Genomic DNA, 120,527 nt, shown 5'->3' on the forward strand with positions numbered 1-120,527 from the left:
ATACATTTTCTTGGCAGGCATTTCATCAGCAAAACCCCCCAAAACAAAACAAAACAAAAAACAACAACAAAGGGTCATCAGACACCTCTCGCACTTTATTTGAAACAAAAAAATCCTGGGTAATGACCATGTTTTTTTTTATACAGATTAGAATAATATACACATTATTCCAAACAAATACAGAAGCAGGTTTACTAATTGTGCCCCACTGGATTATTTCCCTTATACATTTATTGTTAGCTTTTATTCTCAAAAAAGGATCTGAATTACCTATATATGTATAATTCTGGTGAAGTAGTTTAATGGATAATATCAGTGGTTGCAGATGACAGACAGGGTTTTTTTAACCCAACACTTTATGTATAGAGATCGTCTCTAACAACATGTGTGACAATAATACAATAACAGAAAACAATTAGGCATCATAAAGAAATAAAGATGACATGAAAGGACATGACTTCACTTTCAGTTTGTTGATACAGTCAACATGGTAACAGGGTAAAATTAATAATAAATACATTCATAAATAAATAGGAAAATAACTTAACAGAAAAGGTTGACGATAAAATCAGATCTCTTTAAAAAATCTTGGAGTGTACTAACTGTATGTGCACATTTCTTATTGTTTATAAGTTGGATGGACTCAAAATATTTTCTAAATTCAACGATTGGCAAGATTTGGAGTTATGCAAGTGAAATTTTCCTAGTAAAATTAATAAATTTACCAGGTTTTCTGCAACTAGTGATGTCATAGAACTGCCTTTACTTATTCTGGACTTCAACTCCCAGAAGTCTTTGCGCGTGTTTTCTGTGTTTACAACCAGCTGACGTCCGGCGTCTTCCCGTCCATTAGCCACCGATACCCACAACCAACGATATCCAGCTGCACTCGATGTTTTCCTCATGAAAACCGCTCTCCGTTGACTCGTCAACTCAACTGAATGCACAGTTTCATCGTATTGATCAGATGCAGGTGAGGTCGTCAGGACAGAAACAGCCGTTGCACATTTATTTAGCTGGCTAGCAGGTTTAGCATAAGCTAACACAGCTAACGTTAACGTTAGCATTTAGCCTGGGCTCAGTTTCGATTTATGTCAGAACGAAACTCGGTGTTTGTTGGTGTGAGAAAAATTTTCCAGCAATTTCACAACACCAGCTCCATTATTAGTACGACCCAACTAACCGCTACGTAGAAGCGATTGTTGAATCCAGCTAATATACGAACGCTAGCCCGCTAGCATTTAGCGCTAACTGCTACAACCAGGGAAGGTTTGCTAAGCTTAACGTTACTGCCGTCAATTTATTAATATAATTAATTCAATAAATCACGGTGATGTGACGGTGTATGCTCAGTACTAATTAAGATGCAGGTAACAAGTAAATCGTGTGTTATTTTGATGTTTGATTGGTGATGTTATGTAGGAGACATATTAGCTCGCCGGATATTTGTATTGTGTGCAGTGCAGCTCTGGTGCCAGGCTGTGGTGAGCAGCCTCACAGTGTTTGTGTTGTTTGTGTCAGGGCTCTGGCCCCGTCTCCAGCAGCTGAAGCACACCAGTCCTGTCCTCTCTGCTCCGCGTCCACTGCCTTCCTCTTCACTGAGCCATGAGCAGCCAGAGGGATCTTGATATGGTGAGTGAGGGTCTGCAGTTGTTTTCTTAATAGCAGTACACAGCTGAGGTCGTCCCTGCATAATATGTAAACGTTTAATATACCTGATAGTCATGGTGATAACATTACATAAACGTTTCCCTAAGTTAAAATAATTTAGAGGGTTTTTGGGGTGGGGGTGGGAGGGTCCTGGATTAGCCAATGTCCATAAACACTTAGCTGGGACAGTGACTGCTGTTCCTGTGAACACCATCTGTCTAATCTCAGTTAAAACGTTGCCCTACTTTCCTTTCAAGGTTTAGACTCCAATTGATTGTACCCTCTTAAGTCCTGGCCATGGCCCCCCCACTCCCTCCCAACGCCCCCCACCCCACTCCACCATAGGAATGAACCACACCACATAAAGACAGATCAGAAAATATCATATTTTTATTTATATTTTATTTGTATCATCCTGTTTTTCATGCTGTATTTCTGTAATTTGTCTTCCTTGTTCTATTCTATATAAACATCTATTGCATGTCTGTCCATCCTGGAAGAGGGATCCCTCCTCTGTTGCTCTTCCTGAGGTTTCTTCCTCCCCGTTACAGGGATTTTTTTTCACTTTTTTCTTTATCTCAATCGATGGTCTGAAGACAAAGGATATTGTGTTGTTGTACAGAGTGTAAAGCTCCCTGAGGCTAATTTGTGATATTGGACTGTACAACTAAAATTGACTTGACCTGAAAAGAAATAAGATTTCCTGTTAATTTTGATGTCTGGTGGTTTTCCAACATGCAAGTATTCACTTTAAGCAAGCAAGTTTTAGCATTTGTGAAGCTGTAACCAGCAGTTATTGTGTTTTTGCTTGATGAATGATAAGCTCAAATAATTGATTTATCAAAGATGGGAAAATTCATAATTTTATGTTGAGCGTTTGGTCATTTAGACAATCAGTTGTTTTATTAGTGTGAAAAATAAGGAAGCATTTAATCTTTTTATAAACAAAAATGTCAAAATATTTGCAGTTTACAAATTGCTGCTTTTCTCTGTTTTTCTATAATTGTCAATTGAATATCTTTCAGTTTGGGGCTATTGACCAGGCATTTAAAGATGTCACCTTGTTTTATGGGAAATTGTGATCAACATTTTTCATTCGTTTCTGACTGTTATGAGACCAAACAATCAATGAATTGAGAAAATAATCTGCAAATTATTTGGAAGGTGATGGTAAAAAGTATTGTTAGTAGCACCTTTTGTTTTTGAAGCTCAAATTTCTCCTGTCAAAACTTTAAAGATTATATTTAACAAAAACATTGTCAAATGTTTTCATGTAGGACACCTACATCAGGTAAATATCCCCAACAAGGCAGAGTCGCATCTAAAGGATCTGTTTGCAGCTGTTAGCCTGTTTTCAGGAAACTTGACCAACATCAAGACTGGATAAGCCTTTTGTAGCTCTGTTAACTCTTGTCATAAAAAAGTCATTTGTAACAGTGTTTGAAGGATTTGATGTCTGTCGTTGGATTGGAGAACCTCGAGAACATTTGTGATGTAGGGTGTTGCCGCTGGTAACCAGGCAGATTTGACTTTGTTTTTATTTTGTTGGGGATGAAAGGGACGAGGGCAAAGCTCGTTAATGATGTCATGGGCATGTAACCCCACATTGAGGTTATTCAGTTCAGAGGGGGGAGGGGAAGGGAAGGGAGGGCGGAGGACCACCGAGGGAGGATTGTATTTGTAAACAGATCAGAGAGCGGGGTCGTCCCGCCCTGATGTCACACCTCGTGGTTAAGTCTCTTTGTTCTCTCCTCTGTGATTTGTGATGCAAAGAAAGTTCATGTTCCACCTTTTTAAGAAGGGCAAACGTCGGGGAAAATTAATCCCATCTGTCAGTTTCGACTCCTGGGTAAAGACGTCCCTTTAGAAAGATTTAAACTATGGGATGCTTTTCCCCTCCCTCGAAAGTAATTTTCGGAGTAGCAGCATGATTGATTAGAGATGATGGATTAATGGATTAATAAGGAGCAGTTCTTGCTGCAGCATAAATTAGAGGACTCAGAACCACAATGGATCAATAATTTAGGTCAGAATGATGTTTCAGTCTTGACCATGAGCTCATCATCCATACAGTATAAAGTATAAACCTACAGACATAGTTGATGATCTTTTGTTATCAATCACTGCCTGAAGTCTTTGATCCAAAGACATCAGACCTTTGTTATGCTCTGCCAGACTTTTGCTTGTTTCTCATTTGGACTGAGGTCAGGTGATTGTTTTGGCCCGTCCACAGCCTCACACTGTTTGATCCAAAACTCAGTGGTTGCCTCGTCTGCCTGTCTAAGAGCATCATCCCTAAAATCAGGGCAGTATGTATAAAAAGTTCACTCAAAATGAAGGTGAACACCCTTAAAGCTGCTTAAGGTCAGAACATCAACCTCATAGTCTGGTTATAAAGTATAGGACTGCGTCTGATTTTATTTTCAAGTATCAATTACTTAATAATACGTATTTGGTCCATAGAATGTTGAGAAAATTGTGGAAAATCGTCTTTATATCATTTTTCTTGTCTGACCAAAAGTCCACATGAGATTGTTCACATTAGACAAAGAATAAGTGTAATTTTTTTGAATTAATATATTTTCAATATTTTTTTCAATTTAATTTATTTATATAGCGCCAAATTACAACAAAAGTCATCTCAGGGCACTTTTCACATAGAGCAGGACCGAGCTCTAGGTGGGCGGCCATCTGCCTTGACCGGTTGGGTTGGGTTAAAAAATGACTTGAATGACATTTTAAAGACGTGACCTGGAGCTATAGGAAACTGTGATCGACATTTTTCTTTCTTTTCTGACAATTCTTAGACCAAATAATCACTGAATTGAGAAAATAATCTGCAAGTTATTTTGCAGATATTCTAGATGGTGAAAAGAATTGTTAGTTGTGGCCCTCGAAACACAGAAAATTGTGAAAAATGTCTAAATTCTAATCTAAAATCTAAATTCACCTAAAGCCAAGGTGACAACATCTCTTTATTTTATCCAACCAACAGTCCATATAAGCTCATTCACATAATTCACATAAGACAAAGAATAATAAGTGGAATTTTTGGAATTATTACTTTAAAAGTTATTTAAATAAGTCAGACATTGAAGTAGTTGCAGATTAATTTTCTGTTGATCAGTTAATCTATTGTGTCAGCTCTATTACGATGTATGTTAGGCTGTTTTTGTGCCTTGCACGCAGAACAAGATTAAGACAGGATAAGCTATTTGTTAAATCTTGTAGTTAAAGGAATGTAAAGTGTCCCACATGGATTTCCTGATGTTACTGCAACATTTAGGCCTTCGAGTCATGTTAGACAAGAAGTCCCCGTTTTTTTTTTAGTTATTTTTCTTAACAGATTGGTGGTGTGTGTAGTTGCCCAGAGGATAACATTTGGAGGAAACCCCACTGTTAGAGACCCTCCCATACACATATGCACAGTCCCCCTCGGGGCTACGCACTGGCCATGTAAATTTAATAACATGGCCCAGAGCTGTCTGGGACACCTGGGGTTATCGCATTAGGCTGACAGCCCGGAGAGGCGCTCGCAGCACCCTGAAACTAAGGGCCAGCGTTCTCCCCCTCAGCCCCACCCTTATCTGTTGTCGTCTCGGGCATACAGGGGCTCACTTCAGCCTAAGCCCTCGGTGAATGAAGTCGCCCAGTCTAAGGGTGGAGATCTGGTGTGGATAAATCTAATTAGACTGGAATGCCTGTCTCTTCACAGCCCTCTGAAGGTCACCTCGTGTCTGAGGAGGTTAGAGGAAGTGGAGGGAAATTCAGTGGAAGTTTGGTGTTTGTGTTGGCTGATAAGACATTTCTGTGGACCAAGACTTAAGTTGTTTTTTGTTTGTTGTCTTAGGTGCACCTCCGCCTTATCCTGGTCAGTGGGAAGACACAAGACTTCACTTTCTCCCCAAATGACTCGGCTACAGACATCGCCAAGCATGTATTTGATAACTGGCCCGCAGGTATGTTTTTATAGGTTCACTGTATTATTTTAACTTCATATATTTCAAATATTCAGCTGCTTAACTTTTTTTCTGATATATTACGCAGATATTTTCATCAGTTTCTGCAAATCATTTACTAGTTCTGGTTAAGTTTTCTTGCCATTGTGGGCTACAACTATCAGTGTGGAAAATACTGTATACATGGTTTATATTATTGCTCAAAATTAACACATGATAATTATTGTCAGAAGGGACACAGTGGGTAATAACAGTGTTGTTATGGTACAGAGAAGTTACAGTAAGTGATTGACTTGTTCCTCTGGCTCACAGGATGGGAGGAGGAAAGGGTGAGCAGCCCCAGCATACTGCGCCTCATCTTCCAGGGACGCTTCCTTCATGGCAACGTTACCCTGGGAGGTAAAACCATCATCATCACCATCATAGTTCTGACCACAGCGAATACAAGCTTTTTCTTTCTTAAAACACTCTCTTACATTTTGTAAATAAGTAAAAGATGACTATTTCTGAGACTGTAAACTACATGTAGTGAGATCTCAGGTGTGTGTGAGGCCTCATCAACTAACACACTAAACCAAAACACGTTCTGGCCGACTACATATGAGGGAGCTGCTCACTTACTTGTACTTTAAATCATACCAGCTGTCCAGCCCTGCTTAAAGAGTACTTACTGTATTACTGGTAATTTCCTTTGTGAGTCGTGACTGCAACGTAAATCACGTTAAGCTCGTGAGAAGAGTTTATTTCTGTCTGAACGTATTCTTGTGAAATGAAAAGATCAGAATAAGCTGTTTGGTAAGCAAGTTTTTATTCTTTGGCATGTAAACACATTCTTGTTTTTCCACCATTTCCTATAAAACATGTTTAAACCCTTTAAATATCTGTTAAATCTGTTTGTGCGTCTGTTAACAGTTAACGGTTGTGTCGTCTTTGCTTTCTGTTCGTTCAAGCCAGCGTCGCCTCTGCTTCAAATGCAGAAAACATTAACGGTCCATAAAACTGTAGCTGAGGTTTCATGCAGTAAATCTGTCCTGAGGTATTCAGACAATGGTGGTATCAGTTCTGTTTGGTGTACTGGAGAAATAGAGATAAAGAGCCACAAGTACACCCACTAAATTTAATAAAACAATTTAATCAATAAATGTCAAAGAAATTTAAGATAAGTCAACACCCTTACAATTTATAAAAATCTCTTTTCACGTACCACACAGAGGGGTTAGCTTTCAAAAACAGGTCAGACCTAATCGAGTATAACAGATGCAGGATATGACTAAAGTATCAAGTTTGTTGCCATAGTAACCAGTGAAACAATAGTCGTGCTAACAGCCAAGTTATCCGCCTTCCCCTCACAGCCTCTTTGGTCTAGAATGAGCAGCTGAGTCAAAACAAAGCAGCGTTAAAGCAAAATGAATCTCAAGTATCTGGTCTGATTTGTGATTTTTTAATCATTCAAATCTTGACCTCATGGACACATCTCCAATCTGTACGTGCCCTGTCTTGCATTCACCATAAAAAACTGGGTTTAACTTACCCCCAATCAGTTGGGCTGGTTCAGTGTGAAGTAATCCACTTGTAGACTAGAAACTTTTTAAGATTATCAGTCTGAATTTGGCTAAAATATTATCTGATCAAGAACATCATTGATGATTGTGTTAATCTTTTGTCAGGAAACTTTGTCACAGACATGAATTATTCATCATATATTTATCATGTTAATTACATGAACAAACCACCATAAGAATTTATCATTAAGTTTGAAAAGCAATAAATAAATGTTTTATTTCCATGTCTAAAGCTCTAAAGCTGCCTCCGGGCCGAACGACCGTCATGCACTTGGTTGCCAGAGAGACTCTTCCAGAGCCCAACTCTCATGGTGAGGATCTTCTTTTTGTCCAGTTTTTTAGTTGACCAGGGAAACAACATATCAGTACGATACTGGTATTGTGATCAGCACCAGATATTGAGTGATATCTGTTTATGTGACACAGCTTATATTTTGTTTTCCTGGTCTGAAATTCCACTGATTTGTAATGTAAAAATGTTAAAGGATCAGTAAATATCGAGGTGCTGAGCTGTACTTTTTCAGGGTCACTGGTCCATCTTCTTTCTCTTTTCATATGTTGGACTTTTCTTTTTACTGCTGCTAATATATATTTTTAACTCACCTCATGTCTCTTTTTTTCTGTCTTTGTAGGTCAAAGGAACAGAGAAAAAACCACAGAGAGCAACTGCTGTCTCCTCTTGTAAATTAACAAACAAACCCTTCCCACCTACACACACATATGCATACACACACACAAACACATACATACATACATACATATATACACACTCTCTTCTCTCCTGCCTGTTGTCCTGTCAGCTGTGGATTTGGAGTAAATCACAGGAAGTCTGGTTGGGGCTGCCTGCTTTGGTTGAACTCTCGTCCAATCTGAGGCTTTTTTTTTTTTTTTTTGTGCCAATATATTTCCCTCCCAACCTTTTACTGTATCGGCAGAATTTATTTGAAGATCATGACATTAAACAATACCTTTGCTCCCTCGTGGACCTGTTTTCTGCTGGACAAGTTTTAAAGGCCTGTCATGTGTAGCTAAAAAGACCCAGGAGCTCTTTTGTCATTTATGGACACAGAAGTCCTACCAAGGATGTGTGGGCTTTAACCTTTCCCTACTAGTCACATTGGATGTCTCCCCAGGTCTTACTGAATGGTGTTAACCCTCTCATTGCACTTAACCAGTAAAATCAAAAGTGTTTATTGTGTTTCATCCTCATCTTCTCTTCTTCCTCCATGGATTTTTTTTTTTCGGTCAGAGGAACAGACCTCAATTTCCCACGTGGTAGAAAATGTGCCATCCTCCTCATAGACTGTTTCTCCCTCTCAGTAACTGAACCGTTATGTAACCGGTCTGTATCAGCACCAGTGGCGTCTGCGCCGTTACCTACACCTGTTTGTTCCTGGCAGTGGACCAATAGAGAAAAGACTCTTACTAGGAAGGGTTTGCATAAAACACCTGAAGGTCCACGAGAAGCAGGAACAGACTCCCAGTGAGTTAAGATGGAGTCAGAGGGATTCGGCGGATCGCTCGAGTGCCGTCAGGTGCCGTGTTTGTTCCTCTGGCTGTGACTTTTATTGACTAGACTGTCGATGCTCCCTCGCCACAATGGGAGCCGACACGGCGGGCCAGTTAAACGCAGACAGAAGAAGCGGTTGAAGATGGGAGGTTGTCGGTGTGAGACCTCCCTCTACTGGACACTGAGGCGAGGCAGAGGCAGGGGGAGCGCTCCCCCCGCTCAGATGAAGAGTTAAAAAGGAAATTTTGGTGGTGTTTCACCTCCTTTTCATTTGGATGCTGTCTTTACTTCTTGTTTGCCTTTTATCGTGGAATTCAGTAATATCATTAATATTGAAATTTAAATATATCAATTTTTATCTTGTGTATAGGTATTTGTTCGATTTTAGTGTGGGTGCGTTTGTGTGTGTGTGTGTGTGTGTGTGTGTGTGTGTGCGCGTGTGTGTATGAGTGTATGAGTGTGTCTGAGGTTGTGTGATGCACGTGGCATACTGTATGAGAACTAGTGGGGGCATGTGGTCTTAAAAAAAAATAAAAAGGTGGTGCACTGGGAGTGTTGATGGGCTGCGGTTTCTTCAGAAACAGTCGGAAACCTTTTGATTCCTTCCATTGAGTGTCTTTTGGTTTGTGTTTTTTGTCAATCAATGTCACTGCTATGAAGTTTAGCTCAGTATGAATAAATGTAAAAACTAAAATGCAATGTGGTCTACATAAAAGCTTGTATTATAAATTAATAAATCTTTAAATAAGGCAACTTTTGTCCCCTTTTTTTTTAAATGGCAACAAATCTGTGTCCACACTACACACTACAGACGAATTTCATACACTATTTACTATATATTTACTGGCGTACATTGTTTCTGTTTTTATTGATGGCTCATTTACGTTTAGCTGCTTCAGTTTCAGTTTCCTGATATTGTGCATGTTAACTCACTGTCACACTGTCATGATTTACTGGAACACTTGAATACAACATTGTTAATGTTATTAGTAACACCTGAGCTTTTCCTACTATGACAAGTCAAAATGGCTGCTGTGAAAAAGGCAGTATGTATTTATTGTCTATAAAATTATAAGCTTTTTAATATCAAATGTTAAAATTGTCATCAAAAATATCCTTTCTAGACATGTTTGAAGACAAAAATACCCTGATATGAATAATAATTAGTGTCTGATAAGGTTTTTCCACAAAAAAAGTCAGATAACTTCAGCTTGAAATTACATCCAATCTTCCCTCATTGGAAAAAAAAAAAGCCAAATCTATGAATGTGCAAATATTTTTAGTTTTAAATGTTGGATACAAGATGTCTCCTGCTTCACTGTAAAGTCCGTTCTCAGTGTTTGTGCAGTGGAGGCCCCAAGTATCCACATGGCACTTCTGTAAGTTGCACACTGGACCCACAACTGGGTCCAAAATAGTTGTGAGTTGTGTCACTAATGCTCGTAGGTACAGGCCTTAAAACTCAAAACTTGAACTCAGATTTAAGGTGATCACAGAGAAACCTTCCCCCTTCAGCAGATGAATGTGAAAACAGTCTTCTAGTTTCAACTAAACACACAACAGATAACATAAACCACATGTAGTTTGACAAAAACATTCTTTGCAAAACATTCACTGTGGAAAAAAATTTTCAGAGCCATTTTTTTTTTCAGCCTAATCTTTTAGCCTTCATCAACAGATGGAGTTCATTTGTTATAACGTGACCAACGTTTGGAGTTTTAGGAGTTTCAGAACCCTGAACTCTGTTTGAAGATCAGTAATTAAGAATTTTTTTGTTTAACTCCCGTCTCCAAGGTTTAAAATGAACCTTCAGGCTTAAACTACATGTAGTTTTATGTATTTACCTCTAGGTGTCAGTGTTCCTCTGTCAGCCATACATGTTATCATGGGCTGATGGTGTGTGTTATAAATACAAAGTGGATACAAGTGTCTACCATTTATCTTGTGTGTACTGCATTGATATACATATATTGATAGAAACTACAGCAGTTTATTGGAGTACATTTACAGACGATATGTTGACACAAAGATCCCCAGCATCTCTGAGAGGTTGTCAGAAGACTTTGCCATCAGCTGTAAGGGGTCATACCTTTGTGTTGACCTGATTTTCAGCAGCTCTCTTCCCGTCTGCTTCAGGAATCTGCTCCTGACGTGCAGCTGCAAATAGTCCAGGTTTCCAGTTGACACTGGCAGTGTACCTTAGGAAAAGTGCAGTCAACCCACATCTTTTCTCAACATACAGCAATTCCAAACCTGCTATTGTGTTGAAACTATGTCTCTTCATATTTTCCATTTGCTGTTATCTGAACTGGCTTTGACTATCAGTGGGGGTTGACAGTTTAGAGGAAAATAATGTTTGAACAGGAGCGTCCAACTGACCGCAGAGGTGATCAGCAGAGTTTAAATGAGGCCTGGGGAGGTGATCTGTTGAAATTTTTGCTACTTCTGTCCGCCACATTCAGAGCTGCTGCAGGATGAATTGCTTTCTCCGGTTGACATGACTCAAAGCACGCGTGCAGCCAGTTTCTTGGGTGTGCTGCAGTCGGCTGCGGTCCAACCAACATTCACGGCTGGTTTGTCTGTCCCAGGAGGGCGGTCTGTGCTCTCGGCTGCCTGGCCTCCTCCAGGCCTGATATGGAGGGCTAAACTCCCACTTTGGCAGCAGTACGGCCTGCTGTTTAGAGTAAAAGAATAGCAAGCTCAAGTAGAAGTACTGTTGAGTTAAACAGTACCCCAGTAGGGTTACTTGTATTGAAAGCTATTCAAGTATGGTACAAAAGCTCTTATGGAGACCGATCTTTACTACTGATCACATACATTTAGATTTTCCATTTCTCAAACTTTGCTGCTTTATTTTAGAAAGTTGAATGTTTTTCTTCCAGTGTTCTTGACATTCTTTTCCTTGTGGTATGTAAATTGATTGGCAGACTCCTAAAACTTGCATGTGTGTTATGTAAAATATCACAGTGAACATCAAGTCTGTGTTAAGTTTTTATCAAAGTTAGATTATTATTATTGTTATTATTATTATTGTTATAAGGTCATGCAATACAAACTGAAATCAGTCTGAAATTAAAGCTACATTACCAAGCAACAATAAGAAGCGGACAAAACAGTCTAACACCGAGGTCCATTTGGTAGCTGTTCAAGAGCTTTCAATCATATCAAACGGTTCTCATGAGCACGTGGAGTTTGACCAGTTTTCATGGAATTGTAGATGTTCACATTTTTTAGTTTTAGCACTTGGAGGACTTCTCGTTCACGTTGGCTTCAAATTTGAGCTTCAGAGTTTATTCTTGATTTTGGAAACGGCAGTTGAAAAAATAATCTCATCTCCAGGTCCATTTAGTAGTTTATTTCATCTGCTGATGAGGCAGATTAGTTTATTTTAGCATAAAGGCAAAAGGCAGGCTCACCCCGCTGAAACAGGTTAGTTAGTGAGCGGATTTATTTATGTTCAAACAGAGCCAGGCTAGCAGTCGGGTCACAGAAAAGAACTGGTCAGCGTTTTAACCACTGTGCCCAACTAAATAAAAGCTTTTTATATAACTAATCTCCTCGCTCTGCCTGTGAGTGCCTGAACATTTTCTTTTTGTAGTTAAAAGAGTAACTACACCCAGTACATTTCTTATTTTATTACTCAGATAAAATAAAACAATACTGGTCATTTTGTCAACAGTTAAGGAGTTAAACTTTGGTTTGGTCTTTTAAAATCTTCTCAGCTCTATCTCTCTGGTTCAGCACATCTAGGGGCTGAAATAGATTGATTTTAGAAAGTAGCTGAATGCCTAAGTCAACAGGGGGTTGTGATATATGTGTTTTTTCTGTTAGGGTATTTAGTTCTCTAAATCCCTTTTTCCCTTCACTACTTCTGAGCATTTTCCATTATCTGCCAGTTCCTCTTATATTAAAAGCAGCTGTGAACACACACAGACAAAGGAAAGCACATACAGACACGCTACTGATACCACTGACTCTTACAGGAGCCTGAAAACAGAACAAAGGCGATCGAGACGAGCACTTTTCATTCATTATGCATGATGTTTTTGTGTGTGTGAGACTGTGTGAATCTGCGGTCACGGCACCTCGTATGTATTATCATGTGTGCATTCCTTGGAGTCTATTTGTCCACAGCAGAGGTCCTCCGATGGCCTCAAATGAAAGAGTTCAGTAGGCCAGTGTGAAAACATACACACTCATGCAGGGGTTGAATTAACCCAGCGGGGTTTTAGCAAATGAGCAGCTTTCATGCTGGCTCCAGAAGCTGCTGCTGTCTCTGTTCATCTCTAGCCCTCCTTTCTTCTCCTAATTGGAAAAACGACACTGGTTCGTGTGGCTCTTTGTTTCCACGCAGAGGGATCAAAGGAGGGAAGGCCGGGGACGTGGACTTTTGACCAGGTGTGTGTGCGTAAAGGAGGAGGAAGTCTTATAGCCTTATTGTTTCCATAACCAAGCTGTAACAGAAGCAAGGGTGGGGTCGGTTTAGCACCAGAGTTTTGCTACAGCCCCCTTTTTATATGACCGTTTATTTTACCAGATGGTCCCCTGTTCCCTATATGTGCCACTGTAAAAGGGCCAAAGGGCTTTGACAACAATATCAGCTCTGTGCTCAAGAGAGGGAGACGGAAAGAAACATCCAGAACTCGCACACGTGATGAAGACGGAAGATCCAAATATTTCTCAACATTGCTGTGCAGCAGGGGATGGAAAATTGAGGATCTTTGCAACAAAATGTTCCACTATCAGGCTTTTGCAATGACCTCGATAGAAGAAAAGAGGTGATTTACACTCAGTTGCCACTATATCAGACACACCGAGCTCAAACTAACAGCCCTGCAATAATATCATACTCTATGAAAGGTACAAGGTTCAGCTTTTGTTAAAATTACTTTCTGAAGGTGTCAGTTCAACTTAATGGTCATTTTGGAGGTGGTGGTTTGCAATTCAACAACACCACAAATTACAGCCTCCAAAATAACTGTTAAATCAACACCTGTAAAACAGGTTCAACATACATAATAAATAAACTGGCAACTGAGTGTATATTCTCTTTTAAACACCAAGAACTGAGTCTCAAATGCTATTCACAGGAAGACAATATTACATGTGCTGTGTCTGAGTATAATCATTCAAAGCTTATTGTACTGTACATCCTAAAATCCAATTAGCAGACATAAAACATATGAGAGGGACCTGGTTTTAGGGTTTATTATTAAGAAATAGCATTAACACACATTTTGAAAGGGAACTTTTGTTTAAAATGATTAAAAACAATGAAAACATCATGTCTGAACTGTCTGAAAGGTGCAGAGATTTAGTATTGTATCCATGAAGTTGGGGGACTTACAAGAAACAGATCTAATGGGTCAAACTCCAAAAACACTGCATCCTACGTTTCCCATAATGCAACTCAACAGGGGCTGTTTCATTAAACCCTTCCAGCCCGGTAAACAATCAATCAACATCTTTCAAACTCCACGTCTCAGGTTTGTAACACAGGGTTTCTGTTAAAAAAGTCTTAAATCCAATCTGAGATAACTCTGATGACATCATGAAGGTAATTTTCTCAAACTTGACGAACCGTCTCCAGAGCCACAGACGACATTATACAACTGTTTCCACAGACTGAAAACGACACGTAAACTGATCTTTATGTGTGAAATTGGTGGAATGTTCTTTTAATGACATGCAGTGTTGAGGTTCTGCCTGAAAGTTACATTGAAACATTTGAGCATTTACCTTTTTTACATCCAAAGACAGGAATCCTTGATTATTCTGTGTGGTAAAAAAAAAGAAATACTAATGTGGCTAACACTTTTTATGTCTGCAATCACAATCTATGAATGTTTTTATGATTATAAACTATGTTTTTGCTCCAACAAGCCTTAATGTGATACATGGTTAAATTTATATAGGCTGCAATCATAAAAGTGCAGAAAAGCAGATTATCTTGTTCACATTATTATAACTTTCTATTACCTTTGGTAGTATTTTAATGCACAGTGAAAACCAGAGAAGAAAACACAGTAACACTCTGTATTTGTGAGTGTTTGCAGCCCCTACGGATGGAGATAACACTTAATTTTAGGAAACGGGTAATCGGTAAAGAATATACCATCAGCTGCAGCTGTGTCACCTGTTGCAAAAACATCCAGTGTTGTAAACACTCTCCACACATGTTTTCTTATAGGACATTGCTGGCGACTTCTATATTTTTCTTCTTGTCAAACTGCTGGCCAAACCAGAGACAAGTTGATCTACTTACAAGTATTGTGCGTGCATCCAAAGCCTGATATATCTTTTTCCTCCGTGCTGTAGAGCTCTGTTGTTGTCCAAAAACTATTAAAAACACATCTGTGGCGTCTGCCGTACAAGGAACTTCTCTCTTGGGACTGAAAACCTGATCACTGTTAAAATTCTTTGGAGCCATCCCGAAACAAAGTAACGTGGCCATAATCTTCTTGGTGAAGGAACATGTGGTCCACTGCAACAGTATGGCTCATTGATGAGTTTTTAATGTTTTTTGGACGACAACGGAGGTCTACGGCACAGAGGAATACAATATATCAGGCTTTGGATGCACACAATACTTGTAAGTAGATTAATTCATTGTTGGTTTGGCTCTGCACATGACATTTGTTGACAGTAAGATAAATGTGGAAAATCGTCAGACATATCCTTTAAGTCTTATCTGCTTTCCTGTTGTTCCATGCTATCTCACTTACACAACAAGCTAATTTGGCATAATTGGGGGTTTATAATTCTTAAAATAAGATGTTTAGAGGTTAGAGAATTATATTTTGGCCCAGATTATGATGATAATTATCAAACTCAGGGTAGCATAATGGTTAGCATAACCTCCCTGGTTTGACACTGACTTTGGAGCTTTGATACATGTCATAACTCTCTCTCTCTGTGTGTCTCTCTCTACGCAATAAAATAAGGTTTAAAAAAAACCAAGTCAAAGTTCACCGCAAGCCTCAAAGTTTACAGATTACAGGAAAAGCAATTAAGTATTGAGTAATGATAAGGACCTTGTGAACTTACTACTTACTAAGTGCCAACAGACCACTTTTAGTCATAAAATATGTGATAGTAAAACAAAGATTATTACAGTAATCTCTGCAAATACCTCACAGATGACATCAATAGGCATAAATCTTTTACAGTAACGTTTTTTATGTGATTTCCTGGCTCAGGAAACTGTGTCCTCATTGTTTAGCTGGGACAAGTGGTCACTTCAGGGTACTGGCTTCTGACCAAACTTTCTTCCTCTAGTTTAAGTTAGAATGAAAAGCACAAAATAAACTATGAAGGGAAAACATACTAAAGTAATTATGCGCAGAGCTGAAGCCAAAATGTGGTGAATGCAGCCCATAAAAACGTGTCAGAGTTATTCAGACTCACTCGTTACACACTCCCTCCCACTGATTACAGACCTGTTTTGTTTGTGTTACCTGTGATGACATAGCAACTTGGATCTGCTTGATTCTTATGATAGCGATCAATCAGTTTCCCCGCTGCTCAGAAAATGCTGGAGGCCTCAACTTGTTCACCTCATGTGTTGATTAATGTAACTCCACATTCGTTTCTATTTTGGCAACTATGAAAATTGATCATTAACTGACTCATTTTATCTACACGTGACCGCTGCTTTTCTTTTTTTATCTCTGTTTACGTTCAGGATGAAGATCTGCAATTTATGTTCAGGTGTCTCCGATTTCTCCATTTTCACGCTTCGACACCCGCTCTGATCGTCCTCCAGACATCACTGAAGTGGATAAATTTCCTGATCTCCGGATCTAGTCGTTGAATTATTTCACGTGTTCACATTGTGTGTGATTATTGCTCAGTGACACCAAATGCTGACCCATAAGGACTATGTGCTGATACTGTACGTCTGAGAAGAATGTAGACAAGTTTTCTCCCTTCAGATTTTATTTTTCTAACTTTTAAGACTCTGTTTTCTCTCTTAAATACACATTCAGACACAGTGTCGTTCCAAACTGCTGACATTAGTTTTTAAAGTGTTTTTGAGTGCTAGAAACCCTCCTCTTCCCCACTCTGCGAGCCATCAACTGTTTGGATCTGTTTCTGCGGTATCTGCAAATACTGCTGCTCTTTTCACTTTTATAGGCGCCCTTCATTGGACTTGTTGCTGTGTGTATGTTGTTCATTAAGACATCAAAATGCTTTACAGTTCATTGCTCTTTTCACTGCCTGTTGGAGCCGGAGCTGTAATTCCAGTTAGTGAGGGATCAGATGGAGGTCACCGCTGGCCTGTGGGGGTTGCAGCGCACCACAAGTCCACCGAGCCTCTCCGGACTACATTACAGCTTTTATCCTCACTAATGGGATCTCTTGGTGGGGAATCCCAAGGGTGATGGGGATTAAGATACCTGGACTCGCTCCCACGCGCCGTTTACCATGTGGGGCACAGAAAATATGTTGCACATGCTGCAGCAACATTTACAACTCTAGATGTAAAGAGAAACCATAAACAGCGCTTAGAGGCTGATTAATATGCGTTCACACCCAGTCTCTCTCACCCTCTCTATGCACACTTGCAGCATTTCTGCCTCTCTATGCCTTGACCCAGTTGAATCTGACAGCCTGTGCAACTCAATGAGAGAGTATCAGATGATGGGGAGCTGGGAGCTGCTCAGGCTGGAGAGACAACACTGAATGTTAACTTCTGCCCTGCTTGACTTGAGTTGACATTGTTGGACATGTTTTGGAGTTTCCCAGCGTTACAGCCAAAGTAGAAGAGAGAGGAGAGAGTGAGAAAACCTTCACTTGGAGGATGAATAAAGAATTGTGGGTGGAATAAGTCCCACGTCTCTTTGTGTAGGCTGTACAAAGAGAGGAGTGAGAAAAAGCTGTGAGGGAGGAGAAAATCAGTTTTTTGTCAAGATTTTGTAATGCACAAGACAGTGTGGGCTTTCAAATATGTCCTCTTAGCTGGTCTTCTGTATTTTTAACCTTTATCATACTTTGTCACTGCAGTGCTAAACTGAGTGTTTGTGTGAGTCATGACTTAGCGCTCTGTGCCTCAGCATGAGCTCCATCTGTCTGTCACATGGGCGATGCTTTAAAAGACACAGTGCAGCTCAGTAACCAGAGGCCGCATGAAATGAACTCCATCTCTGCTGCTCTCACGCCTTCAACTTGTTTTTCTTGTTTATTTCCATCAGGCTGTTTGATCCTCGTGTGCCATGAGGAAGTTGTTTTTTAATGTTTCTCTGTGATGATGACAACTTAAACCACCAGATGTGATAATGTGGTTAGAAGTAATGGTTATTTGGATTCCTGGTCGTGTGCAGTATGGAGTAGTGGTGATTTTCCATCACACGGTTCCTATATTGTCTAATTTACCCACTCAACTTTTTAAGAAGGTGTGCATGAATAAACGGTGCCCAACAAAATGGCGTCTAGAACCAGCAAAACCTCAAGAAAACTCAAACAATCTGATGCACTGCTGGATAGCATTGAGAACACTACCTTGGCTAACATGCTAGCAGAGTTGCAGGTGGACCTGCTGACTGGCCCAGACTTACTAGCTGTCAGATTTGAAAATAAACTTGCAGCGATCGATTTAAAACTGGACAGAATAAAGACCATGGTGACCAACCATGAGCAGCGCATCTCTGACCTGGAATCTGGAATGAACCAGCTGCAGACCTTACAGTCAACGCTAACCACTTAAGCCAACGACAATGCCAGGCCTAGAGGGAAGAAGTAGATGGTGTAACCTTCGTCTAAAAAGGAGCACCTGAAGCAGTTGAGGGCACCCAACCAACATTGTTCCCAGAACTCCTGGTCGACATATTGGGGAAAGACGTGCTCACATCCTCACCGGAGCTCGATAGGGCTCATTGTGCATTCAGGCCCAAGCCAAGTCTGGGAGAGAAGCCCAGAATTGTGGTTATGCGCTTCCACAAGTTCCAGACAAAGGACCTGGTAATCTGTGCTGCCTGAAGGATGCCAGGCAAACTCAAGTACAAGGACAATCCGGTCTACATATATGAAGATTACTGCCCTGAAGAGATGGAGCAGCATGCTGAGTTCAAGGAGATTATGCACCCACTATTCATTCACAATCTCAAGACTTCACTGTTGTACCCGGCGTGGTTGTTCATCACAACAGAAAATGGACATAGAAAGTGTCTTTCATTGATGAAACAAGCCCATCAGTTCTTGCCTACATACCAGAATCTTAACACCCAGACAACTGAGGACTAATCAAAGAACAGCAGTCGCCCACCCAGGATATGTTGACTAGTAACATGTTACTAGTGGTAATTGAGCTAATGCTTTGCTAGCTCATGTGTCCTCATATGGACTTTATGTGTGGACTTTATGTGACGGTTTTAATATAAAAGTGAGAGTGGACATACACAAACACTGATAACTGTGAGGGATTAAACATGACAGTGCCTTATTGGATTCATTTTGCTTGATTTTTGGAGAGGGGGGGATGTTATGTTTCTCTCTTAATCCACTTAAAATAGTAAAAATATGTTTATGATGGGCTAGCAGTGTGCTTGTTGGCCCTACCTACAATTCCAATTAAGGTATGTTTTGAATTATTTTGTCTATTTCATGCAGTTCTAGTGTTCGTAGTGTTCTGGCAGCTTTGCTCCTTGTTTGTAGCTGCTTACCGTTTCAACACCCAGGAGTTTGTTTGGTTTGTGGGTGTTTGGTTTTTGAGACACCTTTCTTTTTTGGTCAATACATGTTCGTTTCTCTCTAATCTTCCCAGGATCTCCTTCATCCCTCTTTCATTTTCCTTGTTTTTCTTTCTCCGCCACTCAGATCTTGTTTTATATAATGCAAGTGACACAGAGCCAAATGTATGATGAATAAAAACATGTCATGTGTAAATAACAACATTCGATTCATATCTTGGAATGTCAAAGGGGCAAACCGGGTTACCAAGATAAATAAGATTATGTCTCACCCTCAAGACCTGAGGGGAGACTTAGTCTCCCTGCAGGAAACACATCTCAGTGATAAGGAGACCTTGCAAATCAAAAGGGGCTGGTTTAGCCATTTATATCATTCAAAGTTCAGTGCAAGAGCCAGAGACCCTGCAATTTTAATTCACAATAGCATCTCATTCGAACCAGAAAATATTACAACTGACCCCAACGGACGGTTTGTTATCGTGTCAGGCAAACTATGCAATACCCAGGTTGTTTTGGCAAGCATCTGTGCACCTAACTGGGATGACAAGCAGTTTATCTCTAGGCTTTTTACTTCTATTCCCAATGTTGAGACTTGCCACATTATTATTGGTAAGGATGTTAGTTTTGTACAAGATGTTGATTTAGACAGATCCTCTACCAGACCATATTCCCTAACCAACTCAGCCAAGTCATTAAACGCCATTGCAGGGGAGCTGGGCTTGTCTGATCCATGGAGGTGTGAATTCCCAGACGAAATTTTTTTTTCACATGTACACCACACACACTCTCGTACAGATTTTTTTCTCTTAGATAACAGATTACTTTCTAACATACATTTATGTGATCACTACAGTATAGTCATCTCTGATCCTTCTCCCACCTCTTAAGATATAAACTTTCCCAGTCACAGCCCCATTTTCAAACAATAGAGAATTAATTCACTAGCTGACAACTCCTTTACAAACTCCCTGAGATGGACTATTTTATCATTTTTTGAAACAAACTACACACCTGATGTGTCCAGAGAAACGTTTTTGGAAACTCTCAAAGCGTATCTAAGAAAAAAAGATTGGTCTCGACAGTTAGAACTGCCACAGAAACTTAAGGAGATTGATAGTAGCTATGCCAATTGCCCAGACTCATTACTCTACAAAACACATCTCCAGCTCCAAACAGAGTTCGACCTTTTAAGTACAAGTAAAGCAGCACTACAGCTTAAGTCAAGACAATGTGTTTTTGAATCAGGAGACAAGGCCAGTGAGCTTCTGGCTCAGCAAGCCAGAACTGCAGCTGCATCCAGGCTTATTACCAGTATTAAATCCCCATCGGGTGTTGTTCTTACATTTGCCAAATTTTACTCAGATTTATATACTTCTGATTGCACTCAAGCCAGCAAGGATAATATCTTAGATACAAGTGAGCTCCCTGGAATTGACAGTAACCTCATGGAAGATCTGTGCAGGCAAGTAACAATGAATGAGATTGAAGAGGCAATTAAAACCTTGCAAAGTGGCAAATCACCTGGTCCGGACGGATCCACTGTAGAATTCTACAAGAAGTCTGCTCCACTCCTCTCTCCAGCTCTGCGAGATATGTACAATGACGCTGTGTCAAATGGCTCTCTCCCTCCAACACTGATCAATGCTATGATCACTCTTCTCCTGAAAAAAAATAAGGATCCCTTATTGTGCAGCAGCTACAGACCCATATCACACTAAATGTAGACTACAAGATCCTGTCAAAGATTCTAGCCCTCCGCTTCCACATGTCATTTCGCTAGATCACATAGGTTTCATGTTAGGGAGGCAATCCTTCCACAACCCCAGAAGATTTTTAAATATACTTAGCATGCCTAGCTTCAGCACTCCGGAAGTGGTAGTGTCGTTGGATGCTGAGAATGCCTTCAACTGGGTGGAGTGGAAATATCTTTTTGAACTAATGGAATTATTTGGGCTAGGTCTTGATTTCATTTCATGGATTAAGTTGTTATACTCATCCCCGGTAGTGTCTGTGCAAACAAACAATATAATCTCATCCCCCTTTTCAGCTTCAATGTGCCTGTTGTCACCCCTATTGTTTGCATTTGCCATTGAGCTGCTAGCCATTTGGCTGCATTCTGAGGATAAATTTGAGGATTTTACCCGACTGGGAATAGTACACAAATTGTTTTTGTATGCTGATGATCTACTTTTATATGTATCAAACCCTTCTACATCCCACCTGGTAGCTTTAAACATGTTAAAACAATTCGGCCAGCTATCAGGATATAAACTCAATTTTGGAAAGAGCGAACTGCTTGCAGTTAACAAGAGGAAGCAGAGGAATTGCCACATGACATAGCTTCTTTCAAATGGGTGGACAGAGGTTTTAAATATTTGGGTATTTTTATTACAAAGTCCTTAGCAGACATCTTCAACAGCAATTTTGTTCCTTTGCTTTAAAAATTAGAGGAGGCAAAATTCTTTGTCTTTTTCAACATATTCCCATACTAAATACAAAAAAGTCTTTACTAAATTAGACAAGTCAGTATATACATTTCTTTGGGCCAATGAACTGGTGTGTATGTAGAAGAACTTGCAGCTTCCTAAATTGTCAGGGGGCCTCGCCCTTCTCATTTTTTTTTTACAGTATTACTGGACAGCCAATAATAACTTTTATATTGGATGGGCAAATCAACTGTTGACTAATCTGCTGGGCCTAAATGGAGGCATCCTCTTCTCAGATTTCACTTTGGTCATGGCTGTGCTCCCAACTACTCGTGTCTGTCTCTACCATCAGCATTAGTCCAGTGGTTACTATAACAATCACCATTTTAAGCTGTCTAACATAGACTCTGCATTTCAATTTTGGTTCGACAGGGGCATAATATCCTTTAACAATTTATATGACAAGGACATCTTTATGTCCTGTTAACCAAATTTCATCTACCAACATCTCACCTCTTTCATTTCTTTCAAATTAGGCATTTTATTCAGAAAAAGTATCCCCATTTTCCAAATTGCCCTCTGAAAACATTAATTGACACTCTTCTTACTGTAGACCCTAATCAGAGAAGGAATATTTCATATATCTACCACCCCATGGACTCTGTCAGCTTGGTTTTCCCTCATCAAACTAGATATATGAAGCATATATGAAGACCAATGGGGCAACATCCTTGACCCAGTTCATAATTCTTCTGTTTGTCAATGTAAAATCATACACAGAATTCATTATACTAACCACTGATTGTCTAAAATATACCCCAATATTAGTGATGCCTGTAACAGATGTGGTCAGTCCCCTGCAAACCTTGTACATGTTTTGGTTATGGCCATATTTAACATATAAAATTCATATGTCAAACCAGCTGTGTTTTTGTCTGCAGTCAAAAAGATGTTCAGATCCTCTTTAGACTCACACCACCCTGCAGCAGCTCTAGTGCTGAGAGCAGCAACAAGGAAAGGTCAGGTGGAGTACATTGTTATAGAGCTGTCAGGTCTCAGATTCATGGGCAGTGGGTTCACACTGTTTGTAATGGCATAACTCACTAACTGTTTCCATATTTTTGTTTTATATACAGGAAGACAGATATGATTCAGATGGGAAACAGCTCTTTGTCTGCAGGGTCAGGAGAAAGTGTTAGGCACAGCCTCTTTTGTGCTTGGTGCAAATGTAATCTAAGGACACTGCAGTTTAAGGGTAAGGCTGGTGATTTCCTACATATTTCCTTATTGTCAACAAATCTGTATTCCTCTGTACTGTAGACCTCCTTTGTTTGTCCAAAAACTACTACATTGTAAATTTCTCAAAGCACTTCAGTGCAAAGTCAAGAGATTGTGATACGTAACACAACTTCTCTCCAGAGACTAAAAACGTGATTGCTACTGTGACCATAATCTTCAGGGTGAAAGAACATGTCACCCAGTGCAATGGTGTGGCTCACTGATGTGTTTTTAATAGTTTTTGGACAACTGAGGTCTACGGCACAGAGGTATTTCAGGCTTTGAATACACACACAATACTTGTAAGTAGATTATTTCGTTGTTTTTTTGGCTCTGTGCATGAGATTTGCTGACAAAAATAAAAATATAGAAACTCGCTAGCCAAATACTTTAAAAGTAAGACACAAATTTGTGATTTCAGCCACTTATCACGAAAACTGTTCCATTTAAGCTCCTTATTACACTTGGGACCAGTAATGGGCAGCTGTCCAGTGAGAAAATGTTTAAACTGTGACTGTGAAACATGATTCTGGAGAGGAACACACATTCTTGGTCAAGTTTTTATGAGGTATTTTCATGCAAAATGCATTCATGTTTTTTTCTGCAGAGTGAGAAAAAGTGTTAATGCCAGGGCACGTCATGACAGCGCAGATCATGTTAAAAGCTTTGGAGTTTTTATGTGTTCTAGCTGTGTTTGTTGTGGGTGACAAAAGGGCGACTGGGACTTGGCGGCTGAGTGGAGTTTAGTTTGGTTCTGCTGTGGAGTTGGTGAACCGGTGCTCTTTAAGCTGACAGTCATTCAACACCCTGCCAAGTCACAAGCACATAATTCAACAACACTTTCTGGTTACATGGCCTCTGGCATGAGAGAGACAGTGATGGCAGCACATACTGTACACAGATGCTGGTAGAGACAACATAAAAGAGAAAACATACAGAGAATAAATTAAAGGCACCCTAGATATAAACATATATATTCAACATTTCTCACAGCTCTTAAAGAACTTCACAGCAGGTTCAAAAGCAGTGCCGTCTCTTGTTAAAAGTTTATCACCTGTAACCACAACCAACAGTGATGTCACAGTGTACTGACACACCCTGATGTACGCGTCTACGTCAGTGCAGCAAGGTGGGAAGATCAACCACTAGAGGTCAGCAAAGACAAAATTTTCAGTTGGTAAAATAGTCAAATTGATTTTGACAAAATGAATCCATCTCCTTATCATACAAACACAAAGAATATTGAGAATGTGGAGAGGAAAATGTTTGATGTTGATTTGCGAAAGAGGGATACAAATAAACAGTTAAATGTGTGCCAAGAACAAAAAAAGAAAAACAGTAAAAACGTACTAGAAATAAATAGAAGTGTAAAATAAATTAAATTTAATTTATCAACTGACACAGGAAAAGTATGGAGCTTTTCATTTCTTTCAACACTCCATTTTTATTAATTAGTTAACTACCTACATTGGTTATTGATGTTATGATGTCACCTGATAACATTTCACTGCCTTTTGTCAGTTTTGTGGCTCCATATAAAAGCAGTTGTTGATTTCCAGAGAAATTGCCTTTGAGTAACGGCTCCATTTAAACCCAAATAAATATGTGCTCATCATTAATGTTGATTTTTATGATTGCCTATCGACCAATTGTTTTTACATCTTCAGCTAACCCTATAGATTACACTAACTAAACATTTATTTAGAATTAATTAATTGAAGTGTACTGGTCGAACACACTCTCTTTTAATTAATTGTATTTATTTTAATTAGTGCCAAATTACACAGTTCTTTCCAAAAATGTATTTATTTATTGATTTCTAATTTTGGTAATTTTTACACGCAATTGTCTTGGAATTTCAACATAATTTTATAAAACAAAAACAAAATCTAATCACACACTATTTTCATGATAAGGGTCCGCTTAAAGGCAGTAATTGATAATATTGAACTGATCCTAGTTTGTGTAGTTTGTTTATTCTTCTCTTCTTTTTACGGTCCGTTGCTACATATCCAGAATTGCCTCCTGCAACTGGCAGATATACGCACTACTACTACCTACCTATTACCTACCTACTTATTACCTACCTACCTACCAACCTACCTACCTACCTTCCTTCCTGACTACTACCTACCTACCTACCTACCTACCCTCCTTCCTTCCTTCCTTACTACTAATCACCTACTTTCCTACCTGTTATCTACCTTCCTTCCTACCTACCTTCCATCCTACCTACCTACCTACTAGGGGTGTGCCCTAATACAAATGTGTTATTTGGCAAAGCACAAATAATGTTTTTCTTTTTTTAACAAATATTTGTTTCATGCAAATATTTTAAAAATTATTTGTTTTCGGGAAGGAAAAAAAAAAACCATGTCAAATACCAGCTCACAGGTCGGTTACATCGCTATCTCAGTCTCTCTCCTCTGCTCCGCTGTTAGGTCTATCAGCAGGTCTCAACAAGGGGAGTCACATCCACCTGCTACATGACGCACATTTCCTAATTTGGGCATCACTCCTGGAGTTGGGGGTGTTCCCCAGAGATAAAGCTGAGCTACTGACACACGTGAAGTGCTCCCAAGGGACTCTCCATAACCTTTTGTTCCCCTTTTCGTTTCCACAAAGTTAGGTTGTAAAAAATAGGCAATAAATGAAAACTGCAAAGCAATAATCTCCTTTGAAGTTCTTCCTTACACGTTACACAGTGTGCTGTCTCTGTGTTATGGGTGTATAAATAGGTAGAGGTCTGTCTGCAGTGAGGCGATGAGGAAAGTTTTAGCTCAGTAGTCAGCACAGTTGTCTATGATCGGGGAGACTCCAGTTTGAGACCCAGAGTGGGGACCTCCTTCATAAGATAGTTTATTCATGAACACTTATTGTAACACCTTAATTTTCTAAAATTAAAAGCGTAATAAAAATAAAAACAGGATTTTTAAGCCTCTTTCCACTTTTATTCAAATACAAATACAAATAATTTTGCTGCCTCAACAAATATAGATACAAATACAAATAGTGGGCCCTCTGCACTTCCCTACTACCTACCTTCCTACCTTCCTACCTACTTACCTACCTACCTTCCTTCCTTCTTTCCTTTCTTCATTCCTTCCTCCCATGACCATGTGTAAGCGTATACCCTAGTGTACTCATGTCCAATTGTCCATGGGAGCTTGGCTGAATAATAGTGTTGCTAATCTGGATCTAGATGGGAGTTGAACGTGAGGACACACAGCTGCAGCACAGCCTCGTTTGTACTGAGATCAGACTTTGGCCACCTCAGCCGCCTCATGTGCCTCTCTGTCTCTCTCTCTTTCTCTGGGCCATTACACACTGTTGTCACCCTTCCCACTGCCTGCACCGAGCAGCCAGACGTTTCTGCTGCCTTGCATGCTTCAGGGAAAAACAGGAACAATTGGTGCGAGATGTCAGATGCGTTGGATTAGTGTATGTTAAAGCTGTGGGAGAGATGGATCCAAAGTGATTAAGAAGGGGTGTAATTTTAATCAGGGTTATACAATCCTCATTTCCACAAGTTAATGAGAGATTAATGTGCTAAAAAGCCTCTTCCTGCCTTTTTCTTATTATTTTCTTATCCTTTTCCCATCTTTTCTTTCTCCTCCTGTGTAAAATATTTGGTGAGTCAAGAAAAACAAGACAGGTGAAGACATTTATGAGCTGTTTTTACTGTTTTTGCTGGTACAGAACGTTTCTTTAAAAGTCTCCCCCAATTGGCTCCCTAGTGTCAGAAACACTTCATTTTTTTTCTCAAAGTTTTCTTTGGCTTTGCATGGGGTATTTTGGATTCTACCACTTATTATAAACAGACATGCATTTGCAAAGCTTTTGTGATGATTCCAGTTTCACAGGCGTTCATGTCCTCCGGGTTTTTTGTTCATCTGGCTGTGGATAACCTTTTGATAAGTTTAAAATTAAACAGTTGTCGCTGGAATGTTTTGTCATAGCTCTGATGCCTTTTTGGAGCCCTAAATCCCGGCGCTATCTCCTGTCTGTTGAATTTATGGACCCCAATCAGCCGTAGATTAAATGTTGGTCAAAAACAATAAGCTCCAGCTGAGCACAGAGCATAGATGTGGCATGCTGGAATCCAATTATGAGTGTCATTGCTTCATCAATCTGCCGGCAGCTCAAAAGAGAACAAAACCCTGAACCCGAAGAGTATTATTCTCAGTAAAATGAGCTCCACGGCTCTCAGGGTTCTGTTTCGGACAGTGGGAGTGGGGGGCTTGCTTTGTTTCTGTGTCATACGAAGCGTTTACAGGATTAAACTGTGGGTGTGTAGTTGCCCTGAGCGCTTGGACAGCTCTGAAACCCCGTCTGCGGCTTCTCTGTTCAAAGCGCACTGGGACAAGAAACGGGCAGCCTTGTTATTCCCAGGCGAACAGGAAAAGGCCCCGCTAAAAAGTGAGTGGCCAAACCTCAGTGAATTCCTGATGAGGGAAAGAATGCAGCGAGAAAAAGCCACGTTCTCTTCCTTTTTAGATTTTGTTTTTTTATAAGCAATGAAAACCTCCCACTGTTGGCTCACTCAGCTCCTCATTCACTTGCTCAGCTCCAGCACAGAATCGTAAAAAATCCCTGTAGTAGATATCTGGGGGAAAGAGGTGAGTAGTGGAAAAAAAGCTTTAATTTCACTGCGGGAATGCAGGAACAGCTCATGCACTGATAATTTAGCCCCTGTTAGAAATTTTAATTTGTTTGTAGGAGGGATTGATGATAATGGGTGTGTGTGGCTGGTGTGAAAAATGGCCTTAATTATTTCTCTTTATTCACAGACAAGTTGTTTAGTGTACTGCATAGAGAGCCTGATACTGATTATGTACACTGCTGTAGTATTTTGTTGTCGTTGGGGAGTAGTGCCCCCAAATCAATACTGCATGTAACTGCAAGGATTAGCAGCTGCAGATAAAAGTCGAGTGAAGAGGTCTGGCAGCCTGCAGTTTGTCAGGGCTGCTGCATCTGGATCCCCTTCTCGAGCGTCATGCAGGGCACTCACAACGAAAACCACCAGTCCCACAAATTTTGGGGGTGATTAAAAGAAATAAATTGACAGAATAAATAAGAAACATACAAAATTACACAAATTGAGCACAACGTCATCTAAAAGACAGTTTCACAGCCTGAATGTTACCTCACAAGTTTGAAAGGTTTTGTTTGTTGTTGTGTTTGGGGGCTGGGGTAAATGCACACACACACACACACACACACACACACACACACAGCCTAGATTCCATTGGTTATCAAGGCTTCTTCGTTACCTGGCAACCGCGTTGCTCCTGTGGGCGGAACCTGTCTGAGTTCTTCGGAGCAAAAGAACTCTGGTGATAACATTCCGGAACATTCCAGAACATTCCATTCAGGACTCAGGTGCCCCCCTCAGCGTGTGTGTGTGTGTGTCTGTGTGTGTGTGTGTGCGTGTGTGTGTGTGTGTGTGTGTGTGTGTGTGTGTGTGTGTGCGTGCATGCGTGCATGCATGCGTGCGTGTGTGTGTCTGGGTCTGTCATAGGCTACTTTTGGGGACAATTTTCAGACTTAGGAACAGTTGATTGGGGACAGCTTGTCCAACTGGTAACTAGTAACTGGTAAAACACTGATTTTATGCATCGGTGGTTAAGGTTAGGGTTAGGTTTAGGCAAGTAGTGGTTAAGTTTAGGGTTTGGGTAAGTCTCCAGAAAATTAATGTAAGTGTATGTAATGTCCCCCAAAGTGACCATGATCTGGTGTGTGTGAGTGTGTGTGTGTGTGTGTGTGTGTGTGTGTGTGTCTGTGTTTGTATGATTTAAGCCATTTTCACTGACACAAACCAGACGTAAGACCAATTGGCTAGGGATGGCTTGTGCAACTGGGGACAAAAGTCTTGTCCCCAATTGGTGAAATGTTGATTTTTGGGTGAGTGGTTAAGGTTAGGGTGAGGTATGGTTTAGGCAAGTAGTGGTTATGGTAAGTCTCCGGGAAATGAATGTAAGTCTACGTACTGTCCCCAGAAGTGACCATGGTCTGATATGTGTGTGTGTCAGTCTGTCACAGGCTACTTTTGGGGACAAATTTCAGACTTAGGACTAGTTAATTGGGGACAGCTTGTCCAATTGGGGAAAAAGCTGTGTCCCCAATTGTTAAAACACTGATTTTTGGGTCAGTGGTTAAAGTTAGGGTTAGGTTAAGGTTAGGTTAGGGTTAGGGTTTGATTTAGGCAAGTAGTAGTTAAGGTTAGGGTTTGAGTAAGTCTCCAGGAAATTAATGTAAGTGTATGTAATGTCCCCCAAAGTGACCATGATCTGATGTGTGTGTGTGTGTGTGTGTGTGTGTGTTGATATTTTAGTTTTTTGTATTGATTTAGTGTCGAATTGTAGGAATGTTTGCTCTCATTGTTGAGACAAAAGACTGAAATTGATCAAAGTAGTTGGTCAAACATTTTATCTGGGATATTTTGTGTTGACTTATAAAATTTTGTTTCTTGGGGGCGACAGGAGTTATCAAATTTCATAAACATGAAAAACCAAAGCTTGTGAGTAAAATGTTATGATAAACTGCACTAATCAATTCCCTATATTAAAGTCACCCTGCAGTCATAAATGTGTTCTCTTCTTGTTCCTTAGTTGGATGTTTGGGCTTCACTGTCTGAAACTGGAAGGCTGTTTCCATTCATCTGCTGAAAGGGGAAAGTTTCTTTGTGCTCAACTTAAATCTGAGTTTAAGGCTTGTACGTAACAGTGTGATTTTGTGACATCACAACTAGTTTGGAGCCAATCGAGGGCTGGGATGCAACTTCACAAGTCACAAGTGAGATGGAAGCCTGCCAAACAGTGGATTGCAGAGAGAAGCAGAGGATATTTATATCTCCTAAAATATGTCTGAAGGGGATCTTTAACAGTGAATCAAATGTGAAAAGGGTAATTCATAGTGACGAATCCACAACTCTGCAGTCACACTCAGCTTTAGCTTTTTAGCATCTTTCAGCTCATTGTTTTGCTTTCTAGGCCCACAACTCGGCTCTCATAACACCAGATTCCAGATGCAGCAGGGCAGCTGTTTTTAGCAAATAAGCTCCAATAAACCCACTGTGTGCTACCGGCCCAGCACCAAATGGTAGACAGAGTTAGCGACTAGCTCCTGAACATAGTGGAGCATTTAGCAGGTAAAGAAAGCAACAGGTATTTTTCTCAGGAGTTGATAAAGAATATTGGACTAAACATGAAAAACACTAAGCTGCCTAAATGGAAAAATCCTCTTTATTTCACCAACATGTTTCGGTGCAGGCTCTTCATCAGGGTGATTAAGAGAATATTGGACTTACATTTATCAGGTGGTCTGAAACATGACTCCAAAAGGATGCGAATGTAACTCCTTGTCTCCTGAATGTGTAAATATATGTCAATATAATATGTGAATATCTTGTCTACATCCAAGTGCCCAAAAAAATCAATTAATGTAGCTTTAAATGACACAATTTTACTTCATGTTTTCAGAAATCAAACCGTTTCACAGAATTTGGCAGTGAAAGAACACACGAGAGGATTAAATACTCTAAATGTTTAAAAAAATTAACGAAACTTGTATTCCCCGAGATGATCTACAACTATGACTGGCGATACTACAGTTGTGGTGAGGTAACATGTTTAGTGTAATACTATATCTCTTTAAAGCAACCTAGAGCAGTTTGGAATCTTTTTAAGGGAAAAACTATCAGTGCAGACAGACGGGGAGCTGACAGAGGATCAAACTCACATACTTGAAGGGTCAAACGGGGATATGCAGGTGGGAGGTAAAATATCTTTTCAGTAGGTCACTCATCAATGTCTCTGTGCACGAAGGAGAGGGACTCACACACACAGTAGAGTGTCACTGGGAGTGTTCGCTCTGAGGCTGTAAATATTTGCGTCTGTTTACGGAGTCCTTTACAGCAGATTTGTTCCCCCCCCCTGCTCAAATGACCTGAATGCTTTTTGTCTCCATCTCCTCTACGGGAACAGCTTTAGAAAGTTTGATCCCTCTCATGTGGTCAGATGGTTTGCAGTCGCCCGTGCTGTGTTTCTATCGCAACTCCTTTTGATGATTTCTCAATATGCAAACCATATTGGTGCGATGAACTATGCATGCTTTGCTTTGAGCGGGGCCTGTCCCACTTGAGGCTCACATGTTTGCATTTTCCACAACGTACAACAGCTGTGTGGTCATCTCAACTTCAGTCACTTTATCTTCAGATGTCACTGTTGATCACAGATGGAGAAACACTTCTATATGACCAAAAAATGCAAATCTTATACTCACGTCTAACAATATTTCCATGTTCCCCAGAATAATCTCTCCCCTCTGGTATCAGTTAAACTCAAACTTTTGTGCCTGTCATTCCTGAGAAAAATGTTGACGCAGATCTTCTCATTGTACTGAGAGTTTGGGTGGAAAGTTTTGTTTCATGAGGGGCTGGAGACATGAAATTTTATTTGCTTTTGTTAATTTCCCTGTTGGACAGTATTGTTTTCAGGGTCAAGATTTGCTCAGGGTTACTGTTAACATAAAAATAATAATATTACCAGTAAAAAAGGAAAGAGTCAAAGATCATGGGGTTTGGTTGTCCTCTGTTGTATCGTTCTCAAATAAGTTATTTCACAGACAGACCCATTTTTGTCCTATTTTTCTTCAACATAAGTTTACTGAGAAACACTATTTTCACATCTAATTGTTATCGTATTAACACAACATATTTTCAGCCAACATCCTTCTACAGCAGACTGGCATTTTGACTAATTTGACAACAGCCTGTGAAGTAACCTAATAGTGATAAATGGATTTATATTGATCCGTAGGACTGTAGTTCATGTTGTAACCAGTATATCACCAACAGATGCCTTTCTTTCCTTCCATATATGCAGGCCAAAGAGATGTTTCAAGGTTGTTATAGGACGCCAGAGGCCGGAGCGACAGCATACTGTTTGGGACGACTTCCAACCTCAGCAGACTCCCTCCTACACACTTCACTCTGCCCAGACTGGTTCAAGATATGAGGAGACACACTCCACCTCTCTCTTGATGGGTTTCATCGCAGTCAGTCAGTTTGCATTCCTTCGTTCTGTTTTTGCTAACTGTGTTTCTCTCCCCCCCTCTTTTTTTTTTCTTTTCCTCTTACAGTTCATGCAGCCAAACTGAAATGACATCATGCCGAGGGGAAGTCGAGGCTGAATACGTACCCACAAGGCCCTGCAGGAGAAACAGGGACCAACGGCAGGAGGGGTATCTGCTCAACAGGAGGATGAGATGTTTATCAGGAGGGAGGAAAATCTAACATCACACAAGGTAATTCTGTCTGCAGATGAAGCTCTTTGCAACAACACGTGCACATGTGGAAATGTGGAAAATATCCGTTCTGTTTTGACCTGATGACGAGGAGAGGACAGACAGATGGGATGGGAGGGCTTTGATGAAAGGGGATCGGGTGAAGAAGCAATAAATAAATCCGGATGGAAAAAAGGGGGGACATAAAACACTGGCACAGCCTGGAGAGGAGAAAAGGGACATTCTTTGTGTTCACAGCCCCAGTCTTTAAAGAACTGCTCTCTATAAAGGGCTCCGGTTTCTGTGGTTCCTAAGTGACAGAAGGGTTTGGGCCAGACCAGGTCAAGAGCTACAGGATTGTTATGAAAAGTCTACTGTTTTAATGCTCATATGGCTTGTTTGAATCTGAAGCCAATTATCAGATTAAAGAGTTCAGAGAAAAACCCTGTGATCCTGTTAATAAATCCCTGTTTGCTTAGAGAAACTGTCATGGGGCCCTCACAGCATGTCAGCTGAATGGTCACACAAGTCTTGATCCCTCGGCCCACCATGTTGGCATTGTGATGGGCAGAGGAGACCACCGCCTTATTGTAGAAATGTATACAACTCAGTCTAGTTTGCCCTGTGAGGAAACATTTAAGGGATGAACTTTGTTTGTACAATATGGAGCTATTACAGGCTTTGACTTGTGCTCAGTGCCACAGCACCATTTCCATGGAAATTTAAGGTATGCCTGCTCACACATACCCAGCGTGAACTCACTCATCTGGAATCCTCTGAGCCGCTTTCCTCCAGACTGAACAAGCTCAGCTCAGACAGCTACCAGTAATGAGATATATATTAGGAAATCCTGCACAAACACTGAATAATTATGAGCACAAGTGACACAGACAGCTGGTAATCTGATGGCTTTCATTTTCAGTTTCTGTCATTTGTTTTCCTCTCTTCCCCTACGTACGGTGACAGACTAATAACGTACTTCCCTGAAAATGCCAAATGTTAATGAACATGACAGCTGTTTCTCCAGAGGGGGAAAAGTCTTTATGGCATCTTTTTGTTTTCTTAAATGAATCATCTTGGAAAGTGTGAGTGTGTGAGTATGGGTCAGTGATAGTGTTGGGGGTTGAGTAGAAAGGTCATTGACCTTCAGGAGCTGAGTGTTAAAGAGACAGACATGAAGCTGAGGATAAATACACAACTTACACTGTTAAAGGGGACAGATCATGGTTTTTGTATTTTTCTGTTATTTATATACTGTTATGATGTCAGATATCTATACTAAACATGGTCAAACTTGAATATGTAAAAATGCTCCCTGCAAGTCAAAAGCTCAGGCTTCAACCTGCTCTGAACGCTTCGTTTGCAACGTTTTTTTCTTCCTTTTTTCTACTGAGGTGACATCAGCTCATCGTGCATGCCCATAAACAGCTGTCCGCTCCGTAGCTTTGGTTGCTAAGCTTGTTGCTAAGGTTTTTCCAAGTGTTTTTTGCATTGTCTGCTCTCATATTTCAGATCTGATTCAGACTTTAACATGGATGGATGTATTTGACAAGATGACATTTCGTGTAAAGAATGAGGAAAAAGGAGTGAAATCTTACTACTATAGTTTGTTGCATGGTTTGTATACGTAGCCTCTGGAGACGGCTGAAGTCTGCCAAGGGGCATCTTCCAAGAGCTGGCCAATCAGGACAGAGATGGCTCATCGGGAGGCGGGCCTTAAAGAGACAGAAACTAAAACGGCCTGTTTCAGACAGAGGCTGAACTGAGGGGCTGCGTAAAGGTTCAGTATGAGTCAAATAAGGAGTTTTTACTATAAATCATGTAGTTATTCCAATAAAGCCCCAGATTAAAATTATAGACCTGTAAATGTGCATGATACGTCCCCTTTAAATATCATAAATCTGCGTAGAGACTTTGTTCCCTTAAAGTGCCCCAACTTTCTACTTTTTGACGATCACCAGAAAACAGGAGTGCACTTGAAGATGTCAGCTGTAGTTTATACACGTACTGTTGAGTGCAAAAGAGTAAAAGTAAAACAAAAGAGAGAGAGAATAACAGCCCTTTTCTCCAAACTCAGCATTTTTTGTAGCTGCTCTCTATTCTGGTCCATTGATTCTACTGTTGGTGGAGAGACTGCTATCTTTGTCTCATCAAAGACAGATGTCAGCATCCGTACACTGGAACATAACATCATGTAATTTATGTTTGGCCAGTTATCTTCAAGAATGAGACAGAAAACACAACATTCAGTCCCGCAGGGCACCTGAGCTGTAGCCCAGTGATTTCCAAACCTCTGACTTGTGACCCCCTAAAATAAAACAACAATTACAGATTTTTTTCCTTCTCAGATTGTTTCATTTGATGTTTTTTTTAGAGGCCTGAAGAGGTGAAAAAATCTAGTTTTTAAAGAAAAGATACAAAATTAGAGAAAAGTGACCGCTCAGTTTTATCTTGGACCCCCATTCAGTGTCCCAAACACCAGGTTCCACTTCTGTAGCCTATAGGCTGAATGTACATAAGGGCATAATAATGCTGAACCAAAAATTTTGACTTTTGTTATTTTACACACACTCATTCGCCTTGGACAACTTCAGAAAGTGTTCGCACTCACATCAGTCACAGATAACAGAGTTTTTAAAAGTGGTAGCCCTTTAATCACAGCAACACAATATATCAAAATCATTAAATGTCTTCAAGTACTCCTGCAGCGAAGTCAATATCTTTGGCAAGCAAGTATTTTCTCTGCAGCGCTCCATGTCCACATCTGGTCTGCCCACTGACCAGGAGGCCTTCACAGTTACAGGCACTGGCTGACCTGACGCTTCACAGCCAGAGAATAAAATGAACATCCCACCTGGTGTTCACGTACGAATGATCACAGTTTGTGACGTGGAGCCCCTGAGTTTCCAGAGCAGTGGGGAAAAAAAACACATCATGAAACAGAGGCAGCAGTGTGTCAGTGTCATGGGATCGATTCCCAGTCTAGGAATTTTCTTTCATCCGGAGCTGACGTGTTCTCCCTGCATCCAATTGCTTGTGTCAGATGGATTTACAGTCTAAAATGTGTGAAGTAAGTGTCTATATTAGTCGTATGATGGACTAGAAACCTATCTAGAGGGTTTATTTACATCTTTCCACCACACAAAGCATGCTGGGAGCTTGTTTCTTGGCTCCAACCACTTGTGACCCTGGAAATAATAAGCTGGTTAAAGCTGGTTAAAGCCCAAACGATTTAATGAACACTGTTTAACAAAATGAATGGGACCAGAAATGCAAGATATATCACCAGCAGCTGTTTTTAACTGTTTTGAGGCAGACTTTACTTTTAAACTGTCAAACAAACTGCAGTTGCTTCTTATGAAAACTAAACCATGAATGAACCTTGAAACACGTGTTACACAAGGAACCGCTAATATACCGTAAGACAGGCAGGAGACAGGTGGGACACTGGACCCTACAAGGTTTTTTTTCATCTTGAAAAGACGTCTCACCGTACACATCAATTTACACAGGTTGACTAATTGAGAAAAATGGACTGGAAAGTTTCCATTATGTATAAGCAGGTTTGACACAGTCTGTCAAAATAATGCTTTAAAGTTCCAGATTTTGAGAAATACACTTCCTTGCTTTCTTGCCGAGACAAGAAGATTGATACCACTCTCATGTCTGTACGGTAGATATGAAGCTAATGCTAGCAGCCAGTTAGCTTGGCTTAGCATAACACCTAGAAGCAAGGAGAAAACCGCAAGCCTGGCACTGTCTGAAGGTAATAAAAGACTCCTACCAGCACCTCTAAAGCTCGTCAAGTAACATGTTATATCTTGTTTGTTTAATCTGTACAAAATCCAAAGTGTAAAAACGACAACTTGTTGGTTTATGTAGGTTATGTACCAAACTATTTCTTATCCAGGAGCAGTGACTTCCTGGAGTTTCACGGAGACTGCGCCCAGTCAAGAAAAGGTCAGACACATACTGTCAGCCACCCTATAAAAAAAAAATGTTCTTTTAACTTCATTTTTTGTATAGATTAAACAAAAAAGATATATAACGTGTTAATTAGTGAGCATTAGGCGGATTTTTACACTTTGCACAAAGCCAGGCATGCTGTTCCCCCAGCTTTATGCTAAGCTAAGCTAACCAGCTGCCAGCTTTAGCCTCATATTTACCATACAGACATGAGAGTGACATCAATCTCCTCATGTAACTCTCAGCAAAATAGCAGTTACACACATTTCCAAGACCGTTTCCTTCAATTCCTTCAATAATCGCGTCTGTATCTAGTCTACGATTTTTATAGTGCTGGAAAAAAGAATATGAGAAGAAACTTTTGTGAGGACAAGAAGAGGATAGAAAGAGAGGAATCCACTGAGAAACAGGAGCCAAGTTTCTCAATGCCAAACACACACATACACACAATCACGCACACACACACATACAAAAGAAATCTCTTGTGCTCGCTCTCTGTAGCTCAGAGAAGACAGGCAGTGATACCATCATTACACACAGCATGCATACAGAGTTACACATTTACACTTCTCTGGCCTTTTGCCTGCTACCTTCCTCCCCATCCACAATGATTTCCCTCTGTATTTCTAAGGGAATATTCCTTACACTTAATCTGTCAACACGAAGGCAGTCATGGTGAACAGGAACAGAACCAGCTGAAGATTTTATTACAGTCAGTGCAAAGCAGGTTCGGTAGATGTTTTCTCTGGGGTGACGTGCACTGAGGACAACAGCGGCCACATTGTGCCGACAGCCTGACTTGTGTCCTTGTTGGGAGATTCCTCAGCATTCCTGAAAGCACTGTCGCCGTGACTGGGAGCTCTGTTTCGGCACCCCTGAAGCCACACCGACCCCATGGGAGCGTCTTTGCACGGCTTCCCAAATTCCACAGGTTCGCAGAGACCCTGAATGAGAGATGAAAGACCTCTTGGAGATCAAGGTCAGGCAGCCAGGGAGCAGAGGACGAGGTGAACGCTGCTGCCAACATGCTCCAACAGTCTTCTGCCTGCCAGCTATGATCTCTGAGCATACAGGAGTAGATTTTCACTTCTAGCTATTATGGCTCCTGGCACAGATAATAGTAATTGAAACGCAGTTATGCCAGAAACATGACTCTTCTTGCCTGGGTGTAACTGTAGGCTACCAATGAAAGTGCCAAATGCTTAATATGATGGAAACTATAAACACTTAAGATCTGAAACTGAGTCAGTAAAGGAAAAACAATCACCAGGCATGTTGATGCACTGCATCGATCTCACATGATGTAAAATATGCTGAGCAAAGACTCCATTTGTTATGCTTTCAAACATGCATAAGTATAATACTTTATGATTAAAGCATCACTTTTTTGCTTCTCTTTTGTAAACATGAATTTTCTGGTCAGGTCAATGTTCATCAGTTAACTCCAATGTTATAAATGAGTAAAGTCACAGTGGACTCAGCAAATGTTTGACCGGTGCGGAAATAGCAATGAATTTGTTTGACATAGGACAGAAAGTTCATCAAATCCAACTTTAAGAATTGATTTAGTCATATATCATTTAAATATACTGCTTATTTCAGCTCCAGGAATATCATCATCAATCATTGTAAATCAAATATTTTGGGCTTTTTGGCAGCTGATCAGAAAAAGAGACATCACTTTGATCTGTGGTAACTTGTGAGTGGTATTTGCCATTATTTTTTGTCATTTTATTGACAAAATAAGTACTTGATTGGTTAAAGACAATATGTCTGTACCACTTGAACAGAACACCTTAGTTTTGTATCTTAAAAGCCCCTGAATCTTTTCATATTATGGGGAAATATCTATGGAACAAGTAATTCTAAAGGCTAAAATAACTACATTTGATTCTTAAATAACTGAAGTGAAATCCTAATTGTTGTTTAGGCTTCTCGGTCTCCTCTTATATGAATGATTAAAAGCTTTAATAACTTGATTTAAGGTTTATTGAAATAGTCTGTCCCTTAATCTTTCAAATTAACAGACATTTTTAGACATTCTTAAGATTTTCAAAGATTTAAAGGAGCCCGACTTTATATTAACTGTATGCACAGATTAAAGGATCATTAAGGCATTTTAAAACTGGGTTTTGCATTTCTTAACTACCTAAAATGTTATGTCTCCACATTCTAGTAAGGAACCCTTTATAATGTTTAAATATGGTTTTATAAGTTTCAAATAGTTTATATTTTAATATTAATGGATAATTAAACAATTTATAAATGTTTTATAGATTAGTTATAAGCCATTATAAGAACGAAGTTTGGGTTGGGAGTTAGTAAAAAATCCTATTTGCCTGTATTCTTTCTAGGTAATAATAGTTATAAATGTTGGTAGACCATTAAATACTGATGTTTCTCACCTTAAAATAAGCCATCTGTAGTTAATAGTGTTAATCAGGTGCTAATAAATGGATTTTGGTCTAGATTGGCAACACCCCTTTTCCAGAATCTAAATGTATTTTGTCAAACAATATTGTACAACAAACTATAGGACAGACAGTGTTACTGAAGTATGTTTTTATGCTGGCCACGTGGCTCAAGGGATGGTAATTTTGGTTTGTAAGTCTAACTGAAATTTTGAGCAGATATTTATGGTTCCCAGAGGATGAATATAATACAGACTTTGGTCATCCCCAAACTTTTCCTCCGACACCACAAACAGGTCAATGTTTTCTCTTATCCAGTGACAGATCTCAACATCTACTGAGTGGATGACATTCATGGCTCCCAGAGGATGAATCGTGCTGACTTTGGTGATCCCTTGACTTTATCGTTAGTGCCACCTTGAGATTGCCATTTTTTGCTTGTGTGTCTCAGCGACTATTACTACTACTACTAAAAACTTTATTTATATAGGATTTTCCCGATCAGTTACAAAGTGCTTAACAGTAAAAACCATCAGAGTAAATTGTAAAAAATGCTAAAATAATTAGATTAGAGAGCATTTAAAAGTAGCCAGACCGAACAGTAAAGCACTGAGGGGAAAAAAAAAGGCCAAAACAAGATAAAAACAAAAGTTATGATTTACGAAAAGGCCATCCAATAAAACATCTACAAGATGGATGGGCACAACATTTTGTACAGACATTCATGGCTCCCAGATGATGAATCCTAAAGGCTTTGATGATCCTTGGACTTTATCTCTACCGCCACCATGACGTTGACATTTTTTTCTCAGTCATGCAGGTCATGGTTATCCAAGGAGGGTTGAATCAAGGGTTTTGCCTCTCATCCATGGGGCTTCTTCAATTCTAACTGGCTGGTGGGGAGTCTCAGGTATTTAAGCTCTGTGGGGTTGTTATCAAGGTCATTGGTAGCACTTGGTTAGTTAGTGCTCCTGGCTGTTGTAACGACAGTCGTTAGAGTCGTTGGAGTCACCTTAGGCCAAGTTTTCACAACAGTTGTTGGAGTTGTCACATGAGGCCAAATGTGAATGATTGTCAAGTCTCCTGGGGAGGGATGAAAGGACAATATTGTAGATGTTTTTGTGTGCAACATGTTTCAACAACTATATGATGAATTACCATTAAATTTGGTACAGACATTCATGTTCCCATCTTCTCCTCTTTAGGGAGAAGATAGAAATACTTTTGTAATAATATTTCAGATTTCTACTTTGGTAAAGACATAAATCTTTTTCCCCCAGTTATTGTAACATGTTGTGAGAGTAAAAAAATGTATTTAAAAAGTGTGAGAATATGAAGACTGTGACTTATTAACCAGCACATCACCGTATCAAATATCCAAACACGGAATGTCTTCTCTCTCTCTCTCTCTCTCTCTCTCTGTCTCTGTTAAACAGGGACTGTCCTCTCTCTCTGTGTCAAACATGGACTGTCCTTTTTCTCTGTGTCAAACACGGACTGTCCTCTCTCTGTGTCAAACACGGACTGTCCTCTCTCTCTGTGTCAAACACAGACTGTCCTCTTTCTCTGTGTCAAACATGGACTGTCCTCTCTCTCTCTCTCTCTCTCTCTCTCTCTCTCTCTCTCTGTCTCTCTCTCTGTGTCAAACACGGACTTTCCTCTCTCTCTGTGTCAAACACAGACTGTCCTCTTTCTCTGTGTCAAACATGGACTGTCCTCTCTCTCTCTCTCTCTCTCTCTCTCTCTCTCTCTCTCTGTCTCTCTCTCTGTGTCAAACACGGACTGTCCTCTCTCTGTGTCAAACATGGACTGTCCTCTCTCTCTCTCTCTCTCTCTCTCTCTCTCTCTCTCTCTCTCTGTCTCTCTCTCTGTGTCAAACATGGACTGTCCTCTCTCTGTGTCAAACATGGACTGTCCTCTCTCTCTGTGTCAAACACGGACTGTCCTCTCTCTGTGTCAAACACGGACTGTCCTCTCTCTCTATGTCAAACATGGACTGTCCTCTCTCTGTGTCAAACATGGACTGTCCTCTCTCTCTGTCAAATATGGACTGTCCTCTCTCTCTCTCTCTCTGTCTCTCTGTCTCTGTCTCTCTCTCTCTCTCTCTCTCTCTCTCTCTCTCAGCCGGCAGGCAGGCAGGCAGGCAGAGGCGGGGCGCTAGGACCGTGAGGAGGGAGGAGAGAAAACACTTCTGTTCAGACAGACATTTATTAGTGACTCTCTCTGTCTGAGCTGGGCAGGTTTCAGAAAGAGACTGCCGCTCGGAGGCTAATATTTGTACACGCTGTTAAAAAAAAAAGTGCGAGAAAGATTTTCATTGTGCGGAGAATTAAAAGCACGTAACAGAGAGGAGAGGGAGAGAAACTACCTGCCTGTCAGCAGAGATGATGAGGAAAACCTGGGAAATGATCCTGGACGATTGGTCTGATGGGGAGGAGAACGTGAGTTGGATGTAAACACGGGACTATCGATCTCAAATAAGGAGGTAATGTATCAGATACGCACTATGCTGCACCGGTTGACTCACATTGCTTTCACAGGTCGTTAAGGATTTGTATATCCTCATGTAGCCATATGTTAGGTGGTAATTTTAGGGTGAAACTATGGTCAAAGATTAAACGAGGGATGTGTGGATGGCAGGTTTCATGTGTTTTTCTGTACTGTTTTTGTCCCGTAAGCCTCTTTTCAACCATCTTCCCCTGGTATATTACAGATGTTAGATAGAGCTGAACTTTATTTGACTGCTACATACATCAAACTAGATTAGATCACTTATACATCCCGAACAGGGAGTCGTCTATAGTCTGCAGACTGGGAGACTGGAGTATTTTGCATACATACTTGTGTAACATGTCTACTGACAGAGTATACTTTGATATCGCAGTTTTGTAATATCCTTTGTTCATGCACATTAACTGTAAAAAATGGTTCATTGCATTAATGTTCAATCTGCAGCAGCCCAAAACCAATGCTTCCAGTTATATGTTGTCACCTCTGCACAAGGATGGATCATTTTAGCAGATTGAGACCTTAGAAAGAGTTGTGTCTTTTGGTTCAGAGCCTCATAATTTAGTTTTAGAGTCAAACACAAACTCTCAACCACCATAAATAATCGAGAACACAGTTTTCTTTATGGTTTGCCTCTTGAAATGACTCAGAAGTCGTACTTGGATCATATGACATACTGCTGCATGTCTGTCTCACACAATATGGAGATGTATTTCACTACTCAACTACCAGCCAATTTACCACTTAAGAATAGCTGTAACAGCCTGCCACAGCTGTCATGTATCTGACACGTCAACATGAAAGGAAATTTGTACTTAACTGTGCAATTTTTCTGCGCACAGAAGCTCCTTTTTTTGTAACCCCTTTGTAGTTTCACATGTGACGGCGCAGAGGTGTGCGCTCAGGCCACACCCTGCAACCCCCTTTTGTTAGAAATAAAGCTCTTTTTTCGCTGCCATGCCTCAACTTGTTTCTTTTCACTTTTTACACACCTGCTCTCTTCGTGCCATGAGTGCCTCCGGGTCCACAGTCTTTAGAGTGGATCAAGTATCTCCTTGTCCCTGCTAATCTGCCCTGAAAGCCCGCGTACAGTACACTGTGAAGTAGTTAATGTTTGATGGGAAACACCTCCTTATCTCTGAGGTTTAACAAATATTTGAGGATTTTTACTGTAAACTCACAACGTCTTGTTCACCAACTCAAACAGCCATAAAGTGTATCTGTCTTGAAGGAAACAATATCTGAACTTTATTTAAAACAATGGTTTCTCAGCCTTCTCTGTGGCTACTTCACTTCCTCTCTAACTTTTCTTTCTTTGGAATTTGTTTGTCACATTTGTACCAAACAAACTTTAAAATGCCTGTTTGTTTCTGTTAGGCTGAAATCCTATTTTCCTAGTAATCTATATTACAGGGACAAGAGGTTCATTGTTGCCTCTCCGTGCCAGATGAAACTCAGGGCTGCGTTGCAACATTAGCTTTTGTAAACTGGGCTCACTATTACAATCAACAATCAAGCGTGAAAGAGTCCAGATTTATTTGTGGTTCAGTTTGTGTGGTTGTAAGAATGTTTTCCACAGATGTTTTCTTGACAAATATGAAGGAATTCTTGCAATCTCTTAAGAGGAAAGTTTGTAAGGTGCTTTTTCTTGTGTTTTTTTTTATGTGTATTTGATTATTTTCTGTGCCGTTTCAGTGTTTTCCGTCACCACCATGACGCCACGTGACAGCTCGCTCCTGACTCACCTGCTCCTGCTCCTCCTCCTGCTCCTCCAGCTCCTCCTGCCCCTCGCCCGGTCCGTCCTGCACCCTCCTCACCACCCGCAAGTCCACGTCCCGGCGCTGCACCCTCACGCACCGACACCTCTCACCCGCTCCCGCTTCAGCGCTCACACTCAGCTGGACTTCACCACTCACTGCAACTCCAGCTGCTACCGCAGAGGAGAGCAGGAGGCCCAGAAGGAGCAGCTCACTGAGAAACTGGCCTTTGAAACGCTGTACTCTGACGGCTCCCGCACTCTGACCACCGTGGATGTGGAGGATGAGGTGGAGAAAGATGTCAGTCTCTTTGCGCACCCTTCACCGAGGAGAGTGAAGCCCAGACATAAGCGGGTCAGGCGGCAGATTTATGGCGCAGACGGACGTTTTAACATCCAAGGAGACAACTTTCTGTTGGATTACCCTTTCTCCACGGCGGTGCGGATCTCCACGGGCTGCACCGGGGTTCTTGTGTCCCAGCTGCACGTCCTGACAGCCGCCCACTGCGTGCACGATGGGAAGGATTATGTCAAGGGGGCACGTAAGCTCAGGGTGGGCTTCCTGATTCCTCCATCCATCAATGGCACCAAAGTCGGCCTCACTTCTTCCAAGAAGCCTCTGGTCCGCTGGGTCAGGGTGAAACGTACCCGGGTGCCTAAGGGCTGGATCCAGGGCCCTCAGGAGGTCAGCATGGACTTCGATTACGCACTGCTGGAGCTGCGCTGGCCTCACCGCCGTCCCTTTATGCGCCTCTCTGTAGCTCCATCCTCTGATGACCTGGCGGGAAAGCGCATCCACTTCTCTGGCTTTGACAGCGACAGACCCGGAGAGCTGGTCTACAGATTTTGTCCTGTGGAAGAAGAGTCCAGTGACCTGATATACCAGCATTGTGACGCCCGACCTGGAGCCAGCGGCTCAGGGGTCTACGGACGAGTGTGGGACAACTCTTTAGAGCGCTGGGAAAGAAAGGTCATCGGCATTTTCTCTGGACACCAGTGGCTGGAGATAGATGGAGAAAACCGGGACTACAATGTGGCCGTGCGCATCACTCCTTTGAAGTTTGCTCAGATCTGTTACTGGGTGCACGGAAACCGACTAGACTGCGTCCAGGACTAAGAGGGGAGAAGAGTTTAGACAGTTTGGAGAGAGAGACAATTAAAAACTAAAAGAATACAGGGTGAATTGTCTTAGAAAAAGGATTAAAGTGAAAGCAGAATAACGTCCTTTAGTGGCGCACAAGTGAATCAGAGGTCACTTCTGGATCCAGTTTCCTTCAATGAATCATTTCTCTCCAGTCTTTAATTCGCTTTCTGTGTCCTATTAAACAAATCCGCCTGTGAGGTCATCACCACGGCATCTTTAATATGCTTTTACCCACAGTCAGATTAATAACACAGTCAGTGTTTCCACAATATTAACATAAGTCACTTGTTAAAAGAGGGAAAAAACACTTGTGGCACCAGATTATTTTCCTACTGTAGATGATGTCAGTTTATTGAAGACGTTTTTTCTATACATCTCACACGCTTTGGTACTTTAACAGCTCTTCAAGGATCATTGAGCTGCTTTTACAACAATCTGCATTCAGATAGAGACACTTACATTAGTACACAGAATTAAAATAAGCTTTTTATGGACGCACCATTGATGCTTTTTAAGTCTCAGCCGAGTGCGCTCGTCTCTGTGTGGACTGGAGAGATGGAAAGTTTGTTAATTTTATTTTTTTGATGAAAAATAATTGCTATATTTTAATAAACAGAGATTTATGACCGTGTTTGTGTCGTTAGTCTTGACTCGGGTTTAGGAGTGGTGCTGTGGTGCCACCCTGTGGTCATGACAGGTACTGCAGCATGAATGGACCTGGCGCACCTCCACAGGTGGATCTGGGTCGGATTTTCATGAGATCACCAGACTTCACGAACCAATCAGAGTGATAAAGGTCTAATATGAAGTGCAAAGGAAGAGGTCTAATCAAGAAAATAAGTGAAAACACCTGTGTAGGTGAACAATGAGTTAGTAAATTGAATCTGGAGCCTAAGTGATTTGTCAAGCAAATATGCCAAAACCTCACTGGTTCCAGTGTGAATATTTACTGGTTTTCTTTGTCTTCCATGATAGTGCACTGAATATCTTTGGGTTTTACACTGTTGGTCAGGTAAAACAAGTTTTTTCAATTATTTCCACATGGGATTTTCTGACAATTGACAGACCAAATTGGGTAAATAATAGTGAATTGCAGCTCAAATTGGAGTCTTTATGCTTCACATTATTCCTTCATTATTAGTCTCTTCACAATATTTCGGAACCACAAAATTCATGAAATCTTATCATTAATAAATGGGTGCTTAATCGTTAAAGCTTTGACAGAGCAGAAAGTGTATTCTTCAGGTTTTACACTATTTGTCAATGAATAAAAAAAACCATTCAGTCTCACTATATTACGGTCTTATGTTACCTAAAACAGAACATAAAAGCCATCATCATTTCATTGAATGTGAAGAACTTGAATTGTAGTTTCAGAAATGGTGAATAAGAGTCAGATTTAATACAGAACACCATCTATGTATAGAAATGTGCCACAGTTGCACAAAAAAGTTGAATTGAAATGTTGTTTATGGTGTTTTAACTGCTCTCAAAAAAGGGTCAAATATGATCTCAACAGTATGCAAGTTAAAATCAGTGTCTGAATCAGTGTCCGATAACCAAAACTACAGCTGTTGGCCTTCTTCCAAAGCACAAATAAAAAAAAGAAAGTGGAAAAAGAGCAGAACAAGTCAGTAGTTTAGTGCTTTTTATTAGAGATAAGGAGACGATACAAAACATCCACCATTCAATATTCAGTCTAAACTCTGACCGCCGGTCTTTCATTTACACATCGCTCCCCATCAGACCTTCATAACACCAAAGTTTTTAATCAAGATCCTGGTTTTGACAAGTACAAGGAATGTGTTTGTTTACTACATCAAATGCCATTGTTTTCAGACCCAGAACTGGAAATAATAAAGGAATCACTCAAGTTTTGGAATTTGCAAGTTAAAAAAAAAAAAAAAAAAAAAGAAAAAAAAAAAAAACAATTGAAAAACAAAACAGAAAAGAAAAATATATATATTTAACCGTGTTCCCCCAGAGAAGGTTTTGATACATTTTGTGCAATCAAGAGTGAATTAGTTTTTACTACACCTAGTCTCAACTACACACACTTACAAAACTTAACTAGAAGTTTGGCAAAAAAAATGTAGTTGGAACAATTATTTAATCAGGATTCAATGGTTGGAAAAAAACTAAAAAGGTTGTTGCCTGTCCCTTTCTCTGCAATCGTTCAAATGGAACCCGGAAAGAACAAAACCCTGTCCTTACACATGTGTATTTGATTTTTAATCTTCATCATCATCATCCTTCCTTCAGTTGTATCTTTACGTTATTCTTTTGTGTGTGTTTTGTTCATATTCTTTATGTTGCGTTAACTGGAATGACAGTCTGCATTTGTGGAATTTGTTTTCTTTTTTCTTTTTTAAACTGTCACTTGATCCCACACCCACCCACAATATCCCTCCCCAGGAGTCCCGCAAATGGTGCTGGTTCTGCTTTTGCCCTTCTCCAAACCACACTGGAATGAACAGCTAAACCCAACAGATGTGTCTGAAAGGCCTCGATGATCGAAGCCGGAGGGGAGGGGGGAGGAGGGGGCAGTATTTATATAGGGGATCCTTCCAGGCTGACTACTGACGAGCCACCAAGCTTTTCCGCGAGGGTGTGCCGGTCTTTGAGGTCTTCCAAACCGTTCACCTGCCACTCGTGCTTGATACCTGAAATAAAATAATAAAATTTTAAAAAAAAAACAAACCCCAAAACAAACAAACAAAAAAAACACAAAGACAGTCAGAATTACACTGTAATGTTTTCAGACAGACACAAATTTCAATGTACAATTACATTTAACAAGGTTTTGGTCAAAAGATCATCGTCAGGTAAGCTTTTCTTTTAAATAAGCTGGATGTCTATTGAACATAAAGCTGATTAAAAAAAAAAAAAGAGGAGCGATAAAATTCTCTTATGGTATTTGTATTGAATACCATCTTAATATAGAAGGTTTCCTGGAAAATCAAAAGAGAAGCCATTTATGGAGAAATATTTCTCCTATCCAGCAAAATATTACCTGCCAAGCTTCCAGTAAAAATCCAATAGTGCCGTAATATAGTCATTGATTTGCAACATTGCCCACAATGACCTAATAATAGAAATTTTTAAGCAAGAGCTACAAAGTATAAATGATACAGCAAAATCTGTGACAGTAGACAAGTTTATATTTCCTGACGGAGTATATTTGGTCTTATTGCTCAAAGGAAACTTCTAAAACATCTGTCCTATACATCCATAGTAAGGTTTTGTAGGTGTACAAGATGTGATTTGATGTGCATTCTGAACACTCACGCATCAAAACGCAGCATTAAATTTGTGTTAAAGATGGCTGCATTGAGGTATCAGAGGAAATAAATGATTGTACTAATGTATTTGGCTAGCTTGATTAACCAAAAAGGTTGTCTGTGTGTTTGATATTTTACAGCAGTATCATTCTTTTCCACTTGGGGGCAGCAGAACAAGCTGTAAATTCAACACTGACATAATACGATTATGTTGACATGATTAATATGTCAGCAAATTATCCATTTACACATCCAGCAGACATGAAACAAAACTAATATTCAGTCTGAGCTGCGTTTCTGGACACCTGACAGATGTTGGTTCAACATACACTTTTAATTCTGCTTTGGTCTCCACCGACTCCTGAGGGAAACATCTGGCTCTTCAGATGTTAAATGCTACATTATGTTCGCCAGCTGGTCGCTAACTTTGTCTTCTGTTTGGTTTTTAAAGCTTTTTCACTAAAAACAGCTGCCTGCTTTGTCTGGAAACTACATTGATGCGCAGTGAGATTTATTCAAAAAACAGTAAAGTTGCCGGCTGGAAAACGAACAACAAGCTGGAAGAACTGCAGAGTCTGGTGATAATCATCTGTGGGTTTGTTAGTAAGTGTGATGTCTTTCACCTTACACAACCATTTGACCTATTCTTATTATAATAGTATTAAGTGGTACAGCTTTTAGGCATGTATTGGCTGTGGTTAAGGTTGGGATTAATGATTAAATTAACATGTGCACCTGCAGCTCGATGATTCCCAAACTATCTTGTCATCAACAAAACAACACAGTAAGATCTGATACTCACCTTCGAATTTTCTCTTGATAGCATCTTTTGAGCTGGCATAGATCATCTTGCTCTTCAAGGGGGCATTATCTGGAGCCCTGCGAATGGGAGGAAAAAAAAAAAATCTTTAAGACCAAATGTTAACATAATGACTTATTATAGTTAGTGTATCATAAACACTTTACTGCCTGATAATGGCTCCCCTTACCAGAAGATAAAGACCAGGTCCTCCTTCTTTGTTTCTTTGGTCTCATAGGTGGCGTCGTACAGGGCGTAGCGGCAGTCGTCTGGGGGCAGCATCTTCACAAAGTGCTGGTAGGGGTCCTGGACGGTGGTTCCCAAGTCACCCAGCAGGATTTCTTTGCCGTCATCCAGAACAATGTTCTTGAGGTCCTTGCTCAGGCAGAACAGAATGGCCTTCTTCCTCTTCCTCTTCTCGTCCTCATTCGCCTGAGCCTTACGCACCTTCATGTCGTTGAAGACTGCGATAACTTCATCTGTGACTTTCACACCGGAGGCCTGTGTAGAGAACGATCCGTTAACTCAGAGTCTCAAGTAGTTACAGTTTGCGCCATTACAGCATCATTTTTTTTTTTTTTAAATAATGACCTTTACATGCTAAGACCTGAATAAGTTATACAACCCATAATATTCACCCAGTCAGTCAATGAATGCAGGTTTCAGAAAATAATGATTTTAAAAAAGCAAATAAAATTGGAATCCATCAAGATTTTTACAAATCAAGCGGAAAGTGTTTTTCTGTCACTTTAGATCAATTTTGGGGAACGCTGTGATCCAAGGCTAATATGTTTTAAATGTAAAAAAAGGACACTAATGATTTTAAGTTACAAAGTAGGGCTGATATAATACATAAAATTAATCTGCAACCAATTTAATAATCAATTGTTTGAAGTCCCTTGCAGGTTGCTGCTTTTTTTTTTTTTTTTTAGTATTCTGTGATATAAACTAAATATATATTTAGGTTTCAGACTGCTGGTTGGACAAAAAAAACAAACAAACAATATGAATATGTTATCTTCTCTTCTGGGAAGCTGTGATGGGTATTTTTGCCATTTTCATTATGAATATATGGACCAAACTATTGAAAAAAAGAACACACTAATCAATGAAAATGATTGTTAGTTGAAGCCTAATTCCTCAGCGATAGTATCGAGACAACAGTTTCCATCGTGTTCAACAGGCCACAAGTGACGACTCAAGTACAGAAAAATAGAGTCATCATGAAGCTGAAGAAGGGCCTGAGAGGGCTGCATGTGACTATCACACACACAACAGGAATGCTCTTTACGAGGACTGATAAGGAGGATTGAAATGCAAAAGGTGTGGCCGTGACAAGCCGTTAGCCATGTTGGTGGAAGAGTTTTTTTAAATTTATTTTATAGCACAATCAAAAAGACACGTCATACTCAAGAGAACATGGTTTACAATGCCAAAAAAAAGAAAAAAAAAAAAGAGTGAGCAACAACAACAAACAAAAAGAAATTACAAAACAGAAATAAATAAGATCTTAAGTGGTCAATTGGGAATTAAGGTTCATACATATTCATAACAGTGTTGGGCCTTTTGAATTTTACAACACTTAACATTTTATGTATAGTATTGTCTCTTTTAGATATGCAGCAAATATAATGGTAGTGAAGAGTTAAGCTGTGTAGCTCTGTAATGAAATCTGAAAATTATCCAATTGTCAGCTCAGCTGCTCCAAATGAAATCAACACTGACGATTCAGTCAGCGCAGCCTTTTAATTCCATTTACTTTGCATAAAGTCAGACTGGAAGAATACAGAGGAACAGAAAGTGGCCAGCACTCCTCGACCAAAGTCCACCTGGATTATTAATACTAAATAAATTCAGCTAACAGGTGTGTAATGGTCTGTCACTGTGACTGACGCAGGATCAGTAGGTACAAACATTACATAAGCTCTGTCTGCAGGCAGAGTAACAGCCATGTACACTATCTCTGCCATAAAGATGACCATGTGGGTAAGGGTGTGGTCAGGAATTAAGCGTTGCATTGCATGGTTGAGTCACAGACAATGGGGCTTCTGTTGAAATGGAGAAGACAAGTCACATCGCCAAGTCACAGCTGCTCCATAAACTCACTCAGTCAGGTCTTCTGACTCTGTTTAAGGCACTCCATCACAGGAAAATGCAGTCTCAGGAGAAGATGGAAGAAAACTGCTTTCTAACAGCAATGTGGCAATGGAAAAAAAGAGACAACAATGAAAAGGAAATAATGTGGCAGGAAAGACGGAAAAGGAATCCGACAGCAAAGCAACACGGGCAGGGACTGTATGTTTGCTCAGGGTGTGAAAGGCCTGTGTGAAACAGTGAATTTTAGAGTAATAATTAACCAGTAACCAACCTTACTCGATTCCTTAATCCCCCCATCAATAAAGCATTGTAATTTGGTGTTTATTTCCCCCTCATGTTCCTAGCAGTTACAGCAAAGTCTGCTTCCAAAATGAGCTGCAATTTGCATACTTTGCATGAGTCAGCACGACACATCTATCTAAATGTATTCTTTATACCTTTTAATAATAAGAAAAGATGATCTCTAAAGTCAATAAACGCTTCATTTCTCCACCTTTCCCCCTCGTTGAATTGCTTTGACCTAATTTGCCATGAATGTGGTTTATAGGTTCTGTTTATTTGTTGTAGCAGCAAGCTAATATCACCATGGTGATCGCTGAGGCCTCACCTTATCTAATCTTACCCAGGGATACTTTTCTTTTACAGAAGTCAAGGTTCAAGTGACTCAATACAACTCTAGTCACAGTCCAAGTCTTAATTCTTTTACACACACACACTTAAGGTTACAGGCCTCACACCATCACCACAAGGGTGAAATTTTACTAGCAAACACTGGACTAATAGGTTCATATTCAAACTCTTAAAGAAAACACTGGATAGGGAAAAAGGAAAGTGTGCGATGGGCAGATTTAGTTGATGTCAGGTTGTTAATGGTGCAGACTCAGCAGCAACAGACAACACAGCTGGATGGTGACAAAAAACTATAGTATAACATTGATTATGATATATAATGCTATGATTTTTTTTATTTTTCCGTGTTGCAGTGATGCACAAATAAATAACGCATATGCCGTCATTCATCATTCTTATGGTTGATGACTATGTATGAATGAATAGAGGCATCTGTTAATTAATCCCCCTTTGTGTCGTGTAGTAGTATAATAGCGTGACGTACGTGCAGGCTGTTTAAACTGCTGTACAAATTAGATGCGCAACTAATAAAAGATGCGCAGCACCGAGCATCAAGATCCAGAGCCAGCGGCCCGTTAGCTTCAGCTAGCGGATCCGGTGCTGACAAACCGGCGTTACATAATGTTGACAAATCTGTCAAATATGTGTTACATCCTGCTAAATACACGGCAAAAATCTCACATGACAAATGGCAGCAAATTAAGTATAACGGCAGATCCAGTTATAATACGGCGCCAAACAAAATGGTCTTTGCACCAAATTCAGGGTGGGGCCGTGAATGCAGCACACGCACATGTGAGCGCTAGCTGCTATATAAGGAGAAACTGGTCGAACCGACTGATCGGCTGACAATTCACACATTTCGTGGCAATAATGCGACTCGGCAACGAACTTAAACTGTCGATTTAGTCTGAGTGGACTAAATGTAACGTGATTTAGAGCACCAAGTCGACCAGCATCCAGCAGACTGTTAGCGGTGAAGCCGTGAACAGACAAAGAACAAGAAATCTCAGCTAGCGCCATGATGGTGTCACTGTCTGCCTGAGCTAGCAGCTACGTTAGCTCACAGTACCGTTAGCCAGCTGGCCCCGAGGCGCTGCTGCACCTGCCGGTATTATAATTACTATTATGTGGAAGCATCGACGGAGAGAGAGACACGATGCAAAGAAAACACCGAAGAGCAGCGTCATGACAGCTGAGTGGATGTTCACACGGGCAGGGCCCTTTTGTAATGCGGGTTTCTGTGCCTGAAACACGGGCAGATGAACGAAATGGCGCCCGTTGTTTAGGACCGTTAGCAGCTTATCTGGTATACTATCACACTCTTGTTAAAAATAACCTTAAAGCAAGTTCGCTGAATATGTTGAATATAAAACGCGGCTTCGCCCCGCTTTGTGAAAGCTGTATCATCCGCCTCTCGGACAGCACAGCGGCTCTTTGCCTGCTTAGCCCCGGCGCTAGCAGCGGCTGCTGCGGCACACACTGCTGCCCTCACCGGCTCTGATGTCTGATGCTAAAACCAATAATATCATCTAAAAAAGATGAAACTAAATCGACCACAAACGCCCCAAAATCTTGAGGTTAATTCTATATTGGGCAGTAAAACCATTAAAGATACATAAAGCGCGATAAAAACGACGTTAAACCTACCATTGTTGTAGCTCTGAGTCGGTCTGTGTGTGTTGAATGGACTGTAATGATGAAGCGTCGCGCTCACTCTGGATACAAAGCGTGAACGCGCCTATAAGCGCGAGCCCGGCTCGAGCAAGGTGCACGAGCGGGAGCGCATGTCATGAAGGTCCGGCTGTTTTATTTGCTGGTTGTCATAATACATCCATGGTGTGGACACGACTGAACTAATTATTTAATCTCTTCAGTCTAATCATATTAAGTGTTTTCCTCTTAACTTGTTATTTTCTTTATATGTTTTTTTTTTTTTTTTTTTTTTTTTTTTTTTAAACGCTGCAGCGCTTTGAGATCCACTGCGAAAGAAAAATGCAGTACAAATTAAATAATTATAATAATTATTGATGACGTGTGCACACACGAATTAAACAGATAATACAACAAAGCAATATTAATAATTTAATTGATGAGCCCAGGCTCGTTTAACAAAGGCTATTACTGAGCATTATTGTTAGAATGGTAATAATTAGCATCAATATATGGGAGAATATTTTCTCTGTGAGCACTCTACTATTTTTATTTATAATCTCTTTTTTCCCCCGTTATACTAGCATCTTCTGTTAATATTTTTAGTCATTTTTATTTTTGACGGTCGGCAGGTGTGGACAAATGAAACATACCAAATGGGAATAATGTGTTTGTATAGAAGTCAATTTGAATTAAAAAAAAAAAAAAAAAAAAAAAAAAAAAATCTCTAATAATATCTAATGTGCTAGGTTATAAAGGGGTTTAATAGTGCTACATTAGTGTTTGACGTAGCCTAATAATTTATTTATTTACAGGAAGATTATGAATGAAGCCTTTTGTCAGACCGCATACGAAGCTTTGCTGCTCTGCGGCTGTATCATTTTATTTATTATTATTTTATTGTAAGTCATTTTAAAAACAAACATGAACGCATATCTTAGATATACACGACCATGAATGTGAGTGATGGTGTAATTTGAGTATCGGGGTATAAAGCCGTGCTATTAATTATTAGACCAATGGCGCGAGGGGTGATTATAATAAAATGAAGTGCTCGTGCTGCGCTGTTTTGACCGACATTCAGCAGCCTGCCGCGCGCAAAGCGGTTTTCAGGATGGGAGGAAATGCTCCGCCATCCATCCTCTTTCTCTCCCCCTCTCTCCCACTGTCTTCCCCCCCCTCTCTCTCTCTCCCAGCCTCTCCTTCTGTCTCCCTCCCTGTCTCCCCCGGTCTCTCTCCCAGACTCTCCCGGTTTCTCTCCCCTCTGTCTCTCTCCCGGCCTCTCCCTCCTTCTCCCTCCCTGTCTCCCGGCCTCTCCCTCTCCCTCTCCTCCCCTCCCCTCCCGTGCGGGTTTTTGTTGAACTCACTTCCAAATATGGAAGTGAACGGTGAGCGGCGGCGGTCAGTGCACGCGCGCCTCGCTCACAGCACGAGGAGGGTCGGGCCGCGACGCTGATCACCATATAAGGAAACAAGGGACACGAAATTCGCTATAGCAGATTTTTTTTTTGCACGGCATCGCGTTGCGGGGAGAGAGAGAGGGAGAGAGAGGGCCGGTGTGAGGATGAGAGGCAGCGGGGAATGACACGTCAAATCAGGGAGCTTGAAGCCACACACGAGAATAAAACGACAGCTGCTGCCGCGATAATATCACACCTATGAGATCAATCACATGATGCAGTGATGTGGCTATTTTGTGTGTTAATATATTTTTTTAGGGATGTGTAGCTATAGCAACCGACGGCGCTGTGGTTGTAAACACAAAGACTCTATGACCTACATTCATTATGTGGGCAAAACACCCCCATTCCTCCCCCCAAAATAAAAACACATATGTTATGAAAAGCACATGAACACATACAGTTTGTTGCCTATTTTGAACTCAAATATACATTTCAGTTGCTCTACAATTAAAAGAACCACAGTTAATCAAATGTAAGATGTCCTGGAGTTTAATGGCTTCTTTAGCTCTTTGTTTACACTGTACATAATATAGTTGAACTTATCCTATTGTGCATACTGTATTGTTACTGCTCATAATGTACATATAAGTACAGTACTGGATGCATAATGCAACATGTACTCGTACCATACAATAGTTTATTGTCTATGATGTAAATATAGCTACATTTGCTAATTCTGTGTATTTGTCTATATTGTGCATATCATAGTTAAACCCCTTCATATCATATTCCATATTGGTTTCTTGTTTATTTTGTGCAATCAATTATATTTATAATGTCTTTATGCACTTTGCTACTGTTTGCGCTATCTGGTTAGATGCTAAACAACATTTCTTTGTACAGGTACTTTGTTTAATCAAATCTAATCCAATTTAATACAATCAAATCAAATACTAAATGCAATATAAGACTGAATAAATTACAGCTGCACCGTTACAATCAAATGAAAATGTCTTTTTAAACCTCACATGATTCATGTCTATAAAATACAACCGGGACAGGAAATAATGCTCAGTGGCTTTGACCACTGTTCTGCCAAACAACAAGCTTTTAATGATGAACTTGCTTGTGTGTGTTTTTTAGGGAATGTCTTCAGTTTTACACGACTTGGAGTGAGTTTTATACCCGGTGGCACTTTTTAAGAAACAAACCGTCTGAATGAAGAGATCGGAAAGATGAGTTAACAGTTTTCAAGCTCTGTTTATTCTTTATAAAACAGCATTTCTCCAGACAAGGCCGCCAATACCAACCCCCCCTTGCAAGAGATGATTACAATAGCAGATACCAAAATAATTGCATGCATTGATTCACTTTTGGGACAAGCTGTTTACAAAATGCACCGAAGAGGAGGGAGGGTGCAATAGTAAATGCTGTGAAACATCCTGAAGGTTCCTCCTCTTGTGGAAAGGGATCGACGTGGAATGTGCAAAACGATGGTCGAAAAATGTTGAACTCCTCAGTGTTTGTGTGGTCACATTTAGCCCTGTATTCTCATGACTTGCACCTAATGGAATTACTGTGAGATTAAAGCATTTTTTCTTCCCTATTTTTGTGTGTATGGGTAGTTGTTGAGGTGCCCAATGTATTATCAGTTCAGGCTACAGGTCACAAACTCTCATGGTGTTTAAAAGGCCTGTTTTACTAAATGCTTGCCATTCCACTTCTCCAGTCAAATGTTTCTGAAAGAATCTGCATTTGATCAAATTCAGAGATGTAGGGCAGAGTTAAAGGAAGCCCTGCTTGGCCCCACAATGGAAAAAAAAAACACACAAAAACAAATCCAGTCTACCTTTTTAATTCTCTGTATGACAGATTTTTGAAAAATGCAGGAGACTGACTAAATGGCCACATGTACATGAGAACTTAAGAATCAAGTCGCCCCCAATTTATTATTTTCTTCATTTCTGTAGTATGGCTTTATATCTATATTACATAAACTCTTTAACGTGCAAGTCATTCAAAGCTAAGCTCTAACCCGAGCATGCGATAGTTTCAAGCTGGATTCAAATGTAAAATGGTCCTTTTTACCCCCAAAAAGAGTTTATCTTTGCTCATATTCTAAAAGCTGTTTTATGTTGACAGATGTTTGAGAATAAGTAACTGTGAAATAGATGAAATATCCACATTTTCCTTTAACTTGTAGCCAGATCACCAATGTGCACTCTATTCTACATCACAACGACACAGCACAGAGTACTTTCTCACTGCACTACATAAAACAGGCCGACAGTCCTGTTTACTGCAGGTTTCTCCTGCTCGTTACGTGTGTATTCTCGTCTGTCTTCTTATTTGTTCCATGTATGTTTAACACATTTGATGTTTCAGTGACAAAGATTTTTCTCAGTTTTCATTAATTTCACTGCCATTTTTTAATGCTTGAATGGATAAAACTCTGTTTACACTGCAGACTAAATTTCAGCTTATACTCTCTATATATATTTGAAGTGATAAGAGTACAAGGTCAAAGTATAACTTAAACTTGTTACAATATTTAAAGCGAACTCTTTGGCTGTCTGGTCGTTCAACACCATTGAGTATTCCAATAAAGGATTATCTTTGGAGTTTTGCAGAATTAAGTTCCTATATATAATTTCTCTTATAAGAGTCTAGTGCCTAGTAGCAAAATCTACAAAGTGTAACATATTTCCATCAAGGAATAATCAGCAAAGCATTACACACAGCCTCCAAAATCTGCTGTGCTATATATAGAAAGTGCGTTTTCTCTCCTCCTTCCAAAACTAGTGACAGTTCACCTTTCTAGAAATGCAAGTCTATATCAAAGATAAAGTAAATCTACAAACAGAATGGAATGTTTTTAAGGCCACAAAGTAAAAAAAAATATAGCCACAAAGAAATATGTATAAATGTAGAAGCTTTAAAGCCAGCGCTTTGTTTTTTTGTTTTTTTTTAGGTAAATATTATAAAGATATACTGCAGAAGCTTTGTTTGGAAAGCACCCTGACTACCCCTGTCTGAACAATATACCGCCGAGTGAGATCCATTCGACTTAAATACAATTTAAAGTGTTTTATAAGTTTCAAGGTAAACGCTGACTTGTCTTTTAAGACCAATTGTAAACTTGTAAAATGATGGCAGTGTCAATTTTAAGACATGAAGTATCAATCAGAGGGACTGTAATGGTTTGATCCCCGTCTCAGTGAATCCAGTCACCTTTACTTGAGCCTGGGCTTCAACACGCAGAGTAACTTGCGTAATAAAGATGCTGGTAAATCGGCATTTTGTACCACTTGTGCATTTGTAGCCCGTGCCAATGTAGTTTAGCTGCATGTTTGTTCCAGTGGGTGGCATGATAAGGCTTTAGTGCTGAATGTGTGCTTGTGTTGTGTGCTGGTTGCATTGCATCGAGATTATAAAAAGGTTCAGAGGTCCTCTAACTGGATTTCTTCTGTTCTGCGATGCTTGTCCCTCTTGACTTGTTCAACACCACCGTGGCCTGGAAACAGGGAGAAAAGGGGAAGCAGGTTAATTCGACCGCATACTATGTAAAGTGCTTCTTGCAACACTGGCTGACTTCAGTTTTTCTGTGTTGTGGTTAATTCGATGAAACCTCTCAGCCTCCCTGTCATATTTTTAACCTTGCCAGCTTGAGTGCAGTCGATTATTTCAAACCACTTCTGGTTTCGTGAAAGTAACAGAAGTGAACACAGGAGTGGCTGCTGAGGGCTGTTAGTGGAATTAGTTTTGTTTTCTATTCGGCTCTGTTGATACAGCTCATACATTATTAATTGTGGCTGTTTTATCCTAATTAAAGCTCTATAATTCTTATAATATTAACACTGAATTTAATGATTTAATGATTTAATGATCAAGGATAAAAACACAATAAAGCTAAAAGCTTATTTTAAGTGTGGTCGGGGAAAAGGGCGTAAGATGGCAGATCAACATATGCAGTAACAAAACACACAGTCAAACTAACCAACAGACAAAGACAAAAACAGAAGAATCATACAACAAGCAAGACAAACTTATGATTGGCTTTTCATCAACTATTTCTTTACCAAACGTTTAAAACCCTCTCAGTCTGCTGTTGCTTCAGAGAACTTGGAGAACTGCAGCAGTGGATAAAAATGTGTATTTCCCTGCAGAGCACTTAAATCGCTTGAAAGGAATGATGTTTGTTAAGCTACAAACAATCTACAGACTCTTGTTGCACAGTTATGATGATCTCTGTTGAGACTAAAGTAGTTAGTTAAGTAAACGGGAGCTGGATTCTTGATTATTTTGTAAGTGAAATCTAACTTAGTTTGCATCATTCCTCTTTCCATGCAATGACTATGTGCTCTGAGAAGGGTTGCAATAGTCAAACCCTCCTGGGTATAATAACCTCCAACTCTGCATATACATATTTTTGTCTCTACTAGCTCATTGGTTTGATTTACAGCTTTCACATTTACTGTGCGGCTCAGTTTAGTCTCCACAGTCTTATCAACCCTGTTTCAAGGAGCAACAGCCAAACTGTTTGCAACCGTTTCAGCACCAAACAGTTGACTGACAAAGTTAGCAACTAGCTGGTGAACATCATCCAACATGTAGCAGGCTGATCCAGATGGGATGCTTATGTTGTTCTGCGTCTCCTGGATGTGTATATAGCAACTGTTTATTATCACATTGCCTTTGACAAGTTTATATTTATATATTTCCAAAGACAAATCTGCTCCTTTAGTAGAAAGCTGCCTTTAAACAGGTCATTTGAGCCCACAGGCAACACTTAAGTGACTCAGCTTGTGGACACGGCAGTTTGCAAACAAACCACACGGTTAACCTGTGATTTCATTCAGCCACATGACTACCGGCCTTTTCTGATGACACCAAATTCTTTGTTACTGTCAAAGGTCAGAAATGACTTGGTGTAGGACAATGAAAATGCTTTAGCTATAATAGCCTTTGCTTGTGTGTAAACTTTGGCCCTGCTGACCACCATACACTCTGACTTCCTGTCACACTGGCTCTGTACAAAATAAGAACATCCAAACTTCAGCAAAGTCTTTCCTCCTGTTTTTAAAGTGACTGAAGGACTAAAGACAGGAACAAGCTTTTGTACAATAGGATGAACATAATTTAACTTTAAACTCTACTAATACCCACTTTTCTATTTCAAACAGCACAGGAAATGTACTTAATCTACATTTACACTTAAAATGTGCTTAAACTAGACTGCTACTAGTTTCTTTTGTCCCAGGATTGCTAAATGTCATTTTTGTTGTTCTTGCCAGCATCAATAGCTCCCTCTAGTGGTTTTTATAGGGCAGTGCACTGAAAAATGGTAAACTAAAAGCTCTGAATGATATGGATGTACGGACATCTTTGAATAAAAACTGACCAGCAGGCCCATTATTCTCACCTGCTCCAGGACGACACCCGCAGCCTGATCGATGGCTCCCCCTACAGTCCGGTACCGACCGGAGTAGCGTATGAAGGCCCACGTCAGCATAGCCATCATGACCACGCCCAGAGTGCAGTCACACACCAGGGCGAAGGTAGTCAGGCCGACAAAGAGCAACACACCTGAAACCACGTACAGGAAGCACACCAGGACAAACAGCACTGCAGGTGTCCGGAAGGCGCTGAAGAGATTTTTTGACTTTTACAAAAACAAAGAGAGAAAAATAGATGATTAAGAACAATTTTCGAGTCTTATCATTTCCAAAAACAGCCATGAATGCAATAATAATTAATTCATATCAGAATGAAAGTGAGTGGGAAAACATTCTTGTTTTTGTATGATAAAAGGAATAAATAAAATACTGCGTATGTGAAAATTTTAATGCACTAACTCCAGTATACCAGTGGCTTATGTGTAAGATTCAGATGTTAGATTTTTAAGGTTTAATAATGAACTTTTTCTATCTTTTGTGTTTTATGTAAAGTTTTACATTTATAGAATAGTCTCTTACCTCGTTGTGCTTGCAGAAAGACTGCCACATTTCCTCCAGCTCCTTTTCAAGCTGTGCTTGGTAACGGTCACAAAACTCTTGTCCACCCATCTTCTTGGTTGATGAGAAGGTGTGAAGAGCCCCTCGGGAGTAAAACTGATGCTTCTCCTCCAGAGAATCAGGAGACACATAGGGCAGGTCTCCTCCACACACCTTAGAAAGGAAAACAGAGAAAAGTTAAAATGATTCATTTCTCTCTCACTCTACAGAATAAACTAATGGAAATAAAATCACTCTTATGATGTTTCCACATTGAAAAAGTGATCACAAGAGGTGTGATTATGATTGTTGGTCATGATTGTTGATGTTGAAGAAGGCCTGAGGGCTGAAATGTCATCAAAATAAAAGAGAAATACACATGGAGCCAGAGTGTTCAACACTTTTTTCCTGCTTTTGAATCTGCTTCCAGTGATCAGCACCTCAATACAACCCTTGGTGTGGATTACTTTTCCATGTAAGTGAACTCACCTTCTCCATGTTCTTGTTGTACTGATCTTTGGCTGTTGCCACGGCTGCCAGGTTATTGGCCTCTGCTGTAGCCTTGTGAGACAAAAAAAGTAAAGTATAAATTACATACAAAAGAGAGAGAGTAACAAAACATCATATCGAAATCATCCCTATGAACAGGAGTGTGTCTTGTTCATGTACCATGAGCATAGTCTTTGGCTGTGGCAAGTCTTCTCCCTGGTAAATCTTGATGTAAGCCTGGTAACACAAAATTTACAATATCAGACACGACAAACTGATTAAGGTTCAGCATTAACACTCGGACGGAGAAGACGTTACCTTGAAGAACTCAAGCAGACCCCTGCAGGTGACTTTGTTTCCGTTTATTTCTTTCTCAGCCAGTCTGTCCGGATGCAGCAGTTTGGGAATTAAACTCTGCAGCTGCTCTTTGAACTCTGGTGCCACATCTGACAAAATATGTGTAATAATTCTTAAGACAGCACTCATTGTATTGTACTACCCTTAAATAAGGTAAAATTGTATGGAAAACTAGAGATCTTACCTTGAAGTTGTCCGCGAAAAGCAGGGTGGGTGGCGACCTTCAACCCAGGGTGAGGTAACAGGAAGCAGGAAATGTTGGTGAAGCATGAATGGATGTGCTCCCTCACTGTCTGCAGCTCCTCATGTTGCGCCTCCTTAACCTTTAAAAATGAACAAAACAGTACGATACATTCACAAACTTAGAATTTAAACAATTTGGCTGGGCGATTTTCTAGATTTTTCTTATTGTCAATAAATCTTATGTGTAGAGCCAAACCAACAATGAATTTATCTACTTACAAGTATTGTGTGTGTATCCAAAGCCTAATATATCTTATTCCTTTGGGCTGTAGATGTTTGCTGCTGTCCAAAAAACTACTTTGTACTACATTGTACATCGTAAAGAACTTAAGTACAAAGTCAAGAGGCTGTGATATGTAGCACAAAAAGCTAGCAAAGCACTGTAATGGAACTGTATTCCCTTTGCGCAGTGGCGTCTGCCTTACACAGAACTACTCTCCTGAGACTGAAAACTTGAGAGCTGTTATTAGTCATTGGAGTCGTTTCTCAACAAACCAATGTGTCCATATTCTTCAGGGGAAGGAAAATGTCGCCCAGTGCAATAGTTTGACTCACTGATGTGTTTTTAATAGTTTTTGGACAACAATGGAGCTCTAAGGCAGAGGAATAAAATATATCAGGCTTTGGATAAACACACAATACTTGTAAGTAGAATGAGTTCATTGCTGGTTTGGCTCTGCACTTGAGATTTGTTGACAACAGGAAAAATACAGAAAGTCAGTATGTAGCTGAGGTCTAAGTGTATTTATTATACTCTGCCAAATCAACAAGATGGAAATTGGTACCTGTAACCGTTTATCCAGGAATTCCTTGCCTCCTTTAAACCCGTAGGTGTATTCATAGGGAAAACTCCAATCCCTGATTACGAACATCAAAGACTGTAGGAGGAAATAAATGTGATGAACATTTTTCATTAAACACAACAAAAAAACATTAGATCGAATTTCCCTTATTTACTACAGGCAACAAGGAAGGATCCATACACAGAGAACAAAAAAGACTTCAGATTACAGTCTGGATTTTAAATATTTCTATTTGTTACATTACAGGACTGTACAGACAGACTGTACAGAAAAAATGTGCAAAAGTGCATTAAGTGCAAACATTTCAGTCCATATTAGAAAACCTTGCGAACCACTTCTCTTACTTACTTGAAATGGCTTCAAAAAGATTTCATCCATGGCAAGACGGCCATACTCAGTGAACAGCTGTGAGGAGGAGGAAGACAAAATTAACACAAAGATGCAAAAATCAGAGGAGAAGCAAAACACACACACACACACCACACACACACAAACACTAAAATGACTGACTTGCTTGCTAATGCCCTTCTGTCAGGGCCAGAAAGAAGAGAATAACTCAACATGTGCAACTTTGTGGAAATATTCAAACAAGCAGCATTTCTGGGCTCATTACAATGAGTCTCATCAAAGCAGGTGCTTTGCATTAAAATATCCTCTGACGTCATCAGACCTGTAGCTGCTGCAGATCGTCCTCTTGTATGTTCTGTGACAGATTGTAGATCTACAACAGAAAAAACGACATGAGCATACATTACAGGAATTTACTATGAGAAACATTACGATATGAGAGAGGGGATCAGTCACCTGGACTGAGCTGGTCATGGTGCTGAGGGCAAAGATGGTGGCACAGTCCTTCACGGTGGACTGGTCATCGAATGCTCCCTGAGTGTCCATCAACACTACTGCCACCTGCAGGAGCAGAGAGAAAAATATGCAACATGACGCCTTTATGTGTGACTTTAGTCTTCATTAGAGGGAAACTCTAGTTGGAAATGTATCTGCAGTCCAGCATTTTGAAATAGTGGGAGTCTTATATTCAAAGACTAGACAGTTATGTGTTCACAAGATTAGATTTTTTAAAGGAGAGAGTCCTAGAGAGAGAGCTGCATTATGAGTTGTTTGTGGCATTCTTGTTTCTAGGCTAGCGTGTGTCTTCCAGTCTGTTTATAATGAGTCTGTTTGGTAATCTCAGTTTGAACTGCAGGATCTTCTGAAGGCTTGTGTAATGTGTTTTTCTGCCATGATGGAAATAAATTCATGACATGACGTGTTTATTGCAGACACACTGAATCATTTGTCAAACAGCCAAGAACTGCCGCTGTCACAGATGACAAGGAGCTTAAACAGACAAACACACAGTCTGAAAAATGCTAACTGACAGGAGAGAGTGTTAATATGTGACAGGTGGGATTTACGTCCCACTTTAATGGAAGTATTTCATTTTTATGAGAGTAAAGGCTTCAAGGACGAGGAATCTCAGGGAAACTTTCCCAACAGGAAGGGAACTGTCAACTTCTGAACCACCGTCTCATTGTTTCAGTTCACTCAACTCTTATCTTCATCAGTAGCATAAGAACAGAGCTTTTTACAGATTGAAGCAGTATTTTCAAACATAAAAGTCAAACTAACAGATGAGAGCCTCGCGACAAAACATAAAACTGAAAAGTAGGGATTCACCAATTTGACTTTTTTCATCCCTGATACTAATTCCAGTACCTCAACTCTGATTATCTGCTGATATATAGCACCAACTCGACACCAGCGATCTTTTTCTCCCTAATTAAAGATCAGTCTACTTCACTGTGTGGATTATTTTTTATGTAAGGTAACACCAGAGATTATTACTGTGGCATTAAGTACTGAATGATAGCAGAAACACTGAATTTCATAATGACAAATAAACTGTACTTAATATGGATCAATCACGTCTGGCTGATACCCGAAACTGCTTAATAAGGTCAGTTTCAGCACTAATACCAGTCCAGTGGATCAGTGAATCACTACCGAATGAATAGGAGAGGCAGTTTGAGGGAACAAAATCAAAAAATAGCCCAAACAAAATAAGGAACTCTCACAGAAATGTCTTGATATGTGCATTAATTAGTAAATAGATTTATTTTCAATGAACAGCTGTTTTTTTTCTTAAATTGTTTTCAGTGAAACAAACTTGAATCAAATAAATAAATAAATGAAAACGCGTGAGTACCTCTGTTCCATCACTCCTTTGGACGGGGAAAACTTCACTCCACAGCTGGATGCCAGTTGTCTCCGGTTCTGAACCCCCTCTCCATGAAAACCCTGTCAGCGGCTCGTCGTCCTGACCCAGCCAGTTTTCATCACCCTGCAGTGACACAAAAACGACACTTTCAAGCCCACTCAGTGAAAGGTGAAAGTTAAGAAACCCTCTAGCTTACTTAAGAATTGAAACATGGCTTCTCATGTTCCTTCAATCATCCTGAAAAATATAGAAGCAGAAATTCCGGCTGCTCTGCATAATTTACAACACAAAAGCAGAGCAAAGGTCTTATTGAGGACATAATTATCTCCCTCAGTTAGAGGTTCATTTCACTGCACTGAAAGATTAAAGTTTCGCCTGACGGTGGCACTACAACAAAGGTAATGGAGTCACCAAAATCACTTTAGACTCATCAGTGAGCACAGCGAATGTAATGCCACCCAGGAATCAGTTTATAAGATATGCTAAGACAAACAAACAGAGGCAGAGACGGATTCACACAGACTCCACCTCTTAACTGAGGTAATGACTACTCTGTGAACTAGTCAGTTCACATGTTACAGCAGGGACGGGCGATGATGTGGGATGACAGTGTGGAGGATTTCATTCCAGCCATCGTCTGTTAGTGATTTTCCACAGAAGAGGAAGGAGTATAGTCAGGATGACCTGCTGTAACCACTCACTAGTGAACACAGAAATACTCCATTATCAGTTTATGTTTACTCAGCAAACAGTATATTATAGTTTGTAACATATATTTGAGTTAGTCTATTTAGTTATTGCTTATAATTTAACCTTTAATTGTATTTGTTTCTTTTACCTAACTCATTGTTTTTATATTTTATGTCAAGTGGCTGCTGTAACTCTTTAATTTTCCTTTGGGATTAATAAAGTACTTTCTATCAATCTATCTAGCTAGTAGCCATCTTGTGATCTAGTCTCTGAGTACTGTAGACAGATATGTGGATCAACATACTTGTCTTGAGAAGCGAGACTTCGTGTGATAACGTGACCCACCTTTCTGTACATGTAACGGAGCATGAAATCAAGCAGGAAACTCTTCCCCTTCCTGAATGCGCCAGCCACCGACAGCACCACCACATGCTTGTCTCGGACCTCAGGAGCCAACAGAATCTTAGCCAAAGCCTCCGTGTCCAATGTGAAGGAGTGATCCTCCTTACACACTGTGACGACCTGAACTGGGCCTGGTTCACTCCCCATTGTTCAGAGGTGCTGGTCCCTGTGGATATCACAGACAAAAAAATATTATTTTTTTAAAAATTATTATTAAAAAACTATTTGAACTGGAATCTGTCCATTATTATTTTGTTAAACTGTTCAGTCTATAAATTGTAACAAAAAGGTCAAACATCCATCAGTTTCCTGTCTTTAAATGTCTTTTTTTGCGACAAACAGTCCAAACTACAAAAAAATTCAGTTCATAAAGAAATAAAACAAAGAAAAACAGCAATTTCTCACATTTGAGAAATTGCAGCCAGTTAATCTTTGCTGTTTGCTTGATAAATGACTTTTACCAAAACAGTTCACTGTTAATCTTCTGCCAATCGACTGACTGATTAATCTACTAACTGCAGAACCAGAACAAGAACCAGATATGAGCACATTATGCCTGTTCTTAAATCTTTGCACTGGCTTCCAGCACAGCTGCAAATAACAGTTATTTTCATTAATCGATCAATCTGCCAGTTTCCTAAAATCCAAGGTGACAAATTGCCTGATTTGTTAGACCAACAGTCCAAAACCCAAAAACATTCAATTTTCTATCAAATAAGACTAAGAAAAGCAACAAATCCTCACAAATGACCAGCTGGAATTGTTGCTTTAAAAAATACTAAAATGATGAATCGATTAGCAAAACAGTTGCTGATTATTTTGCTCTCGGTCAACTAATCGATTAATCGTTGCAGCTCTACCTTCCAGTTACTTATAGATAGATAATAGATTTTAAAGTGCTGCTCTGAGTTTATACATCAATTAACAGCTTTGGGCCAAAATAAATTTCTGATCTCGAATACTTTGATCTAATAGATCTTTGGGGAGCAGACAACTGGCAGCGCCTACAGCCAGAACCAGAACCAGAGCAAAACAGCTACTGAGCTGCACACAGATGGGGCCAACGACAGCCATATAATCTAACTGAAATTAAAAACCCTTTGATTAATTTCTCTACCGCATTTTTATTTCCTTTATTGAATTTGGAGCAAATGATGTGTCATAACTGCACTTCTGTCATCATTTTTGCAATTTTGCAATCATTTTTTGTCAACATCATTTTTGTCTATGTGTATTTCATTTAATTTTATCTGACACAGAGAGAGAGAGAGAGAGAGAGAGAGAGAGAGAGAGAGAGAGAGAGAGAGAGAGAGAGGTGATTGAGCCAGCCAGAGAGTGAATGAGGGTGTGGTGTTAGCGAGAACAAAGCAGTGACTCAGTTAAATAAAATGTTATTTTCTGATTGTTTCACTATACTCCGCACAACCCTGCGGGAAAGTGACACATTGCCAGATTTTGTGTGAATACAGAGATTCATCCTGTCCGCTGTGTGTGTGTGTAGCTCAGCCGTACCCCCGGTCAAGCAGACACACAGACCTGCACCTCTTCTCCATGACACAGAGACGAGAGCAGAGCGGAGCAGAGGAGAGAGACTGAGACAGCGATGTAACCTGGTTGCTACGCTACAAGTCCCGACCTCAATGGGCTGTGGCTCAGGAAGTAGAGCGGGTCGTCCACTACTTGGAAGATCAGTGGTTCGATCCCCAGCTCCTCCAGTCCATATGAGGAAGTGTCCTTGAGCAAGATACTGAACCCCAAAGGCTGCGCCATTGGTGTGTGAATGTGTGAATGCATTACATTCTCCTCCTGAGGAGCAGGTTGGCACCTTGCATGGTAGCCCCTGCCATCAGTGTATGAATATGTGTATGAATGGTTGAATGTTTGCACATAGTGTAAAGCACCTTAAGTGGTCGGAAGACTAGACAGGCGCTATATAAATGCGGCCCATTTACCCTGTGGGATGTTATTGGTTGGGGGCTACACACCCATTGCCCAATGGTTCCCCAGAAACATCCTGATACACCACCACACACTTCTAGTGGGTTATAAGTGATGATTGAGAGGGATTATTTTTGTATGAGTCCATACATTGTTTTTTGAGAAAATCCTGCATAGTATACCTTTAAATCGTATTTTATTCTAGTTTAATTTACTTTTTATTGTGTTTTTAAATGTTGCATTTTTTTCACCTTATGTAAAGCACTTTGAATGGCCTCTGTGTTTTAAAGGTGTGACTATGTTCTTGATTTATTGTTTTGGCTATAAAATGTCAACAAATAGTGAAAAATGCCTGTTATAATTTCTTGGAATTCATGATGACGTCTTCTGTTTTATCTGATCAACAGTCCAAAGTTTAAAGATATTCAGTTTACTGCCATTTATGACGAAGAAAAGCTTCAAATCCTCACATTTAAGAAGCTGCAATCAGCAAATTTTTTGTGTTTTTGCATTAAAAATGACTAAAATGATTATACAATCATCAAAACATTGACTAATCGATTAATCAACAAGTCCTTGCAGTTCTAGTTTTTTTCTGCCAGCTGGCACTTCAGGCTCTGGTTACTTGTAATGGGCATTGAGTCACAGATTTATCTATAAATGGAAAGACAAGTAGATTAATCAATCATGACAAAGTTGTGGGCTTGCAGAGCATATTATTTGAAGATCATGTTGCTGAGCCTTTTATTTCCAGCTTCATTAAGATATGAGAGTTGGGTGATAAATATACTCAACGCTGTTTACTCTGACAGTAAATGTCATCTCTGCTGTGCTTGTTGTAGCTAAAATCAGACATGCACTGACTCTTGCACAGTATCAGTCACAATGTTTAGCTCTGTATAAAGCTGACTGTGGGGTGCTCTTATGGGTGTCATGCTGTTTTGCCCCCAGCTTGTGGATCCAGCATGCTCTCAAATACAATGTTCATTTTAGCTCCTTCAATGGGCTGCATTGTTACAGCTTTCTGTGGAGGATGTTCTCTCCCATGATGAGTAAACAGGGAGTTGCTTTCATAAGCAGCTTATCTGCTTGCTCTCTCCTTTCACCAACATCTCAACACCTCAGAAGGTGTGGCTCTAAGAATAAAGTATGTTTGGCATTTCTCTGCAGTGAATGTGGTAGACCAAGTAGATGCCATGAAGCAATCACTGCACTTCCAAATCATTGTTTAGTAATCTCACTGACTGTTTGCACAAGACAAACTTCTCTTCATAACTAGCTAGCGTTAAACTGTAAATTACAGTAACGATACCTCTATACAACCCAGCGCTCTATAATTTAAGTTGCTTTATGTGGCAGCTGCCGCTCACACTGACAGCGATGTTGTCTACGCTGGCAGAAAGTTTCTAAAGCTAAACAGATCTCTGACGATAACCTGGATTAATTTGACCAGCTAATCATTTAACTAACGCCATAACTATTGACGGGCTAACTACCCAGCTGACGGTGCATGTTAGCGCACAACATACATCAAACTAACACAGTACAAAGCTAACATGTAGCCGTTGTTAGCTGTTAAAGAAAATTAGTTGTTAAAACTCACAACACTGCAACGACATTTCAAGATTTACGCCCTAAATCAGCTCGAATATGACTTATTTGCTTGATTAAACTCCCGTTTTCAGTGTATTGTTACCTTTGGTGTCTTCAAACTGCTTCAACACAAACTCATGAGAGTCGAGAAACGACTGAGACGTTACTCTTTTTTTGCACTGGCATGAAAACAACCATGAAAACTTTTTTCCAACACGAAACTCGCATACTTCCGTTATCAACCCGCGCAATGCCCTTTGGGAAATAGAGTTTCATTGATTCCTTCCCTGCTAGTGCTTCATTTGTCCACGAACTACGTTACCCAGTGTGCCCTCGCTTTCTCGCAGACATGGGAAATTTAGTTTTTAAACGTAAAGTTACGAATACGGAACCTCCGGGCAGGTAATGTAAAACAGGAGTTTGCCTATATGCAAATCATATCTGAGAAACTATAGAGGAATAAGTAGCTTGGCAACAGGGTTTCAGACAACATATTATGTGAATATGTGTAGAAGAGACTGTTTTTGATTACAGAGGTTTGTAAAATGCCCACACATATAATACAAACATTTTTTATAAACTGTAATTAAACTGTACTGCTCCCAAAATAAAACTGATATGTTGCCTGAACAGAAAAAGCAGAGAGATACAGTCTTAGGTCACAAGAACAGCATAACAGATTTTTATTTGTTAGATTACAAAATCGAAAGCTTTTGAAAATACATACAATTTACAGAAAACAGAAATTCAGTACCCTGAAATGTAAAGGGGTTGAAATGGCAGTGAGTTCCTCTTATAGTTTTAACTGAAAATTTAAATCAAACAATTCCTGATTGAAAACATCTCAGCTTACAAGATTACATCAAGGTTTATCCAAATTTACAGAAAACATTTAACATGTCCAGGAATTCAGTAGCATCACATTTTGAAGCTAAAATCAACTCTAACAAACATGATCAACAGAGTGACCAGTGAGTGTAAAGAAACTAACTAGAATCAAAACTGGAAGTACTTATGTTGCTGTAATTGATCAGTGCTTTCACATACTTTTTGGGTTAAATCTACAGTTTTAGATTATAGCTTAAGTCATCTTTTAATGAAGTATTATTTACTTGACTACTGTTTGGAAAGACAGCAATTTCAGAATAGGCTACAGTTACAGTGCTAAAATATAATGAGCAATAGAGCTGCAACAATTATTCAATTAATTAATTTGTCGATTGACAGAAAATTAATTGTCAACTATTTTGATAATTAATTAATTGTTTTGAGTCATTTTTTAAGAAAAAAAATGCCCAAATTTTCTGGTTCCAGCCTCCCAAATGTGAATATTTCTTGGTTTTTTTGGTCCTCTATGATAGTAAACTGAATATCTTTGGGTTGTGGACAAAACAAGACATTTGAAGGCATCACTTTGAGGTTTAGGAATCAGTAATCAACATTTTTCACCATTTACTCACATTTTATAGACCAAAAACTAATTGATTAATCTAGACAATAATTGACAGATTAATCAATAATGAAAATTATCATTAGTTGCAGCCCTAATGAGCAGTTATTCAATTTATCTTTGCTTTAAGTGTCTAATAAAACTTAATTATAAAAAAAAGATGGTCACTACTTTTAAGAATTAGAAGTGTGGGGTGTATTCATATTGAAACAGTAACAGATGTGACTCCTCATAAGAGCTACTTTTGTACTTCTCTTGAACAGCTTTTAACACAATATAAATCTTACTTTAAGTTGAGAAATATCTTAACAAACAGTGCTTCTACTTGAGTTGGAAGTACAACTTCCACCCCTGAGAATGACCAGAGTCTGATAAAAAAAAAAAAAAAAAATCACAGTGCAAAACCTAAAAACTTATTCTATTAATACTTTCCTCCTCACTTTGAATATCTTAGAGTATAATTTTAATAGTTTTTCATAGTTTTCAGTTTAATGTTACACTCATGAGTCTATGTCCATGTCGCAGTTTGGACAAGTGTATGGTAGGAGAGAAAAAATCAGCTTGTGCATTGAAAGTTCCTGAATCAAGTGACGTAATGTGATTCATAGTCTTGTTAGTCCATCAGAAAAGTTGATCTATATTTTTAACTAACTACATAACAATACGCAAACCTTAGGGCAGTGTCAACGGGAAAGAAGCAGCTGATTTAACAATTATCCATAAGACTGTTAAAACATAAATCCCCATTTTTGTTGGTCTGTTGAAGTATTTGCTCGTCGCGGACTGAAGCATTGCATCAGTTGTGACTGTTAAGTTGGATATAATATTAATATCCACCTCCTGCCAGGTCCAGCAGTGATCCAGCAGCCTCTTGGGCCTCGGCGTCGAGCTGAAGGATCTCTACAGTCTCCAGGTCCAGCTCGGTGTCACCCGGCAGCACTAGGTACTGGTACTGGTGAGACTGGTAGTAGTGTAACTCGATGTACCCGCTGTCTGACAGGGGGTCTTTCTCCATCTCCTCACTGACCTCCTCCTGCTGGTAATCGACCGACTCCATGGTGACGAGCTCCTCGTGATCCGGGGTCAAAGGGCAAGGTGGGTTTTCAGCGAAAGATGGATTATCAGTGATCAGGGTTTGGGGTGAGGGCGTGGACAGGAGGAGGGTGTGTGAAAGAGGGTCTGCAGGAGAAGAAACAATGAAAGAAGAATTGAAAGCTTGTGTTTGTGTATATTTTATATAAATAAAGATATAAATAATAACTTGTTTTCATGCAGCCACTTGTCAGATTCTTCAGTGGGCATGTGGGTACGTATGGTGCATAGGTTTGGAAATAAAATGAGGGGGCATAAAGGAGACTAGCTAGGCTATTTCTGGGTTGCCAAGGTAATAAAAGGTTGTTGCCATGACAACTGAACACAAACACAGGAACAATGTTGCATGCTGAGAAAGCTGCAGAGAGGGAGAAAAGCTGCAGGTAATAAAAGTGTCACAGAGAGCTGTTGCTTTCTATTGATAAAATATTGTAGGCTAAAAGAAATTCATAAAGGGTCAAATATGCGGGTTCTTGTGCTAATTAAATGACATGAGCCTGCCGTGAAGTTTCCTCATCACTAACCTGAGATTTCCATAGAGTCACACACCGCAGGCACCCCGTAGTCAGCTCCCTCCAATCTGGACACAACGAGGAAAGATAGTTAGACAGATACTTAAACATAAATTTAGTCGGTCAGATGTGTTTTTGTTTAAAATACCTCAGTAAAAAAGCGTCATTAAAAATGCAAAATTATTCAGAAACACCTCACACACTACAGATAAATAAAACAACATCATCACATATACTGCTCTGGTTAGAAAGAGGTCCACAAAAATATTAAGTGTTAACATAAAAATGACCATCCCAGTAGAAAAAATAATATCCAGGGAGGCTCAATGAACATATTATTAATATTTAGTAGGGATTTAACTAATGATTAGTTTCCTTATGGATTAATTGGTCTATTTTTACAAAACATTTTGTATAAAAACTGTCACTGCCATTGCAATTTCCAAAAGCCTCAAGAAAAGTCATCAAATAGCTTCTTAAAATATTAAAATACTGAGGCAATTCTCACATTTGAGAAGGTGGAGCCATCAAATGTTTTGCCTTTTTTCTTGATAAATGACCTAACCAATTATCAAATTTATTGTCAATCAATGAATTGATTAACCAACTATATGTATCACCATTAATATTTAGAATTTACTTGTAGTTCATTATCTGATGAAGAGTTAATGAACACAAAAATTGTATCTTCTCCACCTTTGATTATCAGTTGTTTTGGTCATTTATCAGGTAACAACTTCCAGCGTCACAGATGTAAAAAGTTGCTTGCTTTTCTTTGTTTAATATTGTTTAATTATAAATGTAATACTTTGGAATTTTTGCTCCTGTAAACACTAAATACTCAATTTTAAGAAGTCAATCTAGGCTCTGGTAACTATCAGCAATTATTATATATTATTTAAAATCATTATTTTTGACATTTCATGTCCTAAAAGATTAATAAAAAAGAGATTAACTGAGAATGAAAATAACTGTTTGGTGCATCCCTAATGCTTATAAAAGACTTATAAAGACTTAAACTGTGCGATCATACTCACAGTTCAGGCTTGTTTATCAGATTGCTGTTGGTGCTGTGATAACTATGCGTCTTTCTGAGCACCTCGAGGAGCGCCGGCCGGTACTCTGGACACACACACCACAGCGATCCCTTCCCCACTGACTGAAACAAATAATCAACAGACAAGAAATCAAAGATATTAGTCTTAAGCAACACTGACACATCAGACTGTATAACAGCTGCAACACATGTGCTGTTCATAATCATTTTCCCTTTAAGGAGGTCTAATTTTTGTCTTAACAGCTGGATTTGTTATGTTGCACAAGGACATCTCAGTAAGATGGATGCCCTCAGATATGGCCTCCTGAACCTCAGTACTATCATTTAAAAACAAACTTCTTGACTCACTACATGATGCTGTTGCCCTCAGTGTGAAAACCCACCTGGCTCTTGTCCCTCTGAATGCGACGGAAGCTCTTGCTCAGGGATAGATTGTGTCGGACGGAGTTCCTCCAGCCTCCAGACGCTGTCCTGTAGTAGGGGAAATTGTTAACAATCCATTCATAGATGTCCTTCACTGGAAGCCTCTTGTCCGGTGAATCTTCTATCGCCATGAAGATCAGACTACTGAAGGAGTACGGCGGCTTGGAGGAGCCAGGAGAAAAAGACTGAGAAGACGTGGAGGACTCTAGCTGAGGCAGTGGTGCCATTTTGGGAAGGGGCTGTAGCGGTAGCAGGTTGCCCCTCTGATGCAGCCAGCTGAGGCAGGTCAGGTCATCTTGGTCAGATATGTTTGCCAGGCTGAGGCATTGTACATTTTGTCCTTCGAGGCACTGAGACGCTGTGCAGTGTGAAAGAGGGGAGGAAGACTGAAAAGACTCTGCTGTTGCTGGAGAAAGTGAGGTAGGGGATGGAGGGAATGAAATAGGTGAAAGCGGGAGCGAGACGCGGCCATTTGAGCAGGTCTGCTGTGGCGAGGAAGAGAAAGGCAGAGACCCTCCGAGAGTGGTGGGACACGGAGACGAGGGTGGCAGTGTATGAGAGCTATTCTCCATCTCTCTCCCAGGAGGAAACTTCTGTCATTCAGCTGTACCTCTGCTGAAAAATAAGTCAAACAGGAATCAAAATTACTGCTGTGAGAAAGGATTGCATCGAGGACTGGGTCAGGTCAGGTCAGGTCAGCTTTTTTTTTTATATAATTGTGGTTGTTCTGAGGTTTGTGGTAATGTTGGTGTTCATGAATATGTTGATGTCATATAAAACCACTAACATACTAGTACAGTCACATTGATGTTTACACTATTTATTATGGTGCTGTGCTCTCCCTGTCTTTTGTACTGACTTGAGATGAGTACCTGTTGTCTGTCCTATATGTATGGTGGCACTCATGATTAATAAAGTATTTCATAATCCAGATTCACAAATCAATAATTTTCTGTTTCAAACATCCTTTATTCTTTAGACCCTGGCTGTGTGTCCAGAGAAAAAAAAAACAGTGGTGAAATTGCACCGGAGGTATTTGCATTTTTTCCATGTTTTATCGGTTTTTAGGTAAAAGCAAACCAAAGTTTAAATACTACTTTTCAACACAAAGAAATATCCAAACATGCAGGACAAATAAAAGTTTTACACTAAAAAGATGTCAAGGAAAATACTGCAAAAGAAACCGCTAAACAGCTTGATGAAGTTAAATGTTAAGCCATCCTTTTCCACTCTGATGAACATCCACTAAAACGTTCAAAGTCCACTATGTGTCCACTCTCACCGTAACACCTTCAGTTTATAATAGACGCAAATCGTGGCCGGTGGAGAACAGGTGCAGGTCCGGTAGAGAAAGTCAAGGTTGCTCATATATCCAGAGGCTGTCCTGACATAAAGCAAAAACTAAGAAAGCTAATCGATTTTTTTAATTACATGTAAAAACAAATGTGTAGCGCTTTAAAAGTTTGGATGTAACACCACATGGCTCTACAAAGCAGTTCAGTTGGGAAATGGCGGAACAATATAAAGTTTCATCTAGTCAAGAAAAGCCGCCTTTTCCTCTCACAGGTAACCAACTCGGTGATATTAGCAGCGGCTACATGACGAGACGAATGAAACTATTTCTTACCAAGTCTAACAGATGATGCTGGCAGGACTCGGGGATTCTTAAATGGCCCAAAACACCGTCGTTCAAAAGTTAAAGGTGAAATTATGATCTCTAAAACTAGGACCGGGGTCGGACACCTCTCCCTCCGTGCTGTGTTGCCGTCCGCGGTTTCCATGGAAACGGAAAGGACGCTTTGCAGTCTGCGCGTGCCCGGGCGCGCTCCCGCGGCAATTATCAGTCTCACACCAAATAACCAAAACTGTCTGTGAGGAGACAGTGTTCAGGCGATGATACCTCTTTAAAAGTACGACATTCAACAGTTTTACTTCAATAAACAAGTAGTGACGGTAAACAATATTAGGTGGTGCAAAATAATGTACTTTTGGCTTGTTTCAGCTCTAACAAGGCATCATATTTCATCAGCTCTAAAATATAACAATAAACACTGAATATCTCTAAATGTCAATATTCATGTTGAATGCCAGTACCACAAAATTATACTTAAGTATTTCTGAGTAAAATAATTGTGTCTATCTCAGTAATAGACTAAAAAAAATACTGATCTTTACAAATGAATCTTATTAACTGACAAAAATCAATGTTTCAGATAAAACAATAAACCAAATACAGAAGTTAGTTCCATACAGAAACAAACACTGAGGAAAAACAGAGTTGAATACACAAAGCTAAATATATTTATTTTTTTTCTACAAAAATTCCAAACATTGTCATGCTTTGTGAAATTTAGATAAATAATATCCAGGATTCACACAAAAAGAGGGAAATAATGCAGCAACATTAACATACCAGAAAAATGATATTTGAATCATGTGTGTAATGTATGTTGGTGTTTGTGTGTGTGTGTGTGTGTGTGTGTGTGTGTAAATACTGTGAAGTATGTCCAGGGACATCATATAAAAAGGAAACTAGAACTGAATCGGAGTTATGATTAAACAAATCTTACAATAAAAGCCCTTGTCTTCAAAGTTAGGTGGCCAAAAATAAGCATTTGTCAGTATCACTGTACACTCACGGTGGAAAACAGAAGTCTTCTGATGTGACATTTTCTGTCTCATACTTTCTGGTTAAATTGACGACACCATTTCGTTATGAACATGTCCATCTAACACACACGGCAGCTCAACACTGTCTACATATGTTTTGAGTTAACTGACAAAAGAGCGTAGAAAGGCAGGTGTACAAACAGTGAACCTCAACAACCACGTTATTTGGGTCCAATACACTTGGACTTTGGGTTCTTAAACACCTCACAGTCACCTGACCAAGTGAGAGGTTAACCAGTATATAATGATTGGCTGGAAGACAGCTGTGACCACAGTGATATAAAGGCGAAATTGGGGTTTGGCACTTGATCCAGTTGCCATGGAGTCTGATGAGAGTGAAGGGAGGATCTTCATTTTCAGAGAACGAACCTGTGGAGATCGAAACGTGTGTTAACCTGCAATTCAGGCTCAATGGCGCAAAAATAGAAAAGAAACACATGTAAAATAAATACATCAAGCTCCATCTGTTCAAAACAACAAAAGAGGTTAACAGTTAGCAATTAGGTTTTGTTTTTTCCTTCTATTTCTCACCAGCTTATAACTATGCTTGTGTGGTGTTAAATAACATAAAAAAAAAGTATGCAGGTTTTGCCAGATGGTATGTTCAATATTTTGATGCAGAAAATTTCAAAAATGCATTCAACCAGATTATTCAAAGATAATTTGTTAAAAAAATAAATAAAATTGGTCCAGTTTATAGTGGAGTAATAATCACATGCTCTCATTCCTACTGTACTGTACAGAAATTAGTCAGTCCAGTGATTTGGTTTTGTTTTATAACATACTTCCGACCTATAAATATAGTGGATGATGTCAATGACAACTCCAAATACTCACAATGAAGAACATGAGGGCACAAGAACACCAGGCGAGAGCCACAAAATAACCATCACTGCCAAACAGTAAGCCACACAGCACTGTGAAGATCATCCTAGAGGAAAGACAAAACAAGAGTATTTATAATATCTAGAACTACATCATCAGCATCAATTAATGTAGTTACCATACATCTGGTTATATATTAAAATGTCTCACCTACAAAACTATCTTTAAACCTCTGAGCTGATCAGTTTGTTTACACCTTTTATTTAGCAGTTATTTTATTTAGTTACCCATTTGAGTTAGCGCTCTGACATAAACATAACCCTCAATATATGTATTTTTAATGTATATTTACCCAACATATTTGTATCCGCTATAGGCGATGAGATCAAAGGTTGAGAGGTCGCTGTGTACGGTCAGCAGGTACAAACTCAACAACATCACCAAAACCTCGATGATGATCCACACGAGGGCAGTGCTGGCACACAGTCCAAGCACCTCTGGACTGAACCTTCACACAAAAACAAACACAGTCCTGATTTATTTAACTTATTACACATTTTATTTATTTATTTATTACACATTTAGTGGGTGTCATAAAATAAAATTAGATAAGGAAGAATTTATGAATATATCACCTTTTTTGAATGCCAAGAGCCATTCCAGCAAGTAAAATGTAGGTAATGAAAGCCATCGCTAAAAACAAAAGGAAAAGGAAAGTTAACATATTGTACAAGCATCCCAAAGTTTAATTATACACATCTGAAGTTAAATGTTCTAATTACTTGGTATGTAAAGATCAGGTGCATTCACATCCTGTCTTGGAGTCAGTGGAGTATCCCGATGGTAACGAACTTCCCAATCCTACAAAGAGCCCACAAACACAGTATGAATATGTAACATCTCTATATAACAGTGTTATTAGGATGAATGATTTTGAAAAAGTCAAATTGAAATTATTTTAACTTCTATTTCGATTGCGTTATCATTTGTGATATTAGAGGGAATGATAATTTTTACATCATTATTCTCATTTTCATTGAAAAACATATTAAAATGATGATGGTGTGATTATTGCGGGAATCTGTGCCAAACAAAGATGTTTTCTTAAGTCTGTAGAATATGATGTTGTCAGCCAGGACATCTCTGTAGCATAATATTTAATTTAAAATGGTATTTTGACACACATTTCTCCTTTAAACAAATATTGTGCCTCCTGCGATTTGAAAATTGCAGGAGGCACAATATTTGTTGCGATTTCGATAAAAATTTAGATTAATTGTTCAGCCCTACAGTGTTATACTGAAATGATGCTTGCTGCCCTTTTTTCAGCTGCAGGGGATACTAGATGGAATAGCTTAGCTAGCATGAACCAGTACAATAGTTTATACAATCACATATATATATGAAAGTTAATTTAAGCTTGATAAGGTCAGTGATAAATTAGAGGCAACAGCAGTGGTAGATGATCCATTTTAAGTAAGAATTGAGTGAATACAGAGTAAGATCTTACACTTAAAACTATATAAGTTAAACAATAAGTTTGGCCATATTCTGTACTTTTCTTGTTGTTAACAAATCCCATCAAATGACCAAAACCGAAACTTCTTCAGTCCATCTTTCATTACTTTTCACCTTTCCTAACCTGTCTGTGGCACTCAGGCTCAAAGCCATTCATTCCTAATAAAGATGTTTCAAGAACAGGTCAGAAGTATATAGTTTTATTTTTTAAACAGGCTGAATCATTTCTGAATCAAACATTACTTATGTTTCCAATCAAGTGTTTGTTGGACTATTTTCAGCCGCGGATTTAAGGCACTACTTTGTATTCACAGCAGCAGGACGGCGTCTGTGACATCAATTCAAACAGAGGAATAAGCTATAACAGCCTCGGGTTAGACAGACAACATGTTAAAAGGGTTAATTTTTTATTGTTTGGAATTTGTTGACAGTAAGAAAAAATAGAATATCACCAGACTTTATGTAAACCCAAGTCATGAGGTACTTTATGCAGGTTATACTAACATTACAAATGTTTTGTGAAAACAATATGACCCTGGTCTTATAAGGAGACTTGAACTCTGTGTAGTTCGTACATTATCAGGGCACAGAATGTTTAGAGTGGTGACTTAATTTACAATCTGAATAAGTTATGTGTGGGAATCAACTGAGCTCAGTGTGCTTTTATATCCGCATTGGCAATCATAGCATTATGATGTTCACAAATAAACCCTGACACTCCCTCTGCCAGTGATAAAGTGGCTGATAAGTGGTTGAAAACATGATACCAGAGAAAATTATCATGCATGTCTTTAACTATTAAATACTGTGTCATGCTGTACGTTGATGTGGGACAAAGTCTGATGGGATGAAAGGCTCTGATTACCTGATGTGTGTAAGGGAACATGAGGATCATAAGTTTCTTCAACACATATCTGCTGTCGACGGCGAAGAAGTATTTCAGTTTGTTCACAGACATGAATCTTCCAATCTGAAAGACAAAGGAAGTGCAAACATTAACTTAACAGATGCGAAGCGTATGTCTAGCCAAAGTGAATAAATACAGCTGACTCATAGTCATTTTGAAAGAAGGCTCTGCCTGCGCTCAGGATTGTGCATCATTTTGGCTTGAAACCCAGAATATACTTTGAACCACCTGTGTATTAAAGTTGCTCATCCAGTAAAACAACATCTGTTTTATTTATGTGTCATCCACTCTCAATACTTTCATTGAAACTGTTCACCATTTATTCCTGGGTGAGGAAATTCAATAACTGTTACTTGATATTGGAAAGGAGGACGTTATTAGAAAATGGACTGTTTGATTGAAAACCTGTTTACTAAAAGGTGACATGTATACATTAAAGTTTCAACTATAAGAAATGCTCTGGATCAGCTAGAGGAGCAATGGTGAGTAGCTGAAAGCCAGGAAGTATTAGACTTCTCCTGGAAGGTGACTGCCGATGAAAGAACACATCAAAAGCTTTAAATTATGACTCTATAAAGGAAATAATCACTTTTTGGTGAAGAGGTTAAATACAGTGGTAAAAAGATAACCACCCAGATGAAGAAAAACATCATCTGCTTTTACATGGTTGGAAACCAAATCACTATGTTTGTGATTGCTCTGTGCTTCTGTTTTTACTTAATATCACATGTTTTAAAAGTAAGACTGTGTCTAGATCTGCGTGCTTTGTCATACAGCATCAGCAAAACTTCAAACCTAGTGTAAATGCTTCAATATGTGTTTTGGGATGCATTTAAACCAGAGTTCAAAGCTCTCCACTTGTGATTGAATCACATTATCATGTCAGCAAAGTGGTGCCATTCACCCAACCCAGACCTTGACCTTATTTATGTGTTATTTGTTTAACACCCCATCCCCCCCATTCGACCACAACCTGCTGTTCCTCACCTCTTTGTTTACCATATCCTTTCCTTGGTTGGCTAAGGACGAGCCGTACATCATGGCAGCGTTGGCCATTGGGTCAGCAAACAGGTTGTTCACCCCAATACCTCCTTGCATGTCATTTGAGGGCCCTCCCATATTGTACCCAGGAGTGTAGTATCCCTGACTGTTCATTGCTGGTGCTGCTGAACTGGTATCATCAAACAGGACAGATTCTGCACCAGGGGGAGCTGCACGAGCTCTCGGCTTAGCTGGGAAAAGATGGGCATGACATGGACATGAGTGAGGGGCATTTGACTTCATATCAAAGGAAATCTAAAAACTTTCATGATGTCTCATGCATTTACTAGGTTAATCATATCCCTTAAAGCCTTCCAATCATATCAGGTCTTTTCTAAAGCAAGACAAAGCTCTTTACATAAGTGAGCAAGCTAAAATTATCTCTTGCTCATTTCATTTTACCACTCCAGAAATAGACCCACGTCCATTATTAAAATTGCCCTTAGTAAACTACTATGATTGTGTCCTTGAAGATTTCTGAAGTTTCACTCAGTTGCCAGTTTATTGGGTAAAGTTAGCCAAACCTAACACAGTGTAATACAACAGTCCTGCATATAATCCTGTCTCCATGATTGGTTATATGGTTATAAGGTTCAGTTTTTGTGGCAAATGTTTAGAGCGGTAATGATGAATCATTTAGTTGATCAACAGAAAATCAATTGCCACCTATTTTGATAACTGAATAATCATTTAAGCCATTTTTTGACGTAAAAATACAAAACATTTTCTTGTTTCAGCTTCTCATATTATGAGAAATTTCTGCTTTTCTTTGTTTTATATTATTGTTAACTGTCAAAACAAGACTTCTGAAGAGGTTACATTTGACTTTAGGAAATGGTAGCAGGCGTTTTTCTGTTTTCTGACATTTGTTTGGTCAAACGATTGAGTGAGAAAATAATCAGCTGATTAATTGTTATAGTTGCAGCTCTAAAAATGTTCTGAGAGGTGCTACGTTTCGGTCATTTTGTAGGCTCTAATTTGTGATGCTGTTGAATTGTATTGCTTTATAATGAAAGGAGTTTTTCAACCCCATGTATATCAGTGAGAGTAGACATCATAACCTTCATGACGCTATGATTTGTTGCAGTGCTGATACTGATTACATTAATTTTAGTGCATAAAGCCAGTCAGATGAAGAGCACCAGTAGTAGTCAGCACAATGTGTATTGCAACAGTAAGCAAATAGGAAGTAGACACTGTGAGAGGATATTTTGCAAAATTTTGTAAAACGATGATGGTGATTCATTTTTCCACTTACTTGCTCGGTATCCATGATGAGGCAGGTCCATTGTAACGTTATCTATCGCTGACGTTAGCTTGAAATAAAAACAGTGACACGTTAGCTAGCTACACAGCAGCTTATATTTAACTGGATACATCTGTTTGTTAGCTAACATCTGTTAGCTATACAAAGCACCAGGATGTTCTCCCAGAGCTAACATTGCTTAGAATTAAATGACAAGAGCCTGGTTTGTAACACTTTTATGCTAACTCTGACTCAGCTAACCTACGTATAAACTTATTTACCGTTCACCACTTCTGCTGCCAGTTAATGCTAGCTACTTAGCCAGGAGAGCTAAGTTAATAGCATCATATTTTCAGCTGATACTCGGCTGAACAGGTCAGGAGACATAAACATAATCAACAGTAGAGTTACAAATGCCCACACAACTTGTCTAATGGATAATGTTTTGATTATGAAGTAAATCATGAGGATAAAAGACCACTTACCTACACAGCTAACGTTGCTACGTGGCTATCAGGCTGCTCGGCTAGTCCCTCCCATCCACGGTGCCTGCGTGGCAGAAAACCATGTAAGTACACAACCTGACGTACACAGTAACACTATCACACAGCTAAGACTAGTACTTCCATGTCTGAATGTTAGTTTGCTTCCTATTTCCTCTCCAATTCTTAACTGTCTGTGGGAACAGCAGGTAGGTTACATTTAAGCTTCATGGAGCCAACTCTGAGCAGAAAATACCAACCAACAAACCAGCAGACATACTGAAACAGCAGCTCAACAACACATCATTTACAGAGTGCTGGAAAGTAACTGTACTACAATTCTGAGGTACTACAAGTATCTCAAAATTGTTTTACTTGAGTATTTTCATTTTATACTACTTTATACTTCCACTCTGCAACATTTCAGAGGGAACTATTGTACTTTCTACTCCACTACATTTATTTGACAGCTTTAGTTACTTTTCAGATGAAGATTTGTCACAATGGATAATATAACAAGCTTTTAAAATACAACAAAGATGAAACCAGTGGTTTTCAACCTTTTTGACGCATTACATAAAGCAGGGTGTAGTCGGGGTCACATTTCAGATGTCTATGACTTGTTAACAGCTCCACCAAATAGTGATTTTTCCCTCTAAACTTCTCACATGGTTTCATTTCAATAAAATGTTCAAATGATTTAATATTTCACCAAAAATCAAAGAGTACTTCTACTTCACTACATTTCAAAGGGAAATATTGCACTTTTAACTCCACTACATTTATCCCACAAGGCTGAAATTACTTGTTACTTTTCAGATTACAATTTTGCAAAGAGAACATATGATAAAATTGTAAAACAGTAAACTACCTAACAGTAGCCCCAAAATGTCAGTTAAATTTAGCTCCACCTGGAGCAGCTGCAATCCTACTTCCTCATTAAGACATCACCAGCGCCTTGAAGCGCCTCTCTACATCATAACTTACATTTGCTTTTGATACTTGAGTACATTTTAATGCCAATATTGTTATTTAAATGAGAATTTGAAGGGATCATGCTTCAGAACGAGTACTTTTACTTCTGATAATTGAAAACATTTCACGGCTAATACCGCAAACCTGACACCAATTCAATTCAATTCAAATCAATTTTATTTATATAGTGCCAAATCACAACAAAAGTCATCTCAGGGCACTTTTCACGTGGAGCAGGTCTAGACCATACTCTTTAAGTATTGTCTACAGTTTTGTATGTGGATCATTGTAATATTTTATGTCATACTAATGTTCTTTAGACACAATTTATTCATATTGTCACCGTTGAAGGCAATAGGCATAGCAATGACATATACTTTACTCACTGTATGTCAACACTACTTCAGCAATTCATGACCAGGACAATCAATACTGTCCTGGCACAGACTGGTTCAAAACTGCACTGAACAATCACAGTAAGATTATCTAGGTTTGCCCACAGTACTTAAGCATGAATTGACAAGGCGTAAATTGCAACACCCACTAAATCAAATAGATTTAAGTGTATGTGGTATGAAGATGCCGTTATGCTCTGAGAAGCACGTTTGTGTGTGTGTGTGGGTGGGTGTGGATGAGTAATGTGAATACATGAGGAGTTTTTTAGGGTGAGTAAAATGTGATGGAATGTTAACTTCCTTCAAACGCCCAAAGAATGCTAACTTTTGGAGGGAAAATGTGCAGGAAAATAGAAAACAACAACACACTTGTATGTGAACACATATTTCAACATGAAAATGAATTATTGTTTTAATTAATCAGATTGGTCATGTGTGCTCAGCAGACCTTTCCTGGTCAAATAAAATATTAAAGAAACAGCTAGTGGATGAGTGGAAGTGCAAGCGCAGGCAAAAAGGTGTCCAACATGTTATGGCATGTCTCAATTAGAGACATACTGTAGCTGTGTCATCTTTACATTCCTGAAGCTTTAGTCATCTGACGCTCACCTTTACTCCATATTTCCTTCATCTGATACCATCAACCATATGGAAAAAATATCCTGCATGTGTGTCCTCATTACTACAGGGTGTAATATTGTTGAAATCTGACACGTGAGACTCAGCAGTCAAATGGGTCAATGAGCAACAGGTATAAGCCTTGTAGAGTGTCATGCTCCCAGCAGTTTCACTATTCTCATTCATAAATCATGAAGAGATGGAGGCCTACAGTACAATATCTCAGTTTCTGTATAGATGAAGATGTTTAATCTGCTCTATATATTTTTTCTTTACCCCTAAATAGAGTCTTTTTAGCTGACTAGTAACTGTCTTTGCAATTCACTGATAGACTCTTTCAAAAAATTGACAATCCTAACTCCCAGGAGGAGCATCAGCAGTAATATGAGACATTCAGCAGCTTAGAGAAATCAGCCCATGCCGGGAACTCTGTCCTTTGGGAGCGCAAGGTCAGCAGCTGTTGTGACAGACTAAGCTTACTGAATCTACACCATGCATTTTTTGAATCTTTACTAGGTGCTATATTGTGCCTGCAAGTAAAAAACAGCCGTTGAAACGGATGGTGAAATAATTCAGCAGCTTTGTGGCACTCGACTGACTCATCTCCACAGGCATGCATGCACATTGATGTGGTTTGTAAAGGGAGAGTGACTGCCAACAACCTCCACACAATTAGGCACATGCAGCCAAGCTTTGCCCACACTTCATCATCTATTTAATAATCATGCCTGTATGCAATCTTCAAATTGTTATCATATATAATAATATATCAACTATAACAATATAGAAGTAGCATTTTTTCCTCTATCTTCATGCTGTTTTTTCCCCTCATTACAAGAACAACTGTAGCGAGTCATCCACTGAATCCCCTAAATTAAATAATTCAGATAGTTATGTGATAAAAACAAGAGTTGCTTCCAGATTATGTTTTTACAAAAGTGGTGTACATTCATTACAAATATTGTCATCATTTCAAGAGGTTTATAACTTCTGAAAAGGATCTGAAAATGAAAACTAGAAATGTAAGTTGGTGTGTTTTGATGTTGTTTTGCCTGCTTTTTGTATATCTTGTTTCTTTCAATGTATAACATCAATCTGCCCAGAGACTGCAGATGAAAATCAGAGTGAAAAATATTTAAGTAAAAAATTAAGTTGGAAATAATAAAATTTAATAAATAAAACATATATTCATATTGTGTTAGTGATTAAAGATTAGTTTATTTCACAAAATGTATGTATAATGCTTTACAGTATCAATTTAAACCCAGTAATTTCATTGTGGGTCATTCACTTTTATCCACAGGCGAAATGACATATTGCTGAATATAAATGTTGTCAACACTCCATTAGCTATGGAAATGGAAAAACTGTGGGTCCATTTGCATCAAACAATATAGGAGTAGTCAACCTTTCTGTAATATAAAAAAGTTCCACTATAAACAATAATGAACATGGTCCTCTCAGCTTTTTTAAAACTAGTCTTATGTGACTTCTATCAGCTCAGCTCATTGAAATTGTAATGATCACACCCAATAACATCTTCCCTTCTAAAAATATAGTAAATACAATAATTTCAGTGAAGTACATTTTATATTTGCTACCTACATTTTTACTTTAGCTTCAATAGAATGTCATTAAAATACCAGCAGAGAAGGATATTGTAGTATTATTTCCATCAGAAAACACAAATACAGCACTTGTACAGTAAACTTGTGGTATCACACCATGAGGTGAAGCTGCTTCTGTGCGAGGGATCCCGTGTTACTCTCAAGAGGAAATCCTCACCATATATGGGCAATGACGTCATACCCACGTGGTGAACTTCGTGAGAGATTCCAGACAGCACTATTTCCCGTAACTACTGGGGGGCGTGGCGAACATATAGTACCGCTTTAAGAGTTTACAACCTCACAATCATTTCCAGACTTTGGCTTCTAGGTGTATGACTAAGGACGAGAGGTTGTGCTGAGAGTCGTTTTTAGACGTTTTCGGGCGATTTGAAAAAAAGCGAGGCGGCATTTCCTTCCTTGTTCCCCCTTCAAGACGTGCCCGTTTGGACTCTACCGATATACCGCAATAAGGTGGGCTTGCCCAGAGTTTGAATTCACTAACGAGACTCATCTCGAAAGTAATTTCGCGAGACCTGAAGGCTATATAGCCCCATCTGTAAATCATTTTCTGTTTTATTTAAGCAGAAGGGATGTATCGAAACTTTGGGAGCCACGGACGAGACAACCCAGCGTACACAGGAGGCGCGTCTGGGTCAAACTCTGTATCCCTGGGAAGCAGCAGCACCTCCACTACACAACAGGAGCAGGTAGGTCCACCTTCATTTGACTAAGCTAAAGGCTATCCTAGTTAGGCGTAACTTTTACAGTTTAGCTTACATCACTGTAATAGAACATAATCTAAACTGTAAAAGTTAAAAAAAAGTTAGTCAGGCTATAATAAAGTAATAAACCTGTAATACTGCTGTTATATCATATGTAATTTCTGTGTATAGAATAAGAAATGTTTTATTTGTGGTTGATTGTAAGTATTAGCTGTTTTCTGAGTCATCTTGTCCCTCTAATGGAGGGAATCTAAATAATTAATAAAAATATTAATTAAAAAGTATTCTACAAGTTGTTGTTATGCTATGTGTCTAATAGAAGAACAAAAACCACCTCAGATACACAATAATGATGCTTTTCACCATTAGGCATGTTTTACTTTAATTACTTTGAATTTAGACCTGTGAAACCATGTGTTTTGTTATTGATCAAGTGTTGGATTTAGACCCTCCATCTCCACAACTTTATTTTCTTTTTAATCTGTTTTTATAGAAATTCACCATGGCTGGCAGTCAATTTGTACCAAGCCTCAATGCCATCACAACCAACCAAGACCTCCAGTGGCTGGTCCAGCCCTCCCTCATGCATCCACCAGGTCCCTCACAATCTCCAGTACCTCCTTACCCTTCCCTCTCAGGGTTACGGCCGCTGGGTCCACCACCTTCCCAGTCCCACTTTCTCAGACCAGGAGTCATAAGAGCAGCTGCAAACACTACGACTTCAACAAGGCGCAGGGCCGATGATCATGTAAGAAATCCTAAAATATCAAAGTTTGAAATCTTCTGAAAGTATATACTGATAAAAAAAAAACATCTTTTGAAGAAACACTGATGATTGTGGGTTTGTTTGGAAAGTGAGAGTTGTCAACCTGAGAGAAAATGACAGGAGTCCTCTTGTGATTGATATGTTTCCTCGTGGGAATCCAGATTGTGGGGTGTGGAAAGTGGCTCAATCACGCCTGTGTAACAAGGGTGTAATATCCTGTAATACTCTGTGACACAATTTCCTTTAGACTCGCAATCAAGTTAACTCTCTTCAGAAACAGGAAGATTACTTACTAATGTTCCATAATACATTATGTAAATAATTTTTCCATTCTTAGATAATTTAGAGGAAATCTTTAGTCTGTTGTGCACACTGTTTATGTTCTTTGATGTGTTTACTTTGAGTCGATGTTGACTCAGTGAAATGATCACCTGTGACACATTGTTTGCAAAGATCTGCTTTTTGTTAGCAGAGCAATGTTACATGTCAAACAAGATAGAAATTATAATGACTCAATTCATTACAACTTTAACCTTTTTAAGATCATCATCATTTTCCTCACTACCACAATACAATTATTTTTTGTGTGTGTTTCATCGGGCACGCGTTGGCATGTATCCCACGTCATAGTCTTGTTCTTGGAGTTGCAATTTCATGGTACAGGAAGTGGATGTCATGTGACTCACAGGGGCAAGTCATGTTCTATGACTCACACCTGACTCACCGTTGGGGTCTGAGGGGTGACTCATCAACCTGTAAGGGCGGGAAACATTGGACCAACAGTAATTATTCAGTAGGGCACTGGGTGTAGTCAGAGTTAGGGTGTTACAAAGGCACAAAAGCTCAGACGTTTCCAAGTAATTCAGCCGCCATGACTGTGATGACTAAGAGCAGACACATGGTGGTAGTATTTCTCCTGTGTCATGTTGCCAATGGCGGACTCCCAACACGTCTCCCTGTACATTTGATGTATTTACATTTGTTGTTTGCCCAAAGCAAGATGGTTACACAATCCAGCTTTAGACTTTGACGCTTGCATTTCATTTTGTTCAAATAACCTTATTCTCTTCTTCTCCTCTTTCTCATCAGTTATCTCATGAAGAGGTGGAGAGACGGAGAGTAAGAAGAGAGCGGAATAAACTGGCGGCAGCAAAATGTCGCAATCGTCGTCGGGAGCTGACCGAGTCACTTCAACAAGTGAGTGTACATTATAAAAAACTGCAAAACATTGATGTTTGAAATATAAGATCTCAATCTGGGCATGAGGGAATTCTTACATTATGTCTGTTTGTATGTCCGTGTAGGAAACTGACCAACTGGAGGATGAAAAGTCCAATTTGCAGAAGGAAATAGCTGAATTACAAAAAGAGAAAGAGAAGCTCGAGCTGGTACTGGAAGCTCATCGTCCCATTTGTAAAAGAGAGGACTCTGATTCAGATTCTGACCCAAACCCAGGACTTTCCACTTTAGGAGGCATCAAAATGGAGCCTGAAGACTCCAGCAGACCAGGACCCTCAAGAAAAGTGCCAACAAAGATGGAGAAGCCCAAACCGAAGATCACCATCCCTACCAAGCCTGTGACATCGTCTGCTTCCGCTATTACCTTTGAAGCAGAGTCGCTCCACACCCCGGTCCTCATATCCACTCCCTCTCTCACTCCCTTCATGGCCAGTATGATTTTCACCTATCCTTCTGCCTCTTCAGAAGCTGGCACCTCCAACACATCCCACGTTACATCACATCAGGGAAATGTCCACAATTCTCAAGCCCCACAACCTTGTGGGGTGGCTCATCGCCGCAGCAGCAGCAGCGGTGACCAATCAGATCACTCCCTGCACTCCCCGACCATCCTCACACTGTGACTGATGGCCCTGTCATCCTGAAAACACTAAAGTTCAGTCCTGACACAGTCTAAGTCATAGTGTGTTTGTGTGTGTGTTACAAAAACGATCTCTGGGAAACATGACAGAGATGAAAACGATGATTGTGATAACCATTTCAATGTGAGCTGTGTGAATCTGCTTCATTTCATCTTTTTAGAAAGTAAATTCTACACTTAGATAAAATGCAAATTTGCGGCATTATCAGGATATGATTATTACACTCTTTATAGATTTTGAATATTTTAAATATATAGTCTTTATATTTCAGATTTTAAAAGCTGTAAGGTGGCATAAGGAGTATGTTTGAAACATTGCATGCAGAATATATTATATAAATTATAAAAGCTATCTGGGAATGAATATGATAACTCTAATAATATATTAATAGAAATAAGTCTATATGATATTGTATTTAGTGACATGTTACACTGTTTTGTGTTATATAACACTTTATAAATGTCCTCACCAAGGAAAATAGAGTACTTACAAATAAAAGGTCCTTATTTTTTCTATGCGTATTTTAAGAATTTCTGATATTGTCTATGCAAACAATTGACCACTAAGGCTGGACCATAGGAGTTAATATAGATCATACTGTCACATATTTATTTTTTAAGAGTGTAATATATTTTTGATAATGTTCTTAGTTCCTCTGACAAATGAATTGTTTTGGTGGGCAGTGCCTTACTTTTGTCTTCAGTCAAAATTGTACTGTTTGAGAGACAATAAAGAACAAAGATTCATTACTGTGTGACAACTGTGATTGTGTAATATTATTGGTAAAAAAATCCCAAAACAAATAGCACGAGGAAATGCATCTTTGTAACAACAGATTCATCTGATTCAGTTTAGAATTAATCATGTTAAGTGTGCAATTTTGCAAATTGAACACTGAGACACCAGCTGACACAAACTGGAATATATACACACACAATACTGTAGAACTGAAACAAGATGTCAATTAATTAATTAATTGATATACAGAAGACAAATCTACTTGATCGGTCATTCAATTAATCATTTCAGGTATTTAATCAAGCTTCTCCAACATGAGAATCTGCTGCTTTTCTGTGTTTTATATTGTTGCAAACTGAAAAGCTTTTGGTTTGGGTTTGTTTTTTCACTATTTTCTTGACATTTTATAGAGTGGACGATTAATCTATTAATGGAGAAAATAATCTGCAGAATAATCGATCATGAAAATAATTGTTAGTTGCAGCTTAAATACTGAGAGTCAGTAAAAGGGTTTTGATGGCTGCAACATAAACTCTAATGACCGCTCTATGCCCCTCAACTGTGAACACTGTGTCCTCTGTTACTCCATTTCCCAAAAATGAAGCGAATCTCTTGCTAATACATACATGGCTCAGAGGGCATTGGATTGCTCTGCTAAAACGGGGTTAGAGAGAGAGACAGAGACAGAAAGAGAGTCTGATTGAGAGCTTGGGAGCTAAAAAAAAAGAAATCTGTGTGTATGCTACTGTCAAAGGATGTCTGTCCATCACTAAGTGGGTAAAAGCATTACCCTCTCCAGCTCTCCAGACTGTGCAAATAGGGATCCAAAAATAAAACTGATGAACATCCATAAAGTCAGCCCTGTATGACATGAGCGACGCATCAATCAAGTGTGGTTGATTCGGACACGAAGGTCACAACAACAAGCACAGAAATCAATCCTTCATTCTGTGTCGTGTAAATATAAATGCTTGTTTCTGTACAGTCAGACTCACAAAGAAAGGTCAAAACACCACAGAGTGTCATACCCACTGTATTTAAAGCTCTTCAATGCACTACGAGCATAGCCCACCAATAAACAGCTAAAGACAAAATAAATCTTTTCTAATCCATGTGCATTATCTATGATTTAAACTGAAATCGGTTAGTAATGCTAGTTAATACAGATAAATCAAGATAAAGAAGGGTCAAAGTTAAAAGTATCCCTAATGTTACAGGGTAGATACAAAGCATGAGTTACAGAAGAGAGAGCTGATCTTTGCCAACTTAAACAAACTCTGTGATATGCTAATTGAACATCAACAACAACAATGTCATAAAAAACGTAACACAAGTGAATTTAAACAGCTCGGCTTTCTGGCCCATGTGAATAGAAATCATTCAAACTTGTAGATCTTCCAGTTTGTTACAAAGAGTTTCCAGTTGGATTTTTAAAAAAGTGTGTGTGACACAACGTAGGCATGTTCAGTTCAGCTCTGAGTGAGGTCCAAGGACATCTATCCTGTCTGATCCAAAACCTTATCAAAGTGTGCTGGCTCTGCCCAGGTTCTAGCACATGTACATTATGCACATTAAGCAGCCCCCACCCACAGTAAACCTGAAGGGCCTTCACATCAGACTGGTTAACAGGCCTGTACAAATTTTGTGACAATCATCATGCACATATGGCACTCCAATCCTGTCCTGAGGAAGAGAGAGTGCATAAAATATTACACATTATTGGGCATCTAGCAAAAAGCAAATATCAAATAGTTTCATATTTTCTTTTATCACAACTATTTCAGTGCTATTGGAATTCAGTGGACTAAATATGGCTCAAAACTGGATTGAAATGAATCTTTAGATCTTGTGATTTAAAGATCCATGGTAACGCTGTCCAGTGCAATAGAAAAAAGGCTTCTTTCTACCAGTGTCGGCTAGTCCAGTGCATGAGATAAATTTATGTGACCCACTTTTTTGGTCCCATTTTTTTTCTTTTTTTCAACAACAGACCACTGAAAAAGGAGAATCCCACCCTCCCCCCCAAAAACAGAAGACTCATTAGAAAAACACTGTAAAATTCTGATACATTATCATGTGGCAAACATCTATTAAATGTCTCTGTAAGTCCTGAAAATGTCTGTAGTGGTAGAATCTTTGTCAAGTCAAATCCTAATGGCACACAAATCTTGCAGCATTCAAAAGGCTCTAATGCTTTTGCACCAATTTGATTTTTTACTGTCTGACAAAGCTCCTCATTCTGCCAATCACTTCACCCCCTAGTCTACAGCTTCCATATTCAGGTCGGAGAAGCCCTCACAATCTTCATCAGTCATCAGGTGAGCACACTAGGTGAAGCTGGTCAGGACTTCCCACGCTGCCTGTGCTCGAGCTCCCGTCCCCGAGGTCCCGGGCCACCATGCAGGGCAGGTTTAGCTCGGTTGACCCTCCGGGACTGGAGTCACTCCTACTGACGCACTCCTCCTCCAGGACCAGGCACAGCTCCTTGAGGTCCAAATTCTCCTTCACCAGCCCGTCCTGCATGCGCTCCAGGTCGGCGAGCTTTTTCAAGTACCCGCCCAGGTCCTCCCGCATCACTTTGGCTGCGTGGTGCCCGAACAGCTGCCATTCCCTGGCCAGCTTCTTCACTTTGAGCCGGTCGTCGTCCAGGAAGCAGCACAAGTCTCGCAGCTCCACGTTTTCCTCCTGCAGGCGCTGATTGATGACTTTCAGTTCCCTGATTTCAAGGAGGTGTCCCTGCAGCTGTTTATTTACCTCTTTTATCAGCCGTCCGCGCTGGATGAGAGCTGACATTTTCTCCGACTCCTCTTTACGCAGCCGGCTCACCAGCTCCTCTTTGGAGCACGCCAGCAAATCCTCGTCAGACATCTTTGACAGTTCCCTGTTTAACATCTCAGCTTCGCTACCCATTTTCTATTAAAACAAACAAACAAACAAACCTACACCTAAGAGGGGTACCTGAGAATCTATTAAAAGCGCTGAAATGTGTCAGTGCTCACATCCTCATCTTCATCCAGTGTGTTCCAGATGTCATGTATGGAGTCATTATAGGCTACCACCGGAGGCCAGATCAAGGCAGACACATGTGATATCTTTATTTAGAATACTTTCTCCTCTTGTGGGCGCAGTGCTGAACCCAGTGTCTGATCTCCGTGGATAATGCCTTAATGAGGTCGTGTATGAAAACGCACCACGCAAACCTCCATTAATGTCAATCTGTCATCCTCTCAACAGCAGGCTGTGTTCTCCAAAGGCCTCCAGGAATACAACTGTCCTTATTTTACCTCCTCTCGCAGTATTTTTGAAGGCAACTGAAGCACCGTGGGGTTTCTCTCTCTCTCTCACTCTCTTTGCTGTATGTACGTATAAAGGCCCGGTCGATCCACGGAGGCTTAATCCAGCAGCCTCGAATGCACACCCTGCAGATGTTGTGGCTTTTACGTCGCTGACATCGTCTCATCAGGCTCTGCTCCGCTCGCCTCGGCTGAATGAACTCAGTTCCCCGGTGGCTAGAGGATGAGTCCGTACGGTGCAGCAGCTTTTTCCTTTCCTCTTATTTACAAACGATTAATTGATTAGATAAAAAATGAACCACAATCCAATCTCGCCCTTTATCCGCTCAAATTGAGTGCATCATTTCTGCTCATCCTCTAGAGCTGTACTGTTACCACAACAATGTCCGCCTCCTCCGCCACTTTCACGGCTGTGACTCCGTTCAGCGGGGAGCTGCGCGTCAAGCTTGACGCACTACCGGCAGTGAAGCGCCACTATCTTTCAAAGAAAAGCACCAACATGTACAATTTTAATGAAAGGAGAGGCAGTGTTGCGAAAAAATATGTCAATTTAACTAAATTATATATGTGCAAATTATTCTTAATGTTTCCTTTCTTTCGTTTTGCGTTACTCTCTGATGTCTGGACGCAATCATGCTTTTATTTTGAATGATCTCACAGGATCTTGTAGTACTTTTTATGATGGCTGCCCTGCTGCTTTGACACGTCGGTCAGATTGTAATCACACATATTTGTGGTTTCCTCAGTGGTTTCTAGTGACTCTTCGACATAGCCGGTTTTATAGCATGGTCGTTTCACAAATATGACGAATAATAATAATAATAATAATACAAGAAACAATAAAATGAGCTGCTCTGAGATCCAGCTGAGCTCCGCTACAAATGAGAAAAACACCAAGATGTGTGAGGATGAGCTGCTCTTCATTGCGCTCTCTCAGTGAGGAACTTGTGCGCCCCCATTTGGATTCAAAAACAGATATATTTTTCTTTTTTTACATGTATCATGCAATGAAATCAAAACACCAGAGATGAACAGTATCTATAAAGGAAATGAGCAGGAAAGGCCTGTGGGAAGCCACTTCCTCTGGGTTTTTCTGTGTTTGGAAAGACATCATCCTCAAAAACAAATGACATAAGACATTAAAGTTCCCAATCAAAACCTTTGCATGATGAGAGATACATTAACAGGCCCTACATGCCTTTGGAGTTCAGTTTAGGTAGAAATGCACAGTATAGCCTATCATAGTTGTATCATGAGTGACTCCTGGTTGTAGTCTACTCGTTTCTTTTCAGCACTGGCGGAAAGTGTGACTGCAGGCTTTTTTCCATGGGTTTAATGCTGAGGCATTCAGCCACATCCTTCCGCCCTGTGTCCCACCTCCATTGTTTCACTGAGGCCATAACAATGTAGGGTGTTAACCGTGCAAGAGGGAGCTGGGGACGGAATCAGGGTGTCATGTGAGGTTAGAAATGAGAGTGTCGATGTGCATCGAGAAGAAAAGACATGTTGACTGAGTCGTTTTTCCCCCCCATGTTGTGAATTTGAAGGACACATGCAGAAACACAGAAAGGGAGGGAGAGGAGAGGGATTTACAGGGATTTATTTAGATTAATCGCCGGAGGAAAAGAGGGCAGATTGTGTACACGCAGCAAGCAAAGCTCATACAGGGCCCGGCGCTCACAGCCTACAGAGGCCTATCTCTGATCCGACACATTTGAAAATAACTATAAGAGCACAAATGAAAGGGCAGAGATCAACAATAGGCTGTATTGCCTGTAATGCGAGTCTCTTTATAATCGTTCATTTTCGTTTTGAGTCTATACTGTAAAGGGATAGCCCCCAGTTTTGAGTCTATTGGGTTTATTAACCACTAATTGCATTATGAAGTCAAATCACTGTCACTCAAGAGGTAGGATTGGTTTAAAAAATGGGGGTACACAATGAATGCAAAATAAATAGATTCAATAAAAATAAATAAATAAATAAGTAATAGAAAGATAGTTCGACCAGAACCTGTCAGTTCTATTCTATTGTGCATTTATCGCTTGTATCACGCTGCCAAATAAAATTATGATAATATGTCATCATGCTTTCCCTAATAATGACTGTATAAATCGGTGGTTCTCAAAGTGGGGTCCGGGATCCCCCCAGGGGTTCCTTGAGGGGGTTCCAGGGAGTCCCCAGCCAAAAGGGGAATAATTTATTTTCACTACAATTTCATCCATAAGTAACACAATGACAGAATATATGATTTTTTGGTCATGAGTTTCATACACTTTCTGTAATTAAACATCTAAAAGCAAACAATCTTATCAGATGAGGGTCCGTGGTCTCGTTTGTATCAGTTTAGGGGTCCTTGACGTGAAAACTTTGCGAACCACTGATTTAAATTTATGTGCTTTTAATGCTCTAACGCTGATTAAAATCACGTGTAGTTTAATTGATCGAGTCTTAATAAAATCACGGTGTTTTTTTGTCTCATAGGCTATTAGATTGATGTCCAATGGTTTAGTTTGTCTCTCACATTATATCCACCTACTGATGTTGTCCAGTAAAGCTCATTACACAATCAGAACCTAAAAGCACAAAAGATCAAATCTATAAATGACAGTACGTATTAAATAACAGTCGGCCTAATTTAGGAGCAATATTCATCTTTGAATTGTGTTAAAAGTCTAGCCAGAATTGATGTGGTGACGTCAGCTCTGGATCACTGGAACTGGAACACTGGAACACGCTGCATAGCAACAGTCGCGCTCAGAATCTTTGCTACATTGTTACAGCGTTAGAACATTCGAACGTGTTACAATGTAGCAGACAAATGACAACAAAAGCATCCACTGAAACGTAAACATTTCAAAGAAACGCACATAAATTCGCATTAATGTCGCTGTGAATATTGAATATGTGGTAATAATCATTTTACAGTTTGTGAACGGATGCCAGTTTTGGTTTACTACATAGGTTTACATACTGTAGGTTATATAAGCCTACAAACACACCTTCATTGGCTCTGAAGGCCAGCGGTTCAAGGGGTCCTTGAAGGGGTTCCAGTGGGTCCCCAAAATATGGAGAATATTTTAATTTCACTATTATTTCTTTGACTGGAACTTACACCAATAAGATAATGTATGAGGATGATTATTCTGTTCATAGGTTTCACACTCTTCACTGTTAATCTGCAGATATACAGTATAGACAGTTATGGAATAACTAAATCTTATCAGATGGGGACCCCCGAGACTACATCTTATTAAATAGGAGTCTGCGGCCTGATGTGTATCAGTTTGGGGGTCCTTGATACCAAAAAGGTTGCGAGCCACTGCTGTAGGCTACTAGATGTTTAAACAATAATCTGCACCTACACAACATAAAAGCAATTGAATACAGCATTAATAATAGGTTGTGTATTTTTTTCTTTTTTTTAAAAATCTTTATCAACTGTCAGGATCATAACACAGCAACACAGCCAGGGTTTAATATGTATAATGTAAAGTAAATATATGAAGCAGAATTTTAAAAAAATGAAATATTGTTTATATTACATTTCTGACACAATTCATATGTCTTCACAGCTTTAATGAGGAGATAACTAACGTAGAAAAATATGAGACAACACTGCAGCTGAGCTTTTCCTGTGACGTCACAAACCGGAAGTATGTGTTAGCGTCTGCTGTTGTTGACAGTAGCACTACAGTGATTCTACCATTTGATATATTGTATGTTCGGGCTTTAAAGACGAACTTAAAGACTTATGCTAGATACCTGATTACACCGACACGTTATTTTGGTCTTAACTAAGCGTTTTGAGATCTGGTCATTAATTTATTCTGGTAACTTTGCGACGTAGCTAGCATTGGATGCTAGCATGTAATGGAAGAAGTGAGCTAATTAGGAAGCCATGGAAACTAATTTTAAGCTTATCTCTTAGGCTGTTGCGGTAAACTTAAAAGGTCAGCTTTTACTTTAGTTTGGAGCTTAAAACTGGTTGGGATAACACTCCAAACAAGGTATAGTGGCACCCTTCAGGCTGTATTTAGCACTTTAAATGGTGTTGAGCTAATCTGACAGCTGATTTTGTTGGTGGTTATTTGAGCTAAACGCTTCCTGTTTAACTTCTCCTGACCCTCTTGTGTTTGCTCTTCTGCCTCCATGCAGATGGCAGTAGAGTTGGATGTGTTCGTGGGTAACACTACTATCATGGATGAGGAGGTCTACCAGCTCTGGTTGGATGGATACACAGGTACTGTGGGTCACACAATGTATTTATAATATTCTGGGTCTCTGAGTATTACGGTGTATTCAGGGAGACTGGACAAAATTAGGAGTAGAGGTGCTTCTAGAGACTCCTGGTGTGTTGGGAGTAATTTTTCCAAAGATGTGAACAATCTTGGTGTGACTGGTGTTTGGCTTTAGTTTCCTGCTGCATCTCAGGACCGCCTAAATGTTCACAAGATAAATCTGAGATGTCTCAAGATCATTATCATGATTTTGCTGCTACATAAGATATGTTTGTCTTGACTTTTCTCTGCTTTTTGCCTTTAGTTTTAGCTCTTCACACTTATAAAGCTGTTCTATGAAACAATCTGAGAAGGCAACAACAATTAGCCAATTAATCTATTAATTGTTTGAAAGAAAATTAATTGGCAACTATTTTAATTTTCAAATAATCGTTTTAGTTATTTTTCAAGCATAAATGCCAAAAATAAGATGGCTCCAGCTTCTCTAATGTAAAGATTTTCCCTTTTTCTTTTCACATATGACAGTTAATTGAATTTCCTAACAAATTGGACCATTTGTGAGACAAAACAAGCTATTTGAAGACCTCACCGCAGCCTCTGAGATATCATGAATGCCATTTTTTAACATTTCAAAGTCTAAACAACTAATCAAGAAAATAACCGGCAGATTAATCGAACAAGAAAGTAATTGGTAGTTGCAGACCTACCAACATCATTCTTTGGCTGAAATGGTAACAAAACGAACATAGCAAGTGTGACAAGCAGTACTGAATTTAAAAAATGTGTTTTAATGGGTCACAAGCCAGAAAGTTTAAGAATCACTGACCTAAAGCATCCAACATGTAAAAGAAACTGGAAAACACATTATGAAGCCTTTAATGAGCTGGAGCAATACTGTGACATTCACCTTCATGTGATGCAGATTGTTAGTAACCAATGTAAAGTGCTACAGTATGTTTATACCATTCCTTAGAATAGCTTATTGCACACTTTACAACTTTTTAGCCAGGATTGAATCACCAACCCTGTGACACAAGCTTGTCTTGATTTATCCACATGAACAGTGAACGATGCAGTGAAGGTACGGATGGAAGGAGGAGTGCTGGAGGAGTTTGAGGCAAGTGCAGATGTTCTGCTGAGTGACACCATGGACCAGTACAGGACTTTCCAGATGTGTGAGCGTCTGCTGCACAGTCCATCCAAACTAGCCAACCAACTGCTGTTCCAGATCCCACCTCATCGACAAGCCATGCTCATAGAGAGGTGCGGCAATGAAACTCTCATTTATTCTCATTTAATTATCTGATGTGATTCCAACGTCTCTTCTGATCTGATCTGAGTAACAGGAGGCTTTGCATTCTCATTGTCAACATTTATTTAAGGACTCATGTATTTTCCTCTTTTGGAACATTTTGCTTCTGCCTTGAACTTTGTTCTTCTCCTCTCAAGATAGTTGTTACCATAACATGTGTTTGTTTATTTATTCAACCTCACTTATTTATTTTGTTCCCTGGCGTGGCAGACGAGATTATTCTCCACTTTTTGCATCTGTGTTTCCTTATCCAGATACTACGCCTTTGATGATGCATTTGTCCGTGAGGTCCTGGGAAAGAAACTCTCAAAAGGAACCAAAAAAGACTTGGACGATATCGGTGCCAAGACAAATGTTACACTGAAAAGCTGCAGACGACAGGTAAAATGCACTCTGCCCTGTATCATATCATCAGTTTTAAAACTGTTAGTGTCCACGTGACACAGTGGGGAAAAAAAGGCCTCCCAAGCAGGCCTGTGATTATACTCTGATAAAACGAGGAGAGACATCAAATGCAGAAAAGTGAGAAAATACTGTATGCTCAAAATGTGAATAACAGGTTTCCATAATTCACCAAGCTGCTTTTCTGAAGTTTGTGAAAATGTTGAGCAGCGGGGACAGTTTATTAGTTGTGAAAGGGCCATTACAGCTGCATTTATGTCATTTATTCTGCAACTTCTTCTGCAGGTTTTACGCAAGTCACGTTAGTAAATCTCCTGCGTCATGTGTTTTAATTCCAGTTTGACAACTTCAAGCGTGTTTTCAAAGTCGTGGAAGAGCTTAAGGGACCCCTGGTGGAGAACATACGTCAGCATTTTCTTCTTTCCGACAAGCTTGCAAGGTAATCCATGAGAGGAACAAGCCTTGCTGCGTCAGGTTTATTTTACAATGTACTGATAATGTCGGTTTTTTATGATGAATCACTATATGGTATTGTAACGTTAGATGATTTTAACCAAACATTACTTAAAAAGATCATATTCAGGATATCTGCACCAATGAAAACAACAGCACTCTGATTGTCTTGTTTTAATTAATAAGCTCTGTAATACCTCCTCTGCTTGTTTCAGGGATTATGCTGCCATTGTTTTCTTTGCCAACAATCGCTTTGAGACGGGAAAGAGAAAGTTGCAGTATCTCACTTTCCAGGACTTTGCTTTCTGTGCTGGGCTGCTTATCAACAACTGGACAGTTGGGGCAGTCGGTGAGTGATTTCTGTTGTTCTACTGAGATGTAAAGGACACGTATAACATTCTTAATGAATTATGTAACAGGTATATTAATCAACTGTCTTACTTTGTTTGAATTGGAGGGTTACAGAGCGATAAGACGAGTGATTAAATCCAAGAAAAACAAAAATATAAAACGTACATTGGCAACAGTGAGACTCAACGTGCAGAAGGCTGAAACCTCTCGCACGAGAACCCATTTTACACTGTCGATGTTGATTATGTGTTATGAATAATACATTTACAGCAGAGACTCTGTCAGTGAGGTCTGTTGACCACCAGAGGTCCTTCAGGTTTTGCAGGTCACCATTGGAAAGAAGACACATTTCAAATTCGTAAATAACTAGAAAAATGAAAAAGGGTTAATTTGGTTCAGCAGAATCTGAGTGATGATATAATAACTGACTGCAACAAAATGAAAAGAGTAAGTAGTAATAACAATATGTTAATGTGATGTGACGGTGTCTGACTTGAGTTTTCATCACAGACAACATGGTGGAAGACATGGACGTGGATCTTGATAAAGAGTTTTTACAAGAGCTGAAAGAGCTGAAGATTTTAATCACTGACAAAGATCTGTTGGATCAACACAAAAGGTCACACAAACACAAAAGCCTACACCATTTGTTGTTGATTAATGAAAAATGTTACTGACATTGCAATGTAATTTTATCCACACTCTTACTCCTGATTTGTGTGTTCTGGTCTCTCTGTTTAGTCTGGTCTGTACAGCCCTCAGGGGAAAAACTAAAACTTTTAATGAGATGGAGGCTAATTTCAAGGTGAGAAACTCGAAACCCTCATCATATCTTAAATGTAACTGCGAGTGAAAGGCGATGAAAAAGGGAAGTTGTAAATAAAATTCTTTTGATTATAGTTTTGCCTGTTAACAGTGGTTTTTTTCCCGTTTTTGTAGAATCTTTCCAGAGGCCTTGTCAACATTGCGGCAAAGTTAACAAACACAAAAGATGTCAGAGATTTCTTCATTGATCTTGTCGAGAAGGTGTGTACTTTATTCAAAAAGTAGTTTCATTTTTAAGCAAAGACAGACAAATCTCCAGACACAGCTCCGGTCTGGCTCTGAGACGGTGTGATGTAACGCCTCCTTCCCTCTTTTTCTCCCTCAGTTTATTGAGCCGTGCCGTTCAGACAGATGGACAGCTGCGGACATGAAACTCTACCTCACTCACTACACCAACTCTGCACACATACTGGACACATTCAAGTGAGTTAATGTGCGTTTATTCTGGAAAGCTTATCAGGTAAAATTCGGCACCAGCCCTGCCAGGGTTACGTATTCCCATGGGGGCAACCTAATGCCTGAAATACAGTCATGATATTGTCAAGTGCTTTGGGGAAACGAACCAATAACCAAATAAGGATATACACTTTGGCAGTCCTGAAATGCTGCTCAAGCATAAAGTTGTATGTTAAAATCCTCCCTGATATTGTTGTCCCTTCTACCAGTGGGTGTCACCCTATCTCGCCCCTGATTTTTTAAACTGTAGTTACCTTGTTTCTCATGCAAACACTCAGGAATGTAGTTAACGGTTTACACAGCCCTGCACCACTACATGCTTAACAAAGAGATATTCATAAAAAAGAAACATAGACCTCTCCATTACATTGAGTGGACAAAGATTGCCTCATTTACTCTCTTCACACAGATTTCACAATTATAATTTGTCATGAGAGTTACAGTATCCCTTTGCTCCATTTACTCACAGTTTACTCTCTCTATCCCTCTTTTTTCTGCCCCTCAGACATCAGGTTGTGTGGGACCGATACATGGGCGTCATCAAAAGCTGTATCTTCAAAATGTATCATGACTAAAGCATTTTCTTCGCGGCTCGCCTCTCTACTTCCCTCCCGCTCCTTTTCTCAATTTGTTTTCTACCCCCCACCCCACCCCGGCAGAAGCTGTTATGTTAGCCCCTTGGATTGTGCTTTCTCTGTTCATTTCATCAGCGGTGATGAATTTGGCTTCTCAATCCCCATGATCGCTTTCTGCTCCCCCCTGTTTGTGCTCCTAGTGTTCTTTGCAGTGTCTGTAAATCTGGTTTGTAAATAAAATGAACACATTTACATCAAAATGTCACTCTGTTTTATGTTATCGCTCAAAATGTCATTCTGTTTTATGTTATCATTATATCGAAGAAATGTTATCATTAACCCATTCCAGAGACAGGATTTACTGATCTTGTGAGTCTTGGGTGGAGATTAGAGACAGAAGGAAAGATATAGAGCACACCCCAAAAGTGAAGGTGGCAGGAGATTTGTAAAGCTCTGGATCAGCAGTTTATGCTCAGCATAGTGTAGAAACTGTATCGATGTCCTAGATTTTACATGATGATTTACATTTACATCATGATTTTGAACCTTAGCCAATGTGTGGGCTGTCTGTGTGTGGTCATTGCAATAAGGGACCAGCCAGGGGGCCACAGTTGGTCTATCTAGGGGGCCGTCGGTGTGACTTTTAACAACACCCCCCCCCCCCCTCTCCGTAATGACAGCTGTCACCACCCAGAAACACAGGACAAATCAACAATCCCTGCCTAAGTGAAGGTTTTATTCCAAAACACTTTAGTTTGGGGGAAAAAACTGGAGAAAAATATAGTAATTACTCCCATAATTTTAAAAATTGCATAATTGCACTCTAAAAATATAAAGATTAGCGTGCTTATTAAAACATATTAGATTATCAACTTTAATGCATGCAGTCATTTTGTAATCAGTCTTACATCTCACAGTATCTTGGAACCAAGCCTTTAATTATAGATGAGTCGCTAATGTTTGTTGCATGTATGTTTTGGGAAATACTAAGTGACTTACAATTGGGTCAGACCTAAACTAATAAGACAAATGTGGGTTAAGCAACATCCTAACCAGTTTGCAACATAACAGACTGCAATTTTTTAAAGAAAAAAAAAAAAAATACTGCCGGAAATGATTCCAAGCGTAAGTAATGGATTAGTCATGTACAAACAGAGAGCAGAAAAGTTGGAACTTTGGTCAAGAGCAATGATAGTAGTTTATTTTCAGTATTTTATCCCAGAAAGCGCCACCAGTTTATTCTGTGAAATAAGCAGACAAATTTTCCGAGTAGGACTCCGTGCACACACACACATATACACTCTCTCTTCCACTCTCTAATTTTTGTCCACATTCCATTAACTTCTCTCTCTCCAGCTATAAATATCCTGCATGTCAGATTGGACGAGAGCGAGAGTTTTAGTCGCTTTATGGAAAAAAAAAAAAAAAAAAAAGGAAAGGATGGGGGAGGTAAGTATAGATAGATGGGGGGTAAATGGGAAAGGGGAGGGAGGAAAGGGGTGGGAGAGCTTGGGGCTTTTGTGGGGGTTTAGTCTAAATGAAACCAGGTGTGTTGTGGGACCAGTAAGAGGGGGCATTGGGTAACAGGGTGGGGGCAATGTGTGTGAATCTGTGAGTTGTTGTTCCGCCTGCGATTTGGACGGATTTGGAATTTTGGTATTTGGGCCGCAGACCAGGAATTTGTATCCTGGGGGGTCAGGGTGAGGGGGTTTGGAGAGTGGAGGATGGCAGTGCAGGGGGCCAGAGGGGGGGTAAGAATGGGCTGTCCCTCTCTCCTCCCTCTCTCCTCCCTCCTCTCTTCTCGGCCTCCCTTCTCTCTCTCTCTCTCTCTCTCTCCCTCCCTTTGCATGTGTTCAGCTGTTCCAGCTGTCTCCCCACTCACTCTCTCAGGGTCATGCAGGCAGGAGTTTAAGGGACCACTTCTGTACGCCAACTCAGCCGGGACGACAGCAGCCAGCAGAAGGACACACTGGCCAGAGGGAGACTGAGACTCATCCGGAAAGACTTGTCTGTGAGTACTTTCGCATTTCTTTCATGTCTGACATCAACGTAAGAAGGGATTTGTGTCAAATAGAGAACTAGTGGATGACTTATCAAGTTTGTCAGCGCTTTAGGAGAAGTAAAGGAGGTGAGATGTACCTCTGAACTATTTTTCTGGTACAGGCCATACACGTCACAGTCGCACCACTGCTCTGCTCTGCTCTGCTCTGCTCACTGCACTCCCAGCTACACTTGGCTCCTCAGAGGAGCCAAGATAACGTGGCCCACAGTCTGTGTAGTTTGCTTCTTGGCTCCGTGTTGCAGACACTGTAATAGGAGGGTAGACAGGAAGAGAGGCAGTGAGTCACAGGGCATGTATTATTGTACAGTATATTGCAAAATTCTTCCTTCTTTTACAACACTTAAAGAGGGTGTCCCAATCTCAGTTTAGTCACTCTAAGAGGAACTGCAGCGAAACAATTTGGGTAAAGTTGAATTTATAAGAGAAACTTCAACAGTCCGTATTAAACAAGAGAAACAGGTGCCAGCTACAAACACACACACACTCCTGAAACCTGGATGACATCACATTGCAAGACATTGCTTTTATACAGCCCTTTATATTGCTGTTTATACAGTATACTCCTAATAGCTAACATGTGACAGCTCTACCGTCACTGTATAACGACTCTGGTGGGATTATAAAAAGCAGGAAGGACCACCGATCCCTGAAAACAGCCCGTCATCTGGTGCCACATTGTCAGCACAGACTAATACATCACAGCCCTTTAACACACTTTAACAGAGGGAGACAGAGCAGCATCACCACTGGGAGAGCACAACAGCTCAGGAGGGATTTGTACAGTTACAGTGTGTGAATTTCTCCTGCAGGCCTGCTATCCGTCATTGACTTTGGAGTTTCCCTGAACAGGAGTGAAGCTGCTGCTGTGTGTGATTTGTGTGTGTGCATTTGCAGGTTCACTGCCACAACGGTAACAGAGCGCAGCTGTAGCGCACTGGGCCACCGTGTTCTCAAGCTGCTCCACGCACAACCGAGCAGAACAACACAAAGCTAGCTATGTATACACTACGAGATATGACAGCGTGTGTGTGTGTGTGTGGTCTAAATGTGTGTTTTTCCTGGTCCCCATGTGGTCACTTTTAAGAGCTGCCTGATATTTTGCTTGTTAAATTGTGCTGACTGTGTGAATTTAAAAATGTGTCAATGTGCTGTTACTGAGGCAGAGGCCCAAATAGTAAATAATGTGAGATTATAATTATTTTATCGTTAGAGGTAAATAAGTAAATACAGTGCACAACAGGTGTTAGAACAGCGATATGTTGAGGCTTCAACTGTTATACTGAGATTCCTCTACGTCATCGGTTATCCAAACACCAGGCGATGAACTTCTGCACCAGGGCGTCATTGTCTCACATCCTCCTACACAATGAGGAGAGATATGGGAAGTTCAGATCAGTGGCTGGAGGTTTGGCACCAGCTGTCTTCTTATGCGAACCATGGGGGGTTTCCCAGAACCTGATACTCTGGGAACCACTGCTGTGGCAGGGCATCCCAGCTGAAAACTGGCGCCCACATCCTTGCCACGGGCATTCCAGAGGTCCACCGCCACTTGATCTCAAGCGGCAACGGGGCAACACCCACGCATCCATCCTGCCCACACTCAGTAGCCAGTGAGTGACTGGACCCCGCACTGATGGTCAGTTTGTTTTTGGGTGGTTTTGGGTCACATTTTTTCTGGTTGTAAGTGTCCCCCGGGCCAAGTCAGAGAGGTCACGTACTGTGGCTGTCTGATTGCACGATGGTATGTGTTACCGTCTGTGCTCACAGAGCAAAGGCATGTTTTGCTTATTTTCACCGCACAAGTGTCACAAATTGCCGGTGATGTCACCCATCTAGTATTTGAGGGAGTCCACGTCACTGTGCAGCCTTCTGGTTGTCTCAATATGAAATACAACAATAAGCAATGCCTGCAAATGTGGCATGTGGAATTTATATCAGAGCGTGCGTGTGTGTATGCACGTAGACAGGCAGTGATTATAACTTTCCTGTCATGTATTTTAACTGGAGCTCACTGACTTTGCAAACAACACTTGCTTAAACTTTTTTTTTTCATTTCTTCAACTGGCCTGTTGTTTCTACAGTCTTGGCCTGCGGCAGCTGGAATAGATGGTTTGTTTATGTTTAGAGTCAGCTTAAACACTTATAGCTCCTCTCCGGGAACATTAACTGAAGGATTGTTTTGTCTCTGCTGAGAGCAAGGCCCTCAGAATACTCAGCATACATAATTCACTATAAATCTACCTCAAAAACACACTACACTGTGGAGAACACTCTGACAAAGACAGATGCACTCATCCATTACAGAGACACAACGACAGCATCTTCAGAGAAGGAGATTCCTTGTCACAGAGACAAATTAATTTGAATTTGTCTCAGACACTGAAGCAGCTGAGCAGGAGATGTAAAATGTTGTAAAATATGCGAGCAACAACCAGAATTTATGTGCTCCCACCGACGCTGCTCTGATACACAGTAAACCGAACCTCTGGAGGCAGCGCTCAGCGAGACTATCATTCCAGTGAGTTGTAGTCTGCCAGTCTGAAGACACAGAGGGCTTTCTGTTAGCAGCAGCTAATATGAAAGTATTCCTGTGATGTTGACTTTGTTATTTTCAGCTGAAGGAGGGAGCACGTCACGATGTTTATGTTTTTACCTGGCAGTGATTCATTCAATTTATTCTTGCTGCGATCAAGGGGGAACTGTTTGGTCGACAAACAGTGAACCAAGTCCAAGAAGCTAACTGTTTGTGTTCAGACTGACTACTTAAAAATTGGCTGCAGCTCTTTGCTTCGAGTTGATTTATCCATTTCAGCTGTGGGAACAGCTTACAGCGCCGAGCTCGAAAGCACAGCACAAGTGTGTTTTGAGACTGAATCAAACCATTTTTTGATTTCCGAGTTTCTAACATTACCTTTTTTATGTCTTTTTTCCACTTTCTTGTCTCTCTCTGAAATACAGATACCACTTGGCTGCTCTGCACATCACAAGTCGGCTGCCTCTCTCATCTTTAAAGCAGCTCTACCTGTCTGATAGCTGTGTGTGTGTGTGTGTGAGTGTGTGTGTGTGTGTGTGTTTGTGTGTTTGTGTGCATGTTTTTACGTGTGTTCCTGTCCCATCTCACACCACAATTAGTGCATTAGTATGCAGGGTGTTTGTGTGTCAATCTTGTGCGTGTGCATATGTGTGTCTGTGCTCCTCCGCAGTGCTATTTCACAGCCACATACAGAAAGTGACACCTACACGGTAAGGATGGATGAATCTCTCTCCTCCTCCTCTTTTCCTCTCTCTGTCTCTCTTCTTTTTCTTTGCATCTTCTCTTCTTTGCTTCTATACCATATATCATACCTGCCATACTTTTTTTTGTGTTGAAATTTCAGCCTCAAATCCTCCATCTTCTCTCTGAGCTTCTTTAACATGCCCTCATCTTCTTCTGGTTTAATATTCCACAGCAGTGTTTGCTTTCCAGTGTTTTATGATAGTGCTAGCTGGGGGTATTTTTGGTTTTAATTCCATGTTTCTTTAGGCCCAGTTTTTCTTTTCCATGCAGGTCAAAGCACTATTTTCTTTCCAGAATGATAATAATCCTTTTTCCGAACAGTGGCCTTAAATTGTTTGAGTTTTGTCGTTTTGAAGTGACGTTTGGCTCAAGGGAAGCAGTTTAAAATGTCACACATCCTTTTAAGAAGGAGCAGCAGACTTCTTGTCTTTCTGGCTCGGCACTGCTACACAAATACAGAGGAAACAAGTTTCTCTATCCTCTACTCTTTTTTCATGTCTCACTACTGGGGATTTATTATGTATTATTAATATATTATGCAACTGCTTGGCTCAGAGGGGCTATTCACATCTTTCTTTCCATCATTCTCTCACACTCTCTTTTTCTCTGCTTCTCCTTGCAGGAATGCACAGATGGGTATCATTGGGACCCTCAGACTGAGCACTGCAAAGGTAAAGCACTCTTAAAGGCATTTATTCCACCTCAACACCTAATCCTTATGAATAGTAACAGCTTTGATCATCCTTCTGCTCTCTGTGGTATGTCCTGTTTTTTTGATTTATTCCTAACAAGGACACGCAGTCTGCACTTCATGTTCAGTACCTAACTATGTGTCTCTGTGTCTCCCATCAGACATAAACGAGTGCGAGACTATTCCAGATGCCTGCAAAGGGGAAATGAAGTGCTTCAACCACTATGGAGGCTACCTGTGCCTTCCCCGCTCTGCGTCAGTCATCCCAGCCCCAGAGGCCCCCATCACGCCCACCGAGGCCTTTAACCCCTGCCCTCTGGGCTACGAGCCGCAGGGAGACAGCTGTGTGGGTGGGTGTCTGGTTTTGTAGGTCTGGGGGGTTGGAGGTAGACAGGTGGCCACAGGATGAGTGATCATTAAGCATGTTTGTGTGTGTGTGTGTGTGATTGTGTAAATTTATTGTCAGCGGGCCACAGATTGTGAGGGACAGGTGGCCGTAGCAGGTGTTGGGACTGGAGGCAGCATGTTGGTGCAATCTGCGTGGGTGTGAGTGAGTATGTGTCCACGGGGGGCAGACAGACAGTGTAGGAATTTGGAAGATTTCACACCAGGACAGCTGCTGTGTTTTAAAAAACGGACTTGCTAGCGAGAAAGGCACTGGTGCCGGAGGACAGCGGCGAGGTATTCGCCCGCATGAGACAGCAAACATGATTCAATATGATGTGATATTCTCAGCTGTCGGGTGCAAATGAGGGGAACAGAGCCGTCCGTCGTCTGCCCTCAAACAGTCACACTGTATCATTCAGTCATGTTGGATGAGGCTTTGTTTGCTCACAATAATCACACTTTTTTTGGTTTTTTTGCATGTTGTGTCCTTGTACCACATCGCCCACAAACACAGATGTTGATGAATGTGAGCGAGACGAAGATGACTGTCAGCCGAGCCAGGATTGCGTCAACACACTGGGTGCCTTCACCTGTCAGTGTCCGGATGGTTACCGCAAGGTTGGCACAGAGTGTATTGGTGAGATCATCCGTGTTATACATAAGTGTAGCTAAGCAGCTTGAGATATACTTTAGCTGGGAGAGTGAGTGTAATAAAGCGTAGGAATGTGGGTATCCCTCTGCTGACTCCCTTCTCCTCCTCCTCCTCCTCTCAGACATCGATGAGTGCAGGTACAGATACTGCCAACATCGCTGTGTCAATGTCCCCGGTTCCTTCTCTTGTCAGTGTGAACCCGGTTTCCAGCTGGCAGGAAATAACCGATCTTGCATTGGTGAGTAACGCCCTCTGATTATGACACTCTACTGTCACACAAAACACAATCATTCGGTATTCATCACTTACATCCAAAGTATTTCAATTTGATGCTACTTTATACCTCTACTCCACTCCATCTCAGAGGGAAATAATGAACATTTCACTCCACTACATTTTTTGACAGCTATAGTTACTATTTACTTTGTATATTAAAATTTAAATACAGTTTAGAAAATATGATGAATTTTTACAGATTAAACTGCCCAACAGAAGTAGGTAAAGTTAGTTTGTGGGGTTTAAAAGATGTACGCATTTACCAGGAGGGAGTCTAACAAATCACACTGTGGAGTTGCATTATGGTAATTGTAGGTTATTGTTTTTGGATCTTACTTTTACAAAGCAGGATCACAAAACAATACTAAATCACTGCAGTACCCCTTAAAATGCTCACTTAATGCATCAGAAAATTTAATAAAGTATTTAGATTATAATAACATTATAAAAAGGGTAATTTCTGCATAACAAGTAGTTTCACCTTTGATGGTACATTTATCTGTTAATACGTCTGAACTTGAATGCAGGACTTTTACTTGTAATGGAGTATTTTAACTGTTTGGTATTGCTATTTTTACCTAAGTAAAAGTTCTGAATACCCCTCCCTGCACTGTCCATTCAATCCTCTCAGATGTGAATGAATGTGAGATGGGTGCCCCCTGCTCTCAGAAGTGTTATAACACTTACGGCACCTTCCTCTGTCGTTGTGACCCGGGTTACGAGCTGGGGCCTGATGGCTTTGCTTGTAACGGTAAGAGACCCCGTCTGTCTGTCTGTCTTTAAAGCATGTGTTCAATAGTCAGCAAATACCTTGTTTCTATATTGGGAATAAGCTCTGTTTTCTGTTCCTTTTCTGCTTTTAATGATGGGAAATTAATAAAACCTGAACGTGTAACCTGACAGACATTGATGAGTGCAGCTATTCCAGTTACCTGTGCCAGTACCAGTGTGTCAACGAACCAGGGAAGTTCTCCTGTGTGTGCCCAGAAGGATACCAGCTGCTAGGCACCAGACTATGCCAGGGTAAGCAGACCCGCCTCCATTTCCTCCCACGACTAACACCTTCCTCTTTGTGCTTTCAGAGTCAGAAATGCAGCACTGATTCGATCCTTATTCCTTCTTTGACAGCAGCTCTGCTCTTGTACAGTCCTGTCTTGTTCTGTTCAAACAAACAAATCACAAGTTGTTTGTCCTCTGCAGATATAAATGAATGTGAAACAGGTGAACACCAGTGTACTGAGACGCAGACGTGTGTGAATATCCATGGACGATACCAGTGCGTGGACACTAACCGATGCCAAGAGCCTTACGTACAAGTGTCTGAGAAGTGAGTAACACCTTATGAAAGCTTGTGTGTGCTCATACACAAACACACGCTTTTACACACACATACACCTTTTCCCAATTACTAAAATATGTATTTGCTCAGAATATAACCAGCCCCATTATTGAATATGGCTCAAACTGCAAGATTACTCCAATTACTTTTTCCACATATGAGTCCAGCTTTGCAACCTTTTCTTTTGAACACGGTGCAGTGAAATAACAAAACTATTACAGTTGTGAACAAGTGCTGGATTGGTAACAAGCGTGGGTCAATATTAACATATCCCAGATGATTTTGTAGTATAAATGTGTTTTAGAAAAACATGAAGGATCAAAAATGGCTACTGTTCAATATTTATCCAGATGTTAGGAGAACTTTCTTCTTTGTCATGTTACCCCCTCTGCTGGCTGATTTATGAACTGCTGTTTTCATAAGAGGCATGAAAAATAAATCATAGCAATTAAATGTAGTGTTTATCACACATTAAAGCTCACGGTTAATTTTTATAAAGACTCTGCTCGATCATATATATGTGCATGTATATTCAGCTGAACTCAGTGTTGCTGCATCATACATATTGCTGTCTTCACGTGTCAGTTATTGATGTTTTTCTGCACCAAATATCACTTTATCTGCCAGCCGCTGTGTGTGTCCTGTCAACAAACCCGCCTGTCGAGAACTGCCTTTCTCCATCGTCCACCGCTACATGAGCATCACCTCCGAGCGCTCCGTCCCCTCCGATATCTTCCAGATTCAGGCCACCAGCGTCTCCCCGGGGGCTTACAACACCTTCCGCATCCGCTCCGGTGACGAAAACGGAGACTTCTACATCAGGGTGAGAAGAGATGTGATGTACCACTGATTCTGACATCTTTCATATTCAAAGTGCACTGACCTTTAAAAACACTTTTATTTAGTGCTAGATGGATATATTAAGAAAACATTGTCTTTTTATTAAACATTAGTCAGCTGGTGGTATCCACTTAATAAGATGGTGATTCTTTCCTGACCACAATTAAAAAGTCCTTAAACACATTACATATATTCATATCACTGCATCTTAACAAATTAATTCCTCCTTTAAAGGCCAAATATATTAAGAGTTTCTTTTACCCTTGATTTAGAGTGGCAGGTCAGATTGGATTAAGTATTCGTAAATTTAAAAAAAAAGATTTAGCCAGAGTTTCCAAGGAAAGCTTTAGTGTCACAAGATGAGGTTGTTGGAGCTTTCTGCTGTGTTTTTTCAACAAAGACATATTTAAAATGTTGTTTTCCCATTGTTTACTACCCTGCACAGCCCGACCTTACTGATAGCTTTAATATTAAGAAACCAACCTCTCTGCTGCAGCTTCTCACTGGAGATAATGTAATTGATAAATTATCTTTTTTTTTTTTTTTAATGAACTCACAGGATATAGTCAGCCATGTCTGTATGTCCTGCTGATAAAAAGAGGGCTTCAGTTTTGTTTAAACATACCTACATCTGTGCTACTAACAAGACATAAAGTCAGTTACATTTCATAGGAAGTGATGGTTGTGGCCTCATTTAGTAGATACAAACCTGTCTGACTGTACTGTAAATATCCTGATGTGAAAACAAGATTTAACATGGATTTTAATGCCTAGGTTACTGTGTTAAAGCTTTTTTGCTTAGGTTAAAAAACAAACTTGATTTGTGTTGAAAACAGTGAACCTGTCATTTATCTTAAAACATCTACACACCTACACACATGTGTTTTCACTTATTCTGACTAATTAGACCTGTGTGAGCTCGTACAGGCTGCGTTTGACATTTCACTCACTGTCCTGGGACAGTTAAAGGGGACATATCATGCACATTTCCAGGTCTATATTTTATTCTTGAATATCTTTGCATGATTTAAAGTTCAAAAAACCCTTATTACAGTATAGGATATACTGGTCCTCTATGCAGCCCTTCAGTTCAGCCTCTGTCTCAGACAGGCTGTTTTAGCTCCTGTCTCTTTAAGGTCCCCCTCACGACAAGCCCACTCTGTTCTTACTGGTTAGCTTCCAGCTCTGGAGGCTACATAAAAATCTCATTCTTTAATCAAAATCTAAACTTCTTAAATACATCCATGCATATTCAAGCCCAAATACGATCCGAAATATGTGAGTGGACAACGCAAACAACTCACGAAACAACTGGAACGGACGGCTGTTTGTTGGCATATGTGTATGATCTGACGTCATCACGAGGAGGATGTAGAGGTAACTTTGCAAAAAAGCGTTCAGAGCAGGCTGAAGCCCTGGTTTTTGTCTCTCAGGGAGCATTTTTAAATATGTTCACCTCAAGTTTTGGAACTTTGATCATGTTTAGCATAGATATCCAACATCATAACAGTATAAAAATAACAAAATCACAAAAAACATATGTCCCATTTATGTTTGTAGCACCTGTTAAGATGGGACAACCTACACCTTTATCATTCTTACTGAACAGTCTAATCAGATAGTAAGCGGAAACACCTGTGTGGGTATGCAGGGCTTTCAAAGACTCATGTCCCCTGCACACTGACGGTAATTTCTGCAGCAGCAGATATGTACTCAATAACATTTGTTTTGTCTTTTCCAGCAAATCAATAATATCAGTGCCATGCTAGTGCTGGCCCGTGCCGTGTCAGGGCCGAGGGAGTACACGTTGGACCTGGAGATGGTGTCCGTCAACCCGCTGCTCAGCTATCAGGGCAACTACCAGACCAGCTCCGCCCTCAGACTCTCCATCTACGTCGGGCCGTACACCTTTTAAAGATGGAGGAGGAGGAGAAGAAGAAGAGTGGAGGGACACAAAGAGAAAGATGGAGAGAGAGAAACACAGATGCAAAACAAGTGGTCAATGCAGTTCAACCAGTCACTGTGATGTTACACTCTTAGCTTTTAGTCTTCTGAGAAAAGTCACACATTTCTGTCAGCCCACCATGTTAAGTATAAGAATATACATGCAGAACAGCATACAGACACAATGTCTCACAGATAAATAGCAGCTTTAAAATAATTAGCCCAGTCAAATGTGTTCCCTTGTATTTAATCTGTCTGTTCTCACCATTATTTTTTTTAAACTTTACACATATCTGACAGCATCATTCTGTGGTCAGTGTGTATAAAAAGGGATTGTACTCATCTGTGCAGGATGATAACAAATCTGTGCGACATGTTTTTTTTTCTGTCTGCCTTCAGATGGAATGATTCACACCCGGCGTCACTACATTAATCTGTTTTTCACCAGTTTACATCCTTATCTTTTGGTTCCGCTCTGTTTGTCACTTTATCAGCCCCGTTTCCTGTTGACAGATGTGATTCAGTAACCACTCAGTTCAGACCTCAGCATCCCTGCTCCTCCTTTACCCTCCACGGTCCATTCCTTTGTTCGAGCTCTCCGTCACTGCCGTTTGTAGGTTCGTCACATTGCTGATTGTGTTGTACTTTGTATTTTTTTTTTGTCTAAGATTTGAACCCAAATAAAACAATATACCTTTTAAACTGTGTGGGTCTCAGTGAAATTGATTGGAATTTCATTCTTTCGTGCAGCTGAAACAATTCATCGATAGGCCTTTTTCTTAGAGGATATGTTGAGATGTCGCAGTAGGAAAAGCACAAGTGTAAATAATAAAACTAATGTTGGCTGAATTCCATTCAGCTGCTCCAGTTTCAAGGCGCTGGTGTTGTGTGTACTGGATCACTGTCACACTGTCATGGCTTAATAGGACACTTGAGTAGAACAGAGCCATCATTAATGTTATTAGTAACACCTGTGCTTTCTCAAAAAGGCCAAAATGTTTTTAGGCAAAAATGCCCAAAATTTACTTGTTCCAGCTTTTCAAATTTGAAGATTTGCTACTTTTCTTTGTTTTATATGAGTGTAAACTGATTATTTTTGTGTTGGCTGGACAAAATAAGCAAGTTGAAGATGTTTCTTTGGGCTCTGGGAACATTTTTCCACAATATTCTGACACTTTTGATGAAATCATTAAATGATTGATTAAACTGAAATATTGCACAGCCCCTCTATACACTGGGCCAATTTGATACTCATATTACATACATAAACATTCAACATGGAATAATTCACACTGCCCAGGAACACTCAACATCCACCCTCCTTCTCTTCCCTTGCATGGGACCTAAAAGAGGGAGTACAGGATTTAAAATAATAAGTCTGTGCAAAAAGTAAAAAAGAATAATAATAGTAATATTAATAATAATAATAATAGAAATCCATCTTCCCATAAACCGACTGTGGCAGGATTGGCTGCATTTATTCTGGCAGTAGTTCATGAAACATAACGTCCAGATGACTGTTGAGCCAGAGTTTTAGTGTCAAACTTTGTAATTCTTCTTATTTTTAACCTTATTCTAATTTGGTCCTAATATTATTCATTGCACACTAGTCTTTTAGCATTACCTTAAAGGACAGGTTCACAATGTCTCAAGTGTGTCCTAAAACAACAGTCAGGAGCCCAAATGAACATTGACATGTTTTTCTTGAGCACTGACATGTTTTTCTTCCTCCAGTTCATACTGACTATTAGATGATCTCTTCATAATGCACTTACAATGTAAGTGATGGGGGCCAAAATCCACAAGCTGCCTTTTGTGCAAAAATGTATTTAAAAATTTACTCAATGCTAATATGAAGCTTAAGTCGTCCAAACGAGTCAAATCAAGAGGATATCTTTCAATATTACTGTCTTTTTAGTGCCAAATTCCCTCTTTTTGTTACAATGTTTTGACTACAGCTGAACAGAACTCTGTCTGTCAAGACTCAAAGAGGAAAATGTTTACTAAAAAGACTAACTGTGGAAGATATCCACTTTACTTGACTAACTCAGACAGGATCTTCTAATGGTCAGTATGAACAGAAGGAATGATTACAGCCAGAAAAACATGTGTCAGTGTTCACTGATGTGTTGTGAACCTATCCTTTAAGAAAGTGTTGAGTGTTTTTGAAAAATGAATCAGTTGATTCATCAATAATGAAAATAATTGTTAGCTGTAGCCTTATTTCTATTTTTTTCTGTCCTTTCCAAAATGACCTCTACACTAAAATACACTTCACTCCAAGCTGAACTGCCTGCATACTAGTATGATAACAAAGAGACAGAAAGCTCACTGCCTCATTTTCATTTCTCTCCTCTTCACTAATAATATAAAATGTTTGACTCCTGCAGTAAGACGGGGGAGATTAAATCTCGTATCCATATCCCAACATCCCTAAATTAGGCAAGAGCGGAAACAAATGGCTGCAGTTTCAATTAAAGAGGTCTGAAGCTCTGCAGCTTTCTGATCTATTTTTGCTGTCACAGTCACTCCGCTTGTGTGCTAACTGATTCTCCTGACCCACAAAAAAAAATTGAGGAAAAAGAGAGAGAGAGAGGGAGAAAAAGAGAGAGGGGAAAGCCCTTATTTCACAGTCCACTGCTGTTTGCTCCGCCCAGTCCTACACACAAACACACACCCCACACACACACCTCCCATCTGTCCTCACTGGGGGGTGATGACTCACACACACAGCTCGTTTTATGTAATCTGAGCAAGCAGCTTTCAGCCACCAGGAGGCAGCAGATCACACAGATCTCCTCTCTCAGCAGTCCAAGAATAGCAACAACCTGAGGAGAGAGTGTTGGTTTTATAACCTGATTGACTAGTGAGCCTACATTTTCTCCAGTTTTTTCCATGAACTCATACACCTGTGGGAGGGAAAAAGTGATGGCAACTTTGTTTTACTTTTTACAAATAAAGTACAACACAGCAACTAAAGCGCACAAATACACCCCGAGCTCTGAAATATCTTGTAGTATAGATTTCTTCTCTTGCGTAACCTGGCATCTTGTCAGAGTTTAAAAGACTGTGATGGCGATCGAACATGACAGAGCCTGGTGATGGTGTTAAAGAGAGCAGTAGGGCAGGAGGTCTGTGTGTGTGTGTGTGTGTGTTTGTTCACGTTAAGCTGTGGCACAAGTCCCCCTGGCATTTCCTGTTGGCACTCGGCACAGAAAGAAAACCTGATTCTGTGTGTTTGCATCCAGTATCATGTGTATGTGTTTGTCCGTGTGTGTGTGTGTGTGTGTCTGTGTGTGTGCAGGGTGTGGGTGTTTACATAGGAGAGCATGTGTTTGAGAGTGGCAGTGCCCACACAGACGAGTGGGAGGAGTGTTTCAGGTGGCAGAGGGCACTGCTGGAGCGCCTGGGCCTCATTTCTGGCACCTTCGCCCAAGTATGATCTCATATCTGGGCAAGCCGTGCCCTGTAGGCTGCAGCGGGGGGATTGGCGTGGGACCGGAAGCAGAGACTCGAAGGCCCATGCATGCAGAGCAGAGAAGGGCAGAGTGCACCAACACACCACTATCACTTTAGAGGACTTCATACTAGAGGAACAAACATGGCGGACAGAAAAAAAAAACACCTTCTCTGTTCTGTCTCTTAGTTTGTGACGTGCTCCCATGATGGAGGTGCAATCTGTTCCTGATTTGATCTCCTCCTATTGCATTACAAAAGCTCTCCATGCCCCCCTCCCCATTACACCACAATGCAGGTATTATATTTATGAATGAAAGAGTGAGGTGGAGTGTCATTTCCCTCCACCCACACCCACCGAGCAGCGAGATTAGTTCATTAACGAAAAGAGCGGGCAGTGGAATCTGTGGGACATCAAAAACAGGCTTGACAATACAAAGAGGGTCAAGTGATTAGGGAGTGCAAATTAGCGAGGGCATGAGGCAGGAAATAGCTCTCTCCTCTGGATATTTCAGACAGTATATAAATATATATATGGAGAGGGTGATAGGAAGGAGAGAATGATTACACAATACTATGTAAACAAGCACATCAGTGACTAACCAACAACCCCCTGAGTTTGTATTCAATGTCTGCTGGTTTTTACAAACACAATATTATATACAAGTTGTGTTTCAGACTCTGTTTTTTCATAAATACATTAAGAATCACACAGTAGAAACAAATGACAGCAAAATGAAACAAATGAGAGTATGCTAATCTAAATTACTGGCAGACTCCAGCTGCTCTATAAGAAAATGAATGGTATCTTCAGTTTCTACTGACTGTCTTTGGATTACTAATAATACTGATGATTCGATGATAATGATGTTTTCTACGGCACTTTTAGTCATGAAGTCTTCCAGGACAGTGTTTACCAGCCAGAGGTGCCTCTACACTCGCTGGGGGATCATTGGAAAGACAGTAAGGTAGATCAACTAATTTGAAAAAAATATAAATAATGATTGTTTAAAAAAAGCCTATATATTTGTGATCAGTGTATTTATTTATAATCATAAACTACCAGCTACAATGTGCACAGGATGAGTTAAATGTAATACCGTTACACCAAAATTAGATAGATAAGTCAACACAGAGTTGAAATTGATTTTTAAAAAGTAACAGATAAATGGTTAAAACATTTAACTACTCTAAGTGTTAGAAATAAATGCAAACTTAACCAAGCCCCCTGAAAAAACAAACAAACAGAAAAGAGACTAAACCTCAGCACCAACAACTCCAGGATCAAGACTGTGTCCACTTTTATATAATTAACAATAACGTTACAACATACAGTTTAAAGTGGATTCAAATGAGCACATTTGGAACATGATGGGTTGGTGGTGAAGGGGTACTTGAGCTCCTGTGACAGGGCTGTGTGGAAATGTCAGAGAAAAAAGTCTAATTGTAATTATATCTAATGTACTAATGATAAAAAACCTACATCTACAGTAAAACCTGCTAACGTCAGCATGCTCACGTCAGCACGTGCTGATGTTTAGCAGGTTTAATGTTCACCATGTTCACCATCTTAGTTCAGCATGTTAGCATGCTAACAATGCTAATTACAGTTACGAAGTACAACTGAGGCTGATGTGAATTAGTTTTGCTAGTATTTAGTCATAAAGCGAAGTATTGGACAAAAGTTTGACCTGATGATGCCATTAGAGGAAAAGTCTGGATCACCATTAAGTGGCTATAATTCACCCTGAGGGGCACATGAATGTGGCCATGCTCGCAGATTTGTGAGGCTGTAATGCTCATTGTAAAGATAGATAGATAAAAAAAAAGTAGATTTTAATTTTGACCTGATGATTTTGCAACATGAAAAGTCAGCGAAACATACTGTAAGTTCACAAAGATCATGAATATCTGTATGAAATTTTCATAGGAATCCTCCCATTAGCTGTGGAGACATTTCACTCAAAACCACAAATGTGAACCTCATGGTGGCACTAGATGAAAGAGATTCATCATCTGGGGATCATGAATGTCTGTACAAAATTTAATGTCAATCCATTGAACAGTTATTGAGATATTTCTGTCTGAAGGAGGTGGACCGACCGCCAGTCCCATCAGTATAGAGCCACGCTACTCACATGGATAAAAAGCAGCAGGCATTTACATTTAAATCTACTGGGAATCACATGTTTGACTGTCTGACAGGATGAATAATTTTCCACACGTAATGGGTTTTGATTGGATTTTGTATTATTTAGAAATAAATCCTGTGGGATTTTCTTTTTTTTTATTATAAGCATTTATCAGAGCAGAAGTGACCTCCACAAATCACACAGGAGCTTAGATGTGAAACGCTCCCTGAATTGCCCCTCTGTAATACAACAGGAGTCATTTCTTGTTAGCTGTGGAAATAATTAGCTTATCAGTCTAGTCCAATTACAGGTTCAATTGCTGGGTATGTTCATTACCTCGGGTCAGTGTAATCTCCTACGAACACCCTGGGAATTTAGTGCAGGGCATCGCGGTGAGCAGGATATTGGGTCACAATTCAGTAATTAACAACCAAGTAATTAAAAATATGACTGTGCATGTGTCTGAGAGGGTGACTGCACATAAAACATGTACTTTATGTTGAGATTCAGGTGTCCACAGAGCACTTTTACAACATTTCTGTCTGACTTTGTCATTCAAACAAACAAAACTCGAGCTGAGACGCTGCATTAAATGAGAGCTGCTGAGACTTCAGGTCCAGATGTTGAGACAGTTTCTCTCTCTCTCTTGTTTCTCTGGAGCCTTGGATGGATTTATATAAGGCTCTAAGCTCGACCCATGCCTACTCTACCTTCAATTTCTTTACTCATTGCGTAAATGTGGTTACCAAGAAACGACAACGTGTTGCTAGGGGTGTGTGGGTGTATAGCAGCAAAGGGACCTATGCTGAAAAGACATTCAGCCCTGAGAAAAATAACAGAAATGGAAAAACTGAAAGGTATGCGGATGCCAGAGAGCAGAGAGTAGAAGCTGGAGTGGAATTTTGTGAATCAGAAAAACACAAACTGATTGTGAAACAGTTATTTGGTCTGTGAGTTTTTGCCGAAAGCTGTGACTGTTTTTGTGAATTCAGATTAGAAACAGCTCACTGTGGATTCACTATGCAGTCTGCAGAGTTATCTCTCATCCTGGTAAAAATGTTGATTGTCCCCTCAAATGTTGTCAACCAAGTTGGCAAAATAAGCAGCCTAGTCACACAGGAGCCCTCACATCTGGCAAAAAACCATGGACAGATTACCAAAAAAGTCTAATGGGCACAGGTACTGCGGTCTAACAGGTCAAGGGGCCTCTGTTAGCTTGAGTTAAAACCAGGGATGTCTTGATCACATTTTTTTGCTTCTGATCCTCATCAGTCTTTAATATTTATATACTGAGTATCTGCCAACTAAATCCAATTCAATATTTTATTTTTATTATGGCTGCACAGCATACTGCAGCGACAGTGACGTTTCATTAAAATACAGTAAAATTAGTAAAGCAATTTAAATCAAAACAGTAGAATAACTCTGCTTTAAAGACGTACTGTAGCACCGCCACACCACATAAAGCAGAAGATGTTGTTTAGCACTGGAAAACTTTAAAAAGGGGGATGTTGAAGAAGCAGACCAGTAGGAGTACGTGCTAAAAAAGTTGGTATTTATTAATAACATTTTTAATGAAACAGAGACAAAAATAGCACAAAAAAAGCAAAACAGAAAAAATCTGCAGCCTCATAGCAAGCAGCCACCTCCTCTCTGCTTCTGTTGACCAGTGAATGGCATTTTACCTTCTCAGCGCCACCTAACCGGCACCAACCACCTGCTCAGGTAAGTACAGGGTGATCTAAACAGGTACAGACAGTGGGGCTGTAACCTTTTAACAGATTGTATTGAAACAAGCTTGTTCTGTTACTGTTACAACCTAGCTGACGAATGAACAGATTTACAGAAACATTAGTCTGAAAAGTAGCGATTCAACACACAAAACAATGGTGATGTTGGAGGAA

The 120,527-nt window shown here is 39.9% G+C and overlaps 10 protein-coding genes and 1 long non-coding RNA gene across 20 annotated transcripts; 6 read left to right on the forward strand and 5 right to left on the reverse strand.

Moving 5' to 3' along the window:
- The first annotated feature begins 795 nt into the window (after window positions 1-795).
- ubl3b (ubiquitin-like 3b) lies at window positions 796-9,434 on the forward strand. Its single transcript, XM_042419861.1, has 6 exons — window positions 796-973; window positions 1,522-1,632; window positions 5,501-5,609; window positions 5,922-6,008; window positions 7,405-7,482; window positions 7,804-9,434. Exons 2-6 carry the CDS (start codon window positions 1,606-1,608, stop codon window positions 7,854-7,856), a joined length of 354 nt encoding a protein of 117 aa, XP_042275795.1. The 5' UTR covers window positions 796-973; window positions 1,522-1,605; the 3' UTR covers window positions 7,857-9,434.
- A 13,054-nt stretch (window positions 9,435-22,488) lies between these two features.
- LOC121902025 lies at window positions 22,489-32,791 on the forward strand. The gene is made up of 3 exons (XR_006097436.1): window positions 22,489-22,814; window positions 22,932-23,050; window positions 31,959-32,791. It is a non-coding gene; the product is annotated as an uncharacterized LOC121902025 (long non-coding RNA).
- A 2,262-nt stretch (window positions 32,792-35,053) lies between these two features.
- Window positions 35,054-44,770, forward strand: LOC121902547 (serine protease 23). Of its 4 annotated transcripts, XR_006097581.1 has the most exons (3): window positions 35,054-36,124; window positions 36,269-36,318; window positions 39,548-39,869. XR_006097581.1 is itself a non-coding variant. In XM_042419901.1 (2 exons), exon 2 carries the CDS (start codon window positions 42,956-42,958, stop codon window positions 44,114-44,116), a length of 1,161 nt encoding a protein of 386 aa, XP_042275835.1. In that variant the 5' UTR covers window positions 36,227-36,318; window positions 42,939-42,955; the 3' UTR covers window positions 44,117-44,770. The 4 variants fall into 4 exon arrangements, 2 of the variants coding, with proteins under 2 accessions (XP_042275835.1, XP_042275834.1); XR_006097582.1 differs by lacking the exon at window positions 35,054-36,124 and having other exon boundaries at window positions 36,143-36,318; XM_042419901.1 differs by lacking the exons at window positions 35,054-36,124; window positions 39,548-39,869 and adding an exon at window positions 42,939-44,770 and having other exon boundaries at window positions 36,227-36,318.
- Window positions 44,771-45,777: 1,007 nt separating this feature from the next.
- Window positions 45,778-52,717, reverse strand: cfl1 (cofilin 1). Its single transcript, XM_042419071.1, has 4 exons — window positions 52,601-52,717; window positions 48,414-48,724; window positions 48,227-48,303; window positions 45,778-46,806 (listed from the first exon to the last, which is right to left on the reverse strand). The coding sequence occupies exons 1-4, from the start codon at window positions 52,601-52,603 to the stop codon at window positions 46,694-46,696; spliced, it is 504 nt and encodes a 167-aa protein (XP_042275005.1). The 5' UTR covers window positions 52,604-52,717; the 3' UTR covers window positions 45,778-46,693.
- Window positions 52,718-55,246: 2,529 nt separating this feature from the next.
- atl3 (atlastin 3) lies at window positions 55,247-68,969 on the reverse strand. The gene is made up of 14 exons (XM_042419058.1): window positions 68,836-68,969; window positions 65,145-65,367; window positions 64,098-64,232; window positions 62,696-62,800; window positions 62,562-62,612; window positions 62,240-62,296; window positions 61,874-61,966; window positions 61,030-61,168; window positions 60,807-60,934; window positions 60,669-60,725; window positions 60,489-60,560; window positions 59,982-60,173; window positions 59,429-59,668; window positions 55,247-57,520 (listed from the first exon to the last, which is right to left on the reverse strand). Exons 2-14 carry the CDS (start codon window positions 65,346-65,348, stop codon window positions 57,458-57,460), a joined length of 1,536 nt encoding a protein of 511 aa, XP_042274992.1. The 5' UTR covers window positions 65,349-65,367; window positions 68,836-68,969; the 3' UTR covers window positions 55,247-57,457.
- Window positions 68,970-70,068: 1,099 nt separating this feature from the next.
- Window positions 70,069-75,038, reverse strand: si:ch211-145o7.3 (forkhead box protein N2). 2 transcript variants are annotated; one of them, XM_042419060.1, is made up of 5 exons: window positions 74,894-75,038; window positions 73,227-73,878; window positions 72,824-72,945; window positions 71,799-71,854; window positions 70,069-71,361 (listed from the first exon to the last, which is right to left on the reverse strand). In XM_042419060.1, the coding sequence occupies exons 2-5, from the start codon at window positions 73,836-73,838 to the stop codon at window positions 71,009-71,011; spliced, it is 1,143 nt and encodes a 380-aa protein (XP_042274994.1). In that variant the 5' UTR covers window positions 73,839-73,878; window positions 74,894-75,038; the 3' UTR covers window positions 70,069-71,008. The 2 variants fall into 2 exon arrangements, with proteins under 2 accessions (XP_042274994.1, XP_042274993.1); XM_042419059.1 differs by having other exon boundaries at window positions 73,227-73,881.
- Window positions 75,039-75,544: 506 nt separating this feature from the next.
- On the reverse strand, window positions 75,545-82,234 carry yif1a (Yip1 interacting factor homolog A (S. cerevisiae)). 4 transcript variants are annotated; one of them, XM_042419066.1, is made up of 10 exons: window positions 82,216-82,234; window positions 81,959-82,022; window positions 81,486-81,543; window positions 80,174-80,418; window positions 79,145-79,249; window positions 77,544-77,622; window positions 77,397-77,454; window positions 77,114-77,269; window positions 76,774-76,867; window positions 75,545-76,305 (listed from the first exon to the last, which is right to left on the reverse strand). In XM_042419066.1, exons 3-10 carry the CDS (start codon window positions 81,514-81,516, stop codon window positions 76,147-76,149), a joined length of 927 nt encoding a protein of 308 aa, XP_042275000.1. In that variant the 5' UTR covers window positions 81,517-81,543; window positions 81,959-82,022; window positions 82,216-82,234; the 3' UTR covers window positions 75,545-76,146. The 4 variants fall into 4 exon arrangements, with proteins under 4 accessions (XP_042275000.1, XP_042275001.1, XP_042275002.1 ...); XM_042419067.1 differs by lacking the exon at window positions 82,216-82,234 and adding an exon at window positions 82,147-82,171; XM_042419068.1 differs by lacking the exon at window positions 82,216-82,234 and adding an exon at window positions 82,147-82,163 and having other exon boundaries at window positions 81,963-82,022.
- fibpa (fibroblast growth factor (acidic) intracellular binding protein a) lies at window positions 81,964-101,828 on the forward strand. 3 transcript variants are annotated; one of them, XM_042419063.1, is made up of 11 exons: window positions 81,964-82,041; window positions 97,111-97,195; window positions 98,258-98,456; window positions 98,760-98,886; window positions 99,246-99,346; window positions 99,576-99,709; window positions 100,222-100,330; window positions 100,453-100,516; window positions 100,651-100,737; window positions 100,862-100,959; window positions 101,498-101,827. In XM_042419063.1, exons 2-11 carry the CDS (start codon window positions 97,111-97,113, stop codon window positions 101,565-101,567), a joined length of 1,074 nt encoding a protein of 357 aa, XP_042274997.1. In that variant the 5' UTR covers window positions 81,964-82,041; the 3' UTR covers window positions 101,568-101,827. The 3 variants fall into 3 exon arrangements, with proteins under 3 accessions (XP_042274997.1, XP_042274996.1, XP_042274995.1); XM_042419062.1 differs by lacking the exon at window positions 81,964-82,041 and adding an exon at window positions 96,584-96,962 and having other exon boundaries at window positions 101,498-101,826; XM_042419061.1 differs by lacking the exon at window positions 81,964-82,041 and having other exon boundaries at window positions 97,105-97,195; window positions 101,498-101,828.
- fosl1a (FOS like 1, AP-1 transcription factor subunit a) lies at window positions 85,261-89,432 on the forward strand. Its single transcript, XM_042419064.1, has 5 exons — window positions 85,261-86,024; window positions 86,139-86,260; window positions 86,769-87,023; window positions 88,131-88,238; window positions 88,346-89,432. The coding sequence occupies exons 2-5, from the start codon at window positions 86,144-86,146 to the stop codon at window positions 88,901-88,903; spliced, it is 1,038 nt and encodes a 345-aa protein (XP_042274998.1). The 5' UTR covers window positions 85,261-86,024; window positions 86,139-86,143; the 3' UTR covers window positions 88,904-89,432.
- On the reverse strand, window positions 91,700-93,448 carry ccdc85b (coiled-coil domain containing 85B). Its single transcript, XM_042419069.1, has one exon. It carries the CDS (start codon window positions 92,567-92,569, stop codon window positions 91,967-91,969), a length of 603 nt encoding a protein of 200 aa, XP_042275003.1. The 5' UTR covers window positions 92,570-93,448; the 3' UTR covers window positions 91,700-91,966.
- Window positions 101,829-103,067: 1,239 nt separating the features above from the next.
- On the forward strand, window positions 103,068-113,737 carry efemp2a (EGF containing fibulin extracellular matrix protein 2a). The gene is made up of 11 exons (XM_042419909.1): window positions 103,068-103,578; window positions 106,588-106,872; window positions 107,529-107,577; window positions 107,759-107,947; window positions 108,499-108,621; window positions 108,758-108,874; window positions 109,544-109,663; window positions 109,816-109,935; window positions 110,113-110,239; window positions 110,879-111,074; window positions 112,833-113,737. Exons 2-11 carry the CDS (start codon window positions 106,771-106,773, stop codon window positions 113,004-113,006), a joined length of 1,317 nt encoding a protein of 438 aa, XP_042275843.1. The 5' UTR covers window positions 103,068-103,578; window positions 106,588-106,770; the 3' UTR covers window positions 113,007-113,737.
- The last annotated feature ends 6,790 nt before the right edge of the window (window positions 113,738-120,527 follow it).

The sequence above is a fragment of the Thunnus maccoyii genome, chromosome 8 (genome assembly GCF_910596095.1).
Source record: "Thunnus maccoyii chromosome 8, fThuMac1.1, whole genome shotgun sequence".
Taxonomy (NCBI): domain Eukaryota; kingdom Metazoa; phylum Chordata; class Actinopteri; order Scombriformes; family Scombridae; genus Thunnus; species Thunnus maccoyii.

Excerpts from the sequence above, each read along its gene's own strand:
- LOC121902547 (XM_042419901.1), top strand. The coding sequence starts at position 42,956 with ATGACGCCACGTGACAGCTCGCTCCTGACTCACCTGCTCCTGCTCCTC.
- fibpa (XM_042419061.1), top strand. The coding sequence starts at position 97,105 with ATGCAGATGGCAGTAGAGTTGGATGTGTTCGTGGGTAACACTACTATC. Across the intron at positions 97,196-98,257 it reads CTGGTTGGATGGATACACAG|TGAACGATGCAGTGAAGGTA; the intron begins GTACTGTGGGTC and ends CCACATGAACAG. Across the intron at positions 99,347-99,575 it reads CTTTCCGACAAGCTTGCAAG|GGATTATGCTGCCATTGTTT; the intron begins GTAATCCATGAG and ends TGCTTGTTTCAG.
- ubl3b (XM_042419861.1), top strand. The coding sequence starts at position 1,606 with ATGAGCAGCCAGAGGGATCTTGATATG. Across the intron at positions 1,633-5,500 it reads GCCAGAGGGATCTTGATATG|GTGCACCTCCGCCTTATCCT; the intron begins GTGAGTGAGGGT and ends TTGTTGTCTTAG. Across the intron at positions 6,009-7,404 it reads TGGCAACGTTACCCTGGGAG|CTCTAAAGCTGCCTCCGGGC; the intron begins GTAAAACCATCA and ends CCATGTCTAAAG.
- efemp2a (XM_042419909.1), top strand. The coding sequence starts at position 106,771 with ATGCAGGGTGTTTGTGTGTCAATCTTGTGCGTGTGCATATGTGTGTCT. Across the intron at positions 107,948-108,498 it reads GCAGGGAGACAGCTGTGTGG|ATGTTGATGAATGTGAGCGA; the intron begins GTGGGTGTCTGG and ends CCACAAACACAG. Across the intron at positions 108,622-108,757 it reads GGTTGGCACAGAGTGTATTG|ACATCGATGAGTGCAGGTAC; the intron begins GTGAGATCATCC and ends TCCTCCTCTCAG.
- fosl1a (XM_042419064.1), top strand. The coding sequence starts at position 86,144 with ATGTATCGAAACTTTGGGAGCCACGGACGAGACAACCCAGCGTACACA. Across the intron at positions 86,261-86,768 it reads CCACTACACAACAGGAGCAG|AAATTCACCATGGCTGGCAG; the intron begins GTAGGTCCACCT and ends CTGTTTTTATAG. Across the intron at positions 87,024-88,130 it reads GGCGCAGGGCCGATGATCAT|TTATCTCATGAAGAGGTGGA; the intron begins GTAAGAAATCCT and ends CTTTCTCATCAG.
- cfl1 (XM_042419071.1), bottom strand. Across the intron at positions 48,304-48,413 it reads GACCTGGTCTTTATCTTCTG|GGCTCCAGATAATGCCCCCT; the intron begins GTAAGGGGAGCC and ends TCCCATTCGCAG. Across the intron at positions 46,807-48,226 it reads TATCAAGAGAAAATTCGAAG|GTATCAAGCACGAGTGGCAG; the intron begins GTGAGTATCAGA and ends ATTTTATTTCAG.
- ccdc85b (XM_042419069.1), bottom strand. The coding sequence starts at position 92,569 with ATGGGTAGCGAAGCTGAGATGTTAAACAGGGAACTGTCAAAGATGTCT.
- yif1a (XM_042419066.1), bottom strand. The coding sequence starts at position 81,516 with ATGGACCTGCCTCATCATGGATACCGAGCAA. Across the intron at positions 77,270-77,396 it reads GCTCTTGGCATTCAAAAAAG|GTTCAGTCCAGAGGTGCTTG; the intron begins GTGATATATTCA and ends TTTTGTGTGAAG. Across the intron at positions 76,868-77,113 it reads AGCGGATACAAATATGTTGG|GATGATCTTCACAGTGCTGT; the intron begins GTAAATATACAT and ends TCTTTCCTCTAG.
- si:ch211-145o7.3 (XM_042419060.1), bottom strand. The coding sequence starts at position 73,838 with ATGGAGAATAGCTCTCATACACTGCCACCCTCGTCTCCGTGTCCCACC. Across the intron at positions 72,946-73,226 it reads TTCAGAGGGACAAGAGCCAG|TCAGTGGGGAAGGGATCGCT; the intron begins GTGGGTTTTCAC and ends TATTTGTTTCAG. Across the intron at positions 71,855-72,823 it reads CTGATAAACAAGCCTGAACT|ATTGGAGGGAGCTGACTACG; the intron begins GTGAGTATGATC and ends CGTTGTGTCCAG.
- atl3 (XM_042419058.1), bottom strand. The coding sequence starts at position 65,348 with ATGGGGAGTGAACCAGGCCCAGTTCAGGTCGTCACAGTGTGTAAGGAG. Across the intron at positions 62,297-62,561 it reads ACGATCTGCAGCAGCTACAG|CTGTTCACTGAGTATGGCCG; the intron begins GTCTGATGACGT and ends TCCTCCTCACAG. Across the intron at positions 60,726-60,806 it reads GTCTGCTTGAGTTCTTCAAG|GCTTACATCAAGATTTACCA; the intron begins GTAACGTCTTCT and ends TTGTGTTACCAG.